The sequence below is a fragment of the Salvelinus alpinus genome, chromosome 21 (assembly GCF_045679555.1).
Source record: "Salvelinus alpinus chromosome 21, SLU_Salpinus.1, whole genome shotgun sequence".
Classification (NCBI taxonomy): Eukaryota; Metazoa; Chordata; class Actinopteri; order Salmoniformes; family Salmonidae; genus Salvelinus; species Salvelinus alpinus.
The window spans coordinates 2,396,890-2,529,950 of record NC_092106.1 but is presented as its reverse complement, the minus strand read 5'-3'; the positions used below and the strand labels follow the sequence as shown (position 1 = coordinate 2,529,950).

The following is a 133,061-nucleotide window of genomic DNA, read 5'->3' as shown; positions in this document are numbered from 1 at the left end:
TTATTATATACACAGAGTTATTATACATACACACACACACACAGTTATTATACACACACACGCACCCAGTTATTATACACACACAGTTATTATACACGCACACAGTTTGTGTATACACAAAGTTATTATACATACACGCACACAGTTATTATACACACACCCACACAGTTATTATACGCGTGCAGTTATTATACACACACACTTATACACACACTCTATCCAGCATGCCTCGAATTAGGCATGATGATACACACTGTTTCTGGGTTACAAATTTGAAACCTATTTTTGAGCAGTTTTTCATGAACATGGCCGAAAATCATGTTTTAGGCCATATCCAGCATGCCGCGAATTAGGAATTACAAACACACAGTTAGTATGTACACATAGTTATTATACAAATACAGTTATTGTACACACTATTATACACACACACAGTTATAATGCACACACATTTATTAAACACACAGTTATTACACGCACATGCTTATTATACGCACATGCCGCGAATTAGGAATTACAAACACACAGTTGGTATGTACACATAGTTATTATACAAATACAGTTATTGTACACACTATTATACACACACACACCTGTTATGAATAGAGTTATTATACACATACACACTTATACACACACCCTATCCAGCATGCCTCGAATTAGGCATGACGGGACGCATCGTTTCTGGGTTACGAATTTGAAACATATTTTTGATCAGTTTTCCATCAACATGCTGAAAATCACATTTTAGGCCCTATCCAGCATGCAGCGAGTTACGCAAGACGGGAGACACTGTTTCTGGGTCACAAATTTGAAGAAGAAAAATTCAGCACTTTTTCATTAACATGCCACTAGTTCGTAATGACGGGAGACTGTTTCTGGGTCATGAGTTTGAAACATATTTTTGAGCATGAATGTGGCCGTTCCGTTCTGTTATTCTCATAGACATCATTCAAACAGTTTTATAAACTTCAGAGTGTTTTCTATCCAATACTAATAATAATATGCATTCACTCTGGGCACGCTATTCATCTAAAAGTGAAAATGCTGCCCCCTATCCCAAACAAGTTATACAACCTGCTACTTAGGGAGAGGAGCTCCAGGCTGAAGCGCGATAGCACAGTCGTATGGCGATGAGGCGGCAGAGATGGGGTGTGGTGCTTACTGAATACAGGAGCTAGACTGATATTCTGGAGGAAGAGAAGACAGGTCTGGGGGTTCTGGAATGGACTGGGGTGCAGACAAAGCAGGAGGAAGGGCAGAATGTAGACAATTAGAATGACAAAACGTACTCCACGTCGTAACCCTTCCGGTAGACCAGTCAAGTGGGTTGTGTAGCTTTAACCATGGATGGCCCAGAACCAGAGGTGAGTGAAAACAGTCGATTATGTGGAAACTGATCTTTTCCTGGTGATTACCAGAGAGACGCAGGATAACCGGAATAGTTCTCTCCAAAACACGGAAGAGTAGTTTTCCATTGAGAGCGTTGGCATCCAGAGGTGAATCAAGCAACAGTGTCCAGACCCAACTGATTAACAACCCCTCAGTCCAGAAAACTTTTGTCTGCACCTGAATCGTCAAGAGCGGGCAGAGGAAAAGCCTGGCTCTGCCACACCAGGTTGGCCTCAAGCAGGGGTCTGGGAGATGATGGGCAGGTGATTTGGCTCAACAGTATATCCCCTACTACTGCTGAGCCCCCTCTTTGGAGACCAGATGACCAATCTGGCCACAGTATAGACAGCTCCTAGTACTGACACGCCGCTGCCTCTCCTCTGGAGATAGACGGGTCCGGCCAAGCTGCATGGGTTCAGGATTAGAACCTGCCTGGTGATGTGATGCAGTCAGAGAAATTGAGCAAAGCACAGAAGCAGACGTTATGGGACATGCAACCCTACCTACCCTCTCCCTCCGACGCTCACGGAGACGGTTGTCAATGCGGATAGTGAGAGAAATGAGTTCATCAGGCTCCTCTCTGGACACCAACTCATCCTTGAGGGTCTCAGTGAGTGTGTTCCGGAATGCTCACTGAGGAGCCTCATCATTCCAACCGCTCTCTGCGGCGAGGGTGCGGAACTCACATGCCATCTCAGCCACACTCTGAGAGCCTTGACGAAGGGACAGAAGTCATTTGGCAGCATCCTTTCCACAGACCGGGTGGTCGAAGACCCTACTCATCTCATCTGTGAATCCACTGTAGGAGGACCAGAGATGACTCTCTCCCAAACCGCAGTGGCCCAGGAGAGCGCTGCTCCCCGAAGGCAGCCAATCAAAAAATAAATCTTGGCTCATTCACTAGCATAAGAGTAAGGCTGTTGCTCAAATACTAGTGAACATTGTACAAGAATGCACATGCCACGATTGCCATCATAGCGCTCAGGAATCGGAAGAAAAAGCTCCCGGGGTGGAGAAGAGGAACTGGAGACAGGTTGTGTATTCTGGACGGAGGTTCGGACCTGTAGGTCAGACAGGTTCCGTGAAAACTCTTTGATGTTCTCCTGTAGGGTTTTCAGGGCTTGGTCATGTTGGTCAAGAAGGGTGCCTTGACCAACAAGAATTTGATGAATAGTTGGAGAGCCTGCTGGGTTCATCGTTGGCCAGATCGTACTGTTACGATGAGCGATGGGGGGGAACCCAAGAGCGGACTCAGAAGAGGTAGCCGGGATGAATGCCCAAAAATGTTTAATGAACACAGAGAAATGGGGAGTGCAGAACCTGGGTAGCTCAGATGAGTTGCAAAAACCCAGGAGTTTAGAATGAGGTTGGAGTTGGATGAGTAGAACAGGGGAACAGGTCCTGAGGGGAATCCAAGGTAATTGTGGTAAGTGATATCCAGAGCAAGGTGGTTGGTGGTGAGATGTGGAACAGGAGACAGGAGCCAGAGACAGAGCGGTAACTGCAAGGAGAGGACAAAAATGGTATAAGCAGGAAAACGAGCACAGCAGAGCAACAGGAGTTTATGTAGAGATCTTGATTTATGGATGAGTTGTAGCTGGTAGGGATCTGCTCTGACTCCAGCACACCTGTCTCTAACCACACAATTAAACAGAGAGGGAGAGGGAGAGTACAGGGAAAGAACTGTAGGTCAAGGAGACACCGGACTACCACCAGCGGGTGTAGCAGGAACAGATGTGACAATTACAACTTCACATAACATGACACAAGAAGAAAGACTAGCTATAACCCAGCTAAGACAAAACAAACATATAACAATTAAACCTGCAGACAAATGGATAACCAGCAATATCTCCTGGAAGCCAATCGCCAACTTTCCAATACACAACACTACACTCCCATCCCCACTTCCAGACAGATTATAGCGGACCTCTATAAAAATAAATACATTTCACATTGACAGAAATAATATTTAGATGGACCTGATATACCGAGACAGATACTTTAAAAAAATCTCTTACCAAAAATTCACAAAACACCAGAGATGTGGACTGTCCCTTTTCGGGTCGCCATGGGAAGACCGATCGTCTCAGATTGTGGCAGCGAGTCATCTCCAGCAGCTGAATTTATAGATCACTTACTCAATCTCATCTCACAAAAGCATGCCAGCTAGATCAAGGACACATATCACTTCATAGTGACTCCGTACCATTGCAGTCCCAGCACACGCATATCTTTTCACCATAGAAATAGACTCTCTTTATACAAACATAAACATCCCTTCAGGGATGGCAGCAGTGGGAGCCGCACTCTGAAGATATCCAGATAGACAGAGACCAGACAAACACATTTTACAGCTACTTGAACTGGGGCTCAGAAATAATGACTTTATATTTAATAACCAATACTATCTACAGATCCATGGGACAGCAATGGGCAAAAAGTTCGCTCCAGCCTACGCCAACATACATTTTTTATTTTATTTTATTTTACCGTTATTTTACCAGGTAAGTTGACTGAGAACACGTTCTCATTTGCAGCAACGACCTGGGGAATAGTTACAGGGGAGAGGAGGGGGATGAATGAGCCAATTGTAAACTGGGGATTATTTGGCGGACTGGGAGATGACTTATTATATGTGGCGGACTGGGAGACCACAGCTGAGACCACAGTGACAAAAGCATGGATTCATTTTTCTGCGTCATTTTTGGACAGAAAGTTTCTGATTTTTGCAATGTTACGTAGATGGAAAAAAGCTGTACTTGAAACAGTCTTGATATGTTCGTCAAAAGAGATCAGGGTCCAGAGTAACGCCAAGGTCCTTCACAGTTTTATTTGAGACGACTGTACAACCATAAAGATCAATTGTCAGATTCAACAGAAGATCTCTTTGTTTCTTGGGACCTAGAACAAGCATCTCTGTTTTGTCCGAGTTTAAAAGTAGAACATTTGCAGCCATCCACTTTCTTATGTATGAAACACAGGCTTCCAGCGAGGGCAATTTTGGGGCTTCACCATGTTTCATCGAAATGTACAGCTGTGTGTCATCCGCATAGCAGTGAAAGTTAACATTATGTTTCTGAAAGACATCACCAAGAGGTAACATATATAGTGAAAACAATAGTGGTCCTAAAACGGACCCTTGAGGAACACCGAAATGTACAGTTGATTTGTCAGAGGACAAACCATCCAGAGACAAACTGATATCTTTGCGACAGATAAGATCTAAACCAGGCCAGAACTTGCCTTGAAACTTCCAAAAGAGACTATAAACAAGGTGGCTTTCCACCGAGTACACAGACTTGGAGCTCGGAGCGACAAGACCAATGGTCCCCGACCGATCAATGCAAAATTTGAACTCTACCAACAAAAGGAGCTGATCAAAAGCAGGGGAAGGGAGCTTAAAATGACAAAATTTGGTCTCAATGACCAATTTCCGAGGGAGATAAACGAACAATGTAAGAGACTGTTTCTGGTACAGCGGCAACAGAGGGAGAAGGGTAAGCGTGCCTTTCTCATTGTGGACAAACTATAGATGGACAGCTATTCCGAGACAGCTCCATAACAGCATGGCTGTAATAGATTCTACCGGGACTGTAGGTTATGAAAAAAAGAAAGTATGGGAACTGTAAAAAATATCTGAACACTATGAAGTGGATATGAACACACATACTCAATTACATGCTCACTTACACATACAGACTTATACACACACACACACACACACACACACATCTGATCTCGCTCTCTTCTCTCACTCTCTCTTTCTCTCTTTTCTCTTCTCTTCTCTCCCTCTCACCTCTCTATTGTCGAACTGTTTTATAATTTAATATGTTTCTTGTTTGTCTATCTTTTTATGTATTTGTCTACAAGTTTATATATGTTTACAACAAGCAAGGGGAAGATATCAGAATAGGGGCATTGGGGAATAATAACATATTGTACGGAATACATTAGCACTGTAGTGAAGCCATCTTTCATGATCATGTGAAACGTCAATTGCTATGGAAAATGCAGGGATGTTGTCACGTTCCTGACCTGTTTTCTGTTTATTTTGTATGTGTTAGTCGGTCAGGGCGTGAGTTTGGGTGGGCAGTCTATGTTATGTGTTTCTATGTTGGTTAATGGGTGACCTGATATGGTTCTCAATTAGAGGCAGGTGGTTTACGTTTCCTCTGATTGAGAGCCATATTAAGGTAGGTGGTTTCACATTGTTTGTTGTGGGTGGTTGTCTCCTGTGTCTGTGTCTATGTTTGTTTGTCCGTTCGTTCGTTTTGTGTAGTCATTTTTCCTGTTTGTGCGTTCTTCGTTACATGTAAGTTCTTACGTCCAGGTCTGTCTACATCGTTTTGTTATTTTGTAAATTCTCAAGTGTTGTTTCGTGTTCGTCTATCATTTAAATAAATTCATTATGTCAAACTACCACGCTGCATATTGGTCATCTGATCCTTCTCGCCTCTCCTCGTCTGAGGAGGAGGAAGAAGTAGAAGATCGTTACAGATGTGTTTTTAAATGATGTATTTATGAAGCAACTTTAACAGTGATACCATATGGATTACAATTATCATCATGTATATTAAGGCTATACGCACTACATGTTACACACATAGACACTCAACAATGCAAATTGGCAGAGTTATTATTTTTTTGGACAGCACACATTATACTCTTATACATCTTACTCTTATACAGACATCGTACACACTTTCCCTAAATCACATCCAATATCATACACATCAACCTACTCAGATTTACTACACACATAATATATTGTCTCAATTCTCTTACATCTGTGGCATTGGCTCACAGGCAAACAGGCAAAGGAATAAAACAAATATTGCTAGAACCTATTTCTTGAATTCTAAACATTAGAACATTAGAGAGCTCTAATTTTGACCGTCATAATACCTCTGATGGCAGTAACTTTACAAGCACTAATTATGATCAATTTAGACTGAGAATAGTATCTAGTTATGGTAAGAGGTGAAATAAGTATAGCCAGTTGTAATTGTAACGGTTTAGCAGATTATTAAAAAAGAAGATCAGTCTTTACTGGCTAAAAGAAAAGGAATATAACATATACTGTTTACAGGAAACTCACTCTACATCCTTAGATGAAGTTGCGTGGAAAAAGGAATGGGGTGGTGAAATCATTTTCTGTCATGGACAAAGAAACTCAAAAGGTGTGATGATATTAATTAACAAAAAATGTGATCTGAATGTGCAAATAGTCAGGAATGGTTCGCAAGGAAGGTGGGTCTTTTTGAATATGAAAATGGACGAAAAGGAGATTTGGCTCATTAATCTACATGGTCTAAATCAGGATGATCCATACTTCTTCAAAAATATTTATACCAATTTATTGAACTTACAGACAACAAATGATCAAATCATTATGGTAGGAGACTATAACACAGTGTTAAGTACCTCAATGGATCATGAAGGTAATCACTCCACAAACTATCATCACCGTGCCCTTAAGTAAATCAGAAATATTATGGACACATTAGAAATAGTGGATATTTGGAGACTAAAAAAACCCAACCTACATGGAGGAGACTTAATCAAGCTAGTCATCTTGACTACATTCTTGTCTCTTTCTTTCTTGCATCAAAGGTTAAAAAAGTTTTAATAGGAGACAGAATGTGATTGGATCATCATCTAATTGGCCTTCACATAACTCTTATAAAATGTCCACGTGGACAGGGATATTGGAAATTTAATCAAAGTTTACTGGAGAACAACTTATTTTTTAACCTTTCTAGCTCAGGGGTTCCGCTAGCGGAACACCCACAACATTCCATTGAAAAGACAGCGCGTGAAATTCAAAAATATTTTTGAAGAAATATTTTACTTTCACACATTAACAAGTCCAATACAGCAAATGAAAGATAAACATCTTGTTAATCTACCCATGGTGTCCGATTTCAAAAATGATTTACAGTGAAAGCACAACATATGATTATGTTAGGTCAGAGCCAAGTCACAAACACACACAGACATTTTTTCAGCCAACAATAGGAGTTAGAAAAAGCAGAAATATAGTTAAAATGAATCACTAACCTTTGATTATCTTCATCAGATGACAGTCATAGGACATCATGTTATACATGTATTGTGTGTTTTGTTCGATAATGTGCATATATATATAAAAAAAATCTCAGTTTCCATTGGCGCGTTACATGCAGTAATGTTTTGATTCCAAAACATCCGGTGATTTTGCAGAAATACTCATAATAAACATTGATAAAAGATGCAGAGCGTCTGCTAAATGACTTAAATGTAAATGTAATGCAAGTGTTATTCACAAAATTAAAGATAAACTTATCCTCTATGCAACCGCTGTGTCAGATTTCAAAATAAACTTTACGGAAAAATAATAATCTGAGAACGGCGCTCAGAGCACAATCCAGCAAAAGAAATAGTCGCCATTTTGGCGTCAACAGAAGCTACAAAAACACTATAAATATTCACTTACCTTCGAATAACTTCATCAGAAGGCACTCCCAGGATTCCCAGTTTGACAATAAATTACTGATTTGTTCCATAAAGTTCCATAAAGCCCATCATTTAGCCACTTGTTGTTAGCATGTTCAGCCCAGTAATCCCTTTTCATGACGCACGAGCAATCCCTCCAGACAAAAACTCAAAAAGTTCCGTTACAGGTCGTAGAAACAAGTCAAATGATGTATGCAATCCATATTTAGGATGTGTTTAACTTCTTGTGAATAGGGGGGGCGCTGTTTTCACTTTGGAAAAAATCGTGCTGAAATTAAACGGCCTCGTACTCTGTTCTAGATCATACAATATGCATATTATTATTCCTATTGGATAGAAAACACTCTGAAGTTTCTAAAACTGTTTGAATTATATCTGTGAGTAAAACAGAACTCATTTGGCAGTAAACTTCCATACAGGAAGTGAAAAATCTGAAAACGAGGCTCTGTGTCAGTGCCTGCCTATTCAACTGGCTTTTATTTATCGATCTGTATGCACTTCATACGCCTTCCACTAGATGTCAACAGGCAGTGGAAGGTTGAAAGGGGTGTCTAGCTTGATCTGAGGCCGAATAAGAGCTTTTGGAGTGGCAGGTCCGCCCATTTTCAGAATTTTCAATGTCTTCAATGACAATCCATCAGGACACTATGAGAATTTCCAGCACTGTGTTGAGTTTAAGCTTCCTGGAGCAACGGGAAGTGGTTTATTTACCCCAAAAGTGGTTTTGACTTCACAATTACAGTTAGTGAAAACACTGCATTCAACCCTCTGTAAATCAGTCAGTTCTTAACGTAAAGACTTGAAACTCAGGATTCTGTAAAAGCCTACACCAATGAGGATATGTGTTTACTTCCTGTAACAACTAGAAGTGCCTTAAATTGGTGTCATAGGGGTTGTTTCGAAGGGTTAAAAAGGTCACATCTTTCCAAAATGTCATATACAGTGGGGAGAACAAGTATTTGATACACTGCCGATTTTGCAGGTTTTCCTACTTACAAAGCATGTAGAGGTCTGTAATTTTTATCATAGGTACACTTCAACTGTGAGAGACGGAATTTAAAACAAAAATCCAGAAAATCACATTGTATGATTTTTAAGTAATTAATTCGCATTTTATTGCATGACATAAGTATTTGATCACCTACCAACCAGTAAGAATTCCGGCTCTCACAGACCTGTTAGTTTTTCTTTAAGAAGCCCTCCTGTTCTCCACTCATTACCTGTATTAACTGCACCTGTTTGAACTCGTTACCTGTATAAAAGACACCTGTCCACCCACTCAATCAAACAGACTCCAACCTCTCCACAATGGCCAAGACCAGAGAGCTGTGTAAGGACATCAGGGATAAAATTGTAGACCTGCACAAGGCTGGGATGGGCTACAGGACAATAGGTAAGCAGCTTGGTGAGAAGGCAACAACTGTTGGCGTAATTATTAGAAAATGGAAGAAGTTCAAGATGACGGTCAATCACCCTCGGTCTGGGGCTCCATGCAAGATCTCACCTCGTGGGGCATCAATGATCATGAGGAAGGTGAGGGATCAGCCCAGAACTACACGGCAGGACCTGGTTAATGACCTGAAGAGAGCTGGGACCACAGTCTCAAAGAAAACCATTAGTAACACACTACGCCGTCATGGATTAAAATCCTGCAGCGCACGCAAGGTCCCCCTGCTCAAGCCAGCGCATGTCCAGGCCCGTCTGAAGTTTGCCAATGACCATCTGGATGATCCAGAGGAGGAATTGGAGAAGGTCATGTGGTCTGATGAGACAAAAATAGAGCTTTTTGGTCTAAACTCCACTCGCCGTGTTTGGAGGAAGAAGAAGGATTAGTACAACCCCAAGAACACCATCCTAACCGTGAAGCTTGGAGGTGGAAACATCATTATTTGGGGATGCTTTTCTGCAAAGGGGACAGGATGACTGCACCGTATTGAGGGGAGGATGGATGGGGCCATGCATCGCGAGATCTTGGCCAACAACCTCCTTCCCTCAGTAAGAGCATTGAAGATAGGTCGTGGCTGGGTCTTCCAGCATGACAACGACCCGAAACACACAGCCAGGGCAACTAAGGAGTGGCTCCGTAAGAAGCATCTCAAGGTCCTGGAGTGGCCTAGCCAGTCTCCAGACCTGAACCCAATAGAAAATCTTTGGAGGGAGCTGAAAGTCCGTATTGCCCAGCGACAGCCCCGAAACCTGAAGGATCTGGAGAAGGTCTGTATGGAGGAGTGGGCCAAAATCCCTGCTGCAGTGTGTGCAAACCTGGTCAAGAACTACAGGAAACATATGATCTCTGTAATTGCAAACAAAGGTTTCTGTACCAAATATTAAGTTCTGCTTTTCTGATGTATCAAATACTTATGTCATGCAATAAAATGCAAATTAATTACTTAAAAATCATACAATGTGATTTTCTGGATTTTTGTTTTAGATTCTGTCTCTCACAGTTGAAGTGTACCTGTGATAAAAATTACAGACCTCTACATGCTTTGTAAGTAGGAAAACCTGCAAAATCGGCAGTGTATCAAATACTTGTTCTCCCCACTGTATGTGGTTAGGCAACCCTCATGAACTGTAAATCAGTCATTTCTCCCATCAGATGTACAATAAAAACTCACACACACAGCCAGGATGGAGTGACACAGTATGTGGCTTAAAGACACACAGAACCTGCAATAGTTACCGGCGTTCGCACCATCAAAGAACCGTTAGACCTAGAGCTCTGAAACTTTATAAACCTGTTCTAGAGCTTAAGTCGGTAGTGCACTATGAGTTATGTGGTTTTATAAGGTTCTCAGGCTGAGACACAGCCTTGTCCATTTGCAATAACTTCAATTCATTTTAAACGTTGAGAAAATGACTACTCTTAGAAAAGGCCCAGAATCACAAGACTAGGTGCATTGAAACCGCCTCGGCTCATAGAGACTGACATTACACGTTTCTGTCCGATAGCTCGTACAGGGACCCCGTAGCAACCCCCGAAATAAGTTAATTTCCAGCACTAACTAAGGTCGCTGCTCGGGCTCCGAATGACCTATTGACCCGAAACTCGGGATCCAGGGTCGCCTCAGCTAGGCCTACACATAATGTCAGAACTGGACCCGCAGCTCGAATGTAACCATGTTTTTAAAGGTTTTTTTATGGTTGTAACAGAAGGCGCTATGAATTGTGGGCCTGCTCTAAAATATGTGAGAGCTGCCTTCTAAAAGAGTTGGTCAGAGTGAATTTGGTGTCAGTATGTGTATGTTTTTTGTCAGTATGATATCTTATTGACTGATGGCTGACTTGATGGCAGTATAATATATTGGCATTGCACATTTTATATTGCAAATGGACAGTGTACATTTCCAATGTATTTAATGAGGGATTTACCATCACCAAATGGACAGGCTGAAATCAACACCAACAAGCGATGGAGAGGAATAACTATCACTGCTCGGCCATCCCGAGTTCAACGGGCCAGTCAGTTGGGCATTTCTGCAGTATATTAGAGCATGTCCAATTCATGATGGTAAATGCCCATTGTAAGACATTGCAAATGGACTGTTTACATTTGTCCATTTCCAATGCATTTAATGAGTGATTTTCATGTTAGGACTTCCTATTACGAAATGGACATGCTGAATCAATATCAACGATAAATTCTTCCTTCCTATGATAAAACATGACAAATAGACCTTCTAGGTTGATTCAGTGCTTAACATAGTGATATACACTGCTCAAAAAAATTAAGGGAACACTTAAACAACACAATGTAACTCCAAGTCAATCACACTTCTGTGAAATCAAACTGTCCACTTAGGAAGCAACACTGATTGACAATAAATTTCACATGCTGTTGTGCAAATAGAATAGACAACAGGTGGAAATTATAGGCAATTAGCAAGACACCCCCAATAAAGGAGTGGTTCTGCAGGTGGTGACCACAGACCACTTCTCAGTTCCTATGCTTCCTGGCTGATGTTTTGGTCACTTTTGAATGCTGGCGGTGCTTTCACTCTAGTGGTAGCATGAGACGGAGTCTACAACCCACACAAGTGGCTCAGGTACTGCAGCTCATCCAGGATGGCACATCAATGCGAGCTGTGGCAAGAAGGTTTGCTGTGTCTGTCAGCGTAGTGTCCAGAGCATGGAGGCGCTACCAGGAGACAGGCCAGTACATCAGGAGACGTGGAGGAGGCCGTAGGAGGGCAACAACCCAGCAGCAGGACCGCTACCTCCGCCTTTGTGCAAGGAGGAGCACTGCCAGAGCCCTGCAAAATGACCTCCAGCAGGCCACAAATGTGCATGTGTCAGCATATGGTCTCACAAGGGGTCTGAGGATCTCATCTCGGTACCTAATGGCTAAAACGCTAATAAAACTAAATACATGCTCTAGCATCACCACTCTGGACGGTTCTGACGTAGAATATGTGGACAACTATAAATACCTCCAGACTCATACTAAGCATCTCCAATCCAAAATTAAATCTAGAATCGGCTTCCTATTTCCAACAAAGCCTCCTTCACTCACGCTGCCAAACATACCCTCGTAAAACTGACTATCCTACCGATCCTCGACTTCAGCGATGTCATTTACAAAATTGCCTCCAACACTCTACTCAGCAAACTGGATGCAGTCTATCACAGTGCCATCCGTTTTTTTCACCAAAGCCCCATATACCATCTACCACTGTGTCCTGTATGCTCTCGTCGGCTGGCCCTCGCTACATATTACTCTGCCAGACCCACTGGCTCCAGGTCATCTATAAGTCTTTGCTAGGTAAAGCTCAGGCTTATCTCAGCTCACTGGTCACCATAACAACACCCACCCGTAGCACGCGCTCAAGCAGGTATATCTCACTGGTCATCCCCAAAGCCAACACCACTTTTGGCCGCCTTTCCTTCCAGTTTTCTGCTGCCAGTGACTGGAGCAAATTGCAAAAATCGCTGAAGTTGGAGACTTATATCTGCCTCACTAACTTTAAGCATCAGCTATCTGAGCAGCTTACCGATCGCTGCAGCTGTACTTGGTCCATCTGTAAATAGCCCATCCAACTACCTACCTCATCCCCATAATGTTTTTATTTACTTTTTTTGCTCTTTTGCACACCAGTATTTCTACTTGCACATCATCATCTGCACATCTATCACTCCAGTGTTAATTTGCTACATTGTAATTACTTCGCTACTATGGCCTATTTATTGCCTTACTCCATTTGCACACGCTGTATATATATTTTTCTATTGTTATTGACTGTACTTTTGTTTATCCAGTGTGTAACTCTGTGTTGTTGTTTTTTGTCGCACTGCTTTACTTTATCTTTGCCAGGTCGCAGTTGTAAATGAGAACTTGTTCTCAACTAGCCTACCTGGTTAAATAAAGGTGAAATAAAAATATAAAAAACAGGATCAAATCAAATCAAACCCAGCCTAAAACCCCAAACAGCAAGCAATGCAGGTGTAGAAGCACGGTGGCTAGGAAAAACTCCCTAGAAAGGCCAAAACCTAGGAAGAAACCTAGAGAGGAACCAGGCTATGAGGGGTGGCCAGTCCTCTTCTGGCTGTGCCGGGTGGAGATTATAACAGAACATGGCCAAGATGTCCAAATGTTCTTAAATGACCAGCATGATCAAATAATAATAATCACAGTAGTTGTCGAGGGTGCAACAAGTCAGAACCTCAGGAGTAAATGTCAGTTGGCTTTTCATAGCCAATCATTGAGAGTATCTCTACCGCTCCTGCTGTCTCTAGAGAGTTGAAAACAGCAGGTCTGGGACAGGTAGCACATCCGGTGAACAGGTCGCACGTCCGATGCACCAGAACTCAATTTCGAGTGTCATAGCAAAGGGTCTGAATATTTATGTAAATAAACCTGTTTTCGCTTTGTCATTATGGCGTATTGTGTGTAGATTGAGGAACATTTTTTTTATTTAATCCATTTTCGAGTAAGGTTGTAACATAATAAAATTTGGGAAAGGGGTCTGAATACTTTCCAAATGCACTGCATATATTATAAAAGTGGTAATTTTCTTATGTCTCTGTGATTGTTTAACATAAGTATAAAAGTATCTTACCCTAACTCATTCACTACAGCATATAGACTGAAAACATCGTATTCATTATACTGTTAGAGCATGGGAAGGAGGTTATGTTAAAGATATGTCAGTAACACTTCATAAAAGCTCATACATGCTTATAAGAAATAGTAAGGCATTATATATTTTTTATTGGAATTTCAGTTATGTCCTGGATTAACTGAATGGATATGGACTTGCCCCGAAGCTGGTCGGTCAGCAGAGCCAATATATTTCACAACGTCTCCTTCATCAGTAGCATCCCTCATGTCTAGATTGGGAAAATACAAAGGAGGAGCCTACACCACTAGAGTGCAGTAGAGTGAGGTAGTTAGTATATGGATGTGGAATTTAAGAATCATGCCTAGCCATCAACATAGGGGTCAATTGCATTTTATTTCAGTAAATTCAGGAAGTATTTTTTCCATTGCCACACACCAACAGTAATTCTGGAAGTTCTCATCATGTAGAATAACAGTCAAAATCATTTTTAAAGTATATACATCAGAAGTTATATTAAGTCTGTAAAACTCATATTTAACCTGTGAAGACAAGATCGATCAACTTGACCAATGCAAATGTATGTATTTCCTCATAAAAAATGAATCATTTTGAAAAGATCAACTCTTGCGTGCTTGCCTGAGTGTGTGTGTGTGTGTGTGTGTGTGTGTGTGTGTGTGTGTGTGTGTGTGTGTGTGTGTGTGTGTGTGTGTGTGTGTGTGTGTGTGTGTGTGTGTGTGTGTGTGTGTGTGTGTGTGTGTGTGTGTGTGTGTGTGTGTGTGTGTGTGTGTGTGTCTGCACGTATGTCTCAGGGGTTGTAAGGGTGAAATTAGGTGAAAGGAGCTCCACCTTCACAGCAAACAAAAGCCTCTCCTCCTTTCCGCTCTCTCTCTCACTCCCTTCCTCGCTAACTTTTCTTCCCTCCCTCCTTCCCTCGTCTCTTATCTGTCCTGCCCGGATGTGCATGTCTGAGTGCTGTATCCTGCAGGTGCCTCTGGCAGTAGCGACAGTTAGGGAAGTTAGTAACAACTACTACAGGAAAGGAGTACAGAACATTAGTTGCTGTTGGAGAGACACCACACGGACCAAGCCTTTTAGTCTGGGAAGACCACGAACAGAGTAGGACTTCTGAGGATATCCTTTCTTCCTATCTATAGTATCTGGACTGAAGGACTCCTCTGATGGTGATTCAGTGACGGTTCTAACCTGGGTGTGCGCCATAACGGTGAAACTGGATGAACACAGGTGAGCTCGAAATGAGAGGAATAAGAGAAGGGAAGACAGTGTAAATTAATAATAGTTCATGTTGAGAGCATATCCTGGAGAGAGCGAGAACGTATTTAGTCAGGTTCATTATGAGATGATTATAATACATTAGGGTGATACATGCTTAAGACAGGTCTTACAATGTATTATAATTGCATCATATTCCATCTGCAGGCTAGTTAACTGTTTTTTATTTATTTTAGGTGTAGATCAGCTTTAATATTGCAGATATTATTGCAGTACCAGTCAGTTTGGACACAGCTACTAATTCAAGGGTTTTACTTTGTTTGTACTATTTTCTACATTGTAGAATAATAGTGAAGACATCAAAACTATGAAATAACACATATGGAATCATGTAGTAACCAAAAAAGTGTTGGTGAAGTACTGCATATACATTTTTACAAATATATTTTCCTTTATTATGTTACCATAACCCTACCACCCGTCCCCTAATTGGAGTAAACTGATGGACAACAACACTTTAACTTCTACTTCCAGCTTATACATACTAAATACATTTTACGGACAAAACTATTGTAAAATAAATAATTTTTGTTTTGTTTTTAATCCCGTCTTTCAGCTACCCCCAACCTATACAATCTATCTCTGAAGACCATTCAGTTTTGTTTTTGCCATGTATTTTTAACTGTGCTGTTTTCATAAAAGATCTGAACCTATATATATACATTTTACGGACCCAGTATATTTTTCATTAATTATATTGTTGTTTTTAGTCCCACCCTTCAGCTAGACTCAACCGCTCCCATCTAAACTCAGCAAAAAAATAAATGTCCTCTCACTGTCAACGGCGTTTATTTTCAGCAAACTTAACATAATACTTGTATGAACATAACAAGATTCAACAACTGAGACATAAACAGAACAAGTTCCATAGACTTGTGACTAACAGAAATTGAATAATGTGTCCCTGAACAAAGGCGGGACTGAGACAGGTAGGGGCGGGACTGAGACATGTAATGGCGGACTGAACGTAGTTATGTAGAGCACCTCAAGATAAAAACGTAATATTCAATATCGGCAAGTTAGACTAAATATTAGCACTACACAATCTGGTGGGTCAGTACAGGTGCATCAAAGCAGGGACCGAGAGACTGAAAAACAGCTTCTATCTCAAGGCCATCAGACTGTTAAACAGCCACCACTAACATTTAGTGGCCGCTGCCAACATACTGACTCAACTCCAGCCACTTTAATAATGGGAATTGATGGAAATTATGTACAAATGTATCATTAGCCACTTTAAACAATGCCACTTAATATAATGTTTACATACCCTACATTACTCATCTCATATGTATATGTATATACTGTACTGTATATCATCCACTGCATCTTGCCATCTTTATGTAATACATGTATCACTAGCCACTTTAAACTATGCCACTTTATGTTTACATACCCTACATTACTCATCTCATATGTATAGACTGTACACTATACCATCTACTGCATCTTGCCTATGCCGTTCTGTACCATCACTCATTCATATATCTTTATGTACATATTCTTTATCCCTTTACACTTGTGTGTATAAGGTAGTAGTTGTGGAATTGTTAGGTTAGATTACTTGTTGGTTATTACTGCATTGTCGGAACTAGAAGCACAAGCATTTCGCTACACTCGCATTAACATCTGCTAACCATGTGTATGTGACAAATACAATTTTATTTTATTTGATTTGGGTGATAACCTTCAATCTGGATAATAACACAAAACAAATCTTAAGACTAGAGAAATGTATCGACAAATATTTTGAAAACAAGCAACACCCAAACATGACGGAGAGTAAGACAGGGGAACCGATTTCAAAAAGAAATCGGACACAGACTATTTAATATTTTCACCACCGGGAATGGTAAAGGTCGAAACCGATCTGTTAAAATCAATAAATGACAAACTGGGTATACTTGAATTAGTAAGGATATAAAAGAGTTGAAGGCAAGCCTCGAGATGAGTGATGAAAAAGCTGCGACATTGGAGAAGGAAACAAACAAGCTAAAAGTGACAGTCAATAAGATTGAAATCGAAGTGAATGAACTTAAAAAGGAGAACATCGTTCTGAGAGAAGGCTTACTTGACATACAGACTAGATCCATGAGAGAGAATCTGGTACTTACAGGTATCCAAGAGAAAGAAGGAGAAGTTCCTGAATCTGTAGTTAGAGAGTTCCTCCTTACAGCGCTTCAGTAAAACAAGGTTGTCCACTATCGGCATATATATTTATTATTACTATCCAAATGTTAGCTGTTAAAATTAGATCAAACAATAATATTAAGGGATTAGAAATCCGTGGCTTAAAAACTAAGGTGTCATTTAACGCTGATGATTCATGTTTTCTTTTAAAACCACAACTAGAATCTCTCCACAGCCTCATAGAGGATCTAGATACCTTTGCTATCCTTTGTGGATTAAAACCACATTATGACAAGTGTACTTACTATATTACGTATTGGATCACAAAAAAAATGCTAATTTCACATTACCGTGTAGTTTACCAATTAAATGGTCTGACGGAGATGGACATACTCGGTATACAAATCCCAAAAGAAAGAAATAATCTCACTCCAAAACGTTTTTATAGAAATGTAGCAAAAATAGATAAGATCTTGCTACCATGGAAAGGAAAATACCTGTCTATTTGTGGAAAAATTACCCTGATTAACTCTTTAGTTATATCAGTTTACCTATTTGCTTATGGTTTTGCTTACACATTAGTTACCTGCTTTTTAAATTATATGAACAAAAAAGATTCAATTTGATTCTGAATGGCAAACCAGGCTAAATTAAAAGGCCTATTTATATAACGAATATGAATTCGGAGGGCAGAAATTATAAAAAATTAAAGCATTAGACCTCTCACTAAAGGCATCAGTCATACAAAAGTTATACTTAAATCCAAACTTGTTCTCTAGTAAATTGGTAGAAATTTCTCATCCTATATTCAAGAATGGCCCTTTTCCCTTTATTCAGATTACACCTGCTCACTTTCGGTTGTTTGAAAAGGAAATAATCTCCAAGCCTTAGAAAGTTAGTTGCAATTTCAGTTTAATCCACCTGAAAAGACAGAACAAATAATACAACAAATATTGTGGTAAACTCAAATATACTAATTGATAAAAAAAAATTTTTTTTTGAAGAAATGTTTAAAAAAGGTATAATTTTTGTGAATGATATCATAAATAGCACTGGTGGAGTTATGTCACACATGCAGCTAACACAGACATATGGAAATGTATGCTCTACCCAAAATTACAACCAACTAATTGCAGCATTACCACAAAAATGGAAGAGGCAAGTAGAAGGGGAAAAAAGTAACGAACTTGTATGTCGGCCCTGTATTTTGATAGGGGGCACAATTTAAACATATGGCAAAATATGCGTACCCATTTTAAACTGCCTATTTCTCATCCCCCGAAACTAGACTATGCATATAATAGTCAGATTAGGATAGAAAACACTCTGAAGTTTCCAAAACTGTAAGAATTTTGTCTGTGAGTTAAACAGAACTTTTATTGCAGGTGAAAACCTGAGAAAATTTCAAGCAGGAAGTGGCACTAATTTTGAGAGCTCTGTGTTCCAATGCCTTCCTATTGCATATGTGAAGTCATATCAATTAGACCTCTTTTTCTATGTCTTCCCTAAGGTGTCAACAGCCTTTAGACGTAGTTTCAGGCCTTTATTTTGAAGGATGAGCTTGCAAGAGCACATTGGGTAAGTGGACAGGTGGGGGCTCTCCGGGTGAATCGTGCGTAAATCTGAAAGGTAGCCATTGTCTCTCTCGCTCCTAGTGAGAAGCCAACTGTCCCGGTTGATTTATTATCGAATAGATATGTGAAAAACACAATGAAGTTGGATCAGAAACAACGTTTGACATGTTTATGTGGACATTATGTATATCATTTGGAATTTTTTCCACCGTTGTCGCGAACGCTTTTTCCGGTGGATTCCTGGTCATGACGCATCAAACAAATGGAGGTATTTGGATATAAAACATATCTTTATGGAACAAAAGGAACATTTGCTGTCTAACTGGGAGTCTCGTGAGTGAAACTAACCGAAAATCAACAAAGGTAAACGATTCATTTGATTGCTTTGCTGGTTTTTGTTACCGAGTTACCTGACGCTAGCTGTTCTTATTGTTTTGTCGAGCGATCGATACATTTACACAAATGCAAGTATTGCTTTCGCTGTAAAGCATCATTTCAAAATCTGAGACGACAGATGGATTAACAAAAGGCTAAACTGTGTTTTGCAATATTGCACTTGTGATTTCATGAAATTATATTTTATGATTACCCTCTGGCGCTAGGCTACGCTTTTACCCTACGCTAGGGTTTTTAATGACAGAAATCCCGGATCCGGGATGGGTAGCAATGAACATAAATGGTTAAAGAAAGTGTGATAAATAAAAACATACACCAATTTCATTTAAGGACCAAAAAACTGACAGCTGTGCCATATAAATTGCAAAATAGTTGGGAAGAAATTTTCGATGTACCCATTCCATGGCACATGGTTTATGAATTGATATGCAAAACAACGCAGGATTCAAAATGTTGAATTTTTCAATTTAAATTACTATACAAAATTCTTGCAACCAACAGAATGTTATATATACGGGGGATACAATCTTCCCAGCTCTGCAGATTTTGCTGTGAGGGGGCAGAGTCATTAGATCATTTATTTTGTTATTGTCCATATGTAGCTCGTTTTTGGTCACAGGTCCAGGAATGGCTGAAGAATTGCAACATTTGCCTAGAACTTACGCTGCAGATAGCAATACTGGGTGATTTAAAAAAGGCATAGTCAATCAATCAATAATATAATAATTATTTTAGCAGAAATGCTTATTTTTAATTTACAATCTGTATAAGCTATGCGAATAGAAAGGTTCAGTACTTTTGTGAAGCATCGTAGCAATATATGGAAAATAGAAATCCAAAATGGATGGTATTGAGAGATAGATGGGAGGGGTTGAATGGAGCTGAAGGTTGGGACTAATAACAAGATAACCAATGTAAAACATACGGGATCTGTAAAATGTATTTAGGTTCCGAAATTTTGTGAAATAGCACAGTTACAAATAGAAATCTAACTGGATGGACATCAGAAATAGAGAAAGGACTAAAAACAAATATAACTATTGTAAAATAGATTGTGTCTGCAAAATGTGTATAAGATGTATATACTGAAGATAGAAGCCTAAGTATTATTGTTTATTCGTTTACTGCAATTCGGGGAAGGGTGGTAGGGTTTTGCTGGGAATAATAAAGATATGTTCTAAAAAAAAGTATGTATGTCTATATAGGTATGTGTATGTATATATGTGTATATGTACGCATATGTGTATGTACATGGATATATTTACAAAATAAATATATGGGGGATTGGAAATGATGCAGACAATTACATTGATGGAAGCTACAATCTTTTCCCAATATTAAGCTGATCCACCCCTTAAAAAAAGGAAAAAAAATAAAAAAAGGGGGGTCAAAATCAAAAGTAACATTCAGTATCTGGTGTGGCCTCCAGCTGCATTAACGTCACTAAGGTAGGGGGCAGCATTCGGAGTTTTGGATGAAAAGCGTGCCCAAATTAAACTGCCTGCTAGTCAGGCCCAGAAGCTAGGATATGCAAATAATTGGTAGATCTGGATAGAAAACACTCTAACGTTTCTAAAACTGTTAAAATAATGTCTGTGAGTATAACAGAACTGATATGGCAGGCGAAAACCTGAGGAAAATCCATCCAGGAAGTACTATTATTTTGAAAGGTTGTTTTTCCATTGAAAGCCTATCCACCATACAAAGACTTAGGACCCAGTTCACGATCTCTATGGCTTCTTCTACATGTGGCCAGTCTTTAGGCATTGTTTCAGGATTTTACTCAAAAAAATGAGGGAGATACATCACTTTCAATGAGTTGTCCGGATGAAATATTATTGATTATTTATGACAAAAACAACCTGAGGATTGATTTTAAACATCGTTTGACATGTTTCTACGAACTTTTATTATACTTTTTTGACTTTTCGTCTGGGTGTTGAGAGTGCGCTTTGTGCCTTTGGATTACTGAACTAAACGCACCAACAAAACAGAGGTTGTTGGACATAAAGAGGGACATTATCGAAAAAAACGAACATTTATTGTGTAACATGGAGTCCTGGGAGTGCCACCAGATGAAGATCATCAAAGGTAAGTGATTCATTTAACTTCTTATGGCTGCAATCTCATTAACGGGATGATATGACAACAGCCAGTGAAAGTGCAGGGCGCCAAATTCAAACAACAGAAATCTCATAATTAAAACTCCTCAAACATACATGTATCTTATACCATTTTAAAGGTAATCTTGTTGTTAATCCCACCAAAGTGTCCGATTTCAAAAAGGCTTTACGGTGAAAGCAACACCATGTGATTATGTTAGGACAGCGCCTAGCCACCAGAAACCATATAGACATTTCACAGCCAAGGAGAGGACTCACAAAAGTCAGAAATAGCGATTCAATTCAGAGTCAGTAGAAAGGCCTCTTTAGTGTCCTAAGTTTTCATGACTGTGACCTTAATTGCCTACCGTCTGTAAGCTGTTAGTGTCTTAATGACCGTTCCACAGGTGCATGTTCATTAATTGTTTATGGTTCATTGAACAAGCATGGGAAACAATGTTTAAACCCTTTACAATGAAGATCTGTGAAGTTATTTGGATTTCTACGAATTATCTTTTTAAGTTTATTTTATCCTGAACTTAGTTAAGTGTTTCCAAAGAAAGAAAAGTAAATAAATTAGTCACAGGAAAGAGTTGTTCAGGGCCTAAGGCTGGGATTCGGTCAAACCTGACATATGTTTACGCAGTGTCTACATGTACGAACTACTGTCTGAACACACACCAGCAGCAGCAGTAGCACTAGTAGTAGTAGGGTTTCATAGCACCCAAAACCAATCTGTGATTTTATTTAACCATGGCGTAAAAACAACTGCATTAACACCGTAATGCGGGTTAGATTGAATTGAGGCCTATTACCAGCCCTACAGCTGGCCCTGTATACAGTAGAGCCATTGCTGCGAGTCAGAACCCGAATGGAGTGCTATCTGCATGGCTCATATCCAACAGTGTGAGGTGAAACATGCAGCCACACTCCAGTGCCACATAGCAAACCTACTGACCGGTTTATTTGACTAGATTGTGAATAGACACATTTGAGGCCTCAGGGTTTTCTCATTACTCAATGTCAGTTGGTCCTCACCGACTGCAGGAATTCTGTGAAATTTGTGGTGAGACGTTGCTGTTAAGAGGCCATGTTCTCTGGACCCCAACTTAATTTGCTACTCTTAATGGCCTCAATTGAGTTAATATGAAAACATGATTTTGTATCAAATGGCACCCTATTCCATATATAGTGCACAGTAATGCTCTATATGGGGAATAGTGTGTCATTAGGGACACAGCCCCATGACTGAGATGTTTGAGCTGTATACCTTCAAATGGTCACTGTCTAGCTACTGAGGCGAATTCCTCTGCCACTGTACATTAATGCAGCTAATGATGGCATAATCAGGCATAATCGTGTTATTTACAGACATACAATAACTTGGGATGTAAAGTCATTTAAATTGGACATACAGTGATGGGAACAATTAGGACGTGGCTGTTTTGCTGTGTGAGTTTCATGTTGTGTGTTTTGATGAGAGGGCATATTGTGCTGAGTCCCCTGGCATCTTGGTTGCTCTGGGAGCTTGTTCACACCAATGGAACATGAGGGTACTTTATGTGGAGCAGGCCTGCAGCCAGACGGCCTTCTGAGGGACCATGAGGAAGAGGGGAGAGGAGCGAGAGGACATCACCACTCTCATCGCCATGACTAATACTGCAGACCACAACTACGGGAGCATGGATACTGGGGTAATCATGAAAGTATATTGTTTGATCATATTTAAACACTCAGAGTTATGGAGTGTGTGTGTGTGTGTGTGTGTGTGTGTGTGTGTGTGTGTGTGTGTGTGTGTGTGTGTGTGTGTGTGTGTGTGTGTGTGTGTGTGTGTGTGTGTGTGTGCGTGCGTGCGTGCGTGCGTGCGTGCGTGCGTGCGTGCGTGCGTGCGTGCGTGCGTGCGTGCGTGCGTGCGTGCGTGCGTGCGTGCGTGTAGAAAACATTATGTTACGTCAACACCCGCCCATGCTAGTCTCCTGTTATGGTGTTGGGACATTAATCAGTGACTCTGATTACAAGGACAGGAAGTCAGAGAGCATTAGTCGAACCGCAACAACACTATAACTAAGGGGAGAGAGGATGTTGGTTAGGAACAATCTTAAGTGGATACATTGATAATAGATCAACATTTCATGTTCACAGATGTCTCAGGTCAGCTCTGGGGACAAAAATGTGTTCAGCGATGGCATCACTCGCATCGGTGAGTATACTGATGGAATGAGATGACGTAAGGATGGATTTAAAAAACGATTGGAAAAAAATGGTTGCAATGGTTGTACACAGCTTGTGTGCGAAAGTTTGCCCGCTAGGTACATTTCTTCCATTCCTGGTGTCCTTTCCTTTGTCCTCACTGGGTTTAGGGTGAAGTTGGCCCTAGACGCTGATCTTAGGTCAGTTTTGCATTTCCCTACTAATTAGTCCATGGGCCAGAGGGCCACATTTCACATATATGTTATGGCCCCTAAGCAGGTTAGTACGGCAAACAGGATCAGGGTATTACATGTGGGTTTGTATTATCAGGGAACAATCTTCTCTAACTAAGGCAATTTGATATGTTATTAACTTCATAATACAACATATTATGGTATGAAACAATTTGAATGGGAAGGACCTGCATTGATTTTGCATGGTCAAAACCGAATAAATAATTGGTGTAACGACCGATAATGGCTTAACATGTGTGTTACAATGAGGACAACTCAAAATGATGGCCCAAGTATGTCATACATATACATATTTATCTCAATATTACCAGAAGAGTGATAAAAATATGCCAAAAAAGCTGCTTGAATTGCTGAGTTTTGTAGCCGTTTCAAATATATTACATGAAAAAACACTTAACATGTTCTAAAAGCGTTCACTGATTTCTAATAATTCCAATGGAATGCAATATGGTGCTGAAATATGTATTGGTTAGTGGCTGCTGAGGGTTGTCAAGAGCATCAGCGATGGTTCAATTGCTAAAAGGCTGAATTTTTTCGAATCATCAATTGCATAATTTCTATGAAATTTGTCAACCAGCCACTGAACTAATGGCTACAAAATAATTAGGTAACATATTTCAATAAATAACAAGGTTAGAGAGTATAAGTTTAAATCGTGATGGTCAGGGACAGAAGCAGTGGTGTAAAAAGTACTAAATTGTGATACTTGAGTAAAATAAAAAGATACCTTAATAGAAAATGACTCATGTAAAAGTCACCCAGTAAAATACTACTTGAGTAAAAGTAAAAAAATATCTGGTTTTGCATTTACTTATGTACAGGGGTGGAAAAAGTACTCAATTGTCATACTTGAGTAAAAGTGAATTCTGTACATCAAATTCCCATATATTAAGCAGACCAGAAAACAAATAATTTACAAAGGCAGTATTTGCATTTAGTGAGTCCACCAGATCAGAAGAAGTAAGAATTACAACTTGTTATATTGATAGGTGCGTGAATGGGACCATTTTATGTACTGCCTGAGCATTCTAAATATAAAGAGTAGGTGTCAGGGGAAATATATGGGAGTAAAAAGTACATATTTTCTTTAGGAGTGTAGTGAAGTAAAAGTAAATATTGTCAAAAATATCAATAATAAAGTACAGATACCCCAAAAAACTACTTAAGTAGTACTTTAAATTATTTTTATTAAGTACTTTCCACCATTGGACAGAAGAGATGAATCACCCATCTTCCTTTTTAGAGATCCTTGTGTTTACCTAAATCTTTGTTGACTTGCTGAGACAACTCAACAAATGACAGAGCACACATTTTAACTTAGCATTGCTATACTATCACGTTTCAGGTAAGACCCAGATGTGTCGAGGTCACAAAAGTTTATTACTAGTACAAGGGACGGCAGAGGTCAGTAATCCAGATAGGGTGCAAAAGGTCCAGAACTACAGGCAGTCTCAGTGTCAGAGCAGGCAAGGGTCAATAATCCAGTGTGGTGTGGCAAGGTACAGAACGGCAGGCAGGATCAGCTTAGGCAGAATGGTCAAAACCGGGAAAACAAGAACAGACAGGCGCAAGGGGAAACCACTGGTAGGTTTCACAAAACAAAACAAACTGGCAACAGACAAACCGAGAACACAGGTATAAATACACTGGGGATAATGGGGAGGATTGGCGACACCTGGAAGGGGGTGGAGACAAGCACAAAGACAGGTGAAACAGATCAGGGTGTGACACTATACAACAGACTATTACAGGTGGCAATTATAAAACCAATATGCTACCAGCTGATATCATCTGACTGTTATTTTGTCATGTGTCTGTAGTATTCTTTTTATATCATGCGACAAATGGCAGTGTAAGCAATGTTTTGGTACAATTGTTGACAGAATAACAATATGTTGTGTGCTCACCACGCCCACTGAGACTTGGAAAAGCATGCACAGTTTTATTAGGCTACAGATCTAATAATTTACTTAGAACTTCACATGGTGGTGAGAGTGTACAGTGATGAGCTTGATGCTAATTTCCTATAAATATTGTATTCTGGTGAGATGATGATCAGTGCTTGGCTGCCGTTTTTATTGACAAATAAAAATGATGTCGCTCCTATCCATAACATCATCATGTACCCTCTAGACTGTGTCTGCGAGCTGTTGGCTAGAGCACATGTGCAAAGAGCATAATGGTCACATTTACTGTTTGTTGCAACACTTTTTGTGGGAAAACTATCAACACAGTTAAATATGGGATGGAAACACATAGACCTTGTTTTTCATTCGGTAAATGAAATGTTATACAACAAAGTGTTTTTCATGTGCACTACGTCATTATGAACAGCTTTGCATTCGCAACAAGCCAGCTTGATGTAAACACACCGCTGATAATAGAATGTGCATATTTTTGTGTGCAAATATTAATATACATGCTTGAAAATCTTTCAACAAATGGATTGACTGTTTGCTGAGCCGAGACTAAGCCCTATTGGTAATTACAATGCTAATTGTACACTGCATGAAGGGGTATATGTACAGTATGCACATGTTTACAGTGGGGCAAAAAAGTATTTAGTCAGCCACCAATTGTGCAAGTTCTCCCACTTAAAAAGATGAGAGAGGCCTGTAATTTTCATCATAGGTACACTTCAACTATGACAGACAAAATGAGAAAAAAAATCCAGAAAATCACATTGTAGGATTTTCTATGAATTTATTAGCAAATTATGGTGGAAAATAAGTATTTGGTCACCTACAAACAAGCAAGATTTCTGGCTCTCACAGACCTGTAACTTCTTCTTTAAGAGGCTCCTCTGTCCTCCACTTGTTACCTGTATTAATGGCACCTGTTTGAACTTGTTATCAGTATAAAAGACACCTGTCCACAACCTCAAACAGTCACACTCCAAACTCCACTATGGCCAAGACCAAAGAGCTGTCAAAGGACACCAGAAACAAAATTGTAGACCTGCACCAGGCTGGGAAGACTGAATCTGCAATAGGTAAGCAGCTTGGTTTGAAGAAATCAACTGTGGGAGCAATTATTAGGAAATGGAAGACATACAAGACCACTGATAATCTCCCTCGATCTGGGGCTCCACGCAAGATCTCACCCCGTGGGGTCAAAATGATCACAAGAACGGTGAGCAAAAATCCCAGAACCACACGGGGGGACCTAGTGAATGACCTGCAGAGAGCTGGGACCAAAGTAACAAAGCCTACCATCAGTAACACACTACGCCGCCAGGGACTCAAATCCTGCAGTGCCAGACGTGTCCCCCTGCTTAAGCCAGTACATGTCCAGGCCCGTCTGAAGTTTGCTAGAGAGCATTTGGATGATCCAGAAGAAGATTGGGAGAATGTCATATGGTCAGATGAAACCAAAATAGAACTTTTTGGTAAAAACTCAACTCGTCGTTTTTGGAGGACAAAGAATGCTGAGTTGCATCCAAAGAACACCATACCTACTGTGAAGCATGGGGGTGGAAACATCATGCTTTGGGGCTGTTTTTCTGCAAAGGGACCAGGACGACTGATCCGTGTAAAGGAAAGAATGAATGGGGCCATGTATCGTGAGATTTTGAGTGAAAACCTCCTTCCATCAGCAAGGGCATTGAAGATGAAACGTGGCTGGGTCTTTCAGCATGACAATGATCCCAAACACACCGCCCGGGCAACGAAGGAGTGGCTTCGTAAGAAGCATTTCAAGGTCCTGGAGTGGCCTAGCCAGTCTCCAGATCTCAACCCCATAGAAAATCTTTGGAGGGAGTTGAAAGTCCGTGTTGCCCAGCAACAGCCCCAAAACATCACTGCTCTAGAGGAGATCTGCATGGAGGAATGGGCCAAAATACCAGCAACAGTGTGTGAAAACCTTGTGAAGACTTACAGAAAACGTTTGACCTCTGTCATTGCCAACAAAGGGTATATAACAAAGTATTGAAATAAACTTTTGTTATTGACCAAATACTTATTTTCCACCATAATTTGCAAATAAATTCATAAAAAATCCTACAATGTGATTTTCTGGATTTTGTTTTCTCATTTTGTCTGTCATAGTTGAAGTGTACCTATGATGAAAATTACAGGCCTCTCTCATCTTTTTAAGTGGGAGAACTTGCACAATTGGTGGCTGACTAAATACTTTTTTGCCCCACTGTATATGACGAATATACCTGGGTCCCACAGAATTTGTGTTAAGTTTAGGAGGAGAATTTGGCTGTGTTGAAGGATGGTGCTTCAGAGAAAGATGCTGAGCAGAGCCTATGGAGAATATAAGTTTGCTGAGCAGAGCCTAAGCCTTATTGGTAATTACAATGTTCATTTTATATATCTGCACATGTTAATACCATGTATACACCTGGGTCCCGCAGACTTTGTGTTAGTTTGGGAGGAGAGTTTAGCTGTGTTGAAGGATGGCGCATCAGAGAAAGACAAATCAAGTCACGCCACCCAAGACTCACACAGGAAGTGGAGGGAAGACTTCCTGTCCAGACTTCAAGCAGCCGGCATCGACCAGGAGATGGTGAGCGAGGGCTAAGGGACAGAGTCGTTTACATTTACTAGAGCCCTGAGTTTTGTGCCCAGACTAGGAAAAACTCTGAGCCCTAGTTATAGCCTATAACCAGGGCCCAGAGTTAATCCTGATCAGGTTATGTCATCTGGAAAAACTCCTGCCCCAATGAATGACACATCACCCATGGTAAACAACTGCTCCCATACCAGTCATGGTTCCTATGTGAGCTGCACACTACAGGATTCACCTGGAAAGAGAAAGACATGATCAATATTTACACGGCTTCCAGAGAGCTTGTCTTCCAAGTCATATACTTAGCCCTTTCTACTGGGTACTTGAATCAACAAGCTACCACATATAATATTGATGCATAATACCATATAATTGTACTATGCCAACAATGCAAAAAGTGTGAAACTTTTAAAATTTTTATTACATTATAATAGTTTTATCGTCCAGCATCAGTGGAAATAAATCATTGCTGTATCCAATTTATAAACATGCATAGTCAGTGATTTCTGTTTTCCTGTTTGCCTCGTCTAGCGGGAAGTTCTTCAAGCTAAGAAGAAAATCTCCTATGTGCTCCTGAGCGCCCCCTGGAGTGTCCTTTGCTACTACGCTGAGGAGATCAGTCTCCGGGTCCCTCTGCAGGTCAGTTAGTCAGTTGACTCCGTTCTTATGTTTCTACTCTCCTGTCACATGTCAAGCGATGTAGACCTTTGGTATTAGGGTCAATTCAGCTTTCAATTCAGTCAATTCACAAAGTGAATTGAAATGAAATGAATCAATTGACAAAATGCACATAGAAATGCTGAGTTCATTAACTGAATTTCAATTCACTAGTCAACCCTCATTCTGGAGAACTACTGAACAGCCTTTGTGCCCAGTAGCTCTCCAGGAGGAGGGTTGGTCACTCTTGCTTTAGGGTGCTTAATCTCACGTGTTCACAAAAGTAAACAATCGAGACACAAGTAGATAATGGTGCTGCGTGTTCCTCAGATGGTAACCACACCAAATTACAACTGGTCAGAGAGGATGCTAGAGAAAACAAAAATCCCAAACCTCATGAGCCAAGACGTGCCCAGCATGCCCCCGGACTATTACACCTGCCAGTTTCGCACCAACAAACTGGAAAGGTACGTTAAAAATCCTAAATGCTTTGCTTAGCATCTGCTGTCATTCAAACCACACCAAATTCTTTGCATTTCCACAACTAAATATCTTCCTGAAACAGTTAAACTATATGACCCATTTAGATTTTCCCAGCAAGACACTAGTCCAGTTTTAAAACCAGTTGACTGGTTTTGTACAATGAAAAACACCTTCTATAAAGTATTATTCCCTCAGGCCATGCTGTTTTACCTGAAGGTGAAAAGGCATGATGTGTACATTCAGGCTTAAAAGGTGTCAAATACATGGTAAATAAAAACACAGTGTTGTGTTTGAGTTGCAGGTGTTGCTACAGAGAGGTGGAATCTAGGCAACAGACGAGTATATCCAATATTTAACATCAAAGCCTGCCATATACTGTACATACTATGTATGACCACCTGGCTGTGTCTACAGGTTTCTGGGCAGTGAGAATAAGGAGACGTTCTTCAAGACTACCCAAAGACACCAAGTAGTGAGTTTGCCATTTGAACTTGATTCTTCAAATTGGATCCGTATCTTGCAGTAAAAGCGTCACCAATACGGTATTTCAAGGAAACACAGCCGTGTAGATTCTGTCACACAAATGTGGACCTCTCTACTCTTCAGATAACTCTCTATCTGAGCTCAGGGTTGTGTTCATTAAGGCAGGCAACGGAAACCATTTCAAAGCATTTTGGAATTGAAAACGAAATTTGACAATTATTGTTAGTCCCTCCCTGTTTCCGTCCGTTTTCTTCCATTTGGTGCCCAGTGAACACTACCCTGATTTACTAGTCAGATCCTTCTAGGTTTAAACAGTCCCTATTTAAGGTCATTATTCCTATTTAAAAACATATATTTTGGGGGTGTTTTTTAGACTTTACACTTTTTTACACTTTTTATTGAGACAGCATGCATATCAGAAGGGGATAACGGCAGGTGGAAGAAACAGTGGGAAGGGTGGACTCAGTCATAGAACACTGGTCTCCGGTGCGTTACCACTCAACCATGGCTCCATTTGGATGACTGTCTGTTAGATTAATGCAGGGAAATGTAATTGTAAAACCACCATACCAAGAGGTCATGATGAACATGTGATAAACACATTTGATATATATGACACTACAGTAGTAGAATAATAGACTTCCTCACTTTGACAGTACAACACATTCCTTTGTCTGACCTAGCTGTATGAGATTTTAGCACGCACGCCTTATGGGGCATTAAAAAGAGGAGAGGTGGGAATCGAAAGGCTGCTCAGCGAGAACGCCGTCTCTGCTGCATACCCCCTGCATGAGGTTAGTGTCCTGCATAGACATACCATATGTTATGTATATATAATGTATGTTATGTATGTACATTTGATGTCGGAAGTTTACATACACTCAGGTTGGAGTCATTAAAACTCATTTTTCAACCACAAATTTCTTGTTAACAAACTATAGTTTTGGTAAGTCCGTTAGGACATCTACTTTGTGCATGACACTAGTAATTTTTCCAACAATTGTTTACAGACAGATTATTTCCCTTATAATTCACTGTATCACAATTCCAGTGGATCAAAAGTTTACTTACACTAAGTTGACTGTGCCTTTAAACAGCTTGGAAAATGCCAGATAATGATGTCATGGCTTTAGAAGCTTCTGATAGGCTAATTTACATAAATTCAGTCAATTGGAAGTGTACCTGTGGATGTAAGTCTAGGCCTACCTTCAAACTCAGTGCCTCTTTGTTTGTCAGTATAAACACCATGGGACCACGCAGCCGTCATACCGCTCAGGAAGGAGACTCGTTCTGTCTCCTAGAGATGAACATACTTTGGTGCGAAAAGTGCAAATCAATCCCAGAACAACAGCAAACAGGTACAAAAATATCTATATCCACAGTAAAACAAGTCCTATATCGACATAACCTGAAAGGCCGCTCAGCAAGCAAGAAGCCACTGCTCCAAAACCGCCATCAAAAAAGGCAGACTACGGTTTGCAACTGCACATTGGGACAAAGATCATACTTTTGGAGACATGTCCTCTGGTTTGATGAAACAAAAATAGAACTCTTTGGCCACAACGACCATCGATATGTTTGGAGGAAAAAGGGGGAGGCTTGCAAGCCGAAGAACACCATCCAAACCGTGAAGCACGAGGGTGGTAGCACCAAGCATACTTCCAAAGTTGTGGCAAAATGGCTTAAGGACAACAAAGGCAAGGTATTGGAGTGTACATCACAAAGCCCTGACCTCAATCCCATAGACAATTTGTGGGTAGAACTGAAAAAGCGTGTGCGAGCAAGGAGGCCTACAAACCTGACCCAGTTCCACCAGCTCTGTCAGGAGGAATGGGCCAAAATTCCCCCAACTTATTGTGGGAAGCTTGTGGAAGGCTACCTGACACATTTGACCCAAGTTAAACAATTTAAGGGCAATGCTACCAGATACTAATTGAGTGTATGTTAACTTCTGACCCACTGGGAATGTGATGAAAGAAAAGCTGAAATAACTCATTCTCTCTACTTTTATTCTGGCATTTCACATTCTTAAAATGAACTGGTGATCCTAACTGACCTAAGACAGGGAATTTTTACAAGGATTGAAAGTCAGGAATATTTTAAAAACTGAGTTTAAATGTATTTTGCTAAGGTGTATGTTAACTTCCGACTTCAACTGTATGTATGTATGTATGTATGTATGTACAGTGCCTTCGGAAAGTATCTCTTGATTTTTCCACATTTTGTTACATTACAGACTTATCCAATATTTCCCTTGCCAAAAAAAAAACTATACCGATAATCGATATTAAATATTTTAGTGGCCTTTTAAGGTTTCTAGTACAGTTAAATAGTTGAAACACACACACACACACACACACACTGACCACACACATATACTGACCATTTACGTGTGTCCCCATTACCAGTAAAACATAATCAAAACCTATTTATTTCACTTACTTGCTGTACTGTTTCGCTGTTCATTTGTTCAGTCTCAACCAGGATTTCATCATACATGTCAAGCAGTGAAGTTTCAGCTCTGTCTGTGGCCTCTCTTCCTCGGTGCGCACTGTCACTGTGTCCGTTTCCATCTTGTCCAGCTGTGTCTGTAATATTCCACGAAAAACCCTATTTCTTGTCTGCATCGAAGTAGCGGTCCTTGTACCTTGCATCGAGCATGGTGGCGACACAGTAGAGGCTCAGAGAGAATGCCACGAATCGCTGTTCACAGTCTCTAGTGGAGTACCTTTCCAAGTTAACCGGACGGTCTGTGTTGGCACTTTTGTTGAGCAGGCGTTTCAATGCCATGACCGAGGGTATCACGTTTGCTGCAGACGCAGTTGAGCTTATTTCTCGAGTCAGTTGTTCGAATGGAGCTAGGAGTGTTCATGTTTCCAAGTTTCAAACATGTTCTCAAATGCCATTGAAATGGCAGCAGCGGTATGAGAACAGGCACATTCTTGAGCATGCAATTCTGCTTTCCTCAGTAGGAAATCCTCGTCGACCCACCGTGCTGTCAGACTCATAATGGTCATGGGGCTGACATCACTGGTCCAAATGTCAGTCGTGAAGCTAATAGCATTGACGCCCATAGCAAGTAGCTCATGGATGTGCGTTTCAACAATACTGTGTAACTCCAGTAGGGCAACATCTGAAAAATAGCGCCTATTTGGTAGTGTGTACCGGTGCTCCACCAGTCGGTGAAAGCCAACATCATCCACGACAGAGAGCGGTTGATTGTCAAGGGATGGATAATGGATTTCGCCTTTGAGTTGTCTCACTGAAATATTCTTACTCTTTCAAATGACTGCTCGACTTGTTGACTGCTCAAACATTGTAGGCTAGGTTAGGAATGCTGTGTTGCACGTATAGATCCCAAAAAATTGTGGCGTCATTACGTTATTTACCTACGCTATATAGGTATGCACATCAGCTTTGACATGGGTTTTGCACATCGGCGTTAAACTCGACATCGCACCGATGCCGATGTATGCATTTTTAGCTAATATCGTCCGATTCTGATATGCTTACCGATATATTGTGCATCCCTAGGTTTTAGGGAAGAGTACCAAAACAAGTCTGGGGAAGGGTATCAAAAAATGGCTGCTGCATTAAAGGTCCCCAAGAACACAGTGGCCTCAATCATTCTTAAATGGAAGACATTTGGAACCACCAAGACTCTTCCTAGAGCTGGCCACCTGGCCAAACTGAGCAATCGGGGGAGAAGGGCCTTGGTCAGGAAGGGGACCAAGAACCCGATGGTCACATTGACAAAGCGCCAGAGTTCCTCTGTGGAGATGGGAGAACCTTCCAGAAGGACAACCATTTCTGATTTCACCAATCAGACTTTTATGGTAGTGGCCAGACGGAAGCCAGTCCTCAGTAAAAGGCAAATTACAGATCCGTAAGGAGTTTGCCAAAACGCACCTAAAGACTCTCAGACCATGAGAAACAAGATTCTCTGGTCTAATGAAACCAAGATTTAACTCTTTGGCCTAAATGTCAAGCGTCACATCTGGAGGAAAACTAGCACCATGCCTACTGTGAAGCATTGTGGTGGCAGCATCATGCTGTGGGGAGTCAGGATCGATGAACAGAGCAAAGTACAGAGAGATCCTTGATGAAAACCTGCTCCAGAGTGCTCAGGACCTCAGACTGGGGCGAAGGTTCAACCTTCCAACAGGACAATGACCCTAAGCACACAGCCAAGACACTGCAGGAGTGACTTCTGAATGATAAGTTTCTGAATGTCCTTGAGTGGCCCAGCCAGAGCCCGGACTTGAACCCAATCAAACAGTTCTAAAGAGACCTGAAAAAAGCTGTGTATCAACGCTCCCCATCCAACTTGACAGAGCTTGAGAGGATCTGCAGAGAAGAATGGGAGAAACTCCCCAAATACAGGTGTGCCAAGCTTGTAGCATCCTACCGAAGAAGACTCGAGCCTATAATCGCTTCCAAAGGTGCTTCAACAAAGTACTGAGTAAAGGGTCTGAATACTTCAGTTTTTTTATTTTGAATAAATTAGCAAAAAAATCTAAAAACCTGTTTCTGATTTGTCATTATGGGGTATTGTGCTTAGATTGAGGGAAAAAACGATTTAATACATTTCAGAAGAAGGCTGTAATGTAACACAATTTGGAAAAAGTAGAGGGGTCTGAACACTTTCCGAAGGCACTGTATGTACAGTACCAGTCAAAAGTTTGGACACGCATACTCATTCCTTCTTTTTACTATTTTCTGCATTGACTTCCTACATACTATGAAATGACACATATGGAATCAAAGAATTCCAAGAGTGTGCAAAGCTGTCATCAAGGCAAAGGGTGGCTACTTTGAAGAATCTAAAATATTTGTTTGATTTGTTTAAAACTTTTTTGTTTACTACATGATTCCATATGTATTATTTCATAGTTTTGATGTCTTCACTATTATTCTACAATGTAGAAAGAAAAACCCTTGAATGAGTACGTGTGTCCAAACTTTTGACTGGTACTGTATGTATGTATGTATGTATGTATGTATGTATGTATGTATGTATGTATGTATGTATGTATGTATGTATGTATGTATGTATGTATGTATGTATGTGAGTGAGTGAATATGATTTCATTACTGTACGCCCATACCCAGGAATCTTCTGATAAACATAACTCTAAATCTCACTAATCTTAGAAATCTTACCCTGTAATGTTAAATCAAACATTCATCTTGACTGTAACCAGAGGAGTCATGCCTCTAATGTTTTTAAGGGGGCTCTGATGACCAAAATCTATGTCTTTGGATTATATCTGTATAAAATAAATTGCAACTTGTAATTGTATCCAATGAATATCCTTCGGTAACACTGTATTTGAAATTCATGTTATAATAATGTCATAAACGGGACATAAATGTTGTGATGTCACATGTCACGGAATGTCAAGTCATAGTGGGCATGTTACCTTTGACTCTGACTGTAACCCCAAAACCTGAATAGTTAGTTATCCACCGTCTGACTCTGTCCTACGATGTTCCTGCAGGGCCCATTTCAGATGCCAGAGGGGGAGGCGGTGGACTCTCAGTCCTTGAGCATGAGGCAGATCCTCCACCAGTATTGGGCTCGCTGGGCCAGCTGGAAGAAGTACCAGCCGCTGGACCACATCCGAGAGTACTATGGAGAGAAGATAGCACTGTACTTTGCCTGGCTGGGTAAGCATTGGCACTGGCAGTGTTTTGTTGGCTTGAAGTAGAGAGTCTGGCTTTTGGAGGAGTACTCGTCTTAGAAGCGGGTTAGCATTTATTTGGAAGACTCATGTACTGGAGGCAGCTCTGCAGAGTGGTCATTAGCAGGCACAGCCACAAAGTCATAAAATCATATTTTAATCCTAACCCTAAACCTAATGAAAATAATAATGATTCAAACATACATTTAATAATAATTTAAACATACATTTAAACAAACATATAAACGTACCTGAAGTGAGGCCACTCAACATTTACATTACATTCAGTAATCTAAGAGACTCCCATCCAGAGCGACCCACAGGAGCAACCAGGGTCAAACGCCCCGCCCAGGGGCACGTCGACAGATCTCCCACCGAGTCAAAATGGAGATCCGAACCAGCAACCTAATGGCCGCCGGCCCAAGCTCCCAACCGCTAGGCCACCTACCATCCAAGATCCTCCCACAGTTCCCCGAGAGCTGCCCCTCAACCATCTGAGACCTATCTCTTCTGGCCACCCACTTTGGATTTATACGCACCATATCTCTTTAAACTATGCTGTAATGTTTAGCATCCAATTTGAATCGATCTAATCGAATAGAATCCACAGATTGCGAGTTGAAAATAAATACTTTTACAAAGAGTAGTAATATATTAATAATTGACTGAACAGGTTTCTCCAGATCTCCCAACAATGCTATTTCTAGGGTCAATTTTAGATTCATGTTTTGCTTTTTCAGCCATTACTGAACCTGAGACCAGAAACAAGCTACCTGAGGGCAATACCAGAACAAATAGTATTGATTCTAAATCCTCACAACAAATATCTGCAGAGCATGCGATGACTGTATGCCCAAATATTCAACATCTTGCGTCGTTTTATATATCATCTTATACACCCTGTGCCATGGTATCGGTACATGAAAAATCTCTTCCCAGAAATTTTGCAATCTGTATGGCACAGTTGTCAACATCCTAAACTGGTAAACATTCCTATTTATGCTATTTTTCTTCCTCTGCCAGTTTTGATCCTTTATATTGGGCAGACAGACCCGTTCCTTACCTCCTCACGCTGCCACCTGCCTCCTCCATTTTTGGGGTAATGCTGTAGTCAACCCTAACCTTAATTACACTGCTAACCTTAATGGCTAACGCTAACCTTAAATTAAGACCAAAAAGCAAATTTAGGTTTTCATGAATTTTTACAATATAGCCAGTTTTGACTTTGCAGAGCACATCTAGGGGAAATCGCTCAGTTCTGCCACCAGGACAAGACTCAATAAACATCAACCTGCTTCTTAGAATATAATAGTAAGCTTAAATATCCCATAAAGAGAAATTAGCAAATTTGCTTCACAACAAAGAACAACCTCCTTGGCAAAAATATCATCCCAAGACTTACGTCACATCAAATAATATACATCACACATCACAAGACATAATGAAATGACTCTTCTTTTGCTTACTCTCTCCCTTACCTCCATGGAGGGTTCTACACAGGCTGGCTGCTCCCAGCAGCTGTGGTCGGAACACTGGTCTTTCTGTTTGGGATCTGGTTGATGTTCACTGATGCGCCAGCGTGAGTATGAAAGAGGACGACTTCAACCAAGCATGTCACTCCTCTTCTTAAGCCTCGCCCACCATAATCCGTGTTGAGGGTTCCACCAGGGTTGTGAACATTCTGTGTTTGTTTCCACACCTTAACACGTGTAAGAACTAATAGTTGAACTCTGCTCAGGTGTGGGTTCAAACAGGGTTTCACTGTAACCAACTGTGTCACCAAAGGTCATTTTCTGAATGTCTATCCTCTGTCCCATAGGCGGGAGATCTGTGAGAGCGAGGATGAGTTTGTCATGTGTCCTCTGTGCAAAATCTGCTCCTACTGGAACCTATCCAGCATCTGTACCACCTTCAAGGTGTGTGTGTGTGTGTGTGTGTGTGTGTGTGTGTGTGTGTGTGTGTGTGTGTGTGTGTGTGTGTGTGTGTGTGTGTGTGTGTGTGTGTGTGTGTGTGTGTGTGTGTGTGTGTGTGTGTGTGTGTGTGTGTGTTCACATGCATGTGTGATGACATGATTGATTGTACTTACTGTATGTGTTTTAGTGTACAGTGTCCTCAGAAGTTATTCACACCCCTTGACTTTTTCTACATTTTTATGTGTTACAGCCTGAATTTAAAATGGATTAAATTGAGATCTTTTTGTCACTGGCTTACACACAATACCCCATAATACCAAAGTGGAATTATGTTTTTAGAATGAAAAGCTAAATGTCTTGAATACTTATCTTGAGTCAATAAGTATTCAACCCCTTTTTTTAAGGCCAGCCTAAATAAGTTCAAGAGTAAACATTTGCATAACATGTCATATAATTGCAGGTGCATTGGCTCATTCGGTATGCAATAATAGTGTTAACATGATTTTTGAAAGACTACCCCACACATGCAATCCTCAGTAAGGTCCCTCAGTCGAGCAGGGCATTTTAAACACAGATTCAACCACAAAGACCAGGGAGGTTTTCCAATGCCTTGCAAAGAAGGGCACCCATTGGTATATTGACATTGAATATCCATTTGAGCATGATGAAATTATGAATTATCGTGAATGGTGTATCAATACACCCAGTCACTACAAAGATACAGGTGTCCTTCCTAACTCAGTTTCTGGAGAGGAATGAAACCGCTCAGGGATTTCACCATGAGGCCAATGGTGACTTTAAAACAGTTACAGAGTTGAATGGCTGTGATAGGAGAAAACTGAGGATGGAACAACAACATTGTAGTAACTACACAATACTAACCTAAATGACAGAGTGAAAAGAAGGAAGCCTGTACAAAATACAAAATATTCCAAAACATGCATCCTGTTTGCAATAAGGCAAAACTGGGACCTACAGGTGTGCAAAGCTCTTAGAGACTTACCCAGAAAGACTCAAAGCTGTAATTGCTGCCAAAGGTGATTCTAACATGTATTGACTCAGGGGCTTCAATACTTATCGAATCAAGATATATTCGTGTTTTTATTTTTCATAAATGTTAGAATTGTTCTTCCACTTTATTTTGTGTAGATCGTTGACAAAAAATGAGAATGAAATCCATTTGAATCCCACTTTGTAAAAACAAAATGTGGAGAAAGTCAAGAGGTGTGAATACTTTGTGTGTCCACTGCCCATGCCGTTTTACTACATACTGTATGGCCATCCTCTCTTCACAGGCAGGGCTGTTATTTGACAATGGGGGAACGGTATTCTTCAGTATTTTCATGGCTCTATGGGCTGTCACTTTCCTGGAATACTGGAAGCGCACCAGTGCAGTGCTGGCCCACCGATGGGACTGTTCAGAGTTTCAGGAAACTGAGGTACAGTACAGTATGATCACAGTGATTATATTATTTTGGAAAGCCCAATCGATCCTAAGTTCAAGCTTGTCAAGTTTGTATGTGAAAACTATTTCTAAGATGCACAATTTCAGATTTTCTGTCATGGAGATTTAAGAACCAATAAGGACTGACAGATTTTGGATGTTGTTCCCATTTAACCCTTTGTGACCCAGGAGCGCCCAAGGCCAGAGTTCACTGCCACAGCGCCCTTGACCCTGCGGAACCCTGTGACTGGTGCAGAGGAGCCGTACTTCCCAAAGCGACGCCGCTTCAACCGCACCCTGACCGGCAGCATGGTCATCATGATCATGGTAAGGTGCTGCAGGGCAATGTTCTTTAATCCTACCTTGGAGTCGCACAAGGGTGCACATTTTTGTTCTAGCCCAGCACTAGCACACGTGACTAGCAACTAATTAGCAAGCACTTGATTAGTATAATAAGGTGTGTTGGGCTTAAACAAAAGTCTGCACACACTCTGGCCCTCCAGGATTGGAGTTGCCCATCCCTGATGACATGTGAGATAGGAAGTCAACTTATGATGACATGAATTAATGACTAATGAATTACATTAATCAAGAATCCCTGAAAAGTCCTAACTTTATCTTTGATGCATTTTTGTCTCTCACAGGTATCCGTAGTGCTGATGTTTGTGGTGGCAATCATCCTTTACCGGGTGATTCTGAGCATCATCATTTACAAATCTCACAATGCCTTCTTGATCTTTTCTGTGAGTCCCTTTCTAGACCTAAAACCCACTATGGTTGCATCATTCTAGTGTAATTAGAAACTGTTTTTCTACCATTAACAGGACAATGATTAATACAAGTTCTAAAGACTATTGCTCTCTCAGACAACATACTGGAGAAAAAAATATTTGATGAATTTGGCCTTACTGCTGTTAGCCCATACAAACGCACTGAATAACAGATTCATACATAGAAAACAGATAGTCCAAAAATAAATCAAAACTAAGTATGCTTTGAAGTGAAGCAAAAAATAGAAAAAAATAAATCACCATGGAATTATTCGTATACCTTTGACATGGAAATGCCCCATTCACACGGCACCGGGATACAATCAGACGAGTCCCGTGACACATATGGGGGTCTTTGAGTAAAACATATTAGTTTGTAGCCCAAACCATTTCGGACGCTACAGACGTTTTGGTGAGAAGAAGAAAGATATTTGGGATGTCTTCTGCTCTGACAAACAGCATTGTAGCTGCCGCCTTCCACAGCAGATGTGGAAGGCCGACATTGGCGGATGCAGTGACTGAGATGCAGCCCATGCAAAAACTCATATCTCTAGCTGAAACCGACAGATCGGAATGGGGATTTGTTTATTGTGTTAATTGGATATCCGCGGGGGCGCAGAAATTGACTCTAGATTATTTCGGTTCAAGCTGGGTGAAACCCTATTGTATTTGTTGCCATTCATTATTATTACACATCTTCAGTCAAGGAAATATAACATGCAAATTCTTGTGAAATAGTAAGGCCTAGGAGGGTGCAACTTGGCGTGATGGTAAAGTCCCATGGGCCATACCCTCTCAAGCAATGCCATGTCAATTGGCCACATGGTGACGCTATAACATGCGATTGAAGATGTAAACTCACCCAGTTTGATAAAAAAAAAATATATTTTTACCCTTATTTTACTAGTTAAGTTGACTGAGAACACATTCTCATTTACAGCAATGACCTGGGGAATAGTTACAGGGGAGAAGAGGGGGTAAATGAGCCAATTGTAAGCTGGGGATGATTAGGTATGAGAGCAAGATTGGGATTTTAGTGTGTGTGTGTGTGTGTGTGTGCGTGCGTAGGTGCGTGTGTGCGTGTGCGTGTGCGTGTGCGTGTGCGTGTGTGTGTGTGTGTGTGTGTGTGTGTGTGTGTGTGTGTGTGTGTGTGTGCGTGCGTGCGTGCGTGCGTGCGTGCGTGCGTGCGTGCGTGCGTGCGTGCGTGCGTGCGTGCGTGCGTGCGTGCGTGCGTGCATGCATACAGAGGAACTCTGCCTAGGAGGCCAGCATCCCAGAGTCACCTGTTGACGTTGAGATTGGTGTTTTGCGGGTAATATTTAATGAAGCTGCCAGTTGAGGACTTGTGAGGCGTCTGTTTCTCAAACTAGACACTCTAATGTACTTGCTCAGTTGTGCACCGGGGCCTCCCACTCCTCTTTCTATTCTGGTTAGAGCCAGTTTGCGCTGTTCTGTGAAGGGAGTAGTACACAGCATTTTACAAGATCTTCAGATTCTAGGCAATTTCTCGCATGAAATAGCCTTCATTTCTCAGAACAAGAATAGACTGACAAGTTTCAGAAGAAAGTTCTTTGTTTCTGGCCATTTTGACCTTAGCCAAATACATTTCAATAAAGTTTTTCACAATTCCTGCCATTTAAACCTTGTAAAAATTCCCTGTTTTAGGTCAGTCACCACCTAATTTTAAGAATGTGAAATGTCAGAATAATAGTTGAGAGAATGATTTATTTCAGCTTTTATTTCTTTCATCACATTCCCAATGGGTCAGAAGTTTACATCCACTCAATTTGTATTTGGTAGCATTGCCTTTAAAATGTTTGACTTGGGTCAAAAGTTTTGGGTAGCCTTCCACAAGCTTCCCACAATAAGTTGGGTGAATTTTAGCCCATTCCTCCTTACAGAGCTGATGTAACTGAATCAGGTTTGTAGGCCTCCTTGCTCGCACACACTTTTTCAGTTCTGCCCACAGATTTTCTATAGGATTGAGGTCAGGGCTTTGTGATGGCCACTCCAATACCTTGCCTTTGTTGTCCTTAAGCCATTTTGCCACAACTTTGGAAGTATGCTTGGGGTCATTGTCCATTTGGAAGACCCATTTGCGACCAAGCTTTAACTTCCTGACTGATGTCTTGAGATGTTGCTTCAATATATCCACATAATTTTCCTACCTCATGATGCCATCGATTTTGTGAAGTGCACCAGTCCCTCCTTCAGCAAACCAGAACATGATGCTGCCATCCCCATGCTTCACGGTTGGGATGGTGTTCTTCGGCTTGCAATCCTCCCCCTTTTTCCTCCTAACATAACGATGATCATTATGGCCAAACAGTTCTAGTTTTGTTTCATCAGACCAGAGGACATTTCTCTAAAAAGTACGATCTTTGTCCCCATGTGCAGTTGCAAAGCATAGTCTGGCTTTTTATGGCGGTTTTGGAGCAGTGGCTTCTTCCTTGCTGAGTGGCCTTTCAGGTTATGTTGATATAGGACTCGTTTTACTGTGGCTATAGATACTTTTGTACCTGTTTCCTCCAGCATCTTCACAAGGTCTTTTGCTGTTGTTCTGGGACTGATTTGCACTTTTCTGACCAAATACTTTCATTTCTAGGAGATTCGTGTCTCCTTCCTGAGTGGTATGACGGCTGTGTGGTCCCATGGTGTTTATACTTGCGTACTATTGTTTGTAAAGATGAACGTGGTACCTTCAGGCATTTGGAAATTGCTCCCAAGGATGAACCAGACTCGTGGAGGTCTACAATTTTTTTTCAGAGGTCTCGGTTGATTTCTTTTGATTTTCCCATGATGTCAAGGAAAGAGGCACTGAGTTTGAAGGTAGGCCTTGAAATACATCCACAGATACACCTCCTATTGACTCAAATGTTGTCATTTATTCTATCAAAAGCTTCTAAAGCCATGACATAATTTTCTGGAATTTTCCAAGCTGTTTAAAGGCACAGTCAACTTAGTGTATGTAAACTTCTGACCCACTGGAATTTTGATACAGTGAATTATAAGTGAAATAATCTGTCTGTTAACCTTTCTAGCCCCCCCCACATTCCACTCAAAAAATATTTTTTTGAAATATTTAACTTTCACACATTAACAAGACCAATACAGCAAATGAAAGATAAACATCTTGTGAATACAGCCAACATGTCCGATTTGTTTAATGTTTTACAGCGAAAACACCATGTATATTTATGTTAGCTCACCACCAAATACAAAAAAGCAAAGACATTTCTTTCACAGCACAGGTAGCTTGCACAAAACCCCCAAATAGAGATAGAATTAGTCACTAACCAAGAAACAACTTCATCAGATGACAGTCTTATAACATGTTATACAATAAATCTATGTTTTGTTCGAAAAATGTGCATATTTCAGGTATAAATCATAGTTTTACATTGCAGCTACAATCACAAATAGCACCGAAGCAGCAAGAATAACTACAGAGAGCAACGTGAAATACCTAAATACTCATCATAAAACATTTATGAAAAATACATGGTGTACAGCAAATGAAAGATAAACATCTTATGAATCCAGCCAATATTTCAGATTTTTTAAGTGTTTTACAGCGAAAACACAATATAGCATTATATTAGCGTACCACAATAGCCAACCACACAACCGCATTCATTCACCGCAAAGGTAGCGATCGCAAAAAAACAGCAAAAGATATAAAATTATTCACCAACCTTGACAAACTTCATCAGATGACAGTGCTATAACTTAATGTTACACAATACATATATGTTTTGTTCGAAAATGTGCATATTTAGCAGTACAAATCATGGTTTTACAATGTGAATACGTAGCCAAACTGCACAAAATTATCCGGATATATTTCTGACACTCACCTAATCTAATCAAATAACTCATCATAAACTTTACTAAAAAATACATGTTGTACAGCAAATGAAAGATACACTAGTTCTTAATGCAATCGCCGTGTTAGAATTCTAAAAATAACTTTAGTACGACATACAGCTTACGTTATAGCGAGACAGCGCCTGCAATGAGGGCGGAAAATAGTACTAAACATTTTCCACAGAAATACGAAATAACATCATAAATGGTTCCTACTTTTGCTGAGCTTCCATCAGAATCTTGTACAAGGAGTCCTTTGTACAGAATAAATCGTTATTTGGTTTTAGAATGTCCTCTTCTCCTGTCGAATTAGCAACCAAAGCTAGCCAAGTGGCGCGAAGTTGTCCATCTTCACCAAACGCAGAGAACGGAAAACGCCAAAACTCCCGATAAACGTTCAATAATCTGATAAAACTATATTGAAAAAACATACTTTACGATGATATTATCACATGTATCAAATAAAATCAAAGCCGGAGATATTAGCCGTCTATACCGAAAGCTTTTCAGAAGGCAATCCAGGGTTCCTTCCCGCGCCTTGCTGGACAAAGGAAATTTGGGGTCACATCATTCCAAGAGCTCTTGTTCGACCTCAGATCAAGCTAGACACCCCATTCCACCTCCCACTGCCTGTTGACATCTAGTGGAAGGCGTATGAAGTGCATGTATATCCATAGATTTCAAGCAAATTAATAGGAAGGAGCCTCGATTTCAGATTTTTCACTTCCTGACAGGAAGTTTGCTGCAAAATGAGTTCTGTTTTACTCACAGATATAATTCAAACGGTTTTAGAAACTTGAGAGTGTTTTCTATCCAATAGTAATAATAATATGCATATTGTACGATCTAGAATAGAGTACGAGGCCGTTTAAATTGGGCATGATTTTTTCCCAAAGTGAAAATAGCGCTTCCTACACACTAACAGGTTAACAATTGTTGGAAAAACTACTTGTGTCATGCACAAAGTAGATGTCCTAACTGACTTGCCAAAACTGTAGTTTTTTAACAAGACATTTGTGGAGAGGTTGAAAAACGAGTTTTAGTGACTCAAATCTAAGTGTATGTAAACTTCCGACTTCAACTGTATATATAGTCATTATATATGTATGTATACAATAGTCATTTACAACATTAACAATGTCCACACTGTACTTATGATCAATTTGATGTTATTTTAATGGACAAAAAATTTGCTTTTCTTAAAAAAGAAAATACATTTCTAAGTGACACCAAACTTTTGAATGGTATTCAGACTTTTGAATGGTATTATTCCTTGACTTTTTCTAAATTTTGTTACGTTACAGCCTTATTCTAAAATGGATTAAATTGTTTTCCCAGCTCATCAATCTACACACAATACCCCATAATGACAAAGAAAAACACAGGTTTTTAGAAATGTTGGAAAATATATATAAAAAAAACAACTGAAATATCACATTTACATAAGTATTTAGACCATTTACTCAGTACTTTGTTGAAGCACCTTTGGCAGCGATCACAGCCTCATAATGACGGATTTTTTGAAATATTTTCTAATTTATACATTTTTTAAAACATACCTCATTTGCATAAGTATTCAGACCCTTTGCTATGAGACTCACAATTGAGCTCAGGTGCAACCTGTTTCCATTGATCACTCTTGAGATGTTTCTACAACTGAGCTGGCCACCTGGCCAAACTGAGCAATTGGGGGAGGAGGGCCTTGGTTAGGGAGGTGACCAAGAACCTGATGGTCACTCTGACAGAGCGCTAGAGTTCATCTGTGGAGATGGAAGAACCTTCCAGAAGGACAACCATCTCTGCAGCACTCGGGGTCCATTTGGGGCCTTTATGGTAGAGTGGCCAGACAGAAGCCAGTCCTCAGTAAAAGGCACATGACAGCCTGCTTGGAGTTTGCCAAAAGGTACCTAAAGACTCGCTCCCCATCCTGACAGAGCTTGAGAGGATCTGCAGAGAAGAATGGGAGAAACTCCGCAAATACAGGTGTGCCAAGCTTGTAGCGTCATACTCAAGAAAACTCAAGGCTGTAATCGCTGCCAAAGGTACTTCAACAAAGTACTGAGTAAAGGGGTCTGAATACTTATGTAAATGTCATATTTAAAACTTTTTTTGCTTTGTCATTATGGTGTATTGTGTGTAGATTGATTTGGGGAAAAAACAATTTAATCCATTTTAGAATAAGGCTGTAATGTAACAAAATGTGAAAAAAGTCAAGGGGTCTGAATACCTTCCGAATGCACTGTATATAATATAATCTCATTAAATCATATTATTTTAATAATAATAGTACTGTACCTATCTCGGCAGGCTGGTCGGATAGCCAGTCTCACAGGGTCCGTGCTGAACCTTCTGGTGATCCTCATGCTCTCCCGGGTCTACATCTACCTTGCCCAGGTCTTAACGCGTTGGGGTGAGTCAGCAAGTCCGGCTCTTGTCAATCGTCGCTCAGATGGAAGATAAATCTGTGATTTAATTAACCAATGTTTGCTCATTCTTTTTGCTTTGTCATATCAACAGAGATGCACCGCACACAGACCAAATATGAGGACATGTTTATTCTCAAGGTCTTCATCTTCCAGTTTGTCAACTTCTACTCCTCCCCAGTCTACATTGCCTTTTTCAAAGGCCGGTGAGTAGATCAAACAACGTCAAGGCACAAATGAGCCGTATGTATTGAAAGGTCCTGTATTTATAGACCCTCACAGTACAATGAAAATGTGGCTCGTCCTCAGCAAACTCCTATGTTTTTCAGGTTTGTTGGTTACCCGGGCAACTACTACAATCTCTTGGGAATACGGAATGAGGATGTGAGTGTTGTTCTTACATACTAAAACGTACTTAACTTCCCAGCAAACAATTTCTAGTTTGCCTTGCATTCCCAGAATGTTAGTCACAACGTTACCTGAAAGTTTGCCAGAGATTCCCAGGGATGTTCCCATGACACATCTATAATGTTTTCACCATGAAGGTTTGGTTAACACATTCTAAAAGTGTTAAAAACAAACATTTTTGATTTTTTTTCTCCAAATGCTCCTATAACCATTATAGTATGTCCTTCTACTAATGTTGATCAAATGATGTTTGTTGTGGCAATTTCAAAAACATACATTTTGTATTTAACCTTTATTTTGAAAGGGAAAACAAATTGAGACATAGAGGTCTCTTTTCCAAATGTGCCCTGTATTTTATTACCTTTATTTAACTAGGCAAGTCAGTTAAGAACAAATTCTTATTTTCAATGACGGCCTAGGAACAGTGGGTTAACTGCCTGTTCAGGGGCAGAACGACAGATTTGTACCTTGTCAGCTCGGGGATTCAAACTTGCAACCTTTTGGTTACTTGTCCAACACTCTAACCACTAGGCTACCCTGCCACCCTGTATAGTAAAATATAAAATACAGATTAAACACTATACAGTGCATTCGGAAAGTACTCAGATCCCTTCCCTTTTTCCACATTTTGTTACATTACAGCCTTATTCTAAAATTGATCTTTTTTTATCCTATTCAATCGAAACACTATACCCTATAATGAAGAAGAGAAAACAGGTTTAGACATTTTTGCTCATTTATAAAAAATAAAAAATAGAAATACCTTATTTACATAAGTATTCAGACCCTTTGCGATGAAATACGAAATTTAGCTCAAGTGCATCCTGTTTCAATTGACCATCCTTGAGATGTTTCTACAACTTGATTGGAATCCACCTGTGGTAAATTCAATTCATTGGACATGATTTGGAAAGGGACACACCTGTCTATATAAGGTCCCACAGTTAACAGTGCATGTCAGAGCAAAAACCAAGCCATCAGGTCGAAAGAATTGTCCTTACAGCTCTGAGACAGGATTGTGTCGAGGCACAGATCTGGGGAAGGGTACCAACAAAAATTTCTGCAGCATTGGCCTCCATAATTCTTAAATGGAAGAAGTTTGGTACCACCAACACTCTTCCTAGAGCTGGCCTTGGTCGGGGAGGTGACCAAGAACTCGATGGTCACTCTGAGAGAGCTCAAGAGTTCCTCTGTGGAGATGGGAGAACCTTCCAGAAGGGCAACCATCTCTGCAGCACTCCACCAATCAGCCCTTTATGGTAGTGGCCAGACGGAAGCCACTCCTCAGTAAAAGGCACATGAGTTTGCCAAAAGGCACCTGACCATGAGAAACAAGATTTTCTGGTCTGATGAAACCAAGATTGAACTTTTTGGCTTGAATGTCAAGCGTCATGTCTGGAGGAAACACCTTTTTATTTTATTTATCCGTTATTTTACCAGGTAAGTTGACTGAGAACACATTCTCATTTACAGCAACAATCTGGGGAATAGTTACAGGGGAGAGGAGGGGGAGGAATGAGCCAAATGTAAACTGGGGATTATTAGGTGACCATGATGATTTTGAGGGCCAGATTGGGAATTTAGCCAGGACACCGGGGTTAACACCCCTACTCTTACAAAAAGTGCCATGGGATCTTTAATGACCTCAGAGAGTCAGGACACCCGTTTAACATCCCATCTGAAAGACGGCACCCTACACAGGGCAGTGTCCCAAATCACTGCCCTGGGGCATTGGGATATTTTTTAGACCAGAGGAAAGAGTGCCTCCTACTGGCTCTCCAACACCACTTCCAGCAGCATCTGGTCTCCCATCCAGGGACTGACCAGAACCAACCCTGCTTAGCTTCAGAAGCAAGCCAGCAGTGGTATGCAGGGTGGTATGCTGCTGGCTTCTGGCACCATCTGGCACCATCCCTACGGTAAAGCATGGTGGTGGTGGCAGCATCATGCTGTGGGGATATTTTTCAGTGGCAGGGACTGGGAGACTAGTCAGGATTGAGGGTTGGATGAATGGAGCAAAGTACAGAGAGATCCTTGATGAAAACCTTAGGACGCTTAGGACGCTCAGGACCTCAGGCTGGGGCAATGGTTCACCTTCCAACAGGACAATGACCCTAAGCACACAGCCAAGACATCGCAGGAGTGACTTCGGGAGTCTCTGAATGTCCTTGAGTGGCCCGGCCAGAGCTTGGACTTGAAACTGATCGAACATCTCTGTAGAGACCTGAAAATAGCTGTGCAGTGACGCTCCCCATCCAACCTGACAGAGCTTGAGAGGATCTGCAGAGAAGAATGGGAGAAACTCCCCAAATACAGGTTTGCCAAGCTTGTAGCGTCATACCCAAAAAGACTCACGGCTGTAATCGCGGCCAAAGGTGTCTCAACAAAGTATTGAGTAAAGAGTCTGAGTACTCATGTGCATATTTTTATACATTTGCAAAAATGTATACAAACCTGTTTTTGCTTTGTCATTATGGGGTATTGTTTTTAGATTGATGAGAAAAAACAATTTAATCAATTTTAGAACAAGGCTGTAACGTAACAACATGTGGAAAAAGTCAAGGGGTCTGAATACTTTCCGAATGCACTGTAAGTAGTGAAAAGGACAGGCCCCAAAATCGACCCCTGTGGTACACCTTTATGCACTTCAAGAAATTCAGACTTAACGCCATCCATCACGATTTTCTGAGTTCTGTCACAAAGATAATCATGAAACCAAGAACAGGCGTCAGAGAGCAGGACAACTTATTCAATAAAATATCATGATCAACAGTATCAAGAGCTTTTGACAGGTCCACAAACAAAGCAGCACATTACATTTTAGTGTCTAAAGCATTTACAAGATCATTAATAACTAAAGTGGTTGCGGTAATAATGCTATGCCCAGGCCTAAACCCTGATTGATTTACATTCAAAATAAATTTCTCAGATAACAAAAAGAAAAATGTACATTTACCAAGGATTTGAGAATGTTAGCTAGACAAGGAAGACTTGAAATGGGATGATAAGATTAGATCTCTAATATCCCGCCCTTATGGAGTGGCAGCACAAGAGCTGGTTTCCATACCTTTAGAAAATTTCCTGATAACAATGTTAACTAAACATTTGGGTTATTGAGCCAAAAATGATGGGTGCTGCACACTAAAGCAGACCAGGATCCAATTTGTCGGCCCCAGTGGATTTCTTATTGCTCGCAAAGCGTCCAGGACTCCCAGCCCAATATCATTGTGAATACACTTAGAAGTTCTTACAAAGAGATAAAACGGTGATTAAATGCATCAATGATGGCATTTATTTCTGTAGTGAGGCTAGTGTCTGAATTAATATGTTGTGGTATAGAGGAAGTTGAACCCATCAGGATTTTCCAGTGTTCCAGAATTTAGCTGGGTTTCCATTACAATCTGAAAGAGCGATTACATAATAATCAGATTTATCCTTTCTGATTTGTTTTCAGTTGCTTAAAAGCTTGCCAGTCTGGGCATAAGCCTGTGTTCCTTGCCTTGACCCAAGCATCATCTCTTTTATAAATGACTTCTGATAATTCCGGAGTATACCAGGAATACAATCTACCTTAAACCCTTACGTTTTTTGAAAGGAGCATGATTATCCACAATAGTATTGAATACATCTGCAAAGAGACTCAAAGCTAAATCAGTTTCAGGGATAGTTGAAATAAAATCAAGGTCACTAAAATAAAGCTCATGTAAAAAAAGCCTGTTCACTGAAGTTTTTAAAGTTCCTCTTTGTGATCACAACTGGGCAATGATCACTAATGTCTTGGGAGAAAACACCAGTAGAAACATATTTCTCTGGTGTATTCATTCAAATAAGATGAAGCAAAGAGGACTTTGAAGGATCTCTAGGGTTGGAGCGTGTAGGCTTAGTCACCAGCTGTGTTAGGTTTTGATAATTACACATGTTTATTAGATTGTCTGAAGCACCCAGGATATCCTGTCACCCAGGATAAACACTTCTTTAGTAAATTACATGTAAACTTAGTAAACTACATGACCAAAAGTATGTGGACACTTGGTCGTCATCATCTCATTCCAAAACCATGGGCATTAATATGGAGTTAGTCCCCCCCTCTGCTGCCTCCACTGTTCTGGGAAGGCTTTCCGCAAGATGTTGGAACACTGCTGCGGGGACTTGCTTCCAAGAGCATTAGTGAGGTCAGGCACTGATGTTGGGCGATTAGGCCTGGCTCGCATTCGGCGTTCCTAAGTTGTTCAATGGAGTTGAGGTCAGGGCCCTGTGTTGGCCAGTCAAGTTCTTCCACCCGATCTCGAAAAACCATTTCTGTATGGACCTCACTTTGTGCATGGGGGCATTGTCATGCTCAAACAGGAAAGAGCCTTCCACAAACGGTTGCCACAAAGTTGGAGGCACAGAATCATCTAGAATGTCATTGAATGTTGCAGCTTTAAGATTTCCCTTCACTGGAACTAAGGGGCCGAGTCCAAACCATGAATAACAGCCCCAGACCATTATTCTTCCTCCACCAAACTTTACATTGGTGAAGCGTGATTCATCACTCCAGAGAACGCGTTTCCACTGCTCCAGAGTCCAATGGCGGTGAGCTAAACGCCACTCCAGCAGCGCTTGGCATTGTGCATTGTGTTCTTAGGCTTGTGTGTGGCTGCTCGGCCATGGAAACCCATTTCATGAAGCTCCTGACGAACAGTACGTGTGCTGGCGTTGCTTCCAGAGGAAGTTTGGAACTCGGTAGTGAGTGTTGCAACCGAGGACAACCGATTTTTACGCACTACGCTCTTCAGCACTTGGCAGTCCCGTTCTGTGAGCTTGCGTGGCCTACTACATTGCGTCTGAGCTGTTGTTGCTCCTAGACGTCTCCACCTCCTTCATAACAGCACTTACAGTTGACCGGGGCAGCTCTAGCTGGGCTGAAATTTGACAGACTGAGTAGTTGGAAAGGTGGCATCCTATGGTGGTGCCACGATGAAACTCATCGAGCTCTTCATTAAGTCCATTCTACTGCCAATGTTTGTCTATGGAGATTGCTTGTCTGTGTGATTTTATACACCTGTCAGCAACGGTTGTGGCTGAAATAGCCAAATCCACTAATTTGAAGGGGTGTCCACATCCTTTTGTATATATAGTGTAGTTAACTCCTCGAGTGCACAAAGGTTAGCCGAGGGAGGATGGTAGACTCCTATAACCATTATGGATACATTTTTCCCAGACAAAGGCTTAAAGATAGTAGCTCAGATTTTAGGGAAAGTGAAATGGATTTTAGTAAAGAAACAGATAAATTATTTTAAATGAAAATGCCACTCCACCACCTCTACCCTGCTTGTCAGTTCTGAACACATGATAAGAATGTTCCCTGAGACCCAAGTTTCAGAAAATACCAGAATATCCGGATTTGTCTGCACAGCCCAGATCTTGATGTAATCCAGTTTAGGAAGTAAGCTCCTAATGTTCAAATGCATCAACCCAAGACCTTGAGGATTTTTAAAGTCACATGGAAGCTCCAACTCACACAAGCTATGTTCAATAGTGTCACGCCCTGACCATAGAGAGCCTTTTATTCTCTATGTTGGTTAGGTCGGGGTGTGACTAGGGTGGATAATCTAGGTTGTTTTATTTCTATGTTGGCCTGGTATGGTTCCCAATCAGAGGTGGCTGTTTATCGTTGTCTCTGATTGGGGATCATATTTAGGCAGCCATTTCCCCACTGTGTTTTGTGGGATCTTTTTTTGTTGTGTTGATGCCTCTGAGCACTCCAGAACGTCACGTTTCGGTTGTTCTTTATTGTTGTTTTGTGCGGTTCACTTCAAATAAAATGTCGAACCGATTTCACGCTGCGCTTTGGTCCGAATGTTCTTACGGAAATCGTGACAAATAGGCGGTTGATATTGATATATAGTAGTTGGTATGGCTATAAGATTGCATAGGAATTGCACCACTTGGTCTATCTCTATTAGTAATAGAGGAAGGAGAAGAAATTGTAATTACTATTCCAAGGTTAGCACCATAAGGCCATAGGGCCACAGCCCATGTCAATTTGAGTAACCAATTATGGAATGTTATAAACTGACTTACATGGGCTTTGGTTGCTATCGTGCAACAGCCCAAGCCCTCTACGTGATTTGAAAACCAAGTGGTTATTCAAGTTTATGGAATTCACATTTGAACTAAAAGCACTGGATGAGCAGACCACAGTGGGATCCTCTTTTGAGCTAACAATAGCAGATCTAATAGCTGGAGCCTCAGACACCCTCAAGGCCTGATGTGTGAGGGAGCCCCGGAGGTACGGGCCTATGGTAGAGACCCCTGAGTTGGACCCTCAGGAGACAGGGTAGAGGACGAAGGACCAGGAATATATGGAAGCAGGTGGGGGAAACTGTTGGTCAGCATGATGGGATAAAGTCATTTCAGCCCCATTCACCAAAGACCGCTGCCTTGCGCTGGGCTCACGGTGTGTGACATTACTCCACTGGGATGCAGGATCGCCAGCTCCTCCTAAAGCGTCCTTGCTCCTTTATTCTCCAAGGGGGGTGGGGAGTGGGTGCCAGGATGGGAGGTCGGTGTAGGATGGGAAGAGTGGGTGAGATGGGAGGGGAGAGGTGACTTCACTAAGGTGGGGTCACTGCAGGGCAGCCCTGGCCTGTCAGTCAGAGAGTGGCGACATGGTGAAGAGGCAGTCAAATCAAATCAAATGTATTTATAAAGCCATTCTTACATCAACTGATATCTCAAAGTGCTGTACAGAAACCCAGACAGGAAGATCACGTGAGTGACTCAACCCACTCCAGGCTGTGGAGTAGAAAAGGACAAGGTCTTAGAGTGGGACCTAAAACATTACAATACATTCATTACAGAATTCACAACACACTAAGTGTGTGCCTTCAGGCCCATACACCGCTACCACATATCTACAACACAAAATGAATGTGTATGTGTGTGTATAGTGCATATGTTATCAAGTGTGTGTATGCATGTGTCTGTGCCTATGTTTGTGTTGCTTCACAGTCCCTGCTGTTCCATAAGGTGTATTTTTTAAATCTGATTCTACTGCTTGCATCAGTTACCTGATGTGGAATAGAGTTCCATGTAGTCATGGCACTATGTAGTACTGTGCGTCTCCCATAATCTGTTCTGGACTTTGGGACTGTGAAGAGACCTCTGGTGGCATGTCTTGTGGGGTATGCATGCGTGTCTGAGATGTGTGCTAGTCGTTTAAACAGACAGCTTGGTGCTTTCAACATGTAAATACCTCTCACAAATAGTAGTGATGAAGTCAATCTCTCCTCTACTTTGAGCCAGGAGAGATTGACATGCATGTTATTAATGTTTGCTCTCTGTGTACATCCAAGGGCCAGCCGTGCTGCCCTGATCTGAGCCAATTGCAATTTTCCTAAGTCCCTCTTTGTGGCACCTGACCACACGAATGAACAGTAGTCCAGTCGCGACAAAATTAGAGCCTGTAGGACCTGCCTTGTTGAAAGTGCTGTTAAGAAGGTAGAACAGTGTTTTATTATGGAAATATTTCTCCCCATCTTAGCTACTGTATCAGATTGCGGGCACTGGTTACAGTTTGAAGCTTTTTCTTGAGTGGGCAGCTTAATGAAAGCCAGATAATATCTAAATCACCCAGAAAATATACCTCTCTGTTGATATCACATACATTATCAAGTATTTCACACGTGTTATCCAGATACTGACTGTTAGCACTTGATCTATAGCAGCTTCCCACAAGAATGGGCTTTAGGTGAGGCAGATGAACCTGTAGCAATATTACTTCAACAGTATTTAACATGAGATCCTCTAATCTTTACAGGAATATGGTTCTTTATATAAATAGCGACACCACTGGCATTTCTGTATTTTCTGTAAATGGTATAAACTTGTATTGCTACCCCTGTATCATCTAAGGTATTGTCTAAGTGAGTTTCAGATATTGTCAGAATATGAATGTCATCTGTTACTAGCAAATTATTAATTTCATGAACCTTGTTTCATATGTTAACGTGGGCCACTTCGAGCAATTTTGTGTATATCCAAGATGGCGCAGCAGTAAGGTATATTCAGTATTTTTCGTTTTTTTGTATACATTTCATTATATTTCAATCTCTTTTTTCCATTTTTGAATTAAATATACCTTCCTGCAACCCGCCTAACCCAATGTGGTACGGATCAGCTTTTCCTTTACATTATAACTGGAACCTCCATCATGAGCTAGCCAGCTAATTAGCTACTAACTATTTAGTCATTGTTAGCCACTGCTAGTGGTCTTTACCTTTTAGCTCGGACACCACCCGCTTTATCCCGGATAACACCTGCCAGTCTGCACAGCGCGATATCAGTCCTCAGCATATCGGACTGCCTTTTTTTCCCACTACATCACCGGATTCCTGCCGGAAGCTCTGGACCATTACACCGGATCTTCGCAGCTAGCTAGCTGCTACCGAGTGGCTATTGCGGCTAACGCCCTTGTCCATGCACCAGTTAGCCTCGAGCTAGGCCCATCTCCCGGCTAGCAAATGAAGTACACCAAATACAATGCCTCTCTAGACAATTGGCCTGGACCCTTTGTCGACACAGAGCTCCGCCGATCCATCACGACTGGTCTGCTGATCTGCTGACGTAATTCAGCCGATGTGCTCTCAACCGGCCTCTGCATCGTGGATGTGGTGAAGATCCATCTTCTAGCACCGGCCTGCTAGCTTCCTGAACGCCGTGTCTCCCGCTCGCCTAGCGTAGTAATTGACTACCGAACAGCTCCCTGTTTCATCTATTGCTGCTCATTGGACCCTATGATCACTCAGCTACACAGCTGATGCCTGCTGGACTGTTCATTAACACGGTACTTCATTTTGTTTATCTGTCGGCCCCAGCCTCGAACTCAGGCCCTGTGTGTAGCTAACTGACCCTCTCCGCCCATTCATCATCATTTACCCGTTGTTGTTGTCTTAGCTGTTTACCCGTTGTTGTCTCACCAGTTGTTGTCTTAGCTCTCCCAATCAACACCTGTGATTGCTTTATGCCTCTCTCTAGTGTCATTATGCCTTGTATACTGTTGTTAAGGGCAGCTCTCATTGTTAGATTTTTCTGCAGAATCCCTAGTCCTGCTCAACATAACTCAGAAAGCCCCTTGTCCCACCCCCCACACATGCGGCAACCGCACCTAGCTTAACTGGCACCTCCAGAGATGCAACCTCTCTCATCGTCACTCAATGCCTAGGTTTACCCCCACTGTACTCGCACCCTACCATACCCTTGTCTGTACACTATGCCCTGAATCTATCCTACCACGCCCAGAAACCTGCTCCTTTTATTCTCTGTTCCTAAAGCACTAGACGACCAGTTCTTATAGCCTTTAGCCGTACCCTCATCCTACTCCTACTCTGTTCCTCTGGTGATGTAGAGGTTAACCCAGGCCCAGCAACACACCCATTCCCCAGGCGCTCTCATTTGTAGACTTATGTAACTGTAAAAGCATTGGTTTCATGCATGTTAACATCAGAAGCCTCCTTCCTAAGTTTGTTTTATTCACTGCTTTAGCACACTCCGCCAACCCTGATGTCCTAGCAGTGTCTGAATCCTGGCTTACGAAGGCCACCAAAAATTCAGAAATTTCCATCCCCAATTACAAAATTTTCTGTCAAGACAGAACTGCTAAAGGGGGCAGAATTGCAATCTACTGTAGAGATAGCCTGCAGAGTTCTGTCATACTATCCAGGTCTATGCCCAAAACAGTTCGATCTTCTACATTTAAAGATCCATCTCTTCAGAAATAAGTCCGTCACCATTGCCGCTTGCTATAGACCCCCCTCAGCTACCAGCTGTGCCCTGGACACCATATGTGAATTGTTTGCCCCCAATCTATCGTCAGAGTTTGTACTGCTAGGTGACCTAAATTGGGATATGCTTAACACCCCGGGCGTCCTACAATCTAAGCTAGATGCCCTCAATCTCACACAAATTATCAAGGAACCTAACCAGGTACAACCCCAAATAAGTAAACATGGGCCCCGTCATAAATATCATCCTGACCAACTTGTCCTCTAAATACACGTCTGCTGTTTTCAACCATAATCTCAGCAATCACTGCCTCATTGCCTGCGTCCATTATGGGTCTGCTGTCAAATGACCACCCCTCATCACTGTCAAACGCTCCCATAAACACTTCTGCGAGCAGGCCTTTCTAATCGACCTGGCCCGGGGATCCTGGAAGGATATTGACCTCATCCGTCTGTAGAGGATGCCTGGTTGTTCTTTAAAAGTGCTTTCCTCACCATCTTAAATAAGCATGCCCCTTTGAAAAAATGTAGAACTAAGAGCAGATATAGCCCTTGGTTCACTCCAGACTTGTTTACCCTTGACCAGCACAAAAACACCCTGTGGCGTACTGCACTAGCATCGAACTGTCCCCGCGATATGCAACTTTTCAGGGAAATCAGGAACCAATATACACAGTCAGTTAGGAAAGCAAAGGCTAGCTTTTTCAAACAGAAATGTGCATCCTGCAGCACTAATTCTAAAAAGTTTTGGAACACAAAAGTCCAAGGAGAATAAGAGTACCTCCTCCCAGCTGCCCACTGCACTGAGACTAGGAAACACTGTCACCACTGATAAATCCACGATAATCGAGAATTTCAATAAGCATTTCTCTACGGCTGGCCATGCTTTCCACCTGGCTGACCCCGGCCAACAGTTCTGCAACCCCCGCAGCAACTGGCCCAAGCCCCCCCCCCCCCCCCCCCCCCCTCCGCTTCTCCTTCACCCAAATCCAGACAGCTGATGTTCTGAAAGAGCTGCAAAATCTGGATCCCTACAAATGTTGCAACCCCTATTACTAGTCTGTTCAACCTCTCTTTCGTATCGTCTGAGATTCCTAAAGATTGGAAAGTGGCCGCAGTCATCCCCCTCTTCAAAGAGGGAGACACTCTAGACCAAAACTGTTACAGACCTATATCCATCCTGCCCTGCCTTTCTAAAGTCTTCGAAAGCCAAGTGAACAAACAGATCACCAACCATTTCGAATCCCACCGTACCTTCTCCGCTATGCAATCTGGTTTCCGAGTTGGTCACGGGTGCACCTCAGCCACCCTCAAGGTACTTAATGATATCATAACCGCCATCAAGAAAAGACAGTACTGTGCAGCCATCTTCATCGACCTGGCCAAGGCTTTCGACTCTGTCAATCACCGTATTCTTATCGGCAGACTCAACAACCTTGGTTTCTCTAATGACTGCCTTGCCTGGTTCACTAACTACTTCTCAGATAGAGTTCAGTGTGTCAAATCGGAGGGCCTGTTGTCCGGACCTCTGGCAGTCTCTATGGGGGTGCCACAGGGTTCAATCCTCGGGCCGACTCTTTTCTCTCTATATATCAATGATGTCGCTCTTGCTGCTGGTGATTCTTTCCTCCACCTTTACGCAGACGACACCATTCTGTATACATCTGGCCCTTCTTTGGAAACTGTGTTAACAAACCTCCAAACGAGCTTCAACGCCTAACAGCACTCCTTCCATGGCCTCCAACTGCTCTTAAATACTAGTAAAACGAAATGCATGCTCTTCAACCGATTGCTGCCTGCACCCACCCGCCCAACTAGCATCACTACTCTGGACGGTTCTGACTTAGAATATGTGGACAACTATAAATACCTAGGTGTCTGGCTAGACTGTAAACTCTCCTTCCAGAATCACATTAAGCATCTCCAATCCAAAGTTAAATCTAGAATCAGCTTCCTATTTCGCAAACAAAGCCTCCTTCACTCATGCTGCCAAACATACCCTCGTAAAACTGACTATCCTACCGATCCTTGACTTTGGCGATTTCATTTACAAAATAGCCTCCAAAACTCTACTCAGCAAATTGGATGCAGTTTATCACAGTGTCGTCCGATTTGTCACCAAAGCCCCATATACTACCCACCACTGCGACCTGTATGCTCTCGTTGGCTGGTCCTCGCTACATATTCGTCGCAATCCCACTGGCTCCAGGTCATCTATAAGTCTTTGCTAGGTATAGCTCTGCCTTATGTCAGCTCACTGGTCACCATAGCAACACCCACCCGTAGCACATGCTCCAGCAGGTATATTTCACTTATCATCCAAGACGCCATTTTGGAAGTATTCAGTTAAAATCCACGCAAATAAAAAAGGTTGGCGAGGAATCAGCTTAAAATCAGTCAATCCACAGTGTGATAGTCAGTTTGAATCACACAGTTTGTAGGATCACCACAGTTATAGGCAGCAAGCCAGAACCCAACCATAGACTAAAAGGCAGCACTAGGACCCACAATCAACACAACCAAGGCACAAAACTGGCCAACATAACAACAGCAAGGAGAGAGGGGTGACTTACTCGATGCAATTAAATGCTGGGGCCCATCAAAACAGCAACACAACGCAGGCCATGTTACCAGTATTATAGCCAGGAGAGAAGCACCTTGGAGGGGATGTAGTTTCCAGTACAGGCCGATGGAAAGCCAGAAGGGTGGCAAGCGCTACACGGGGCTGCGAGAGAGTCGAAAAGGGTAAATCCAAGTGGAGTTCAAGTTTGGTAGTTGTCCAAAAACATCCAATGCACAATGTCAAGTGGAAAGATGAAAGCCACAGTAGGCAGGTGTTTGCTCAGATCATGTCCCAGTGCAGGGTAGGGTGCCCAGGTATATCCAAGTAGGCCTCAAGAGTTTCATAGGTCTGTTTTGTATGGGATGCTGCCATGCTAAGGGACCTGTAGCAATGTTTGCTGGGATGTACATTTGCTGTCTTTATCAGCGTGTGTGAGTCTGTGTGTGTGTGTGTGTGTGTGTCTGCGTGCATGCGTGCCTGTGTGCATAACCTGTCAGTGTGTATTGTTGTTTGCAGTGCGGTGCTGGGGGCTGTCTCATTGAACTGGCCCAGGAGCTACTGGTCATCATGGTGGGAAAACAGGTCATCAACAACATTCAGGAGTTTATCATGCCGTGAGTCGTGTAATCCTACAGCTTCCCCCAGTTTTGTCTAAAATCCAATCACAATCTCAATACACTTGGGAAAAACTGGTTGAATCAACGTTGTTTCCATGTCATTTCAACAAGAAAATGAAATGCGATGACGCTGAATCAATGTTGAAAACTGATTGGATTTGTCTTTTTTTCCTCCCAATTTTTTTTACCCTAAATCCAATGACAGGGTGACATTTTCTGTTGATTTAATGTTGAATTCATATCAGTTGACGACAAATCAACCAAATGTCAATCAAAACTACGTTTGTTGAACTGACATCTGTGCCCGGTGGGAGTAAGTTATTGTAATGGGTCTTGCCCACATAAAGGACCTATGCACTGCTTCTGTGCTCGTTAAGGTCAAATCTCTCTCCTTTTGTCTCTTGATAGAAAACTAAAGTCTTGGTGGCAGAAGCGCAAGATCCATCCTAAGGTTCGAGCTGAAGATGGGAAGGTGAAAGAGGGAGGACAGACACAGGATGCTGCACCCTGGGAGACCGACTATGAGCTCCTGCTGTGTGAGGGACTGTTCGATGAATATCTGGAAATGGGTGAGTGCTCCTGCCCACCTTTACTAGGGCAGGGCTGTGGAACATTAGGGCACACAATGTTTTAAAACTATTTTCAATGGAAAATGTCATTGTGGATTTCTTATTGGATAAGGAATTACTCTTGTGATTTTTGTTACTCTTGTTTAAGTGAGGTTATCTGGGTAACTGGCAGTGACACGCACTGGGAGCAAACGAACCCTAACATTTGAAATTGACAGGAGTCTGTGTGCGATCAAGTAATTGATGGACAAACACAGTTGAAACCCCTAGGTCTTGGCAATATGATTCTACTAAGCCGTTGCGGAGGATTAGCTTCCCACGTGCTCTACTTCCCCCAGTCAATGTAACTGTCCCCTCATCCCAAAGATGAATGTGCCATGTAGGTAATAAACATTGCTGTGCAGAACCTACTCAGTCAGACTGTGTAAACCATAACCCAAATTAATGAATTCACTTGCTCTGGAGGATAATATACAGAATATACAGTACACGTCGTGTACAATACATTAAGAAGACCTTCCTTATATTGAGTTGCAATCCCCCTTTTGCCCTCAGAACAGCCTCAATTTGTCGGGGCATGGACTCTACAAGGTGTCGAAAGCGTTCTACTGGGATGCTGGCCCATGTTGACTCCAATGCTTCCCACAATTGTGTCAAGTTGTCTGGGTGTATTTTGGGTGGGGGACCATTCTTAAGGCACACAGGAAACTGTTGAGCGTGAAAAATTCAGCAGCTATAAATCAGTGCGCCTTGCACCTATTGCCATACCCCGTTCAAAGGCACCCTCTGAATAGTACACACAACCGTGTCTCAATTGTCTCGAGGCTTAAAAATCCTTCTTTAACCTGTCCCCTCCCATTCATCTAAGTGGATTTAACAAATTACATGAATAAGGGATCCTATTTTTCACATTGAATTAACTTGGTCAGTCTATATCGTGGAAAGAGCAAGTGTTCTTAATGTTTTGTACAATCAAAGTATTTATACCCCTTGACTTATTCTACATTTTGTTGTGTCACAGCCTGAATTCAAAATTCAGAAAAAGTTCAAAAAAATTATAATCAACCATCTACACACAATACCCCATAATTACAAAGTGAAAAGATGTTTGTATTGCAAATGAAATACAGAAATATCTATTTTACATAAGTATTCATACAGTCAATACTTTGCAGAAGCACCTTTGGCAGCGATTACAGCTCATAAGAGCTTTCCACACCTGGATTGTGCAACATCTTTTCAGAATTCTTCGAACTCTGTTAAATTGGTTGTTTATCATTGCTATACAACCATTTTCAGATCTTGCAATAGATTTTCAAGTAGATTTAAAACTGTAACAGCCACTCAGGAACATTCACTCTCTTCTTGGTAAGCAGTGTAAATTTGGCCTTGTGTTTTAGATTATTATAGATTTTCCTTTAAGGTTTTGCCTGTGCTTAGCTCCATTCAGTTAATTTTTTATTCTGAAAAATTCCCTCTGAGTACAAGAATACCCATAACATGACGCAGCCACCACTATGCTTGAAAATATGGAGAGTGGTACTCAGTAATGTGTTGTATTGGATTTGCCCCAAACATAACACTTTGTATTCAGGACAAACCGTTAATTGCTTTGGCACATTTTTTGCTGTATTACATTAGTGCCTTGTTGTAAACAGGCATAGCCGCGGGAAATAGTTTTGGGGATGCAGAAAAAAGGACCAGTAAAGGCCCAGTGCACTATTTTTGTGAAAACTGAAATGGTCTATTCATTCCTTTTACATTTAACTGAGCCAGATCACAAATGTGTCAATGTACTCAATTACTGTATTGTGTATTGTTTTTCATCATTTTTAAAATTCTTTATTTAACTAGGCAAGTCAATTAAGAACAAATTCATATTTTACAATGGCAGCCTACCCCAGCTAAACCCTCCCTAACATGGACGACGCTGAGCTGAGATAAGGCGGGGCTTTACCTAGCAAAGACTTATAGATGACCTGGAGCCAGTAGGTTTGGCAACGGATATGAAGCGAGGGCCAGCCAACAAGAGCATACAGGTCGCAGTGGTGGGTAGTATGTGGGGCTTTCGTGACAAAACGGATCGCACTGTGAGAGACTGCATCCAATTTGCTGAGTAGAGTGTTGGAGGCTATTTTGTAAATGACATTGCCGAAGTCAAGGATCGGTAAGATAGTCAGTTTTACGAGGGTATGTTTGGCAGCATGAGTGAAGGAAGCTTTGTTGCGAAATAGGAAGCCAATTCGAGATTTAATTTTGGATTGGAGATGCTTAATGTGAGTCTGGAAGGAGAGTTTACAGTCTAACCAGACACCTAGGTATTTGTAGTTGTCCACATATTCTAAGTCAGAACCATCCAGAGTGGTGATGCTGGACGGGTGGGTAGGTGTGGGCAGCAATCTGTTGAAGAGCATGCATTTAGTTTTGAGCAGTTAGTTTGGAGGCCACGGAAGGAGAGTTGTATGGCATTGAAGCTCGTCTGGAGGTTAGTTAACGCATTGTTCAAAGAAGGGCCAGATTTATACAGAATGGTGTCGTTTGCTTAGAGGTGGATCAGAGAATCACCAGCAGCAAGAGCGACATCATTGATATATACAGAGAAAAGAGTCGGCCCGAGGATTTAACCCTGTGGCACCCCCATAGAGACTGCCAGAGGTCCGGACAACAGGCCCTCCGATTTGACACACTGAACTCTGTCTAGGCAGAGTCATTTGAGAAACCAAGGCTGTTGAGTCTGCCGATAAGAATATGGTGATTGACAGAGTCGAAAGCCTTGCCAGGTCGATGAATACAGCTGCACAGTATTGTCTCTTATCGATGGCGGTAATGATATCGTTTAGGACCTTGAGCGTGGCTGAGGTGCACCCGTGACCAGCTCAGAAACCAGATTACATAGCGGAGAAGGTACGGTGGGATTCGGAATGGTCGGTGATCTGTTTGTTAACTTGGCTTTCCAAGACCTTAGAAAGGCAGGGTAGGATAGATATAGGTCTGTAACAGTTTGGGTCTAAGAGTGTCTCCCCCTTTGAAGAGGGGGATGACCGCGGCAGCGTTCCAATCTTTGGGGATCTCAGACGTTATGAAAGAGAGGTTGAACAAGCTAGTAATTTTAGGAAGAGAGGGTCCAGATTGTCTAGCCCTGCTGATTTTTAGGGGTTCCAGATTTTGCAGCTCTTTCAGAACATCAGCTATCTGGATTTGGGTGAAGGAGAAATGGCTAGCCATAGAAAAATGCTTTTTGAAATTCTCCATTATCGCAGATTTATCGGTGACCTGGTCACCTACCTGATGTCACCTGGGCAGGTGAGGAGTGGAGGAGAGGTGTGTGTGTGTGTCTGTCTCTGGAAAAAATTATATAATGTGCAGCCATAACACAGCTAAACAAACAAATTGTCAAAATTTGTCAAACTTCACAAAAAGAATCAACACCCTTGTTTTCAAGTGGTTTTAAATTAAATATATTCACCTTTAGTCTTGTAAGTGACCAACAAGAGCATCTGTGAATTCTCCGGTGGGTGAGTTTCAATTCTGTCAATTCAGAAATCTATGTAACACTAGTAATGAGTGCTATCCTAAGACTTTAGAAACAAATTACTTTATGAATTGACTGAATTTAAAGGGAACTGATGTGTGTAAAAGGAAAGGTACAATGAGGGAGGTCAAAACAACAACCAGACAACTCCTCTCCTCTTCCTGTCCTTCCTGTGAGCTGGTCGGCTAAATTGGTGGAAGAGAAAAACAACACAAGCTTTACATAATATAACACCATAAAAGTTGAGATTTATGTTAACTAAATACTGCTTGTATAGTGTAGTTAGTGGCATAAATATTGGAACAGTGTGGTAAAGTTCGTGATTCTTGCTGTTTACTCATGGAATTTGTATTTCAGATCAAAAGATGAATATGACAAGCAAATATTTAGACAGCAAACTGTTGTTTCAAGATATTTTCAACCCAGAAACAACATCTATACATTTGCCTCATATTAATCCTTTGATCTAAAATACCAATTATCCGAATAGGTTTACTGTAAAAATGACCTACTTTACTTCACTGTCGCAACACTTTATGACACTACCTGTGATGTGGAGAGAAAAAAAAAAGTACCATTGAACTCGGCTTTGAAAAGCAGCTGATACATTTTAACCTTGACTGCTGCTTTTCTTTGCTGAGGCAGCCTCTTCAGGGTTGGCACCAGGCTCATGGCAAAGAGGGTCTCTTCATCCTCCTTCCTGTGAGCATCAGGTTGGGCTGCATCCCTCTCGATGGCTTGGAGGAGCCTCTGCTGAAATGAGAGTTGGGTGGCTCTGAGGGCTGGTACCTCCGATGACGTCTGGTGTGACATTGTTCCTCTTCGTTTCTCTCCCTGTTTTTCTCCTCGTTTGTCTCCACGGCCACATCCTGTTCAACGAGGTCCTCAGTGGTCACTTCATTTAGGTTCATAATAATCTCAGGTGGTCATAGATCCAGAGGTGCTTGCTCCATTTCATCATCTTCCATGGCTGCACCGGTGGTGGTCATACATGTGGATGATGTAGACATTGTAGAGGGTCTCGCTGCACCGGTGGAGGTGGTGGTCGCACTTGTAGATGACGTAGAGGGTCTTGATGCACCGGTGGTGACCACACTTGTAGATGATGTAGTAGAGGGTCTGGCTGTGAAATTGCCACTCGTTAATAAATGGATCCAGAAAATAAAGATTGTGGCAGAAGCGCCAGGGCTGCTGGCCTAAAGCTGATGACCCAGACCTCTTATTTTTCTCTGCTCTTCTCTCTCTCTGATACCTGTCCCTGAGTCCTCGCCACTTCCTTCTACATAGACATGAACATGATAAGCCAAACCATTACCTACTGTAGCATAACAATTGTTATTAGATAGCTATCATGGACATGTCACCTACATGTCACCTACTGTATAACGGTATAGCAAATCTTTAAAAAAGATCAGTCTTTACATGGCTAAAAGAAAAGGAATATAACATACTGTTTACAGGAAACTCCTTAGATTAAGTTGCGTGGAAAAGGGAATGGGGTGGTGAAATAATAGTCTGTCATGGACAAAGGAACTCAAAAAGTGTGATGATATTATTTTACAACAATTTCGATCTGAATGGGCAAACAGTCAGGAATGATTCGCAAGGAAGGTGGATCCTTTTGAATATGAAAGTGGACGAAAAATTGATTTGGCTCATTAATCTATATGGTCCAAATCAGGATGATCCACACTTCTTCGAAAACATTTATACCAATTTATTGAACTTACAGGCAACAAATGATCAAATAATTATGGTAGGAGACTATAACACAGTGTTAAGTACCTCAATGTACCGTAAAGGTAATCACTCTACAAACTATCATCACAGTGCCCTTAAGAAAATCACAAATATTATGGACATATTAGAAATAGTGGATATTTATATTTAAAAAAACGACCTAGTGAGATATACATGGAGGAGACTTAATCAAGCTAAATCAAGCTTAATCAAGCTAAAGCTTGACTACTTTCTTGTCTCTTTCTCTCTTGCATCAAAGGTTAAAAAAGTTTTAATAGGAGACAGAATGCCATCGGATCATCATCTAATTGGCCTTCACATAACTCTTATACATTTTCCACGTGGACGGGAATATTGGAAATTTAATCAAAGTTTACTGGAGGACAACTTATATATCTGAATTTTTCCAGTATAATATAGGTTCAGCAAATCCCCTTATTGTTTGGATTCCTTTAAATGTACCTTCAGGGGTCATTCAATTCAATATTCATCAATAATAAAAAAGCAGTTTCTGGCTAAAGAGACAAGACTAACAAGGGAAATACATGAACTAATAGTACAGGTAGATAGCAATAAAAACGATACAACAGAGATACAAAACAAGTTAGAGGAAAAACAAAAAGAACTTGAGGAACTTATTTTAGGCAGATGTTCTCTTTTCCGTCTCATCCTTTCCCACTGAATGAAGATTATGGTAAGGAATTCTTTCCAAATCATATAAAAAATGAGGCTATTAAATCATTTCAGTCTGGAAAAACCCCAGGGCTTGATGGCATACCGGTAGAGGTATGTCAACTATTTTTTTAAATACTAAAAGCTCCATTGTTAGATTGTTTTAACTACTCCTATAGAAATGGTAGTCTATCAGGTACTCAGCAGGAAGGTCTGATTTCTCTATTATTAAAACAAGACCCAGATGGTAAATATAAAGACCCAGTCTATCTAAAAAACTGGAGGCCCCTTACAGTTCAATGTTGTGATGCAAAAATACTAGCAAAATCCTGTAGAAATTTTGAGGGCAGAACTGAAAATGTGTGTGCGTGCATGGAGGCCTACAAACCTGACTCAGTTCCACCAGCTCTGTCAGGAGGAATGGGCCAAAATCGCCAAAACCGCCATAAAAAGCCAGACTATGCTTTGCAACTGCACATGGGGACAAAGATCGTACTTTTTAGAGAAATGTCCTCTGGTCTGATGAAACAAAACTAGAACTGTTTGGCCATAATGATCATCGTTATGTTAGGAGGAAAAAGGGGGAGGATTGCAAGCCGAAGAACACCATCCCAACCGTGAAGCATGGGGATGGCAGCATCATGTTCTGGTTTGCTGAAGGAGGGACTGGTGCACTTCACAAAATCGATGGCATCATGAGGTAGGAAAATTATGTGGATATATTGAAGCAACATCTCAAGACATCAGTCAGGAAGTTAAAGCTTGGTCGCAAATGGGTCTTCCAAATGGACAATGACCCCAAGCATACTTCCAAAGTTGTGGCAAAATGGCTTAAGGACAACAAAGGCAAGGTATTGGAGTGGCCATCACAAAGCCCTGACCTCAATCCTATAGAAAATCTGTGGGCAGAACTGAAAAAGTGTGTGCGAGCAAGGAGGCCTACAAACCTGATTCAGTTACATCAGCTCTGTAAGGAGGAATGGGCTAAAATTCACCCAACTTATTGTGGGAAGCTTGTGGAAGGCTACTCGAATCGTTTGACCCAAGTTAAACAATTTAAAGGCAATGCTACCAAATACTAATTGAGTGTATGTAAACTTCTGACCCACTGGGATTGTGATGAAAGAAATAAAATATTAAATAAATATCTATTATTATTACTATTATTCTGACATTTCACATTCTTAAAATAAAGTGGTGATCCTAACTGGCCTAAAACAGGGACTTTTTACTAGGATTAAATGTCAGGAATTGTGAAAAACTGAGTTTAAATGTATTTGGCTAAGGTGTATGTAAACTTCCGACAACTGTATTGACTCCAGACATTTCAACTTTTTATTTTTTATTCATTTTTAAAAACACAATTCCACTTTGACATTGTGGGATATTGTGTTTAGGCCAGTGACAAAAAAAATCTCAATTTAATTCATTTTAAATTCAGGCTGTAACACAACAAAATGGGTAAAAATTCAAGGGGTATAAATACTGTGTACAAAACATTAAGAACACTTGCTCTTTCCATGACATAGACAAATTAACAAATTATTTTAGAATATTTTCACTATATTCTGCTTATCCATCATTTAATTAATTTAACAGATTTGTACATTACTTCATGGCTCAGATTACAGATGCATTTTACATACCCCAACACAAGCAGAAGGTGACTGCTGACTGCCCCCCTCTTTGCAGTGCTGCAGTTTGGCTTCATTACCATCTTTGTAGCGGCATGTCCACTTGCCCCGCTGTTTGCCCTGATCAATAACTGGGTAGAGGTGCGTCTGGACGCGCAGAAGTTTGTGTGTCAGTACAGACGACCCGTAGCGGAGAGGGCTCAGGACATTGGAATCTGGCTGGACATCCTGCAAGTCATCACCTACTTTGCTGTCATTAGTAATGTAAGTGTACTATGTGTGTGTGTGTGAGTCTGTGTGATGTTATAAGTGTGCTTGGTTTAATGAAGACTCCTGCCTCTCTGCCAGGCCTTCCTGATAGCTTTCACTTCTGACTTCCTGCCTCGCCTCTACTACCGCTACAACAATGATGGAAACCTTAAGGGTTATGTTAACTTCACCCTGGGTACTTCCCCAAGCAACTTTAACGCCAACAACACGCAATGCAGGTAGAGACACACTCATAATCACCCATGAATGTATATATGCATTTCGTGAATGTTGTTATTTTTTTGTTCCTATTACTCTACAACTGGCATTGTCATCTAGCATTTTTTTTTTTTTTTTTTTTTTTTAGATATCGAGGATACAGGGACAGAAATGGGCATTTTCGACCGGAGTACTTCCACCTTCTGGCTTGCCGGCTGGCCTTTGTCATAATTTTTGAGGCAAGTTCCGTTGTATGTCATTATGTTCCGTTCTATGTCATTATGTGGACGACTTTTGCAGTACAGATTCAATGCAATTCATTGACCAATTCAGTGTTTATAGGTCTATCTGTGAATGCATTTTTGTTAAGAAGCTGAGGGATGTTGGAGAATTGAGATTGAGATGCCTTGTCGTGTGCTCTGAGAATGTGTGCACTGCCACTGATTGGTTTAAAACCGAAGGGTGTTTCATTTTTATACTGTGGCTAGTCAACACATTGCATCTGAGTAAGCTTACAGGCTTGTTACAATGTTCATATACAGTGCATTCAGAAAGTATTCAGACCCCTTGACTTTTTCCACATTTTGTTACGTGGCAGCCTTGTTCTAAAATTGATTAAATTGATTTTTCCCTGATAAATCTACACACAATACGACAAAGAATAAACCGTTTCATTTATTTTTTTGCAAATGTATAAAAAATTAAGAAAAGATACCTTATTTACATAAGTATTCAGACCCTATGCTACTTGAAATTGAGCTCAGGTGCATCCAGTTTCCATTGATCATCCTAAAGATGTTTCTACAACTTGATTGGAGTCCACCTGTGGTAAATTCAATTCATTGGACATGATTTGGAAAGGCACACACCTGTCTATATAAGGTCCCACAGTTGGCAGTGCATGTCAGAGCAAAAACCAAACCGTGAGGTCGAAGGAATTGTGCGTAGAGCTCCGAGACAGGATTGTGTCGAGGCACAGATCTGGGGAAGGGTACCAAAACATTTCTTCAGCATTGAAGGTCCTTAAGAACACAGTGGCTTCCATGTTTTGAACCAATAACACTCTTCCTAGAGCTGGCTGCTCGACCAAACTGAGGAATCGGGGGAGAAGGGCCTTGGTCTGGGAGGTGACCAAGAACCCGATGGTCACTCTGACAGTGCTACAGAGTTCCTCTGTGGAGATAGGAGAACCTTCCAGAACGACAACCATCTCTGCAGCACTCCACCAATCAGGCCTTTATGGTAGAGTGGCCAGACAGAAGCCACTCCTCAGTAAAAGGTACATGACATCCCGCTTGGAGTTTGCCAAAAGGCACCTAAAGAACTCTCAGACCATGAAAAACAAGAATCTCAGCTCTGATGAAACCAAGATTTAACTTTTTGTCCTGAATGCCAAGCATCACATCTGGAAGAAAATCTGGCACCATCCCTACGGTGAAACATGGTGGTGGCAGCATCATGCTGTGGAGATGTTTTTCAGTGGCAGGGACTGGGCGACTAGTCAGGATCGAGGGAAAGATGAACGGAGCAAAGTACAGAGAGATCCAGAACCTCAGACTAGGGCGAAGGATCAACCTTCCAACCTTCTAAGCACACAGCCAAGACAAGGCAGGAGTGGCTTTGGGACAAGTCTCTGAACGTCCTTGAGTGGCCCAGCCAGAGCCCGGACTTGAATCCGATCAAACATCTCTGGAGAGACCTGAAAATATCTGTGCAGCGACGCTCTCCATCCCACCTGACAGAGATGAGCGGACCTGCAGAGAAGAATGGGAGACACACCCCAAATACAGGTGTGCCAAGCTTTTAGCGTCATACCCATGAAGACACGAGGCTGTAATCACTGCCAAATGTGCTTCAACAAAGTACTGAGTAAAGGGTCTGAATACTAAAGTAAATGTGATTTTTCAGTTCTTTTTTTAATCAATTTCCAAACATAAAAAAACAGTTTTTGCTTTGTCATTATGGGGTATTGTCTGTAGATTGAGGGGGGGGGGAACAATTTAATCCATTTTAGAATAAGGCTGTAACGTAACAAAATATGGAAAAAGTCAAGGGGTCTGAATACTTTCCGAATGCACTGTATGCTTATAATGTGTCTCCTTCCCTGGTCCATCTTCGCTCTCTTTCTTTTTTCCCTTTCTCTTTGCTCAGCATGTTGTGTTCTTCATCGGTCGTTTGATTGACTTCATGGTCCCTGATATACCTGAGGACGTGGAGATCAAAATTAAGAGGGAGCACTACATGGCCAAGGAGGCCCTGGCTGAGAACGAGGTGAGAACCCCTGTACCTCTTTCTAGATACCTGTCAGTCAATCGATCAATCAACCAACCGATTAACCAATCAAATCTCTATATTATTCACAGGGTAATTTTGGCTTCTTTTTTTAACCAATGATAACCCCAGCTGACTCTTCTACCAATTAGATAGTGTATTTTCTTCCTCATTATCAATCATCGAAACAACTTTACTATACACATAATTTCTCAACATAAAAGTTGAAACATGCCTTGCAGTACCGGTCGCTGATTGGCTGGTGACTGATTGATTGATGAAGGGATAACAGATTAAGCACAGGCGCAACAAATGAAAACGAATGATTTTACTCGGGATAACTAGTGTATATCACAAAGTAGGAGGAGATAGCTAGCCAGTTTACTTTCCTAAATGTTCTGAAATATTACCTCAGACATAAATGGGCAAGCTACTAGTTCTAGCTAGCTTACTCTACCTTATCAAAGGTTACTAGTTAATTTGACCAACGTTATTTCTGAATGTTTATCAAAATAACTTTAGCTGGCTAATTAATTTGTTCATGCTTTGTGATACACCTATGACAGAACTTTTTCACCAAGCTGTCACTCTCTCTAAACTGATGCAAAGGAATTTTAAGAAGGAACAGTCAGATGCGACAAAATATCCCAGAACCTAAGCTGCACTGTGAGCCAGATTTAAAACAGAATGACATTAAATTGAATTGACTGATGCATGCTCAATTTTCCGTCCCGACTCCCGGTCAGAAGCCCCAAAAAGATCTATAACCATCCATGAGCGATCATTTGCAGAAGAAAAGTATAGACGCGCAAGAGTCTACACTGGATCGGTCAGAATGAGACACGCCTAACCAATGACATTACAATAGAGGCGGGACTGAAGTTGTGTGGACCAATAAGGTGACAGGTCGCATGGCGCAAGCATCAGAAAAATAAAAAATGCTTTCCACATCACTGCACAGAGCGAAGACCGCTCAAATTTATTTGTCACATGCTTCTTAGTCAACAGGTGTAGACTAACAGTGAAATACTTATTTATGAGTCCTTTTTCAACAATTCATAGTTAAAGATAAGATACATTTTTATTTATAAAAAACATAAATGTTGCCACAGTGAGTCAGGCTGGTCAGGACAGCCCGATTGATTACGCATGGTATTCAAAGTTGGAATTGCAGTGGGGCCACCATATTTATAAAAAATATATATTTAAGAGTACAGATTATTGTATTGGACAATATAAACTTTTTTAGAAAGATCATTTACAATTTATTTGATTGAGTAAATGTATTTAGTTCTCTTAATTTTGATAAATGAATGTTGATGTAAAATTGAAATGTACTGATTTTAAAGTTGTGTCATTAGATTTGGGGTGGAGTCACAAGAAGAAAATTGGCTCCCTTTTGAAAAAGTATGAATACCACTGGATTACAGTATATTTTGGAACATTAAATCTACTGGGGCTCCACCCCTAACGCCCTATTGGTAGAGCCATGACTGGGCTGTTGAACAGTGTGACAAAGGACATGTGGGCTACAATACATATGCCGCGTACACGTGCTAGTTGGAACTAGGAAACTCTGAAATGTATAAATTGCTAACTGGTTGTAGTTATACACAAGCAGTGTTCGACCAGTTAGCAAGTACGGAATTCAGAGTTTCCTAGTTCCGACTAGCATGTAAACGCTGCATGTTTATACTGCATTATTATGTTGTATTATAGTGCATTGGTTGAGTATTTTGTTGGCTAACCTCAGAAAATGAATTTCCATGTATATAAAGTCATTGTATCCTATGATATGAAGAAAATTCTAAGCTAATTTTTCAGAGTCAATGAATCCACCCTTTGCTTTCTTTTTGTTTCACGCTCTGTATGTTGCAGGCTTTGGGTAAGGTTGTCGTCCTACTTGAAAAGGAGAATCTGTCCACTGAGCTGCGACACAGAGCCAAACCTCAAACTTCCACAGCGTCTCCACCCCGGGAGAGCAACTCACCACCACCCTTACTGAATCCAATCCCAGAGGACGCAGACAGATCACCGCTCTAACCCCTGACCTCCCCAGGGGTCGTTTGGGCGCCAGCTCAAGGTCACACGATGGTGTGATGAGATGTATTTTTCAGCTCTGTGTTTCTAACAATCTTCAGTGACATGGACAGGTAAAAGTCATGACTGTAAGACTGAGGAGAAGGCAAATAACAGGACTAATCCTTTCTCAGGACAGACTGCAGTGAGTTTGAGGCTTTGCATTGTGCTTACTGTACCCATATTGAGCAGCAGTATCCCCCCCACTCTAACCATGCAGCAAATGTGTGGACTACTAGAGAACTATGACTAGACTAGTCTTTTGAATGAATCGTTAAATGGGAGTCCTGACTCTGTGGTCATAGAAAATGCCATTGCACTTATTGTAAGAATAGGGGTGATAACCCCGGTGTCTTGGCCAAATTCTCAACCTGGCCCCATTCAATCATGGCCACCTAATCATCCCCCTGATTCCCAATTGGCATATATCACTCCTCACCTCTCCACCATGATAGATGCTGTGTGAGTGTTCTGGCACTAAATGGCTGCTGTGCATCACCCAAGTGGGTGCTACACATTGGTGGTGGAAGAGGTGAGTTCCCCCCTTTAATTTGTAAAGCACTATACAAATCCAATCAATCAATTACTACTAGAGAAATGTGTCTCTTTCGGTGTACCTGCTCAGTCCTTAACTGAATAATATAATTACTTTTTTGGGTTGGCAGTGATCTCACTTCATGTTCCAGGAATTATAATCTTCCAGTTCAGTCCCCCCCCCCGTGAAGAAGAGATAAGCACATAGACTGGAATCAACTGAAGTATTTATTTAACTAACACAATCATGATACATGTGTGTATATACAGTGGGGAGAACAAGTATTTGATACACTGCCGATTTTGCAGGTTTTCCTACTTACAAAGCATGTAGAGGTCTGTAATTTTTATCATAGGTACACTTCAACTGTGAGAGACGGAATCTAAAACAAAAATCCAGAAAATCACATTGTATGATTTTTAAGTAATTAATTTGCATTTTATTGCATGACATAAGTATTTGATCACCTACCAACCAGTAAGAATTCCGGCTCTCACAGACCTGTTAGTTTTTCTTTAAGAAGCCCTCCTGTTCTCCACTCATTACCTGTATTAACTGCACCTGTTTGAACTCGTTACCTGTATAAAAGACACCTGTCCACACACTCAATCAAACAGACTCCAACCTCTCCACAATGGCCAAGACCAGAGAGCTGTGTAAGGACATCAGGGATAAAATTGTAGACCTGCACAAGGCTGGGATGGGCTACAGGACAATAGGCAAGCAGCTTGGTGAGAAGGCAACAACTGTTGGCGCAATTATTAGAAAATGGAAGAAAATAGAAGAAGTTCAAGATGATGGTCAATCACCCTCGGTCTGGGGCTCCATGCAAGATCTCACCTCGTGGGGCATCAATGATCATGAGGAAGGTGAGGGATCAGCCCAGAACTACACGGCAGGACCTGGTCAATGACCTGAAGAGAGCTGGGACCACAGTCTCAAAGAAAACCATTAGTAACACACTACGCCGTCATGGATTAAAATCCTGCAGCGCACACAAGGTCCCCCTGCTCAAGCAGGCGCATGTCCAGGCCCGTCTGAAGTTTGCCAATGACCATCTGGATGATCCAGAGGAGGAATGGGAGAAGGTCATGTGGTCTGATGATTCAAAAATAGAGCTTTTTGGTCTAAACTCCACTCGCCGTGTTTGGAGGAAGAAGAAGGATGAGTACAACCCCAAGAACACCATCCCAACCGTGAAACATGGAGGTGGAAACATCATTCTTTGGGGATGCTTTTCTGCAAAGGGGACAGGACGACTGCACCGTATTGAGGGGAGGATGGATGGGGCCATGTATTGCGAGATCTTAGCCAACAACCTCCTTCCCTCAGTAAGAGCATTGATGATGGGTCGTGGCTGGGTCTTCCAGCATGACAACGACCCGAAACACACAGCCAGGGCAACTAAGGAGTGGCTCCGTAAGAAGTATCTCAAGGTCCTGGAGTGGCCTAGCCAGTCTCCAGACCTGAACCCAATAGAAAATCTTTGGAGGGAGCTGAAAGTCCGTATTGCCCAGCGACAGCCCCGAAACCTGAAGGATCTGGAGAAGGTCTGTATGGAGGAGTGGGCCAAAATCCCTGCTGCAGTGTGTGCAAACCTGGTCAAGAACTACAGGAAACGTATGATCTCTGTAATTGCAAACAAAGGATTCTGTACCAAATATTAAGTTCTGCTTTTCTGATGTATCAAATACTTATGTCATGCAATAAAATGCAAATTAATTACTTAAAAATCATACAATGTGATTTTTGGGATTTTTGTTTTAGATTCCGTCTCTCACAGTTGAAGTGTACCTATGATAAAAATTACAGACCTCTACATGCTTTGTAAGTAGGAAAATCGGCAAAATCGGCAGTGTATCAAATACTTGTTCTCCCCACTGTATAAACTCAGCAAAAAAAGAAACGTCCTCTCACTGTCAACTGCGTTTATTTTCAGCAAACTTAACGTGTAAATATTTGAATGAACATAACAAGATTCAACAACTGAGACATAAACTGAACAAGTTCCACAGACATGTGACTAACAGAAATGGAATAATGTGTCCCTGAACCAAGGGGGGTCAAAATCAAAAGTAACCGTCAGTATCTGGTGTGGCCACCAGCTGCATTACGTACTGCAGTGCATCTCCTCCTCATGGACTGCACCAGATTTGCCAGATCTTGCTGTGAGATGTTACCCCACTGTTCCACCAAGGCACCTGCAAGTTCCCGGACATTTCTGGGGGGAATGGCTCTAGCCCTCACCCTCCAATCCAACAGGTCCCAGATGTGCTCAATGGGATTGAGATCTGGGCTCTCGCTGGCCATGGCAGAACACTGACATTCCTGTCTTGCAGGAAATCACACACAGAACAAGCAGTATGGCTGGTGGCATTGTCATGCTGGAGGGTCATGTCAGGATGAACCTGCAGGAAGAGTACCACATGAGGGAGGAGGTTGTCTTCCCTGTAACGCACAGTGTTGAGATTGCCTGCAATGACAACATGCTCAGTCCGATGATGCTGTGAGACACCGTCCCAGACCATGACGGACCCTCCATCTCCAAATCGATCCCTCTCCAGAGTACAGGCTTTGGTGTAATGCTCATTCCTTCGACGATAAACGCGAATCCAACTATCACCCCTTGTGAGACAAAACCACGAAACCAAAACCTTTGTCAGTGAAGAGCACTTTGCCAGTCCTGTCTGGTCCAGCGACGGTGGGTTTGTGGCGACGTGGTTCCAGTGATGTCTGGTGAGGACCTGCCTTACAACAGGCCTACAAGCCCTCAATCCAGCCTCTCTCAGCCTATTGCGGACAGTCTGAGCACTGATGGAGGGATTGTGTGTTCCTGGTGTAACTCGGGCAGTTGTTGTTGCCATCTTGTACCTGTCCCGCAGGTGTGATGTTCGGATGTACCGATCCTGTGCAGGTGTTGTTACACATGGTCTGCCACTGCGAGGACGATCAGCTGTCCGTCCTGTCTCCCTGTAGCACTGTCTTAGGCGTCTCACAGTACGGACATTGCAATTTATTGCCCTGGCCACATCTGCCGTCCTCATGCCTCTTTGCAGCATGCCCAAAGCACGTTCATGCAAATGAACAGGGACCCTGGGCATTTTTCTTTTGGTGTTTTTCAGAGCCAGTAGAAAGGCCTCTAGTGTCCTAAGTTTCCATACTGTGACCTTAATTGCCTACCGTCTGTAAGCTGTTAGTGTCTTAACGACCGTTCCACAGGTTCATTAATTGTTTATGGTTCATTGAACAAGCATGGGAAACAGTGTTTAAACCCTTTACAAAGAAGATCTGTGAAGTTATTGTGATTTTTACGAATTATCTTTGAAAGACAGGGTCCTGAGTGTATATAGATATACATATATTTTATTAACAGAAAGTAACAGAAAAGTTGTATTCCATTCATTCAAGACTATACCTACTGCTACAAACCAGTTGACATTATGAATTGACAACTACATCTGTTTATGGGAGAGTCAAGCCAGAGATTATTAATGCAACATGCACGTAACATTGTCTTTGAATATAATATACAATATTTAAATGTGGTGTTTATTGGAACAAATAAAAATGTGATAAAATACGTGACTTGATATTACAGTATCGAATCTAAATTTGGATTTTGAAGATTTAATCATTTTTAAACCATTTGCTGCATTATTCTCTGCCATTACATAGTCGTTTGAAACATGTATACAATTGGGCTCCTCAAGTAACAGTGACATTTGAAAAGGATAAAGTTGATGATCAACATTGACTTTACTCACTTTGCATGAGCAACAATAGTGAAATCTGCGGTTTGCCTGTAAGATGGCGCCGGAGAAGAATGCAGAAGTTTTACATGCCCCCGACCGATTGTGTTTTTTGTTCGTTTATTTGCGTTGTTTGTAACTTATTTTTTTACTTATTTTGTACATAATGTTGCCACTACGGTCTCTTATGACCGAAAATAACTTCTGGACATCAGGACTGGGATTATTCACCATAGACTGGCAGAATCCTTTTTTTCATTTAATGACTCTGACGAGGCCGACTCGAACGATATACTGCTTTCTCGGCAACAGGCCCAGATCCCTGTGATTTGCGTGAAGAGGAGGCGGAGAGAAAGAGGCCGGAGGACGGCCTGCCTTCTGAGAATTCGTAGGCGATCGAATAAACCCCCACTTCCTTCATTCTGCTAGCAAACGTGCAATCTTTGGACAATTAAATAGATGACCTACGCGGAAGATTAAACTACCAACGGAACATTCAAAACTGTAATATCTTATGCTTCACGGAGACGTGGCTGAACGATGACACTATCAACATACAGCTGGCTGGTTATACGCTGCACCGGCAGGATAGAACAGCGGCGTCTGGTAAGACAAGGGGCGGCGGACTATGTATTTTTGTAAATAACAGCTGGTGCACAATATCTAAGGAAGTATCGAGCTATTGCTCGCCTGAGGTAGAGTATCTCATAATAAACTGTAGACCACACTACCTACCTAGAGAGTTTTCATTTGTATTTTTCGTAGCTGTTTACATACCACCACAGTCAGAGGCTGACACTAAGACAGCATTGAATGAGCTGTATTCCGCCATAAGCAAACAAGAAAATGCTCATCCAGAGGCGGCGCTCCTAGTAGCTGGGGACTTTAATGCAGGGAAACTTAAATCTGTTTTACCAAATTTCTATCAGCATGTTAAATGTGCAACCAGAGGGGAAAACAACTCTGGACCACCTTTATCCCACCCACAGAGATGAGTACAAAGCTCTCCCTCGCCCTCCATTTGGCAAACTGACCATAATTCTATCCTCCTGATTCCTGCTTACAAGCAAAAATGTAAGCAGAAAGCACCAGCGACTAGATCAATAAAAAAGTGGTCAGATGAAGCAGATGCGAAGCGACAGGAGACAGTTTTGCTAGCACAGACTAGAATATGTTCTGGGATTCCTCCGATGGCATTGAGGAGTACACCACTTCAGTCATTGGCTTCATCAATAAGTGCATCGATGACGTTGTCCCCACAGTGACTGTACGTACAGTGGGGAGAACAAGTATTTGATACACTGCCGATTTTGCAGGTTTTCCTACTTACAAAGCATGTAGAGGTCTGTAATTTCTATCATGGGTACACTTCAACTATGAGAGACGGAATCTAAAACAAAAATCCAGAAAATCACATTGTATGATTTTTAAGTAATTAATTTGCATTTTATTGCATGACATAAGTATTTGATACATCAGAAAAGCAGATCTTAATATTTGGTACAGAAACCTTTGTTTGCAATTACAGAGATCATACGTTTCCTGTAGTTCTTGACCAGGTTTGCACACACTGCAGCAGGGATTTTGGCCCACTCCTCCATACAGATCTTCTCCAGATCCTTCAGGTTTCGGGGCTGTCGCTGGGCAATACGGACTTTCAGCTCCCTCCAAAGATTTTCTATTGGGTTCAGGTCTGGAGACTGGCTAGGCCACTCCAGGACCTTGAGATGCTTCTTACGGCGCCACTCCTTAGTTGCCCTGGCTGTGTGTTTCGGGTCGTTGTCATGCTGGAAGACCCAGCCACGACCCATCTTCAATGCTCTTACTGAGGGAAGGAGGTTGTTGGCCAAGATCTCGCGATACATGGCCCCATCCATCCTCCCCTCAATACGGTGCAGTCATCCTGTACCCTTTGCAGAAAAGCATCCCCAAAGAATGATGTTTCCACCTCCATGCTTCACGGTTGGGATGGTGTTCTTGGGGTTGTACTCATCCTTCTTCTTCCTCCAAACACGGCGAGTGGAGTTTAGACCAAAAAGCTCTATTTTTGTCTCATCAGACCACATGACCTTCTCCCATTCCTCCTCTGGATCATCCAGATGGTCATTGGCAAACTTCAGACGGGCCTGGACATGCGCTGGCTTGAGCAGGTGGACCTTGCGTGCGCTGCAGGATTTTAATCCATGACGGTGTAGTGTGTTACTAATGGTTTTCTTTGAGACTGTGGTCCCAGCTCTCTTCAGGTCATTGACCAGGTCCTGCCGTGTAGTTCTGGGCTGATCCCTCACCTTTCTCATGATCATTGATGCCCCACGAGGTGAGATCTTGCATGGAGCCCCAGACCGAGGGTGATTGACCGTCATCTTGAACTTCTTCCATTTTCTAATAATTGCGCTAACAGTTGTTGCCTTCTCACCAAGCTGCTTGCCTATTGTCCTGTAGCCCATCCCAGCCGTGTGCAGGTCTACAATTTTATCCCTGATGTCCTTACACACCTCTCTGGTCTTGGCCATTGTGGAGAGGTTGGAGTCTGTTTGATTGAGTGTGTGGACAGGTGTCTTTTATACAGGTAACGAGTTCAAACAGGTGCAGTTAATACAGGTAATGAGTGGAGAACAGGAGGGCTTCTTAAAGAAAAACTAACAGGTCTGTGAGAGCCGGAATTCTTACTGGTTGGTAGGTGATCAAATACTTAAGTCATGCAATAAAATGCAAATTAATTACTTAAAAATCATACAATGTGATTTTCTGGATTTTTGTTTTAGATTCCGTCTCTCACAGTTGAAGTGTACCTATGATAAAAATTACAGATCTCTACATGCTTTGTAAGTAGGAAAACCTGCAAAATCGTCAGTGTATCAAATACTTGTTCTCCCCACTGTATATACCCCAAACAAAAGCCATGTATTACAGGCAACATCCGCACTGAGCTAAAGGCTAGAACTGCTATCAAACAGGCAAAGCATCAATACAGGACTAAGATCGAATCGTACTACACCTGCTCTGACGCTCGTCGGATGTGGCAGGGCTTGCAAACCATTACACACCAGAAAGGGAAGCACAGCCAAGAGCTGCCCAGTGACGCAAGCCTACCAGACAAGCTAAACTACTTCTATAATCGCTTCTAGGCAAATAACACTGAAACATGCATGAAAGCATGTTCTGGAAGACTGTGTGATCACGCTCTCCGCAGCCGATGTGAGTAAGACCTTTAAACAGGTCAATATTCACAAGGCCGCAGAGCCAGACGGATTATCAGGACATGTACTGCGAGCAAGTGTCTTCACTGGTCTTTTCAACCTGTCCCTGTCCGAGTCTGTAATATAAACAGGTTTTAAGCAGACCACCATAGTGCCTGTGCCCAAGAACACTAAGGTAACCTGCCTAAATGACTACCGACCCGTAGCACTCACGTCTGTAGCCATGAAGTGCTTCGAAAGGCTGGTCACGGCTCACATCAACACCATTATCCGAGAAACCCTAGACCCACTCCAATTTGCATACCGCCCCAACAGATCCACAGATGTTGCAATCTCTATTGCAATCCAAACTGCCCTTTCCTACCTGGACAAAAGGAACACCTATGTGAGAATGTAATTCATCGACTATAGTGCCCTCAAAGCTCATCAAAAAGCTAAGGACCGTGGGACTAAACATCTCCCTCTGCAACTGGATCCTGGACTTCCTGATGGGCCGCCCCCAGGTGGTAAGTGTAGGTAACAACACATCCGCCATGCTGATCCTCAACACAGGGGCCCCTCAGGGGTGCGTGCTCAGTCCCCTCCTGTACTCCCTGTTCACTCATGACTGCACGGCCAGGCACGACTCCAACACCATCATTAAGTTTGCCGATGACATAACAGTGGTAGGCCTGATCACCGACAATGACGAGACAGCCTATAGGGAGGAGGTCAGAGATCTGGCCTCTCGCTCAACGTGATCAAGACAAAGGAGATGATTGTGGACTACAGGAAAAAGAGGACCGAGCACGCCGCCATTCTCATTGACGGGGCTGCAGTGGAGCAGATTGAGAGCCTCAAGTTCCTTGGTGTCCACATCACCAACGAACTATCATGGTCCAAACATACCAAGACAGTTGTGAAGAGGGCACGACAAAACCTTTTCCTCCTCAGGAGAGGAGGCATGGGCCCCCAGATCCTCAAAAGGTTCTACAGTCGTGGCCAAAAGTTTTGAGAATGACACAAATATTATTTTCTGCTTCAGTGTCTTTAGATATTTTTGTCAGATGTTAGTATGGAATACTGAAGTATAATTACAAGCATTTCATAAGTGTCAAAGGCTTTTATTGACAATTGCATGATTACAGAGTCAATATTTGCAGTGTTGACCCTTCTTTTTCAAGACCTCTGCAATCTGCCCTGGCATGCTGTCAATTAACTTCTGGGCCAAATCCTAACTGATGGCAGCCCATTCTTGCATAATCAATGCTTGGAGTTTGTCAGAATTTGTGGCATTTAGTTAGTCCACCCGCCTCTTGATGATTGACCACAAGTTCTCAATGGGATTAAGGTCTGGGGAGTTTCCTGGCCATGGACCCAAAATATCAATGTTTTGTTCCCCGAGCCACTTAGTTATCAGTTTTGCCTTATGGCAAGGTGCTCCATCATGCTGGAAAAAGCATTGTTCGTCACCAAACTGTTCCTGGATGGTTGGGAGAAGTTGCTCTCGGAGGGTGTGTTGGTACCATTCTTTATTCATGGCTGTGTTCTTCGGCACAATTGTGAGTGAGCCCAATCCCTTGGCTGAGAAGCAACCCCACACATGAATGGTCTCAGGATGCTTTACTGTTGGCATGACACAGGACTGATAGTAGCGCTCACCTTGTCTTCTCCGGACAAGCTTTTTTTCAGATGCCCCAAACAATCGGAAAGGGGATTCATCAGAGAAATTGACTTTACCCCAGTCCTCAGCAGTCCAATCCCTGTACCTTTTGCAGAATATCAGTCTGTCCCTGATGTTTTTCCTGGAGAGAATTGGCTTCTTTGCTGGCCTTCTTGACACCAGGCCATCCTCCAAAGTCTTCGCCTCACTGTGCATGCAGATGCACTCACACCTGCCTGCTGCCATTCCTGAGCAAGCTCTGTACTGGCAACTGCTCGGCATCTGACCGCTAGGCGCTACAGAGGGTAGTGCGAACGGCCCAGTACATCACTGGGGACAAGCTTCCTGCCATCCAGGACCTATATAATAGGCGTGTCAGAGGAAAGCCCACAAAGTTGTCATAGACTCCAATCACCCAATCAATTATATTCTATAGGCTGTTTTCTCTGCTACCGCATGGCAAGTGGTACCGGAGCGCCAAGTCTCCGACCAAAAGGCTCCTCAACTGCTTCTACCCCCAAGCTATTAGACTGCTGAACAATTCATAAAAATTGCTACAGGACAATTTACCGTGACACCCCCCCCCCCCCTCCACCCTCTTGTACACTGCTGCTACTCGCTGTTTGCTTGTTACCTATGCATAGTCACTTCGGAATGTTGAACTCACTGGCAGTCTTCCAAGCATTGGTCAATGACATGCTGCGGGATATGTTGAATCGGTTCGTCTTTGTTTACCTTTACGACATCCTGATCATCTCCAAGACCCTTCCGGGACACATTCTGCACGTCCGCCAAGTCCTGAGACGCCTCCTGCAGAGTCAACTATACATCAAGATAGAGAAGTGTGAGTTCAATGTATCCCAAGTTTCTTTCCTGGGCCACATTATCTCCAAAGCCGGCATCCAAATTGACCCCGTAAAGGTAAGGGCGGTCATCGACTGGCCTCGTCCCGCCTCACTCAACAAGTCCAGTGGTTTCTTGGGTTTGCCATTTTTTACAGCCGTTTTATACGCAACTTTGGTGCGGTGGCAGCGCCTCTCACAGCCCTAACCCGCAAATCCCAGAAGCGTTTTTGCTGGACCCAAGGCTGACAGGGCTTTCGGGGAGCTCAAGGAATGTTTCACCTCCGGACCTATCCTCATCCATCCTGATCCTACCAGTCCCTTAGTGCCTCAGACACCGGAGCAGGGGCGGTCCTTTCACAGCGGAATGAAGGGGACAAACTGCACCTATCTGCCTTTCTCTCCAAGCGGTTCTCGCCAGCCGAAGGCAACTACAATATAGGCAACCGGGAGCTCTTGGCAGTTAAATGGGCCCTTGTGGGGTGGAGACACTGATCATCCTTTCGTGATCTGGATGGACCATTAGACCTTGGTTTCCATTCAAGAAGCCAAGAGGTTGAACGCTCGGCAGGCTAGGTGGGCTCTGTTCTTTAATTAACTTGTTTGGGATCGGTGTCCCTTCCACAGGATGGTTGAGCTAATGTAGGCTAATGTGGTTAGCATGAGGTTGTAAGTAAGATGAACATTTCCCAGGACATAGACATATCTGATATTGTCAAAAAGCTTAAATTCTTGTTAATCTAACTGCACTGTCCAATTTAGAGTAGCTAGTACAGTGAAATAATACCATACTATTGTTTGAGGAGAGTGCACAATTTTGAATATGAAAAGTTATTAATAAACCAAATAGGCACGTTCAGGCAGTCTTGATACAACATTTTGTACAGAAATGCAATGGTTCATTGGATCAGGCCAAAATCTAAATTGCACCTGGGCTGGAATAAAACATGGCCTTTCTCTTGCATTTCAAAGATGATGGTACAAAAAAATACAAAAGAACAGTTGTTTTTTTCTTCGTATTATCTTTTACCTGTAAGGGTCCTGTGTGTAGCTGGTGTAGAGAGTCAGGCGCAGGACAGCAGATATGAGTAATCAACGTACTTTACTCAAAAAGACAAATATACAAAGTAACATCACAAGCCCACAAAGACGGACCGAATTACAATAAACAATCACTCACAAACACAACATGGGGAACAGAGGGTTAAATAATAAACAAGTATTTGGTTGAGTGAAGCCAGGTGTGTAAGACAAAGACAGAACAAAATGGAAAATGAAAAGTGGATCGGCGGTGGCTAAAAAGCCGGTGACGTCGACCGCCGAATGCCGCCCGAACAAGGAGAGGGACCGACTTCGGCGGAAGTCGTGATATTACCAGATCTATTGTGTTATATTCTACTACATTCCTTTCACATTTCTATGTTTCCTTTTAAATGGTACCAAGAATATACATATCCTTGCTTCAGGTCCTGAGCTACATGCAGTTAGATTTGGGTATGTCATTTTAGGTGAAAATTGAAAAAAAGGGGCTAATGTGATATGGAGTATTGACAACATGGTCCGACAAGCCCAGACCCGAGAACCTGACCCCGGCGTGGGTCCCACTAATAAACTTTATGTTTCGCGATCAGCCCGTTCCCGAGAACTACAATGGGGATACTCCTCTAAATGAACTGGGCATCCAGGAGTTAATTGGACACTGGAGTTCCTGAGGCGGAAATTCTGGTGGCCCAACATGATTGAGGATGTGAGATTCTTCATTACAGCCTGCTCCACCTGTTCCCAAAGCAAGTCCTCACGACAGCGACGGGCTGGGTTGCTCCAACCTCTGCCCATCCCCAGCCGGCCCTGGTCCCACCTGTTCGTAGACTTTGTCACAGGGTTACCCACATCCCAAGGCCTTATCACTATCCTGGTGGTCTTCGATCGATTTTCCAAGGCAGCCTATTTCATCGCCTTACCCAAGTTGCCCTCAGCGAAGGAGACCACTGATCTCATGATTACCCATGTCTTTCGACTACACAGACTTCCCCAAGACATTGTCTTGGGTTGTGGGCCCCAGTTCATCGCATGGTATTGGAAAGCCTTCTGCTCCCTGTTGGGGGCGTCGGTGAGTCTCTCCTCGGGGTTCCACCCAATGGGCAAACGGAGCGGGCTAACCAGGAGCTGGAGAAGTTCCTCCTCTGTTTCATCTCCACCCAGGCCAGCAACTGGAGTAAGTTCCTCGTCTGGGCAGAGGATGCTCACAACACACTGCCAAACACTGTCGCCGTTCGGCAGTGTGTTGACACTGTCAGTGATTTATTTAGAATTCAAGACACACTTAACCAGCATGGCTACCACAGCATCCTGCGGTGATACGCCATCCCATCTGGTTTGCGCTTAGTGGGACTATCATTTGTTTTTCAACAGGACAATAACCCAACACACCTCAAGGCTGTGTAAGGGCTATTTGACCAAGAAGGAGAGTGATGGAGTGGTGCATCAGATGACCTGGCCTCCACAATCACCTGACCTCTGAGTTGGACTGCAGAGTGAAGGAAAAGCAGCCAACAAGTGCTCAGCATACGTGGGAACTCCTTCAAGACTGTTGGAAAAGCATTCCAGGTGAAGCTGGTTGAGAGAATGCCAAGAGTGTGCAAAGCTGTCATCAAGACAAATGGTGGCTATTTGAAGAATCTAAAATAAAATAAACATTTTGATTTGTTTAACACTGTTGTGGTTACTACATGATTCCACATGTGTTATTTCATAGTTTTGATGTCTCCACTGTTATCCTCTACTGCCTCAGAAACCCGGATCCGGGAGCACCCCCCACCCCCCACACACTGATTAGCATAGCTAGCATAGCTTCACAAGTAGATAGTAGCATCTAAATATCATTAAATCACAAGTCCAAGACACCAGATGAAAGATACAGATCTTGTGAATAAAGCCACCATTTCAGATTTTTAAAATGTTTTACAGGGAAGACAAAATATGTAAATCTATTAGCTAAACACGTTAGCAAAATACACCACTATTCTAACTCCATCAGTTTCTTACTCCTTCAGGTGCTATCACCAATTCGGCTCAACTAAGATATTGATAGCCACTAACCAAGAAAAAACCTCTTCAGATGACAGTCTGATAACATATTCATGGTATAGGATAGTTTTTGTTAGAAAAAAGTGCATATTTCAGGTAGAAATCACAGTTTACAATTGCACCGACCATCACAAATCGACTAGAATTACTAGATAGAGCAACGTGTATGACCAATTTACTCATCATAAAACATTTCATAAAAATAGACAAAGCATAGCAATGGAAAGACCCAGTTCTTGTGATTTCAGACCATATTTCAGATTTTCTAAGCGTTTTTCAGCGAAAACACAATAAATCGATAAGTTAGCATACCACATGTGCAAACGTTACCAGAGCATCGATTCCAGCCAAAGAGCGCTATAACGTAATCACCGCCAAAATATATTAATTTTTTCACTAACCTTCTCAGAATTCTTCCGATGACACTCCTGTAACATCATTTTACAACATACATATACAGTTTGTTCGAAAAGGTGCATATTTAGCCATACAAAACCGTGGTTATACAATGGAAATAGTCACAACTCAAGCCTCAAAATGAGGAACGTCAGCTTTCAGAGTGATCTAGTTTAATCGAAAGCTAATCATATACTTGACTAAAAAATACAGGGTTGACAGGAATCGAAAGACAAATTAGTTCTTAATGCAACCGCTGATTTACATTTTTTAAATTATCCTTACTTTTCAATACAGGGTTCGCCAAGTGAAGCTATACCAAACAAAATGGCGAAATATGCGTTTAAAATATTTCGACAGAACAACGATTTATCATATTAAATATTGCTTACTTTGAGCTGATCTTCCATCAGATTCTTGGGCAATGTATCCTTTCTATGTTATAAACGTCTTTTGGTCGATAGATGTCCTCTGTCCTTCGAAATGTCCACCACCAACGACCGACACCCCGAAACGTTTCCAAAGCTAAAAAGTGCACGACAATAAATTCCTCAGAATCGCACTAAACGGATATAAATTGCTATAAAACGGTTCAAATTAACTACATTATGATGTTTTTAACAACTATAACGACTGAAAACATGACCGGAGAACTATAACTAGTTACATAACGATTTGGAATGAGGCAGGTCCGAAGTCCATCTTGCTTGTGGCGCGCGGAGAGAGAGAGAGGTCATCCCACGTTTTGTGGTTTTATATGGGCTGGGATTGTGCAATAGACTCCATTCAAAACGTGATGACGTACAGACACCCAGAGGAAGACGTAGGCAGTGTCGGTTTCTTCATAGCATTCACTGTCGCCTTAAAAACAGACTCCAGATCAGGGGTAAAAATTTCTGAAATCTGACCCCTGTCATGAAAAGTGCTGTAGATATTGTTCTGTACCACTCAGAGACAAAATTCCAACTTCTATAGAAACTAGAAGGTGTTTTCTATCCAATAATAACAATAATATGCATATTGTACGATCAAGAATTTAGCACGAGGCAGTTTAATTTGGAGACCCAAATATGCTAATGCGGAACAGCACCCCCTATAGTTCCAAGAAGATTTATTCTACAATGTTGAAAATAGTACAAGAAAAATAGCACAAGGAAAACCCTTGAATGAGTAGGTGTGTCAAAACTTTTGACTGGTACTGTATATGCAAAAATGTCCCACCAACAGATGTCTGTGCCAATGCACTACACAACCAATAAACAAAGCATACCGACATCAATATTATGGTTTGCGTTTCACGCCACAATAAATCGACTATGTCAATCTCGACAAACAAAGAATACATCCCTCCCTACCTTGGAGGCTTACCCAGTGTCAAAGGCTTGGCTTGACAATCTCTGAATATCATTTAGCTTTTTGGTGTTTTGTAACAGATGTCTCTTTTCATTCATCAATTGGCTGCTGCACAGTTTGGATTGATTGATTTTATTTGTCAGTAAAAAAATACATATATATACACACACACACACAGTGCATTCAGAAAGTTTTCAGTTCCCTTGACTTATTCCACAATTTTTTATGTTACAGCCTTATTCTAAAATGTATTAAATAGATTTTTTCCCTCATCAACATCATCTACACACAATACCCCATAATGATAGAGCAAAAACTGATTTAAAAAAATATAAAAAAATTCTAACTTTTTAAAAATGTTTTAACTGAAATATTAATTTAAATAAGTATTCAGACCTTCTACTCAGTACTTTGTTGAACACCTTTGGCAGCGATTACACCCTTGGGTATTCTTGGGTATGACCCTACAAGCTTGGCACACCTGTATTTGGGGAATTTCTCTCATTCTTCTCTTAAGATCCTCTCAGCTCTGTCAGGTTGGATGGGGAGCGTTGCTGCACAGCTATTTTCAGGTCTCTCCAGAGATGTTAGATCGGGTTCAAATCTGGGCTCTGGCTGTGCCACTCAAGAACATTCAGAGACTTGTCCCGAAGCGACTCCTGCTTTGTCTTAGCAGTGTGCTTAGGGTCGTTGTCCTGTTGGAAGGTGAACCTTTGCCCCAGTCTGAGGTTCTGAGCACTCTGGAGCAGGTTTTCATCAAGGATCTCTCTGTACTTTGCTCCGTTCATCTTTCCCTTGATCCTGACTAGTCTCCCAGTCCCTGCCGCTGAAAAACATCCCCACAGCATGATGCTGCCACCACCATGCTTCACCATATGGATGGTATTGGCCAGGTGATGAGCGGTGCCTGGTTTCCTCCAGATGTGACGCTTGGCAATCCGGCCAAAGAGTTAGATCTTGGTTTCATCAGACCAGAGAATCTTGTTTCTCATGGACTGAGAGTCCTTCAGGTGCCATTTGGCAAACTCCAAGCGGGCTGCCATGTGCCTTTAACTCAGGAGTGGCTTTCGTCTGGCCACTCTACCATAAATGCCTGATTGGTGGAGTGCTGCAGAGATGGCAGTACTTCTGGAAGGGTCTTCCGTCTCCACAGAGAAACTCTGGAGCTCTGTCAGAGTGACCATCGGGTTCTTGAAACATCTCAAGGATGATCAATGGAAACAGGATGCACCGGAGAATAATTTTGAGTCTCATAACAAAGGTTCTGAATACTTATGTAAATTTGGTATTTCTGTTTTTTATTTTTTATACGTTTTCTAAAAACCTGTTTTCGCTTTGTCATTATGGGGTAATGTGTGTAGATTGATGAACATGTTTATTTATTTAATAAGGCTGTAACATAACATGTTAAGGGGTCTGAATACTATTAGAATGCACTGTAAATATCTGACTGCTACTAGGATAGTATTCTGTACAAGACACCAGACCAAATGCATAAATATGACAATATATTAGTTAAATAAAATACAGTACCAGTCAAAGGTTTGGACACACCTAGTCATTCAAGGATTTTCTTTATTTGTACTATTTTCTAAATTGTAGAATAATAGTGAAGACATCAAAACTATGAAATAACACATATGGAATCATGCAGTAACCAAAAAAGTGTTAAATAAATCAAAATATATTTGAGATTTTTCAAAGTAGCCACCCTTTGCCTTGATGACAGCTTTGCACACTCTTGGCATTCTCTCAATCAGCTTCACCTGGAATGCTTTTCCAACAGTCTTGAAGGAGTTCCTACACATGCTGAGGACTTGTTGGCTACGTTTCCTTCACTCTGCGGTCTAACTCATCCCAAACCATCTCAATTGGGTTGAGGTCGGGTGATTGTGGAGGCCAGGTCATCTCATGCAGCACTCCATCACTCTCCTTCTTGGTCAAATAGCCTCAAAATACAGCCTAGAGATGTGTTGGGTCATTGTCCTGTTGAAAAACAAATTATAGTCCCACTAAGCTCAAATCAGATGGGATGGCGTTTTGCTGCAGAATGCTGTGGTAGCCATGCTGTGTGCCTTGAATTCTAAATAAATCACTGACAGTGTCACCAGCAAAGCACCCCTAAACATCATACCTCCTCCTCCATGCTTCACAGTGGGAACCACACATGCAGAGATCATCCGTTCACCTACTCTGCGTCTCAGAAAGACACGGCGGTTGGAACCACAAATCTCAAATTTGGACTCATCAGACTAAGGGACAGATTTCCACCAGTCTAATGTCTATTGCTCATGCTTCTTGGCCCAAGCAAGCCGCTTCTTATTACTAGTTTCCTTTAGTAGTTTTTTCTTTGCAGCAATTTGACCATGAAGATCTGATTCCCACAGACTCCTCTGAACAGTTGATGTTAAGATGTGTCTGTTACTTGAACTCTGTGAAGCATTTATTTGGGCTGCAATTTGCTGTGGCCCATAAAATTGTCAGAGACTTCAGTCACCCAATTCATAGACTGTTTTCCCTGCTACCTCACGGTAAGCGATACCGGAGCGCCAAGTCTAGGACCAAAAGGCTCCTTAACAGCTTCTACCCCTAAGCCATAAGACCGCTGAACAATTAATCAAATGGCCACCGGACTATTACATTGACCCCCCCCTCCATTTGTTTTGTACACTGCTGCTACTCACTGTTTATTATCTATGCATAGTCACTGTACCTGTACCCCTGCACACTGACTCGGTACCAGTACCCCCTGTACATAGCCTCGTTATTGTTATGTTATTGTGTTACTTTTTATTATTTTTTACTTAATTTTTTTGTAAATATTTTCTTATCTCTTCTTGAACTGCACTGTTGGCTTGTAAGTAAGCATTTCACGGTAAGGTCTACACTTGTTGTATTCGGGGCATGTGACAAATAAAGTTTGATTTGATTTGAATTTCTGAGGCTGGTAACTCTGATGAACTTATCCTCTGCAGCAGATGTAACTCTGGGTCTTCATTTCCTGTGGCGGTCCTCATGAGAGCCAGTTTCATCATAGCGCTCTGATGGTTTTTGCGACTGCACTTGAAGAAAATGTCAAACTTCTTGAAATTGTCCATATTGACTGACCTTAATTTCTTAAGGTAACAATGGACTGTTGTTTCTCTTTGCTTATTTGAGCTGTTCTTGCCATAATATGGACTTGGTATTTTACCAAATAGGGCTATCTTCTGTATACCAACACTACCTTGTCACAACACAAATGATTGGCTCAAACGCATTAAGAAGGAAAGAAATTCCACAAATGAATTTTTAACAAGGCACACCTGTTAAATGAAAGGCATTCCAGGTGACTACCTCATGAAGCTGGTTGAGAGAATGCAAAGAGTGTGCAAAGCTGTCATCAAGGCAAAGGGTGGCTACTTTGAAGAATGTCAAATATAAAATATAAATATAACACTTTTTTGGTTACTACATGATTCCATATGTGTTATTTCATAGTTTTGATGTCTACACTATTATTCTGCAATGTAGAAAATAGAAAAAATTAAGAAAAATCCTTGGATGAGTAGGTGTCCAAACTTTTGACTGGTACTGTATGGAAGAGTAAATTAAAATGTTCAATATATATTTTGTTTTGGATCACGGTAACTAGTAGCTAGCTAGTTGACAGCAAAGGTGTCAGTTAGAGATGACATACAGGAGCTTGCAGGGATTTGTAGTCTTGCATAATGACTATGTTGATGCTAATTAGCATTTTCTAATCTGAGAGTAAATAGAGTCGAATATATTGATAAAAGTCACCTTGTCTGAGAGAGATTTGCAACTGTGAGTCTTTCTTGGTAAATCTCTAAGAGGTTTGCACACCTGGACTGTACAATATTTGCACCAACGATGATCAGATGAAACAGTCAAAGGTCCCCAAGCACAACATAGCTTCAGCATGTAACTTAACTAGAAAGATGTGTCGGCATCAAGTAATTGTCTCTGGCCCCCTCCTAGTTAGGGGGAGTGATGAGCTCTACAGCAGAGTATCACAACTCAATTGTTGGTTGAAAACTGTTTTCTGCCCCTTTCAAAATATAGAATTTGTAGATAATTGGCCTTCTTTCTGGGACTCCTCCACAAACAGGACCAAGCCTAGCCTGCTGAGGAGTGACGGACTACATCCTAGCTGGAGGGGTGCTCTCATCTTATCTATGAACATAGGCAGGTATCTAACTCCTCCAGCTTCACATTGAGATAGGGTGCAGGCCAGGCAGCAGGCTGTCAGCCAGCCTGCCAGCTTAGTGGAGTCTGCCATTAGCATAGTCAGTTTAGTCAGCTCAGCTATCCCCATTGTGCCTCGATCTAGATCGGGCAAAACTAAACTTGGCGGTATTCGCTTTAGCAATCTCATTGGAATATACAGTAGACCTTCTCCATTCCTGTCATTATTGAAATAGATTGTGATATCTCACATCTCAAAATAGGGCTACTTAACGTTAGATCCCTCACTTCCAAGGCAGTTATAGTCAATGAATGAAACACTGATCATAATCTTGATGTGATTGGCCTGACTGAAACATGGCTTAAGCCTGATGAATTTACTGTGTTAAATGAGGCCTCTCCTCCTGGTAACACTAGTGACCATATCCCACAAAGGAGGAGGTGTTGCTAATATTTACGATAGCAAATGTCAATTTACTAACGACAATAAATTATTGCGTTTTCATCTTTTGAGCTTCTAGTCATGAAATCTATGCAGCCTACTCAATCACTTTTTATAGCTAATGTTTACAGGCCTCCTGGGCTGTGCACATCATTCCTCACTGAGTTCCCTGGATTCCTATTGGAATCCTTGTAGTCATGGCAGATAATATTCAAATTTTTGGTGACTTTAATATTCACATTGAAAAGTCCACAGACCCACTCCAAAAGGCTTTCGGAGCCATCATTGACTCAGTGGGTTTTGCCCAACATGGACCTACTCACTGGACCTAGTTTTGTCCCGTGGAATAGATTTTTGTGTGGATCTTATTGTTTTTCCTCATAATCCTGGACTATTGGACCACCATCTTATTACGTTTGCAATCTCAACAAATAATCTGTTTAGACCCCAACAAAGGATCATCAAAAGCCGTGCCATAAATTCTCGGACAACCCAAAGATTCCTAGATACCCTTCCAGACTCCCTCCACCTACCCAATGACGTCAGAGTACAAAAATTGGTTAACCACCTAACTGAGGAACTAAATTTAACCTTGCGTAATACCCTAGATGCAGTCGCACCCCTAAAAACAAAAAAAAATTGTCATAAGAAACTAGATCCCTGGTATACAGAAAATACCAGAGCCCTGAAGCAATCATCCACAAAATTGGAATGGAAATGGTGCTCCACCAAACTGTAAGTCTTCCGACTAGTTTGGCAAGACAGTACCGTGCAATATCGAAGAGCCCTCACTGCTGCTCGATCATTCTATTTTTCCAAATTATTTGAAGAAAATAAGAACAATCCAATATGTATTTTTGATACTGTCGCAAAGCTAACTAAAAAGCAGCATTCCCCAAGAGAGGATGGCTTTCACTTCAGCAGTGATAAATTCTTTGACGAAAAGATCATGATCATTAGAAAGCAAATTACGGACTTCTCTTTGAATCTGTCTATTTCTCCAAAGCTCAGTTGTCCTGAGTCTGCACAACACTGCCAGGACCTCGGATCAAGGGAGACACTCAGGTTTTTTATATCATACATCTCTTGACACATTCATGAAAATAGTCATGTCCTCTAAACCTTCAAGCTGCATTCTGGACCCTATTCCAAATAAACTACTGAAAGAGCTGCTTTCTGTGCTTGGCCCTCCTATGTTGAACATAATAAACGGCTCTCTATCCACCGGATGTGTACCAAACTCACTCAAAGTGACAGTAATAAAGCCTTTCTTGAAAAAGCCAAACCTTGACACAGAAAATATAAAAAACCATCGACCTAAATCGAATCTCTCATTCCTATCCAAAAATTGGGTAAAAGGTGTTGCTGTCATGCCCTGACCTTAGAGAGCCGTTTTATATCTCTATTTGGTTAGGTCAGGGTGTGATTTGGGGTGGGCATTCTATGTTGTTTGTTTCTATGTTTTTGCCGGGTATGGTTCTCAATCAGGGACAGCTGTCTATCGTTGTCTCTGATTGGGAATCGTACTTAAGCAGTCTTTTTTCCTTTTGGTAGTTGTGGGTAGTTGTCTTCGTTTGTGCATGTATAGCCTTACGGAGCGTCATGTTCGTTTTTGTTGTATTATTGTTTTGTTGGCGACATTTGCAAAATAAAGGAAAATGTACGCTCACTACGCTGCACCTTGGTCCATTCCATACGACAATCGTGACAGTTGCCCAGCAACTCACTGCCTTCCTGAAGACAAACAATGTATACGACACGCTTCAGTCTGGTTTTAGACCCCATCATAGCACTGAGACTGCACTCGTGAAGGTGGTAAATTACCTTTTAATGGCGTCAGACTAAGGCTCTGCATATGTCCTCGTGCTCCTAGACCTTAGTGCTGCTTTTGACACCATCGATCACCATCTTCTTTTGGAGAGATTGGAAACCCAAATTTGTCTACACGGATAAGTTCTGGCCTGGTTTAGATCTTATCTGTCGGAAAGATATCAATTTGTCTCTGTGGATGGTTTGTCCTCTGACAAATCAATTGTAAGTTTCGGTGTCCCTCAAGAATCCGTTTAAGGACCACTATTGTTTTAACTATATATTTTTCCTCTTGATGATGTCATTCGGAAACATAATGTTAACTTTCACTGCTATGCGGACGATACACAGCTGTACATTTCGATGAAACATTGTGAAACCCCAACATTTCCCTCCCTGGAAGCCTGTGTTTCTGACATAAGGAAGTAGATGGTGGCAAATGTTTTACTTTTAAACTCAGACAAAACAGAGCTGCCAGTTCTAGGTCCCGAGAAACAAAGACATCTGCTGTTGGATCTGACAATTAATCTTGATGGAAGTACAGTCGTCTCAAATAAAACTGTGAAGGACCTCTGCGTTACTCTGGACCCTGATCTCTCTTTTGACGAACATATCAAGAATATTTGAAGGACAGCTTTTTCCGTCTTGGTAACATTGCAAAAATCTGAAACTGTTTGTCCAAAAATGATGCAGAAAAACAAATCCATGCTTTTGTCAGTTCTAAATTAGACTACTGCAGTGCTCTACTTTCCGGTAACCGGAATAAAGCACTAAATAAACTTCAGTTAGTTCTAAACATGGTTGCTAGAATCTTGACTCGAACCAAAAAATTGGATCAAATTACTCCAGTGTTAGCCTCTCCACACTGGCTTCCTGTTAAGGCTAGGGCTGATTTCAAGGTTTTACTGCTAACCTACAATGCATTACATGGGCTTGCTCCTACCTATCTCTCAGATTTGGTCCTGTCGTACATACCTACACATATGCTATGGTCACAAAACGCAGGCCTCCTTATTGTTCCTAGAGTTTCTAAGCAAACAGCTGGAGGCAGGGCTTTCTCCTATAGAGTTCTATTTTTATGGAATGGTCTGCCTACCCATGTGAGAGACGCAGACTCGGTCTCGACCTTTAACCTCTACTTGGTCACCATCCCGGATCCGGGAGCACCCTCATCAGTAAAAAAGCTGACTAGCATAGCCTAGCATAGCGCCACAAGTAAATACTAGCATCTAAATATCATGAAATCACAAGTCCAAGACACCACACATCTTGTGAATCCAGCCATCATTTCCGATTTTTAAAATGTTTTACAGCGAAAACACAATATGTAGCTAACCACGATAGCAAAAGACTCAACCGCATATTTTCACAATTTTTTTTACAGCATAGGTAGCTATCACAAATTCGACCAAATAAAGATATAAATAGTCACTAACCAAGAAACAACTTCATCAGATGACAGTCTTATAACAGATTTATTGTATAGCATATGTTTTGTTCGAAAAATGTGCATATTTCAGGTATAAATCATAGTTTTACATTGCAGCCACCATCACAAATCTCACCAAAGCAGCTAGAATAACTACAGAGACCAACGTGAAATACCTAAATACTCATCATAAAACATTTATGAAAAATACATGGTGTACAGCAAATGAAAGACAAACATCTTGTGAATCCAGCCAATATTTCAGATTTTTTAAGTGTTTTACAGCGAAAACACAATATAGCATTATATTAGCTTACTACAGTAGCCAGCCACACAACCGCATTCATTCAACGCAACGGTAGCAATAGCGAAAAAAACAGCAAAAGATATACATTTTCTTCACTAACCTTCACAATCTTCATCAGATGACAGTCCAATAACATCATATTACACAATACATATATGGTTTGTTCGAAAATGTGCATATTTAGCGGCACAAATCGTGGTTTTACAATGTGAATACGTAGTCAAAATGCAAAAATATTGTCCGGAGAAATCTTGGAGAGGCACCTAATCTAATCAAATAACTAATCATAAACTTTACTAAAAAATACATGTTGGACAGCAAATGAAAGATACACTAGTTCTTAATGCAACCGCTGTGTGAGATTTCTAAAAATAACTTTAGTACGACATACAGCTTACGTTATAGCGAGACAGCGCCCAAAATCAGGGCGAAAAATACGACTACACATTTTCGACAGAAGTACGAAATAACATCATAAATGGTTCCTGCTATTTGATGAGCTTCCATCAGAATGAGCTTCATCTGTCGAATTAGCAACCAAAGCTAGCCATGTGGCGCAGGAGTGTCCAAACTCACCATAACGCAAAACAAAGAAAATGCCGAAAATCGCAATAAACTGATATAAACTGATATAACTCGGTTTAAAATAACTACTTTATGATGTTTTTAACACATATATCAAATAAAATCAGAGCCGGAGATATCTAACGTCTATAACGAAAGCTTTTCAGAACGCAATCGAGGGGTCCTTCTCGCGCCATGCTGAACAATGAAAAGACTGGTCACGTCATTCCAAGAGGTCTTGTTCGGCCTCAGATAAAGCTATACACCCCATTCCACCTCTCACTGCCTATTGACATCTAGTGGAAGGTGTATGCAGTGCATGTAGATCCATAGATTTCAAGCAAATTAATAGGATGGCCCTGGAACAGAGCCCCCGATTTCAGATTTTTCACTTCCTGACAGGAAGTTTGCTGCAAAATGAGTTCTGTTTTACCCACAGATATAATTCAAACGGTTTTAGAAACTAGAGAGTGTTTTCTATCCAATAGTAATAATAATATGCATATTGTACGAGCAAGAATTGAGTACGAGGCAGTTTAATTTGGGAACGATTTTTTACAAAGTGGAAACAGCGCCCCCATATTGACAAGTAGTGTGAAGGTGAACGGAAAGGCATTGGAGCGACGAACAGCCCTTGCTGTCTCTGCCTGGCCGGTTCCCCTCTCTCCACTGGGATTCTCTGCCTCTGACCCTATTATGGGGGCTGAGTCACTGGCTTACTAGTGCTCATCCATGCCGTCCCTAGGAGAGGTGCGTCACTTGAGTGGGTTGAGTCACTGACCTGATTTTCCCGTCTGGGTTGGTGCCCCCTCGGGTTCGTGCCGTGGGGGAGATCTTCGTGGGCTATACTCAGCCTTGTCTCAGTGTAGTAAGTTGGTGGTTTGAAGATATCCCTCTAGTGGTGTGGGGGCTGTGCTTTGACAAAGTGGGTGGGGTTATATCCTGCCTGGTTGGCCCTGTCCTGGGGTATCGTCGGACTGGACCACAGTGTCTCCCGACCCCTCCTGTCTCAGCCTCCAGTATCTATGCTGCAATAGTTGATGTGTTGGGGGCTAGGGTCAGTCTGTTATATCTGGAGTAGTTCTCTCTTGTCCAGTGTGAATTTAAGTATGCTCCCTCTAATTCTCTCTTCCCTCCAGGAGGACTTGAGTCCTGGGACCATGCCTCAAAGCTACCTGGCCTGATGACTCCTTGCTGTTCCCAATTGATTTTAATAAAAACAATGTTTCCTTGCCCATAATGAAGCTATTTATCAGAGTTATTGACCTCACAAACTATATTTGAGTAATTTACATTACCATGAAGCGGCAGCCACGGAGATAGACAGAGCATGGGTGCTGAAAGTAGGCTAATTCGAGAAGGCCTAATTAATCAGTCTTCATTTCAATTGGACTTTAGGCTACTAACAAGAGGTCTTGCTATTCAAGAAATAAGCTGTAGGTCTACCTGTTTGACAGACTAAATTATAGTCTACTATCCATAGATTTGTCAAAATTAGGGTTTAATATTTTCCCAGTATTTTTTTGCCAAAACTAGAAGTCTCATTCAAAAGCATATATATGTCTGGATTTGATTAGAGCTTTGATCAGCATGAAAATGCAGTCCTGATGCTGGTTGAGCCTGATATTAAATACATTTTGAGCCCTACTGTGCCATGAAATGTATCAGCCCCCTTCCAAATTCTCAACTTTTTCATATTTTTGTTACTTAATGTTTAACGCTTCAACCAAATCCTAATATTAGATAAAGGGAACCTGTGTGAACAAATAACAATTACATGCATGACCCAGCTGCGCAACAGCTTCAGCTCACAGACGGACAGCCTGACATTCTCCTGTAGCCCAGGTCCTGAGGCAGCAAAGCATCCCCAAATCACCACACTACCACCCCATGCTTGACCGTTGATATGAGGTTCTTACTGTGGAATGCAGTGTTTGGCTTTCGCCAGGCATAATGGGACCCATGTGTAACGAGTGCGCTGAGAGTCGGGAAGCAAATTCAGGGAGAGAGTGTTTTTAATAAATAAAACATGTAACACAAACTGACGACATGAAAACAGAGTCAATAACACCTGAGGAAAGAGATGATGGAGTCCAGGTGAGTGTCATGAGGTGAAGGTGCGCGAGATGATAGTGACAGGTTTGCGGGATCAGCAGCCTGATGACCTAGAGGCTGGAGAGAGTATACGCGACAGTACCCCCTCCCCGACGCGCGGTTCCAGCTGGGGGCGCGGGAACCCGGCGAGTAAGCTGGGGGCGCGGGAACCCGGCGATCTGGCTAAGGCATTAAAGCCCAACGAGCTGGCTAAGGCAGTGGAGCCTGGCGAACTGGTTGAGGGATGAGAGCCCAACGAGCCGGCTGAGGCAGTGGAGCCTGGTAAACTGGTTGAGGGATGAGAGCCCAACGAGCCGGCTGAGGCAGTGGAGCCTGGCAATCTGGTTGAGGGATGAGAGCCTGTAGCAGTTCCTGGACTCAACGTCATTACTCTGACACAAAAATAAAACACTCCCTGATGCGAGTTGTTATTCTGTAACGAGTGCGCTGAGAGACGGGAAGGAATTTCAGGGAGTGAGTGGTTTAATAAATAAATAAAACAATAAACAAGTAACACAAACAACACACCGACATAAACAGAGTCAATAATACCTGAGGAAAGAACCAAGGGGAGTGACAGATATAGGGAAGATAATCAAGGAGGTGATGGCGTCCAGGTGAGTGTCATGAGGCGCTGGTGAGCTTGACGATAGTGACAGGTGTGCGGGATAATCAGCAGCCTGATGACCTAGAGGCCAGAGAGGGAGTATACGTGACACCATGTCATCCAAAAAGTTATACTTTTAACTCATCTGTCAATAGAACATTATTTTAAGAGTGTTGATGATCATCCAGGTGCTTCCATGTGCTTTTTTGCTAACTTGAGTTAACTTTTTGGACAACGTGGTTCCCACTATGTCTGGCGAAAACCAAACACTGCACCAGTTAATTAGTGTAAGGGGACAATTACTTTTTCACACGGGGGAATTGGGTGTTGTATAACTTTGATGTAGCTCAACCTCACGGGTCTACTAACCACAGGTCCTGGCAACCCATCATTACGCACACCTGCGCCTCATCATCAGGCACACCTGGACTTTATAACTTCCCTGATTACTTCCCCTTTATCTAGCACTCCGTTGTATCACACATCAGGTAGTATTGTTTCTGTGTTCATGTTTAGACGCTAAGCTTGTGCTTCTATTCGCGCTATGTTCGTTCATATTAAACTCACAGAATGCGCCTGCGTCTTTGTTACATTGGTAAATAAATAAAACAAGCACCAGGAGGCATTTTTTTAAAATGTGGACTGTATTACTGTATTGTACTGTATTATAGGGACTGAGTTATGCACGTTGTTCAAACCATGAAGCCGGGAGACAACATGCAATGCTGATACAGGACATACAGCCTACAAAGTTACAATTATAGGCTAGCAAATTTGATTTAATTTTTTTTATATTTACCTTTTATAATATTTCCCCTAATATTATTAGCATACCTCGTTTTTCTCTCTATTGTTGCTCATTACTTCCTCGCTTTCAACAGTTTAATGAAATACTTTTCGTTGTCCTTATCTTCATCATTGTAGTGACATGCTTGAATAATATAGGACTACAATAAGATGCAGGTGGCTTTCACGAAAGATTCAGTGGTTATGGGCCTGAATAAATAACTGCTATAGCGTGCCACCATCACAGGATCAGTCTTCTTTCAAACTACCAGTGAGTTTCTGTTGGCTGCTTTATTTAACATTCACCAAACGAGCTTCCCTTCTTCAAATAGTCTATTAGTATAAGACATGCAACAACAACAAAAATGTCCAGGAAGCTATTCTAGTCTAGCTTTTCTTGGGACTCCAAGACCTAAGGAGCGTTTTTTAAGAGAGGCCAGCGGAGCACAGGTGCGTATTGCGCAAGAGACAGAGACTGATGCACCGTGTACACTTCCCATTCATTTTCAATGGAAAGAAGCGGAGAGGGCGGGGACCGTTGGGTGCCACGAAGGTGGCATGGTGTGGGAGGCTGTGAAAGATTTCCCAACTTAATGCAAATCACCAGCGGCGACCACTAGGCGATGACCAATAATATCGAGTGGTTCCCATGACGAATTTGGCTGGAGACTTTCTTCAGCAAAGATGGCGGACAAAAAAAATAGGATGGAAGCAAATGTAAGTAATTATAACATAACGAATCATGCAAAACATTTACAGTTGAGAGGAATATGTTTGTTAATGTAGAGACAAACGATTATGCAAATATTTTTATTTATTTACCAAAATTGCTATTTAGCAAGCTAGCTGGCTAGTTTTATGGATGTTGTGACATGAGTTTGAAATTGTAATTCTGGTTGTTTAATGTTTTAGGGACTCCTGAAACTACCAGCAAACCAGGCTGTCTTCTTGTGAAACAGTGGATGTAAAGAATCAAGCTAGCTAAAGCATTTACTGCAAATTGAATGTACAATTTTGTAAGCTTGCCTTGCTGATATTTGCCATGCAACGCAGCTGAAGTAAAATAGCAAGCTAACTATTTTCTTGCATATTGTGCAGTGGAGGATAAAGATACCTATGGATGTGTAGCTAGCTATGTAGCCGATCTGTGTATGAACCCTAAACCGTTTGGTATTCATACTAGTTCAGAACTTAGCTATGAACCTCAGCTATCATAGCCAGTTGTATCAACTGCAAAACAGTCTGAATGACATTAATGAAGTCTATGGATTGAGTAGACTATAATATAACTTTGTGCCAAGGATGCAAGTCATATATACATGTAGTTATTACCATGCATCAGATCCCGACATTTAGCCTGTACATTTAATATATTCACTGATCATGTGCTCTAACTTGGCAAATAAAGGTACAGTTCAAGTATGAATGTCTGTGAGATTCTTATTCAGTCATATCCAATACCAGGAGTATCAAATTCCAGTCTTTGAATGATGCTGTGCCTGCATATATTTATTACAATTATATATACATCAATCCTGGTGTTGGGACATCAATTGTAACTATGCAATAGACTAGAAACATGATTTACCTGGTTAAAGGATGATTTGTAATTCATATATACATAAATATAATTTCAAAAACAGTACACTACACTTCCTATGGATCATGTGAATAATCTAAAACTGGTTCATCTCAATATCTAATTTCCTTCATCTGCATTGATCTGATAAACACAGGATTGGTGTAGTATTTCATCACATGAGACTTCATTTTAACCAGTAGAGAATGTGAAACGAAAGAAGTTCATTATCCAAGGGTTATAAATACATAACACATGCATTATAAATATTACAATTGTAATATATTATAAATACAAGTTTAATCTGTACTTCAATGCACATCTTGTGTGCATTATAAAGAAAGAAAAGGTGGCGAGAGAGGTGTAAAGGAGAGAAACGGGAGTCTTTAACCCAGAGGTGAGAATCCAGACGACAAGTTTAGGTCTGCATATTATATCCATATAAGCACATCGGGCTTATTCTGGACAGATGTTGACGAGAGTGAGCCCTCTCGCTTCGCCTCTTCCTCTCTACTGAAACTACACTGTATATACAAAGGTATGTGGACACCCCTTAAAATGAGTGGATTCGGATATTTCAGCCACACCCGTTGCTGACAGGTGTATAAAATCAAGCACACAGCCATGCAATCTTCATAGACAAACATTGGCAAAAGAATGGCCTTACTAAGGAGCTCAGTGACTTTCAACGTGACACCGTCATACGATGCCACCAAGTCAGTTCGTCCAATTTCTGCCCTGATAGAACTAAAAGTGCTGTTATAGTGAAGTGGAAACGTCTAGGAGCAACAACGGCTCAGCAGCGAAGTGGTAGGCCACACAAGCTCACAGAACGGGACTGCCGAGTTCTAAAGTGCATATAAATCGGCTGTTGCAGCACCGAGTTCCAAACTGCATCTGGAAGCAACGTCACAAGAACTGTTTGTCGGGAGCTTCATAAAATGTGTTTCCATTGGTGTTCCCTAGAGTGATGAATCATGCTTCACCATCTGGCAGTCCGACGGCCGAATCTGGGTTTGGCGGATCCCAGGAGAACGCTACCTACTGGAATGCATAGTGCCAACTGTAAAGTTTGGTGGAGGAGGAATAATGGTCTGGGGCTTATTTTCATGGTTTGGGCTAGGCCCCTTAGTTCCAGTGAAGGGAAATCTTAACGCTACAGCATACAATGACATTCAGACAAATCCGTGCTTCCAACATTGTGGCAACAGTTTGGGGTAGGCCCTTTCCTGTTTCAACATGACAATGCCCCTGTGTGCAAAGCGAGATCCATACAGAAATGGTTTGTCGAGATCGGTGTGGAAGAACTTGACTGGCCTGCACAGAGCCCTGACCTCAAACCCATCGAACACCATTGGGATGAATTGGAACGCCGACTGCAAACCAGGGGGGGTGGAACATCCTCCTCTGTGAGTTTCATAAAAATATAATTGGTGGAGTAAAAGGCCAGCAACACGCCATGTTTTTCAGAGCCCGATGAATTGACACCATATATACATTCTACAGACCCTACCTACAGAGTATTCTCTACAATACTTTTACTGCGGCACCCAGAATAGTGTTTGTTCTGTAAGCCAATATGTGTTCCATATACAGTGATTTACCTTGTGGCCAATGGAATGGGTGGAGTAAAAGGCCAGCAACACTCAGTATTATTCAGAGCCCCATGAAATGAGTATTCCCAACCCCACTTTTATATCAGCACATATAATAATTGTTTCTATATAAACCAATATGCAATTTATAGGCCTACAGTGTATTGCATTGGGACCAATGGAATGGGTGGAGTAGAAGGGGCTGCTTGTTATTTAGACCACAGTCATCCAATAAATAATAGTTTATATATATAGTTTAACATTATGCACTAGGCAAAGCTGCAAAAATGATTGATTTCGTATAATACACATAGCATTTTTAACAGACTTTTATTTTGAAATCGGAAAATCGGAAGTGTTAGTGTTGATGCCTGCACATTAATGTTGTTACCATGACGCTATTGGGAAAGACGCAATAACATAGACGTGTTCGAATACTAACCGCACTATTTGTGTCGTAAATTGAGTATGTAGTATGCTTATTGGTCATAGTATGGATATAGTTAGTATGCCAGATGTCGTACTAAATTCGCCAAAATATGAAGTATACAAGCTGTGGACACTATTTCCGTGCTTTTAGTGCCCAAAATGCAATTCTTCGTAAAATAGGCGTGGCTTCACACCGTTTTCAGATTTTAAGAAAATGGCGGCAAATATGCACAAACTCATTGCTTTAAAGGGGAATGGAAACACTAGAGCTGTGTTCGAATACCCATACTAACATACTGTACAGTCGTGGCCAAAAGTTTTGAGAATTGCACAAATATTAATTTCCACAAAGTTTGCTGCTTCAGTGTCTTTAGATATTTTTGTCAGACGTTACTATGGAATACTGAAGTATAATTACAAGCATTTCATAAGTGGCAAAGGCTTTTATTGACAATTACATGAAGTTGATGCAAAGAGTAAATTGTTGCAGTGTTGACCCTTCTTTTTCAAGACCTCTGCAATCCGCCCTAGCATGCTGTCAATCAACTCCTGGGCCACATCCTGACTGATGGCAGCCCATTCTTGCATAATCAATGCTTGGAGTTTGTCAGAATTTGTGGGGTTTTGTTTGTCCACCCGCCTCGAGGATTGACCACACGTTCTCAATGGGATTAAGGTCTGGGGAGTTTCCTGGCCATGGACCCAAAATATCGATGTTTTGTTCCCTGAGCCACTTAGTTATCATTTTTGCCTTATGGCAAGTTGCTTCATCATGCTGGAAAAGGCATTGTTCGTCACCAAACTGTTCCTGGATGGTTGGGAGAAGTTGCTCTCGGAGGGTGTGTTGGTACCATTATTTATTTATGGCTGTGTTCTTAGGCAAAATTGTGAGTGAGCCCACTCCCTTGGCTGAGAAGCAACCCCACACATGAATGGTCTCAGGATGCTTTACTGTTGGCATGACACAGGACTGATGGTAGCGCTCACCTTGTCTTCTCCGGACAAGCTTTTTTCCGGATGCCCCAAACAATCGGAAAGGGGATTCATCAGAGAAAATGACTTTACCCCAGTCCTCAGCAGTTCAATCCCTGTACCTTTGGCAGAATATCAGTCTGTCCCTGATGTTTTTCCTGGAGAGAAGTGGCTTCTTTGTTGCCCTTCTTGACAGCAGGCCATCCTCCAAAAGTCTTCGCCTCACTGTGCGTGCAGATGCACTCACACCTGCCTGCTGCCATTCCTGAGCAAGCTCTGTACTGGTGGTGCCCCGATCCCGCAGCTGAATCAACTTAAGGAAACGGTCCTGGTGCTTGCTGGACTTTCTTGGGCGCCCTGAAGCCTTCTTCACAACAATTGAACCGCTCTCCTTGAAGTTCTTGACGATCCGATAAATGGTTGATTTAGGTGCAATCTTACTGGCAGCAATATCCTTGCCTGTGAAGCCCTTTTTGTGCAAAGCAATGATGATGGCACGTGTTTCCTTGCAGGTAACCATGTTTGACAGAGGAAGAACAATGATTCCAAGCACCACCCTCCTTTTGAAGCTTCCATTCTGTTATTCGAACTCAATCAGCATGACAGAGTGATCTCCAGCCTTGTCCTCGTCAACACTCACACCTGTGTTAACGAGAGAATCACTGACATGATGTTAGCTGGTCCTTTTGTGGCAGAGCTGAAATGCAGTGGAAATGTTTTTGGGGATTCAGTTCAGTTGCATGGCAAAGAGGGACTTTGCAATTAATTGCAATTATTCTGATCACTCTTCATAACATTCTGCAAATTGCCATCATACAAACTGAGGCAGCAGACTTTGTGAAAATGTATATTTGTGTCATTCTCAATTTTTTGGGCCACGACTGTATACTACATACTATTAGTTCATTCTAGTATACTGTAAACGAACAGTATGACTTCAGTTGAGCGTGCTAGCTCTTTGTCTACCGGAAGTTGATGCTGTTGCTCTTTCTAGCTAGTTAGCGTAACAAATTACTAGTTAAGACATTGTACAACATCGGGTGTGTTCTTAAATTCAATCTGGAGTGCCAGAGTGCGCTCCTAAATTCAGATCATTGGCAGATTGTCCATTTGTAAATTCAGAGCGTTTCGCTCTCGGAGCGCACACTGGACCCTCGGGCCTAGCAGTAGGGTTGATTTGAGCGTTCTGAACTTACAACAGCAGTCAAGCACCCAAGTTAACATTGGCTAGCTTTCTAGCTACTTCCAGACACAAATGAGACCACTCTGACTATTTTACTCGCCCTAGTAGTTTTCATGTTATCCAGAGCGTTGGTGAATGGAACTGTGCAGCTGGCAACAATTTAATTACGCTTTTTTGCCGACATTTACTGACACTGGCCATATTCAACTGGTGTTGAGTGCTCCTAAATTCATTATTCTGCACTCTGGTACACAGATGAGAGTGCTCTGAAATCGGAGTAGATAGCCAGAGCGAACGACTATACCATTTAGCTCAGCTAAGAATTACAGAAATAACCAAGTCAATAAACGTTGGGTAGTTAGATAGCCTGTAGTTAATATACTGTCAAGTTTGATGTATAAGTAGCCAACTAACCATAGGTAGCTAGCTAAAAACATACCGGTACATACTGCTGTAATGATAAGGTAGTATGTGGTTAATAACCTCTTGAAGCTAGGGGGCAGAATTTTTATGTTTGGAAAAATAACGTTACCAATGTAAGCTACCTATTTCTCAGGTCCAGATACTAGAATATGCATATAATTGACAGAGTAGGATAGAAAACACTCTAAAGTTTCCAAAACTGTCAAAATATTGTCTGTGAGTATAACAGAACTGATTTTGCAGGCGAAAACCTGAGGAAATCCAACCCGGAAGTGACTCTTATTTTGAAAAATCACTGTTCCATTGCCTGCCTTTCGTCCATTTAAAGGGATATCAACCAGATTCCTTTTCCAATGGCTTCCGCAGGGTGTAAACAGTCTGTAGACATAGTTTCAAGCTTTTATTCTGAAAAATTAGCGAGATTTATCAAAACGCGTCAGTGGATACATGGATGTCCTTACATTAGTTCATGCGCACTGGTTGCTCGACATTTTCTTTCTCTCCAGTATTTTACAGTCCGGTTGAAATATGAATGAACTGCCTAACTATACACACTTGCTGAAATACTCATATAGTAACTCATTCAGTGGATAGAAGACACGGGTCTTGACAACTTCTGAAGTTACATATCTTGAAAATTTGAGTGCTGACAGTCCCAAAATGTTTTGCTTATGTCAACAATGGACTAATGAAACAAATACCAAAATATTGTTTTGGGGTGGAATTTTCCTTCAAATTTGAGACAAATCAATTGGCTAGCTAACCACTGTACTAACTAAACGTTAGCTAGGCTAGTGTCTGTTCTGCACACCATACAGAGAAAGAGGCAGCATGTGCATGACTGACTAAGTAGTAGCTAGCTAGCTAAGTTACATATGGTGTTTTATGAAACTAGCTAGCTACTTATTGTTGTCTATGAACATTTTAAAATGTGATCTAATTTCGTTGGTGGAGTTTAAACACTTGATCGAGGTATATATCATAGAAGAGTGTAGTTGTTTTTAGGCCAGCTGTTTTTAGTCAAGACGTTTGTGTTTGTAATGTAAAATGTTTTTGTTGTACTGTATGTGTGTTTATAGTTTTGTTTAATGTTGTGTTAGTGTATGTAAGTTGTTTTGTCTGAAACGTTGTTCCCTCTGCTGCTATTGGACGAGGTCTCTCTTGAAAAAAGAGAAAAAACCTGTATAAATAAAGATAAAATAAAAAAAATATAGCTAACTTTGTTACTTAGGGGGGCTTACTTTAAGATGTCCATTGTTAGCCTAGCTAGCTATGGATAAGGGAAATGTTCATTAGAACAGAACAGTGGATGACTATGATTAAATGAATGTAGCTAGCTTACTGTGTAAATAGATAGCTATGTTCACTATATATACAGTTGAAGTCGGAAGTTTACATACACTTAGGTTGGGAGTCATTAAAACTCGTTTTTCAACCACTCCACAAATTTCTTGTTAACAAACTCGTTTTGGCAAATAGGTTAGTACGTCTACTTTGTGCATGACACAAGTCATTTTTCCAACAATTGTTTACAGACAGAATATTTCAGTTATAATTCACTGTATCACAATTCCAGTGGGTCAGAAGTTTACATACACTAAATTGACTGCCTTTAAATAGCTTGGAAAATTCCAGAAAATGATGTCATGGCTTTAGAAGCTTCTTGGATGCTAATTGGCATCATTTGAGTCAATTGGAGGTGTACCTGTGGATGTATTTCAAGGCGTACCTTCAAACTCAGTGCCTCTTTGCTTGACATCATGGGAAAATCAAAAGAAATCAGCCAAGTCCTCAGAAACATTATTGAAGTCTGGTTCATCCTTGGGAGCAATTTCCAAATGCCTGAAGGTACCAAGTTCATCTGTACAAACAATAGTACGTAAGTATAAACACCATGGGACCATGCAGCCGTCATACCGCTCAGGAAGGAGACGCGTTCTGTCTCCTGAAATGAACGTACTTTGATGCGAAAAGTGCAAATCAATCCCAGAACAACAACAAAGGATCTTGTGAAGATGTTGGAGGAAACAGGTACAAAGATCATACTTTTTAGGGAAAAATGTCCTCTGGTCTGATGAAACAAAAATCGAACTCTTTGGCCATAATAACCATCATTATGTTTGGAGGAAAAAGGGGGATGCTTTGCAAGCCAAGAACACCATCCCAACCGTGAAGCACGAGGGTAGCAGCATCATGTTATGGGGGTGCTTTGCTGCAGGAGGGACTGGTGCACTAAACAAAATAGATGGCATCATGAGGGAGGAAAATTATGTGAATATATTGAAGCAACATCTCAAGACATCAGTCAGGAAGTTAAAGCTTGGTCGCAAATGGCTCTTCCAAATGCACAATGACCCCAAGCATACGTCTGTCACGTTCGTCATAAGGAGTAGACCAAGATGCAGCGTGGTATGTTTCCATCCTTTATTTTGGAATAGAAAACTTCAAAGAACAGAACAAAACAACAAAACGAACAAACGAACCGTGAAGCTAGAATAATGCTCACGGGCAACTATACATAGACAAGATCCCACAAAGCACAATGGGAAAATGGCTACCTAAATATTTATTTTTTATTTTTTTATTTCACCTTTATTTAACCAGGTAGGCTAGTTGAGAACAAGTTCTCATTTGCAACTGCGACCTGGCCAAGATAAAGCATAGCAGTGTGAACAGACAACACAGAGTTACACATGGAGTAAACAATAAACAAGTCAATAACATGGTAGAAAAAAAAGAGAATCTATGTACAATGTGTGCAAAAGGCATGAGGTAGGCAATAAATCGAATAATTACAATTTAGCAGATTAACACTGGAGTGATAAATCATCAGATGATCATGTGCAAGAAGAGATACTGGTGTGCAAAAGAGCAGAAAAGTAAATAAATAAAAGCAGTATGGGGGGTGAGGTAGGTAAATTGGGTGGGTAGTTTACAGATGGACTATGTACAGCTGCAGCGATCGGTTAGCTGCTCGGATAGCAGATTTTTAAAGTTGTTGAGGGAGATAAAAGTCTCCAACTTCAGAGATTTTTGCAATTCGTTCCAGTCGCAGGCAGCAGAGAACTGGAAGGAAAGGCGTCCAAATGAGGTTTTGGCTTTAGGGATGATCAGTGAGATACACCTGCTGGAGCGCGTGCTGCGGGTGGGTGTAGCCATCGTGACCAGTGAACTGAGATAAGGCGGCACTTTACCTAGCATAGCCTTGTAGATGACCTGGAGCCAGTGGGTCTGACAACGAACATGTAGCGAGGGCCCCAATATGGGCCCCAATATGATCCCCAATCAGAGACAACGATAAACAGCTGCCTCTGATTGGGAACCATACTAGGCCAACATAGAAATATAATTCACCTAGATAACCCACACTTAATGACACCCTGACCTAACCAACATAGAGAATAAAAGCTCTCTATGGTCAGGGCGTGACAACTTCCAAAGTTGTGGCAAAATGGCTTAATGACAACAAAGTCAAGGTATTGGAGTGGCCATCACAAAGCCCTGACCTCAATCCTATAGAAAATTTGTGTGCAGAGCTGAAAAAGCGTGTGCGAGCAAGGATGCCTACAAACCTGGTTCAGTTACACCAGCTCTGTCAGGAGGAATGGGCCAAAATTCACCCAACTTATTGTGGAAAGCTTGTGGAAGGCTACCTGGAAAGTTTGACCCAAGTTAAATTTAAATTTAAAATTTAAAATTTAAAGGCAATGCTATCAAATATTAATTGAGTGTATGTAAACTTCTGACCCACTGGGAATGTGATGAAAGAAATAAAAGCTGAAATGAATCATTCTCTCTACTATTATTCTGGCATTTCACATTCTTAAAATAAAGTGGTGATCCAAACTGATCTAAGACAGGGAATTTTGACTAGGATTAAATGTCAGGAATTGTGAAAAACTGAGTTTAAATGTATTTGGCTAAGGTGTATGTAAACTTCCGCTTCAACTGTATATTTTATTTTATTTATTTTATTTCACCTTTATTTAACCAGGTAGGCAAATTGAGAACACGTTCTCATTTACAATTGCGACCTGGCCAAGATAAAGCAAAGCAGTTCGATACATACAACAACACATAGTTACACATGGAGTAAAACAAACATACAGTCAATAATACAGTGAAAAATAAGTCTATATACAATGTGAGCAAGTGAGGTGAGATAAGGGAGGTGAAGGCAAACAAAATATATATAAAAATAAATAAAAATATAAAAAGGCCATGGTGGCGAAGTAAATACAATATAGCAAGTAAAAAAAACACTGGAATGGTTGGTTTGCAGTGGAAGAAAGTGCAAAGTAGAGATAGAGATAATGGGGTGCAAAGGAGCAAAAATAAATAAATGAATACAGTAGGTAAAGAGGTAGTTGTTTGGGCTAAATTATAGATGGGCTATGTACAGGTGCAGTAATCTATGAGCTGCTCTGACAGCTGGTGCTTAAAGCTAGTGAGGGAGATAAGTGTTTCCAGTTTCAGAGATTTTTGTAGTTTGTTCCAGTCATTGGCAGCAGAGAACTGGAAGGAGAGGCGGCCAAAGGAGGAATTGGTTTTGGGGGTGACCAGAGAGATATACCTGCTGGAGCGCGTGCTACAGGTAGGTGCTGCTATGGTGACCAGCGAGCTGAGATAAGGGGGGACTTTACCGAGCAGGGTCTTGTAGATGACCTGGAGCCAGTGGGTTTGGCGACGAGTATGAAGCGAGGGCCAGCCAACGAGAGTGTACAGGTCGCAGTGGTGGGTAGTGTAAGGGGCTTTGGTGACAAAACGGATGGCACTGTGGTAGACTGCATCCAATTTATTGAGTAGGGTATTGGAGGCTATTTTGTAAATGACATCACCGAAGTCGAGGATTGGTAGGATGGTCAGTTTTACAAGGGTATGTTTGGCAGCATGAGTGAAGGATGCTTTGTTGCGGAATAGGAAGCTAATTCTAGATTTAACTTTGGATTGGAGATGTTTGATGTGAGTCTGGAAGGAGAGTTTACAGTCTAACCAGACACCTAGGTATTTGTAGTTGTCCACATATTCTAAGTCAAAGCCGTCTAGAGTAGTGATGTTGGACAGGCGGGCAGGTGCAGGCAGCGATCGGTTGAAGAGCATGCATTTAGTTTTACTTGTATTTAAGAGCAATTGGAGGCCACGGAAGGAGAGTTGTATGGCATTGAAGCTCGCCTGGAGGGTCAAATCAAATCAAATTTTATTAGTCACATACACATGGTTAGCAGATGTTAATGCGAGTGTAGCGAAATGCTTGTGCTTCTAGTTCCGACAATGCAGTAATAACCAACAAGTAATCTAACCTAACAATTCCACAACTACTACCTTATACACACACAAGTGTAAAGGGATAAAGAATATGTACATAAAGATATATGAATGAGTGGTGGTACAGAACGGCATAGGCAAGATGCAGTAGATGGTATAGAGTACGGTATATACATATGAGATGAGTACTGTAGGGTATGTAAACATAAAGTGGCATAGTTTAAAGTGGCTAGTGGTACATGTATTACATAAAGATGGCAAGATGCAGTAGATGATATAGAGTACAGTATATACATATGAGATGGGTAATGTAGGGTATGTAAACATTATATTAAGTGGCATTGTTTAAAGTGGCTAGTGGTACATTTTTACATAATTTCCATCAATTCCCATTTTTAAAGTGGCTGGAGTTGAGTCAGTATGTTGGCAGCGGCCGCTAAATGTTAGTGGTGGCTGTTTAACAGTCTGATGGCCTTGAGATAGAAGCTGTTTTTCAGTCTCTCGGTCCCTGCTTTGATGCACCTGTACTGACCTCGCCTTCTGGATGATAGCGGGGTGAACAGGCAGTGGCTTGGGTGGTTGTTGTCCTTGATGATCTTTATGGCCTTCCTGTGACATCGGGTGGTGTAGGTGTCCTGGAGGGCAGGTAGTTTGCCCCCGGTGATGCGTTCTGCAGACCTCACTACCCTCTGGAGAGCCTTACGGTTGTGGGCGAAGCAGTTGCCGTACCAGGCGGTGATACAGCCCGACAGGATGCTCTCGATTGTGCATCTGTAGAAGTTTGTGAGTGCTTTTGGTGACAAGCCGAATTTCTTCAGCCTCCTGAGGTTGAAGAGGCGCTGCTGCGCCTTCTTCACGACGCTGTCTGTGTGGGTGGACCAATTCAGTTTGTCCGTGATGTGTACACCGAGGAACTTAAAACTTTCCACCTTCTCCACTACTGACCCGTCGATGTGGATAGGGGGGTGCTCCCTCTGCTGTTTCCTGAAGTCCACAATCATCTCCTTTGTTTTGTTGACGTTGAGTATGAGGTTATTTTCCTGACACCACACTCCGAGGGCCCTCACCTCCTCCCTGTAGGCCGTCTCGTCGTTGTTGGTAATCAAGCCTACCACTGTAGTGTCATCCGCAAACTTGATGATTGAGTTGGAGGCGTGCATGGCCACGCAGTCGTGGGTGAACAGGGAGTACAGGAGAGGGCTCAGAACGCACCCTTGTGGGGCCCCAGTGTTGAGGATCAGCGGGGTGGAGATGTTGTTACCTACCCTCACCACCTGGGGGCGGCCCGTCAGGAAGTCCAGGACCCAGTTGCACAGGGCGGGGTCGAGACCCAGGGTCTCGAGCTTGATGACGAGTTTGGAGGGTACTATGGTGTTAAATGCTGAGCTGTAATCGATGAACAGCATTCTCACATGGGTATTCTCTTGTCCAGATGGGTTAGGGCAGTGTGCAGTGTGGTTGCGATTGCGTCGTCTGTGGACCTATTAGGTCGGTAAGCAAATTGGAGTGGGTCTAGGGTGTCCGGTAGGGTGGAGGTGATATGGTCCTTGACTAGTCTCTCAAAGCACTTCATGATGACGGAAGTGAGTGCTACGGGGCGGTAGTCGTTTAGCTCAGTTACCTTAGCTTTCTTGGGAACAGGAACAATGGTGGCCCTCTTGAAGCATGTGGGAACAGCAGACTGGGATAAGGATTGATTGAATATGTCCGTAAACACACCAGCCAGCTGGTCTGCGCATGCTCTGAGGACGCGGCTGGGAATGCCGTCTGGGCCTGCAGCCTTGCGAGGGTTAACACGTTTAAATGTTTTACTCACCTCGGCTGCAGTGAAGGAGAGCCCGCAGGTTTTGGTAGGGGGCCGTGTCAGTGGCACTGTATTGTCCTCAAAGCGGGCAAAATTTGTTTAGCCTGTCTAGGAGCAAGACATCCTGGTCCGCGACGGGGCTGGTTTTCTTTTTGTAATCCGTGATTGACTGTAGACCCTGCCACATACCTCTTGTGTCTGAGCTGTTGAATTGCGACTCGATTTTGTCTCTGTACTGGGACTTAGCCTGTTTGATTGCCTTGCGGAGAGAATAGCTACACTGTTTGTATTCGGTCATGCTTCCGGTCACCTTGCCCTGGTTAAAAGCAGTGGTTCGCGCTTTCAGTTTCACGCGAATGCTGCCGTCAATCCACGGTTTCTGGTTTGGGAATGTTTTAATCGTTGCTGTGGGTACGACATCGTCAATGCACTTCCTAATGAACTCGCTCACCGAATCAGCATATTCGTCAATATTGTTGTTGGACGCAATGCGGAACATATTCCAATCCGCGTGATCGAAGCAGTCTTGAAGCGTGGAATCAGATTGGTCGGACCAGCGTTGAACAGACCTGAGCGCGGGAGCTTGTTGTTTTAGTTTCTGTTTGTAGGCTGGAATCAACAAAATGGAGTCGTGGTCAGCTTTTCCGAAAGGGGGGCGGGGGAGGGCCTTATATGCGTCGCGGAAATTAGTATAACAATGATCTAGGGTTTTTCCAGCCCTGGTAGCACAATCGATATGCTGATAGAATTTAGGGAGTTTTGTTTTTAGATTAGCCTTGTTAAAATCCCCAGCTACGATGAATGCAGCCTCAGGGTGTGTGGTTTCCAGTTTACAAAGAGTCAGATAAAGTTCGTTCAGGGCCATCGATGTGTCTGCTTGGGGGGGAATATATACGGCTGTGATTATGATCGAAGAGAATTCCCTTGGTAGATAATGCGGTCGACATTTGATTGTGAGGAGTTCTAGATCAGGTGAACAGAATGACTTGAGTTCCTGTGTGTTGTTATGATGATCACACCACGTCTCGTTAATCATAAGGCATACCCCCCCGCCCCTCTTCTTACCAGAAAGATGTTTGTTTCTGTCGGAGCGATGCATGAAGAAACCAGCTGGCTGCACCGACTCCGTTAGCGTCTCTTGAGTTAGCCATGTTTCCGTGAAGCAGAGCACGTTGCAATCCCTGATGTCTCTCTGGAATGCTACCCGTGCTCGGATTTCATCAACCTTATTGTCAAGAGACTGGACATTGGCGAGTAGTATGCTAGGGAGTGGAGCGCGATGTGCCCGTCTCCGAAGCCTGACCAGGAGACCGCCTCGTTTGCCCCTTTTACGGCATCGCACAGGGTCGCCGGCTGGGATCAGATCCATTGTATTGGGTGGAAGGCAAAACACTGGATCCGTTTCGGGAAAGTCATTGTTAACACAGTGTCAAAAGAAGGGCCAGAAGTATACAGAATAGTGTCATCTGCGTAGAGGTGGATCAGAGACTCACCAGCAGCAAGAGCGACATCATTGATGTATACAGAGAAGAGAGTCGGTCCAAGAATTGAACCCTGTGGCACCCCCATAGAGACTGCCAGAGGCCCGGACAACAGACCCTCCGATTCGACACACTGAACTCTATCAGAGAAGTAGTTGGTGAACCAGGCGAGGCAATCATTAGAGAAACCAAGGCTGTCGAGTCTGCCGATAAGAATACGGTGATTGACAGAGTCAAAAGCCTTGGCCAGGTCAATGAATACAGCTGCACAGTATTGTTTCCTATCGATGGCGGTTACGATATCGTTTATGACCTTGAGCGTGGCTGAGGTGCACCCATGACCAGCTCTGAAACCAGATTGCATAGCGGAGAAGGTATGGTGGGATTCGAAATGGTCGGTAATCTGTTTGTTAACTTGGCTTTCGAAGACCTTAGAAAGGCAGGGTAGGATAGATATGGGTCTGTAGCTGTTTGGGTCAAGAGTGTCCCCCCCTTTGAAGAGGGGGATAACCGCAGCTGCTTTCCAATCTTTGGGAATCTCAGACGACACGAAAGAGAGGTTGAAGAGGCTAGTAATAGGGGTGGCAACAATTTCAGCAGATAGTTTTAGAAATAAAGGGTCCAGATTATCTAGCCCGGCTGATTTGTAAGGGTCCAGATTTTGCAGCTCTTTCAGAACATCAGCTGACTGTATTTGGGAGAAAGAGAAATGGGAAAGGCTTGGGCGAGTTGCTGTGGGGGGTGCAGTGCTGTTGACCGGGGAAGGGGTAGCCAGGTGGAAAGCATGACCAGCCGTAGAAAAATGCTTATTGAAATTCTCAATTATAGTGGATTTGTCGGTGGTGACAGTGTTTCCTATCTTCAGTGCAGTTGGAAGCTGGGAGGAGGTGTTCTTATTCTCCATGGACTTTACAGTGTCCCAGAACTTTTTGGAGTTTGTGTTGCAGGAAGCAAATTTCTGCTTGAAAAAGCTAGCCTTGGCTTTTCTAACTGCCTGTGTATATTGGTTCCTAGCTTCCCTGAAAAGTTGCATATCACGGGGGCTGTTCGATGCTAATGCAGAACGCCATAGGATATTTTTCTGTTGGTTAAGGGCAGTCAGGTCAGGAGAGAACCAAGGGCTATATCTGTTCCTGGTTCTAAATTTCTTGAATGGGGCATGCTTATTCAAGATGGTGAGGAAGGCATTTTTTTAAAATATCCAGGCATCCTCTACTGACGGGATAAGATCAATATCCTTCCAGGATACCTCGGCCAGGTCGATTAGAAAGGCCTGCTCGCTGAAGTGTTTCAGGGAGCGTTTGACAGTGATGAGTGGAGGTCGTTTGACCGCTGACCCATTACGGATGCAGGCAATGAGGCAGTGATCGCTGAGATCTTGGTTGAAAACAGCAGAGGTGTATTTGGAGGGCAAGTTGGTTAGGATGATATCTATGAGGGTACCCGTGTTTACGGAATTGGGGTGGTACCTGGTAGGTTCATTGATAATTTGTGTGAGATTGAGGGCATCAAGCTTAGATTGTAGGATGGCTGGGGTGTTAAGCATGTTCCAATTTAGGTCGCCTAGCAGCACGAGCTCTGAAGATAGATGGGGGGCAATCAGTTCACATATGGTGTCCAGAGCACAGCTGGGGGCAGAGGGTGGTCTATAGCAGGCGGCAACGGTGAGAGACTTGTTTTTAGAGAGGTGGATTTTTAAAAGTAGAAGTTCAAATTGTTTGGGAACAGACCTGGATAGTAAAACAGAACTCTGCAGGCAATCTTTGCAGTAGATTGCAACACCGCCCCCTTTGGCCGTTCTATCTTGTCTGAAAATATTGTAATTAGGGATGAAAATGTCAGAATTTTTGGTGGTCTTCCTAAGCCAGGATTCAGACACGGCTAAAACATCCGGGTTGGCAGAGTGTGCTAAAGCAGTGAACAAAACAAACTTAGGGAGGAGGCTTCTAATGTTAACATGCATGAAACCAAGGCTATTACGGTTACAGAAGTCATCAAAAGAGAGCGCCTGGGGAATAGGAGTGGAGCTAGGTACTGCAGGGCCTGGGTTCACCTCTACATCACCAGAGGAACAGAGGAGGAGTAGGATAAGGGTACGGCTAAAAGCTATGAGAATTGGTCGTCTAGAACGACTAGAACAGAGAGTAAAAGGAAGTTTCTGGGGGCGATAAAATAGCTTTAAGGAATAATGTACAGACAAAGGTATGGCAGGATGTGAATACAGTGGAGGTAAACCTAGGTATTGAGTGATGATGAGAGAGATATTGTCTCTAGAAACATCATTGAAACCAGGTGATGTCATCGCATATGTGGGTGGTGGAACTGAGAGGTTGGATATGGTATAGTGAACAGGGCTAGAGGCTCTACAGTGAAATAAGCCAATAAACACTAACCAGAACAGCAATGGACAAGGCATATTTACATTAAGGAGAGGCATGCTTAATCGAGTGATCATAAGGGTCCAGTGAGTAGAGGTTGGTTGGGGTCACGGCGATCCAGACAGCTGGCCGGGTAGATGGCTATCAGTAGCAAGATAGCATAGGATGGAAGTCTATTTTTAGACACCTCGTGCGTTTCCGTCGGTAGATTAGTGGGGTTCCGTGTGGTAGAGGGGATCAATCCAATTGGCAAAATAGTTATAGTGACCCAAGAAAAATTGTCCGATATACTTATTCAGATAGCAGCCGATAAAGACAGCTAACGATTAGCGGGCCCCAGATGAGCGTTCAGGTAACGTTGCGACGGAGGTGCCAGTTGGATAACTCCCTCGGGCAGATAATGTCGGCAGTCAGTCGTGAAGGCCCGATGGGGCTCCGCATCTGCAGCAACAACAACAACAAAAAACGGGTCCGGATAGGTGACTGTAGCCCAGGAGTGGCTGATGGAACTCCTCAGCTGGCTAGCTCCGGAATAATTTAAGTTTGCTCCGGGATCGACGTAAGCCAATAGTCACACGGTTTGCAGCTAGCTAGCTGTGAAATCAAGGTGCAAACGTCCAGAGCCTGCGGCTGAAATCCGGGGGCACTGAGAAAAATAGTCCCGGTATGCTCCGGTCCGAGTCGCGTTGCACAAAAGTGCCGCTAGATTATCGAGCTAAAGGAATAGCTGAAGACCACAAACGTGGGCAGCTGAAACACCAACGCTAGCCAGCAAACCGGCTAACTTCTAGGCAGCTTCAGATCAGCTACTGGCTAGCTTCTAGTTAGCTTCTGGTTAGCCTCTGGCTAGCCTCTGGCTAGCTTCCACTGTGGATTTTCAGATTTGAGGTAAATAATACTTTTTTTTTGTAATTTGTGAGGCGGGTTGCAGGAAAGCTTTTGTAGTTGAGTTCTTGGATAATAAAATATATAAAGATATGCGAAGAAAGGTGTAAATATATACAGTGGGGAGAACAAGTATTTGATACACTGCCGATTTTGCAGGTTTTCCTACTTACAAAGCATGTAGAGGTCTGTAATTTTTATCATAGGTACACTTCAACTATGAGAGACGGAATCTAAAACAAAAATCCAGAAAATCACATTGTATGATTTTTAAATAATGAATTTGCATTTTATTGCATGACATAAGTATTTGATACATCAGAAAAGCAGAACTTAATATTTGGTACAGAAACCTTTGTTTGCAATTACAGAGATCATACGTTTCCTGTAGTTCTTGACTAGGTTTGCACACACTGCAGCAGGGATTTTGGCCCACTCCTCCCTACAGATCTTCTCCAGATCCTTCAGGTTTCGGGGCTGTCGCTGGGCAATACGGACTTTCAGCTCCCTCCAAAGATTTTCTATTGGGTTCAGGTCTGGAGACTGGCTAGGCCACTCCAGGACCTTGAGATGCTTCTTACGGAGCCACTCCTTAGTTGCCATGGCTGTGTGCTTCGTGTCGTTGTCATGCTGGAAGACCCAGCCACGACCCATCTTCAATGCTCTTACTGAGGGAAGGAGGTTGTTGGCCAAGATCTCGCGATACATGGCCCCATCCATCCTCCCCTCAATACGGTGCAGTCGTCCTGTCCCCTTTGCAGAAAAGCATCCCCAAAGAATGATGTTTCCACCTCCATGCTTCACGGTTGGGATGGTGTTCTTGGGGTTGTACTCATACTTCTTCTTCCTCCAAACATGGCGAGTGGAGTTAGACCAAAAAGCTCTATTTTTGTCTCATCAGACCACATGACCTTCTCCCATTCCTCCTCTGGATCATCCAGATGGTCATTGGCAAACTTCAGACAGGCCTGGACATGCACTGGCTTAAGCAGGGGGACCTTGCGTGCGCTGCAGGATTTTAATCCATGACGGCGTAGTGTGTTACTAATGGTTTTCTTTGAGACTGTGGTCCCAGCTCTCTTCAGGTCATTGACCAGGTCCTGCCGTGTAGTTCTGGGCTGATCCCTCACCTTCCTCATGATCATTGATGCCCCACGAGGTGAAATCTTGCATGGAGCCCCAGACCGAGGGTGATTGACCGTCATCTTGAACTTCTTCCATTTTCTAATAATTGTGCCAACAGTTGTTTCCTTCTCACCAAGCTGCTTGCCTATTGTCCTGTAGCCCATCCCAGCCTTGTGCAGGTCTACAATTTTATCCCTGATGTCCTTACACAGCTCTCTGGTCTTGGCCATTGTGGAGAGGTTGGAATCTGTTTGATTGAGTGTGTGGACAGGTGTCTTTTATACAGGTAACGAGTTCAAACAGGTGCAGTTAATACAGGTAATGAGTGGAGAACAGGAGGGCTTCTTAAAGAAAAACTAACAGGTCTGTGAGAGCCGGAATTCTTACTGGTTGGTAGGTGATCAAATACTTATGTCATGCAATAAAATGCAAATTAATTATTTAAAAATCATACAATGTGATTTTCTGGATTTTTGTTTTAGATTCCGTCTCTCACAGTTGAAGTGTACCTATGATAAAAATTACAGACCTCTACATGCTTTGTAAGTAGGAAAACCTGCAAAATCGGCAGTGTATCAAATACTTGTTCTCCCCACTGTATATATACAGGACACGACAAGACGAGGACAAAAAAAGAACGTCTGAACTGCTATGCCATCTTGGAAGCATATCTAATACAAAATGTTGGCTAGCTATATTAAAGTTAACCTAAGGCTTGCTAGCTATTGATCGTTAGAACGACTGTCAGTTAACGTTAACGTCCTGGTGCTAGCTGGGGTAGGCCTAGTCTATGCGCACAGATATGTAATTTTTTAGACAAATTGACTCGCCTCCTGAAGTGCCACCATACACAACACAGTCATTGGTTAAGCAGTACAAAAGGGTTTACATCAGCAAGAGCAGGGCAGGCCACTGCTCATGATTGGGAACGGCTATCCATTGCAGTGTGTAATGCAGTTTAGCCTAGTTTTATATACTCCATCCGAGCAGCGCAAAAACTCGGGAAAGAAGTACATTTTCTCAGAAATATAACTTTACCTTGTGCTTCTCCGGGCATGCTCTTCGTATAGCCTAGACCTATGGCTATGGATCATTTTATTGAGACCACACAAGGCACACTTGATATTGCGCACCCAGCAGAGAATCAGGGATGAGGGGCATCATCAGGCACACATGAGATATTGTAACAAGCAACTAATTCTCAAACACTGAGCAATATGACATTTAATCGATTACACATGGCATGACCCTCCCCTGGACTAAATTTTTTAAATACTAAACCCTCCCCCTGACTGAAATTGAAAAGGCATGACCCTCCCACATTTTCCTTCAGGTAACTACTGTGTACATTTCAGTGGAGGCTGGTGACTTGAACATTGAGGAGGATGGGAGACCCACGATATAGGCGCGGAACACACGGAGACCACAGTGTGTTTCAAAAATCGTCAAAGACTAATTATTTTAACCTAAAGCATTTAATAATTACATTTATAGTACAATATTATGAGGAATGAGAAGGCTACTTACAGTGTTGGAAAGGGATCACAACAGTGATTGAATGAGGGTATGAGGCATGAGTTGAGGTGTTCAGAGGCTTGAACAGTGCAGGACAGGATTTTACTGGGAAGACAAAAATCAATAACACAATTAGACAAAAGAGCTAAGGAGTTAGTCTGATTAAGGAGCAAAATCTTTAATGTTTAATAATGTGATTGTGTATGTCATTGACTCTACATACAGTAATGAGAGATAATTGATAGGGGTACTCACAGTGCCAGTGGATGAGCGTGACATGAGACGTCAAGCCTTCAGTTAATGTCAGGAGAAAGTTGACAATGGTAGTGGAGTGGAGTAGTCATCACCTCTTAATCAGGGAACATGATGGGACTTAGCTGTAAATACGAATAGCAAATACATTCCATTACAGCTGCGCCATCGTAGGTTTGGACAACAAGTTTCTCTATGAAGTTAAACTCAGACATCTCAAAATTCATAAAGTCAAACACAGACTGCGCATCTCGCCCACTTGACACATCAAAGCAGCTCAAGAAACGTTCCTGAATAAAGCCCTGATCATCCACATACCTGATGATAACTGACAACTGCAAGCAGACTGGTGGCACCATGGGTCCCAGAGCGGTGGGGCAATTTTTACCCCCTGGGGCCTGGAGTTTTTCCTTATATTTTAACCCAACTAGGAAAACTCTGGACCCTATAAACTATGACAGTGATTAATCAGTTGTAAAATGGTTTCATATGGGCTATGATGGGACCAGTTTTTCTTAATCAAGTCACATGGTTATAAAAAAAACTCCTGAAAAACACTCCTGGCACTGGGGGGATGAACCCGTTCAAACTCAGCTACCTTATATTTGTTCATATAAATTATATTTGGAATTAAAAACGTATAGGCAGCCTAGCCAGACCAATTTTGCTAATCTAAATTTGATCACATTTTCTCCTGACACACAAATGGACTATAAATACATAACGTTACCAATTAGTTACCCTGACCCGCTGGACAGGCTGTATGCAGCTGCTCTTACTAGTGGCCTATAGTTGACCAGACGGAAAAATAGTCTTGTTTTCATCCCATACAGCATATCAGATTTCTAATGTTTAGGTGTAGCCTAGGCTGCTGCAACATTTATGTCATGAGTTTTTGCTTGTGTCTGTCCGGAGTGATTATGTTCTATAATCTTTGCTAAATAAATACCGGAGGAAAGTGCAAAGGCTACTTGAGTGCACTCGGGAAAAAATGTGCTGCGTCAACCTCTCTCTTTAATCTAACTTTTAATGGATGATGCGATGGAAGCTATCAAATCATTCAGAATTGTTTTCGACATCCCAGAAATTATGTTCAGCATGTAAAGAATCTTAACATGCAATTACAGGTGGCTTGATGATAGGCGCCATGTTAACTAGCTATACATTTGATATCAGTTGGTATTGAACGCCCTCACTTTTTCATCCTTCTTCGTGAAACTGATCTCAGGCAGAGGTCGACCCTCGCTTTTAATTTGCAACTTTTCCGTGTAACCCAGAGAATGAAAGGGGTTCTTCAACAAAAAAGTCCACAACATTTTCGGCAGCGTTGGCCATTCAACCATTCTGGCGAAGAAAACTGCACACTCGCGCTGGTAGCTAGCTAGCTACTGAAGTTAGCAAGACAAATTTAAATAAATTGCACTAACTGGACACAAAAATAAAGTTCTAAAACCAAGAAAACAATGTATAATATACCTCGTCCTGTAATTTGAAAAAAACGAATTTGAATTGAATAATGTCCAAAATAATGCTCAACTATCACTCTTCACTCTTAATCTCTATTCAACAATGTCACCAAGCTTCTCACACACCCCCATAATGCTCTGTGGCACAATCCCAATACAACACAGGTTCATTCTCTGATCCTACATCTATGATTGGATGGACAACATGTCAGTTCATACTGCAAAAGCTTTGATTGGTTGAAGGACGTCCTCCGGAAGTGGTCATAATTGCCATGTATGTCTATGGAAGGGGGTGAGGCCTACCAGCTTCCTAGGTTTTGTATTGAAGTCAATGTAGCTAGATGAGGATAGAAGCTAACTGTCCTCCGGCTACACCATGGTGCTAGCCCAGATTGTGCTGTTGAAGTTACTGTAGACCTTCATTGCAAAACAGTTATTTGGTGACATGACTATATTTAGTATAGTTGTATCTATAAAGGATAACTTTTTAAATGTTTCACTATTTTTATTTTTATGAAATTTCACTGAGGAGGATGGTCCTGCCCTTCCTCCTCTGAGGAGCCTCCACTGGTACATTTTGATCTCTCCCTTAAAGGTCAGCAACACTTCATATTATTCAGAGCCCCCTGAAATGACACCATATATAAACTCAGCAAAAAAAAGAAACGTCCTCTCACTGTCAACTGCATTTATTTTCAGCAAACTTAACATGTGTAAATATTTGTATGAAGATAACAAGATTCAACAACTGAGACATAAACTGAACAAGTTCCACAGACATGTGACTAACAAAATGGAATAATGTGTCCCTGTACAAAGAAGGGGTCAAAATCAAAAGTAACAGTCAGTATCTAGTGTGGCCACCAGCTGCATTAAATACTGCAGTGCATCTCCTCCTCATGGACTGCACCATATTTGCCAGTTCTTGCTATGAGATGTTACCCCACTCTTCCACTAAGGCACCTGCAAGTTCTTGGACATTTCTGGGGGGAATGGCCCTAGCCCTCACCCACCAATCCAACAGGTCCCAGACATGCTCAATGGGATTGAGATCCGGGCTCTTTGCTGGCCATGGCAGAACACTGACATTCCTGTCTTGCAGGAAATCACACACAGAACGAACAGTATGGCTGGTGGCATTGTCATGCTGGAGGGTCATGTCAGGATGAGCCTCGAGGAAGGGTACCACATGAGGGAGGAGGATGTCTTGCCTGTAACGCACAGCGTTGAGATTGCCTGCAAAGACAACAAGCTCAGTCCGATGATGCTGTGACACCGCCCCAGACCATGACGGACCCTCCACCTCCAAAGCAATCCTGCTCCAGAGTACAGGCCTCGGTGTAACGCTCATTCCTTTGACGATAAACGTGAATCCGACCATCACCCCTGGTGAGACAAAACCGCGACTCGTCAATGAAGAGCACTTGTGCCTGTCCTGTCTGGTCCAGCACTGTCTTAGGCGTCTCACAGTACGGACATTGCAATTTATTGCCCTGGCCACATCTGTAGTCCTCATTCCTCCTTGCAGAATGCCTAAGGCACGTTCACGCAGATGAGCAGGGACCCTGGGCATCTTTCTTTTGGTGTTTTTCAGAGTCAGTAGAAAGGCCTCTTTAGTGTCCTAAGTTTTCATAACTGTGACCTTAATTGCCTACCGTCTGTAAGCTGTTACTGTCTTAACGACACTTTCCACAGGTGCATGTTCATTAATTGTTTATGGGTCATTGAACAAGCATGGGAAACCGTGTGTAAACCCTTTACAATGAAGATCTGTGAAGTTATTTGGATTTTTACGAATTATCTTTGAAAGACAGGGTCCTGAAAAAGGGACATTTCTTTTTTTGATGCGTTTACGTTCTACAGACCTTACTGAGTATTCCCTACAATACTTTTACTGGAAGTTTTAAAACCCACATTTAATACAAATGTCACTCAAATATGAATCATCGTTAGATTATTTTTTTCATGTCTCATGAATAGATACAGGTTATTTATTTATTTATACACTTTTCTACTATTACGTGGGGGACTTTTATTTGAATTTTTTTAATCTGAGAAACGGAAGTACTTAGTGCTGCTGACGAAACGCGGATGATTTTCCCGGTATTTCTAGCGCTACACCTATGTTTTTCTGGGGCAGCAAACACAACTCTTGTAAGTAGATGTCAATGTACAGACATTAAAAAGCTATTCATTTCTAAATTCTATCAGAGTTTGTAATATAACTTGTTTTTCGATAGCCAACAATTCTCAACTCCGTTGTTCGTGCTTGAGGTTTAACGTTTGCGCTGATACAAAACTGGCTACCTTGGCTTTAGTTCCGAACTGTATAACGTTAGTTGGCTGGCTAGCTAACGTTAGCTAGTTAGTTCTCTCAAATGTATTAGGTAGTCATTTATATAGCTAAGTTTACCTAACCAGTTAAATCCTTTAGTTATGGTTTGTCTGAGCATACTCTATTTTGCTAGCTAGATAATTACCTAGTTACATAATTACCTAGCTACATGTCAGTAAATGATTTTAGCAAGCTAATGTGGCTACTGCTTGATTACTTTTACCGTTCCTCCCACAAAGAATTAGCCACTGAAACAACACAGGGACCACAGAACCACTGGTGTGCATTTGGACTTGGCACAACTACAGAAGGAGGCATCCACAGAAATACAAGCGGAGGGATGCCGCCAGTGTCTGAAATAGAGATGGCCGCGCCAGAGGGGGGAGGCACGGAGGGGTTGTCCCGAGCCGACTGCCTCTGCCCTGTGTGCCTGGAGATCTTCCTGGAGCCGGTGACGTTGCCGTGCAGCCATACCTTCTGCAAGCCTTGCTTCCTGGAGACGGTGGACAAGGCCAATCTGTGCTGCCCGCTGTGTCGCAAGCGGGTGTCCACATGGGCACGACTCAATGGCAGGAACAAGACGCTGGTCAATGATGAGCTGTGGCAGCGGGTGCAGGCTGCGTTCCCCATGCAGTGCCAACGCAGGCTCAGTGGACAGGAGGAGGAGGAGGAGGATGAAAACAGTTAAGTGACTGACACAGTGTTTTTCATTTAACAATGAGTGACTTCCAAATGGCTTGTGTCCTTTAGTACAGCTGGGTTGGGTATGCTTTGAGGTAATTACGGGTCCACACGGCACCTTGGAATCAGACAAACCTATTTCTTCTCACTGTTGGGTGGGGAATGCGAGGTCAGTTGACCTGCCGTTTCTCTGTTTGTTTACCTGCCGTTTCCCTCTGCCTCCAGTATTGGTCCCCGGACCCAAAGTCAGTCTGCCTGGAGAGGTACGGAGAGAGTATGAGGATCAAATCAGCAAGGTGAATTCTCAGGGTACACTATACCTCGAGTCCTGAGTTTTTCCTGACCATGTAACGTGACCAGGAAAAATTCTGGGCCATAGGTATGGACCTAGGTTCTACAGTTCTTTCTGGTCTGATTGTGGCCTCATGGAAAACTCTGGCCCCAAGTTATAACGCAAGTTTACATTTTACTATACTCTTCAGTCACACAGAATACACTTGACATGACCTCTGACCCTTTTCCAGATATTAGAGGAGAAGCGTGCCCTGGAGGAGGCAGAGAGGAAAGCAAGTGAGGAGTACATCCAGTGCCTCCTCGCAGACGAGGAGGAGCGCCTGGAGAGGAGGCGGCACGAGGAGACGCAGCTGGAGAATGACAGCAAGCTGGCCAGACTGCTCAGCCAGGAGCTGGTGGGTTTAATAGTCTGTAATATCAGATTACATACTCAAGTTCTCCCTCATTTTTAGAGCCACACAGACCACGTTCACTTTTTCATAAGAACATATAGTTTATTGCTGACAAAAAGGCAAATGGCAATACTGTATCAATTCAATTGATTGGGTCTGTATAGTAGCAGATCAGGTTTACAGGTTGGGAAAGTGCAATTAGTGTTCTAATCTTAAAAGCTTGCATTAGCTTTTCAGGTCGGTGACATGGGCGAAATCTGAAACCAATAACGGAACAAAATGTCCGAAAAACAGCATAGTTTCAACTTTTGAAATGCATTTGGTTACGAACAGTATTGGGGGCAACGCAGTACAGTAATTATAATTTTTGGTGGTAATGAGTAATATAACAGTACTGTACCAATTTGAGGAATAATATTACATTTACTGATCAAAAATAGGTTTGTTACTTTTGTTATAATTCCTTTCCTATTAGTTATTTATCCAAATAAATATTTGTGATTAGTATTCCCCCTGTTTGCACAATATGAAGAAAAACACGCGAGGTAGGGGTAGCACCCCCTGAAAAATCTTAATAATAAAATATTTGTTTTGATGAAGAAATATATATTTTTAAATCACTGAGGTAGTGCACTGGGCCTTTACTAGTCCTTTATTGGCGGACCGATATAGCCACTGTAACGTCGGCAATAAAACCTAAATCTGGGCCCCCCCTATGCAAAAGTAATATAACGAGTAGTGTAACTAATTACTTTTTCCAGGGAGTAATAAGTGAAGTAATTTCTTACTGTTGAAAGAAGTAATAGGTCATTTTTGTTTTTTGTAACGACCCCAACACTGGTTACAGATCAATATACATCCATCAATTCAACAATAAAATCAGTAAGCGTAACTCCCGGTATATGCACCTCACACGGGGCTTCTCTCTTACATTGGGGAAAGGGGGATACCTAGTCAGTGGTACAAGGAAAATTATCAACTTGCTTGTGCTGTACAACTTGCTAAAAAAATGTATTTGCAAACCTGTAAAATGTCCTCTTGTCTTAAATATATCCTGGTAAGGTAGTTGATTTGCTCTTTTAAAATAAGAAAATACCTTAATACATAAGGCTGTCCCCGACTAAAGAAAATCTTGGTCGACCAAAAGTCGTCTGTTCTTTCTACTGATCAATTGGTCGTAATTGAAAAAATATTTTTCCATATACACACCCTATGTGTTTTAATATAATAAACTATATGCAATGAGCTTGTCTGATTCTTTAAACTTACAATTTTTTTATTATTTATTTGTTTACCCCAGTGTCTCCCCAATTTCGTGGTATCCAATTGGTAGTTAGTCTTGTCTCATCGCTGCAACTCCCGTATGGACTCAGGAGACGCGAAGGTCGAGAGCCGTGCGTCCTCCGAAACCCAACCAAGCCGCACTGCTTCTTGACACACTGCCCACTTAATGTGTCGTAGGAAACACAGTGCACCTGGCTACCGTGTCAGTGTGCACTGCGCCCGACCCACCACAGGAGTCGCTAGTGCTCGATGGGACAAGGACATCCCTGCCGGCCAAACCCTCCCCTAACCCGGACGATGCTGGGCCAATTGTGCGCTGCCCCATGGGTCTTCCGGTCGTGGCCGGCTGTGACAGAGCGTTAACTTATTCTTTGATGAAATTAGACACAACTGACTCAAGGGAGCCAGAGATTTAGATAACTAAAAGAAAAAACCTTAACCTGACCTAACCATTCTCCTCCTGCTGGCTGTTGAAGATTCTACCATTACTCTCCTGAAGTTGCCTGTAATAGGCTACATGAGAAGTTTACAACCTTTCTCATGTAGAGTGCCCATTTCTACCGATCTGCGTTTCAGTTTCATAATGTTTTCATATGTCAATCATTGTCATGTGGTTAATCAAAGTTCTATCTATATAAATGAAAATGATACAAACTTAAAAAGTAACTTCTATTGCCAACTATGTAAAAATAGACTAATCCAACAAATAAAAAGATTGTGCAGGTAGAAAATATCCTAATAATGTTTTTGCCTATAAATCACATTGCCTTGTCTGCAAAGAACTTGAAACATTGTATCAACTTGGGTCAGGGCCCCAAGCTTGTGCTAGAGAACATGCAACATTGTATGAAATATTCTGGGCCTTCAGAGTTTCCCGGGACAGACAGCTGCAGCTGGTTTGCACAAGGGATAAGAAACAGTGCTTGACTTAGGCAGGAGCTCACCAGAGACGAGTACCGGCACCTCAAATTGTCTGCAGCTTGAGCTTCTGTTCCTCTAATAGAATATTACCTGAAAAGTATTGTGGAGCTCCTGCACCTAAATAGAAACAGTACCAGCACCAAAAATGAGAACCGGAAGCTAATTCAGTCCAAGTCGAGCACTGATAAGAAGTAATCAAGTAGGCCTTTTTTTTAACGTTTCCACTGGATCAGAGCATGACATTTTTTCCTTTCAAGCTGAGTGGTTATCAAAAGGGAGAGCTGGAAATATTTTTATAATGCATTAAGGAACTATTGTCATTCTCAACAATGTAAAAATATAATTTAATTTGCTTGCTGTTTGAGGTGGAGAAAATATTTACTATGAGAAGCTCCACAGCTCATTAGTGGTGGTGTTTTAAGCCAATCAGAAATATTATCAGATGTGTATGCCTGCATTATATCCCTACATTTGCACGCAGGCCAGGTACCCTATAGGCCTATATACTCCTATGGGTAATCAGGTGCGCGTCCTAATTCAACATTGACAGGAGCGCTCCAACCAAAAGACCACGACTAAATTGATTTGACAAAACACGTAAATGGAATGAAATAATCCTAAACTTATTTCTCAGAAGTGTGCTCTGCAAACAATGTGTCCTCTCCGACAATGACAACAGTAAGATTGGAATAATGATAATAATAAATGGAATGCATTAACAGAAATGACCATAACCAAACAAACAGATTAGATTGGAAATTACAGGAATTAACGGTAAATGCACTACTGGTGATGTACAGTACCAGTCAAAAGTTTGGACAACTACTCATTCAAGAGTTTTTTTTTTTCTTTATTTTTACTATTTTCTACATTGTAGAATAATAGTGAAGACATCACAACTATGAAATAACACACACAGAATCATGTAATAACTCAGTGTTAAACTTATCAAAATATATTTTGGATTCTTCAAAGTAGCACCCCTTTTCCTTGACAGCTTTGCACATTCTTGGCATTCTCTCAACCAGCTTCAACTGGAATGCTTTTCCAACAGTCTTGAAGGAGTTCCCACATGCTGAGCACTTGTTGGCTGCTTTTCCTTCACTCTGCGGTCCAACTCATCCAAAATCGGGTTGAGGCCGTGTGATTGTGGAAGCCAGGTCATCTGACACAATACTCCACCACTTTCCTTTGTCAAATAGCCCATCAAGCTTGAATTGGCTTCTAGTCTAGGCCTCCGCAATGGATTAGTTCGCTGAGATGGGCACATACAGTGCATTCAGAAAGTATTCAGACCCCTTGACTTTTCCCACATTTTATGTTACAGCCTTATTCTAAAATGGATTACGTTAGTTTTTTCCCTCATCAATCTACACACAATACCCCATAATGATAAAGCAAAAAAAGGACTTTATATATTTTTTTTCAATATAAAAAGAGGGCAGAATCTTTACATAAATATTAAGACCCTTTACTCAGTACTTTGTTGTAGCAAATTTGGCAGCGATTACAGCCTTGAGACTTCGTGGGTATGACGCTACAAGCTTGGCACACCTGTATGTGGGGAGTTTCTCCCATTCTTCTCTGCAGATCCTCTCAAGCTCTGTCAGGTTGGATGTGGAACGTTGCTGCACAGCTATTTTCAGGTCTCTCCAGGGATGTTTGATCAGGTTCAAGTCCGGGCCTTGGCTGGGCCACTCAAGGACATTGAGACTTGTCCCGAAGCAACTCCTATCTTCACTGTGTGCTTAGGGTCGTTGTCCTGTTGGAAGGTGAACCTTCGCCCCCAGTCTGAGGTCCTGAGCACTCTGGAGCTGGTTTTCATCAAGGAACTCTGTACTTTGCTCCGTTCATCTTTCCCTCGACCCTGACTAGTCTCCCAGTCCCTGCCGCCGAAACACATCCTCACAGTATGATGTTGCTACCACAATGCTTCATTGTAGGGATGGTGCCAGGTTTCCTCCAGAAGTGACGCTTGGCATTCAGGCCAAAGAGTTCAATCTTGGTGTCATCAGCCGAGTGAATCTTGTCCTTCTGGAAGGTTCTCCCATCTCCACAGAGGAACTGGAGCTCTGTCAGAGTGACCATCGGGTTCTTGGTCACCTCCCTGACCCTTCTCCCCCGATTGTCCAGTTTGGCCGAGCGGCCAGCTGTAGAAGGGTTCCAAACTTCTTCCATTTTAAGAATCATGGAGGCCACTTTTCTTGAGGGCCTTCAATGCTGCAGAAATATTTTGGTACCCTTCGCCAGATCTGTGCCTCGACACAATCCTGTCACGGAGCTCTACGGACAATTCCTTTGAACACATGGCTTGGTTTTTGCTCTAACGTGCACTGTCAACTGTGGGACCTTTATAAAGACAGGTGTGTGTGCCTTTCCAAATCATGTCCAATCAATTGAATTTACCACAGTTGGACTCCTCTCAAGTTGTAGAAACATCTCAAGGATGATCAATGGAAACAGGATGCACCTGAGCTCAATTTCGAGTCTCATAGCAAAGGATCTGAATACTTATGTAACTAATGTATTTCTGTTTTTGCAATACCTGTTTTCGCTATGTCATTATGGGGTATTGTGTAGATTGGTGAGGATTTTTTAAATTAATTTAATCCATCTTAGAATAAGGCTGTAACGTAACAAAATGTGGAGAAGGGGTCTGAATACTTTCCAAATGCACTGTACATCTCGGTCTACCGACAGCCTATTGACCAAACAATCGACAATGGAGTCAGACCTAGTGGCACTATGTATTGTGAATTAATCACTACTTTTTTTTTAATGTTCTCTTCAGAATCCAATACCTATCTCTGAATCACAGAAGATCATGCGGACGAACGACATCACCCCAGCAATAAAGAAACGGAACACCAACGCTGGGGATATAGAGAAGTGAGTCCCCTTACGTGATCAGACTTACGCTGTGGTCCAATTCTCTTCTCCCAGAAGTGTGCACTCATTTCCTCGTGTTTAAAAAAATTGGTGGTGTAAGAAATGGTTGGAGCTCCTACCAATCTAAAGCTTGTAAATCCATAAGTGGGAGTGAATAAGTGCACACTTCTGAGAGCAGAATAGAGAATCAAAATGCAAACAAAAATAGAAACCTTGGAAGGTGTGCTGATGGCACAAATAGGCAGATAAATAACTTGTTTGTGATATGTGGTTCTACTACCTTTGAATGCACTTATTGTTTATTGCTCTGGATAAGTGACTTAATTAAATATATTATATGGGAGTGTTCTGACAATTTATTTTGTTTCCAGGTTCTTGTCCCCTATTCCACAAAGACACAACAGCAACTCAGAGACTAGTCCCACCTCCAGCTTTATGGCTAACAAGGTGGGTCTCTATCATTCTCCAAAATGCTCATGCAATCAGAATTTACTATTTAAAAAAATAACATGCTCTTCTCTCTGAATCCACATACAGCTAACATGTGACTGATAAACATTATGTACCGAAAGAGCCTACAGACTTTTGCCTTTGGCCATGCTCTTGAGCCAAAAGGGGTCCCATAAATGGACATATATTACCTAACTTGACTGAGGGGCATAACCTTCCCCACACCCATGAGAACAAAAGCAAATATTGTTTGACAAAAATTATGGGTATTTGTGGTTTTATGAGGGGGGGAAATTCCATATTATCTCAGCCAACACTTGATTTCAAGTGTTGCAAAATGTAACAAACAGTTAGCAACTAAACTTTAATATTTTATCTTTAACTTCTGTTTACTTTTGTGTCCGATTGAAGGAGAACATCTTGCACTCGGGGAGTAAGCCTTGGTCTTCCAAAGAGCCAGCAGAGCAAACCATGCCCTTGCTAGAATTCTACCCAGAGAGCTACCGCACGCCGTGTGAGGCCTCAACGTCATCAGAGAGTACGGTGTACCATCTGACCGTCCCCTCAGGATCTTCACTGGCACGCACACCCCTCCACGGCACCCCGAAGAGAGGAGTGACCTCGGCCAAGAGGAAGAGTTGTGACATTGACGAGCCAAACGAAGGGAAAGCAGACGTGGTCAGTAAGTGGCTCTGTCCTTCATCCTCATCTCTCCATGCTGCAGATAGAGGAGAGGTAGGCCTAGGGGAGAAGGCCCTGCTGCTCCAGGAGCTGGCCCAGAGAGAGGAGGCGCTCTTCAGCCGCATGCAACAGGAGCAGGAGGACCGGCAGATGGCTTTCCAGCTGCAGAGGCAGCTGAACCGCGAGGAGGCCGACCGCACAGTAGACCGCAGTAAGGGCTCCAGTGACCAGTACCAGCTCCGCCAGAAACCTGACTCCAGCACAGAGGGTAGTGGTCGTAGCAGGGCCAGCAGGGGGCGCTCACGCACCTCCACAGAGAACAGGAACACAGTGGAGAGGAGGTGGCTGTCTGGGCCCTCATCTACCACCAATATGGGGGAAAGGAGCTCCACCATCTCCAGCGCTGCTGCCTCAACCTCCAGGCCACTGAAGAGGGGCAGTAAGCAGGGCACCCTTACAGAGATGTTCCCCAGTCTGGGCAGCTGAATCCTGGGTGTTTGGAGCATCTGCATTGGCACTGCTCATCACCTCTTGTTAACTGGTCTTGCCTTATCGCCTAGAGGGCTCAGGTGGTCAGGATTGTAATGGAGTTTAAGAAAGTTTTGTCTGTGCCTTTATGAACTTATACCATGGGGAGAAGAGGGTAGATATTGCTTGGACATTTGACCTTCTGGGATTTCACTCTGGTTTGAATGCATTTCAAGGTCTTTGACAGTTTGGGGGCTCACTGGAAATGCCAGAGACTGGCTCGATCGACATTGTTTTGATAGTAGGTTCATTTTACACATTGTTTTCTCTAGAGATTTATATAAGTGATTACTTTGAAACAAAATAAAACATTTTTGAAAGGTCTGTCTTGTCCTGTGGCATGTATTCATCGATACCAAGGGAAGCCATGCTTCCCTAAATATTTGACCAATAAAATAAATTGTGTAAATTAAAAATGTCTCTTTCGTCTGTGTTTTCATAATTTTCAGTCAATTCGCAAGTGGCTGAATCTCACCGGAGAAATCATCCGCGCGAGGGAAACAGCGCCCCTCTGTCTCAATGTGTGGCCCATGTATCTGATGCTGTCTGGATCTAAACAGTATGACCTGCTGTAGAAATTTAGTGATTGATGCCAGCAAGTATTTGGCTTCAATTGATATAATAATTATTAAAAAAGCAGCTAATCATCGTTTCGCTGAGCTCAACTGTGGGTTGTCCTGGCGGTGTGGAAAAAGGCCCATTTGGGTTCACGCCAATCATTGAGACAGTGTCTGTTTCTGGTCTGCTTGTGTTGATGTCCTGCAGTAGATAGCATGCTAA

At 42.1% G+C, this 133,061-nt stretch overlaps 2 protein-coding genes across 2 annotated transcripts; both read left to right on the top strand.

The window, feature by feature from the left end:
• The first annotated feature begins 14,939 nt into the window (after positions 1 to 14,939).
• On the top strand, positions 14,940 to 73,239 carry ano7 (anoctamin 7). The gene is made up of 24 exons (XM_071356499.1): positions 14,940 to 15,191; positions 23,013 to 23,135; positions 23,584 to 23,641; positions 28,246 to 28,397; positions 28,932 to 29,039; positions 29,388 to 29,524; positions 29,955 to 30,012; positions 30,707 to 30,817; positions 35,525 to 35,693; positions 37,196 to 37,286; positions 37,527 to 37,623; positions 38,916 to 39,059; positions 39,254 to 39,391; positions 39,709 to 39,807; positions 46,009 to 46,111; positions 46,219 to 46,330; positions 46,454 to 46,508; positions 59,379 to 59,476; positions 59,888 to 60,048; positions 67,685 to 67,890; positions 67,975 to 68,114; positions 68,243 to 68,333; positions 70,246 to 70,365; positions 72,244 to 73,239. Exons 2-24 carry the CDS (start codon positions 23,043 to 23,045, stop codon positions 72,406 to 72,408), a joined length of 2,706 nt encoding a protein of 901 aa, XP_071212600.1. The 5' UTR covers positions 14,940 to 15,191; positions 23,013 to 23,042; the 3' UTR covers positions 72,409 to 73,239.
• Positions 73,240 to 123,560: 50,321 nt separating this feature from the next.
• Positions 123,561 to 132,697, top strand: rnf168 (ring finger protein 168). Its single transcript, XM_071356498.1, has 7 exons — positions 123,561 to 123,980; positions 124,401 to 124,844; positions 125,068 to 125,138; positions 125,367 to 125,531; positions 130,525 to 130,622; positions 130,994 to 131,069; positions 131,484 to 132,697. Exons 2-7 carry the CDS (start codon positions 124,502 to 124,504, stop codon positions 132,237 to 132,239), a joined length of 1,509 nt encoding a protein of 502 aa, XP_071212599.1. The 5' UTR covers positions 123,561 to 123,980; positions 124,401 to 124,501; the 3' UTR covers positions 132,240 to 132,697.
• The last annotated feature ends 364 nt before the right edge of the window (positions 132,698 to 133,061 follow it).

Bases quoted from the DNA above. Each gene is read 5' to 3' on its own strand.
- rnf168 (XM_071356498.1), top strand. From the start codon at position 124,502: ATGCCGCCAGTGTCTGAAATAGAGATGGCCGCGCCAGAGGGGGGAGGC. The intron at 124,845-125,067 runs GTTAAGTGACTG...CTCTGCCTCCAG, and splicing joins GGAGGAGGAGGATGAAAACA to TATTGGTCCCCGGACCCAAA. The intron at 131,070-131,483 runs GTGGGTCTCTAT...GTCCGATTGAAG, and splicing joins CCAGCTTTATGGCTAACAAG to GAGAACATCTTGCACTCGGG.
- ano7 (XM_071356499.1), top strand. From the start codon at position 23,043: ATGAGGAAGAGGGGAGAGGAGCGAGAGGACATCACCACTCTCATCGCC. The intron at 35,694-37,195 runs GTAAGCATTGGC...ACCTCCATGGAG, and splicing joins ACTGTACTTTGCCTGGCTGG to GGTTCTACACAGGCTGGCTG. The intron at 39,392-39,708 runs GTAAGGTGCTGC...TGTCTCTCACAG, and splicing joins GCATGGTCATCATGATCATG to GTATCCGTAGTGCTGATGTT.